This window comes from Stegostoma tigrinum, chromosome 11, assembly GCF_030684315.1.
Source record: "Stegostoma tigrinum isolate sSteTig4 chromosome 11, sSteTig4.hap1, whole genome shotgun sequence".
In the NCBI taxonomy this organism is placed as follows: Eukaryota; Metazoa; Chordata; class Chondrichthyes; order Orectolobiformes; family Stegostomatidae; genus Stegostoma; species Stegostoma tigrinum.
This window is the reverse complement of record NC_081364.1, coordinates 39,642,016-39,786,194: the sequence shown is the minus strand read 5'-3', so window position 1 is coordinate 39,786,194 and position 144,179 is coordinate 39,642,016. Positions and strand designations below refer to the sequence as shown.

At 43.0% G+C, this 144,179-nt stretch overlaps 1 protein-coding gene across 3 annotated transcripts; it reads left to right on the top strand.

Annotated features, from left to right (window-relative positions):
• Nucleotides 1–32,379: 32,379 nt before the first annotated feature.
• Nucleotides 32,380–88,198, top strand: ppp4r2b (protein phosphatase 4, regulatory subunit 2b). 3 transcript variants are annotated; one of them, XM_048547812.2, is made up of 9 exons: nucleotides 32,380–32,469; nucleotides 32,592–32,673; nucleotides 64,799–64,969; nucleotides 80,116–80,209; nucleotides 81,128–81,165; nucleotides 81,255–81,335; nucleotides 82,613–82,753; nucleotides 84,524–84,771; nucleotides 86,352–88,198. In XM_048547812.2, exons 1-9 carry the CDS (start codon nucleotides 32,436–32,438, stop codon nucleotides 86,642–86,644), a joined length of 1,182 nt encoding a protein of 393 aa, XP_048403769.2. In that variant the 5' UTR covers nucleotides 32,380–32,435; the 3' UTR covers nucleotides 86,645–88,198. The 3 variants fall into 3 exon arrangements, with proteins under 3 accessions (XP_048403769.2, XP_048403772.2, XP_048403770.2); XM_048547815.2 differs by lacking the exon at nucleotides 64,799–64,969; XM_048547813.2 differs by lacking the exon at nucleotides 81,255–81,335.
• The last annotated feature ends 55,981 nt before the right edge of the window (nucleotides 88,199–144,179 follow it).

Genomic DNA, 144,179 nt, shown 5'->3' with positions numbered 1-144,179 from the left:
GCTTGCTGCCTCCTCTCTCAACACTGTGTTCACAAACTAGTCACTGCCCATTCTGCATGATCTTAATGAACTTGCTGCTTCCCCTCTTGGCTCTGTGTTCAGCATGAAACCACTCCCCTCATTCTGCGTTCTTTCTGAATTTGTTGCTTCTCCTTTGATGCTATACTCAGAGTGAAGCCAATCACCTATCTCAGCACTTATTTCAAACTTGTTACCTCCTCTGTCTCAGTGCCGTGTTCAGAATTCCTTGTTTTTGGACCTCACTGTTATATGACTTTGTGGAAATTCCATTGGAGTGTTTTCATATGTCCTTGAATAGATGAGAATCGAAGTTAAGTTTGTTTAAGTATCCTTGTTAGGATTTTTGTCTGCATAATACATTTATCTGTAAATTGATATGTCCCCATATTCACCCACTGTGTGATATCTCATATAATTTTTATAGTTTATTGAGTTATTCATTGTGAATGGGCTCCAGCCATAACCATTTATTAGCTATTAGAGCAGAGGAAACATGATGAGGTAAACATAGTGTACAGAAATATTTATATCACTTCACAAGCATACCCAAAAGGTTTTTAATCTGGTTTTATTTTCTACTAATATTTGTTATGATTCATCAGCACATCAAGTTGTTTCAAACTCTATGTATTTTACAGACTGATTATTTCAGTTCTGTTGGCGGTATCTATTTTTACCATTGTCTAGATGTATGAAAGCCAGTCGTAGCTTTCCAAGCCAACCACCACCATCTGCATTGGGATCAGCTAAATGAATGTAGCTCTAAAATCAAAGGTAGTGCTTTCCTTATTTAAATAGTTTAATTACAGTGTAATAAACCATGAGAGTAAAACGCTCGATATGTGTAATTTGAGAAAAATTTGTATTTATAGAGTGACTTTAAGAGATTCAAATGGAAATCATGGAGTTCAATGCATATAAATGTCATGCAAAATATGAAGTAGTCTGCTTTGTTTTAGTGTTTTCACTCGTTTTACAATCTACACTAATCTATTTGATTGGAAGAATACGGATTTCATGGCATTAAGAAAGGACATATTTATGTCAACTGGCATTAAAGATTCCAATTGTCATGCATCCCTTTAAAGAGGAGATGGTCTGGGTGGAGTTCAAATATGTTTCTATGATGAAAGAATGCAGGATAAAACAAAACTGTACATTCGTGGACGAGGAACAAGATACAACGGAAAATGCAGCAGAAGTAGAAAGGATGTGTGTGACAGATGTCAGGTTGATAATACAAGTGAGAATTTGACCAAAAATAGAAAGTTCAAAAGGGAAATGACAAAGGAAAGTAAAGAGGCAAAGGGAAAGTATGATAAAACAAAACAGATGGGCAGCGAATAAATAAATGTTAAGCCAAAAGTCTTTTACAGGCATGTTAATAGTAAAACACAGTAAGTAAAAGGCTGAGTGATAATGGGAACTGCAGATGCTGGAGAATCCAAGATAATGAAATGTGAGGCTGGATGAACACAGCAGGCCCAGCAGCATCTCAGGAGCACAAAGAAAAAGGCCGGTTTGATTCTGAACCAAAAACATACAAAATCTTTGTGTTGAAGCTGGGGTATGGTCAACTTTCTACTTTGCATCTGTTTTAATGAAGAAAGAAAATGTGGCCAGAGTCAGAGTGAATGAGATAATTGGGCAATGGATGTGCTAATATTTGATGAAGAAGATAGTCGGAAGGCTGATCCTACTTAACGTTGATTAGGCATAAGGATTTGGTGGGAAGCAACAGAGAATGCTGAGGGCAATAAAGGATAAATAGAACAGATAATGTCTATAATCTTCTTAGGCTCCTTGGAAATTGAGGCATGGAGGAGGAGTTGGCGTGTGGGTTGATGCCAGCAGATTGAAGAACTGCAAACATTTTACTTTTGTTCAAAAACAAATGAGGATATGTTTTGCATTTAAAAGTCAGTCAGTTTAACTTCACTTTGGGAATAGATTTTTAGAAACAATAATTGATCAAAATTAATGGGTACTATGATAAATATCAATTCATTAATGAAAGGCAATATAAATTCATCAATGGCAGCCGGATTGAGATTTCCAATGAGGTAACAGACTGAGTTGATGAAGGTCACTTGGTTGATGAGGTACACAAATTTTTAAAAGCTGTTTCGCAAGTCGCCACAGCAGAAGCTTACCAGAAAAGCTGAAGCCCTTGGAACATGAAGGACAGTTGACTATGAATATGAAATTGGCTGATACTTTGTTCTGTTATATGATCTAACTCTGCTTAGTCTCCCGAGAGTACTACCGCTGGAGTTGACAGAACGTTCTGCAAGATCTCTTTATTGATAGCTTGATCGCAACATATCCTGGTACCTTCTCATTCTCTCCACTTAACCATGTGACACTGATATGATGATTACATCATCATTATACACACTGCTGAAGTTAGCTGCATTTCTCTATACCAACCCCACGTTCTTATCCCCCTTAAAAAGCATCATGGTGAACATCTGCCTTACAGTCTCAGACTTCACCGGGTTAGTTTCTGTGGTGTTTTAACTAATCTGTCTCATCTGATCCTAGTCTCATTCTGACGGCTTGGATGCTCTGCACTTTGCCTTTTATCAGGCTGATTGTTCCTCTCCTTAGCGATTGTAGAGCATTCCTATTTCCATTCTTCTGAAAAATAGTTCCACATTTCCATTGCTTTCTTTTGGTTAGCAATGGATATTTAAAACCCTATGTTTTCAACCCTATGCAATCTGAGTCATGGTACATTTTTTTAATGATCATTCCTGCTTCCTGTTGATTGCTTATGCATACCCTCTCCCTGGGTTGTAGCTCTGCTGTATCTTCTGTTCCGAACCTTTTTTTTTGTCTGGTTGTCTCTTTCCTCTTCTTTGTGCCATTTAATTCCATTATGATCATTCTCTATGCTGTTGCTTTTGAGACATATGTGGACGTTGTGTTGTCAATCTTTCACCAACTAATGACTCTGATGGTAACATTGCGTTATAAAGGAATTTGTCGCTGATGTGGTGATTCTGATGGGAGGAGCACACAAATCAAATCCAACTCCTGCGCTAGCCATGCCAAAATGTATAAATATCTTCACTAATCATCAAGATGGCCAATTTCTTCTCTTTCTTACTTTTTTTTAATACATTCATGGGATTTGGGCACTGCTGGTCAGTTGAAAAGGTGGTCATAAGCTGCATTTTTGACCTGCTACAGACTACATACTGTGGGTTGACCCAAGTTTCCATTAAGGAGAAAAGGCCAGGATATTGACCCAGCAACAGTATAGGAAAGGCGATATATTTCCAAGTCAGGATGGTGAGTGGCTTGGAGGGGAATTGGCATGTGGTGGTGTTCCCATGTTTCTGCTGCGCTTGTCTTTCAAGATAGAAGTGGTTATGGGTTTTGAAGGTGCTGTCTGAGGATTTTTGTGAATTTTCACAGTGCATCTTATCGATAGAACACTGCTGTTACTGAAAGTTGGTGGTGGAGGGAATGAATGGTGTCAATAAATTGGGTTACCTAGTCCTTGATGGGATGGAGCTTCTTGTTTGTTGTTGGAGCTGCACCCATCAAGGTAAGTGGAGAGCATTCCATCACATTCCTGATTTGTGCCTTGTATATGGTGGACAGGCCGGGCCATGAGATTACAGATTGTGCTGGAGTACAGCTCTACTACTGTTGATAGCCCAAATGCCTCGTGGATGCCTAGTCTTTAGTTTCTAGATCTGTTTGAAGTCTGTCCCATTTAGCACAGTGACAGTGCCACACAGCGTGATGAAGGTTATTCTCAATGTGAAGGTGAGATGTTATGACCGGAAAGACTGTACAGTTGTTGCTTTTATTGATACTGTCATTGACAGATGCAACTGTAGCTGGCAGATTGGTGAGGATATGATCAAGTATCTTTTTTCCTCTTGTTGCTTCCCTTACCACCTGTCGCAGACCCAGCCTAGCAGTTATGTCCTTTAGGACCCAACCAGCTCAATCAGTGGTACTGCTGCTGAGCCACTCTTGGTGGTGGACATAGAAAGATCCCACCCAGAGTACATTTTTCCCCCCTTACCACCCTCCAAGTGTTGTTCAACAAGGAGGAGTACAAATTTATCAGCTGAGGGATAATGAGGCATGGTAATCAGCGGGAGATTTCCTTGTCCATGTTTAACCTGAAGCCATGAGATTTTAGGCAGTCTGGAGAAAATTTTGAAGTCCCCTAGACCAACTCCCTCCTGACTGTATCCTACTGTGTCACGACCTCTGCTGGGTCTGTCCTGCCAGTGAGGACAAGATATATGCAGGGATGGTGATGGGGGAATCTGGAATATTGTCTGTCATGTGTAATCCCATGAATATAACTATGTCAGGCTATTGCAAGAGTACTCTGTGAGATAGTTCTACCAATTTTGATACTATCCCCCAGATGTTAGTAAGGAGAACTTACAAGGATGACAGAGCTGTTGCTGCCATTGTCATTTCCAGTGCCTAGGCCAAGGCCGGGTGGTCTGTCCACTTTCGTTTCTTTATTGAGATGTCATAGAACTGAGTGGCTACTTGCTAGATCATTTCAGAGGGCAGTTGACAGTCAACCATATTGGTGTGGGTCAGGAGTCACATGCAGGCCTGACCAGGCATAGATGACAGACTTCCTTTTTTGAAGGATGTAAGTGAGTCAGATGAGTTTTTTCTGATAATCTACAGTGGTTCTTAAATCCAGATATTTTGCTATTGAATTCAAGTTCCACCATCTGCTGTGATTGAATTCAAACCCAGCTCCCCAAAATACTATTTGAGTATCCAGATCTACAGTCTACTGGTAATACCATTAGGCTACTGACTCCATTCTTGTTACCGAGAACAAAACAAACTTTTACCAGGTTTCTTCAATGAACTCAAAAATAACTTGTTTATTAAGGACAAGCTTTTCCATTAACCAAGTAGCAAAATGAGTTATTAACTGAGATACTAAGCAGATTTAAACTGTATCCTTTTAATCCCACATACACATTCATACACAGGCAGGTCAAAACATAGCTCGACTGTGGAATTATGATTGGGGTAAATTAAGGAAATACACTCCATTGTGCATCTAAAGCCCAAAGTAAAACTAAAAGTGTAGAATCAGTTGATCTTTCATAGTTCCTCTAGTTTCCTGTCAACAACAACAAATTGCATTCAGCCACAGAGTATTAGAAACCCTCAGTGCGACTGGAAGTTCAGTTAGACCCAGATCTTTGCATGAACTTAAGTGATCAATTTTGGAACTTATGAGTAGATCAAAGATACTGATTTCTGGAAGTTTCTTTGAATCCCACAAAATATTTCATCGAAATCTCTTTTCAATGGGATTTCTTCTCAGGTTATCTTTTATTCACTGAAAGAAAAAGGGTGGAAGATGTTTTCCCTTCTACCTCCTTTTTTCAACCAGCTGATAGCTCCCAGATCAGTGGTAAAACAGAAGCCAAAAGCCCAAAGGTTGTTGTTTGGCAATAGGAGCAAAGATCCTCCAACTTCTCTTCAGGTTTATTTGTCAAGACATTAAGGTCATAAAAGCAATGTGCTGTCTTTTTTTAAAAAAAACTTTAGGTTGTATCATTGACCAAAGTGATGTGCTTTTCCAATGAACAAATATCCAAAGTTTCCCTTGGCTTTTTGCAAGAAATCATATGATAAAATCTCTTCATCCCATGTTCTCGTTTCCCTTAATTCAGCAATATATGTGTGTTTCTAACATTTAATAGAGTGAGATTTAAATCTTCATTCTTTTTCAAGAATACCTTGCTTGTGCAAACTTGTCTTAGCTTGAGGGTAATGTGCTGAAGCCAGAAGATAGTTTGGTTACTAAAACTATATTCGCATGTAAAACTCATGAACTGTTCATTTGCAAACTGCAGACCACTGTCCGAGACCACAAAGTCTGGGATATATTACTGAATAGATTTCCTTGAGCGACTCAGTCATTGCCTCTTTTGTGATTTTTGAGAACAATATATCTCAATTCATCTTAGGTAGTCATCTAAGACATGAATGCATCACACGAACATACAACTTTTAATCTTTTGTTGAATAGAATGTGTAATTCCGGGCCACCATATTGACTGTTGCACTCTCAGACAACAGTTTATAATGCCCACATTTTTTAAACTGCATTAACTTCAATCTGAACTGTTGATTTCTTGGTGGCATCTTCCAAATTTTCTGCAGGACTCATAGTTGGTTTTTAACTTAAATGGTAAATCCAAAATATAATGTGAGATGTTCTTATGTGCCCAAGTTGCTGTTAAAGCTTCTTTTTCAACTATGGGTTTAATGTTGTTTTATTTTAGCAAATGATTTAGAGGAAGAGCAGATTAGTTAATGCTTTCCATTTTTCTATAGCTGAAAGAGTACTGCCTCTAATCCTGTCGAGGATTCATCATTACACATGATTATTATGAGCACTTCTGATGTTAATGCCATTACAATTGCTCAAGAGTGGTGGTGAATAGTTATTTTCCAGACTGGATTAAGGCTGGTGAGGGGGAGAAGTGTTCACCAGGGGTCAGTACTGGGGTTACTGCTCTCCTTGATATATGTTACAATGCTTGACCTGGGTGTAAAGAACACAAATTCAAAATTGGCACGGTGGCTCAGTGATTAGCACTACTATGTCACAGCGCCAGGGACCCAGGCTCGTTTCCTGTCTCAGGTGACTGTCTGTGTGGAGTTTGCACATTCTCTTGTGTCTGTATGGGTTTCCCCCAGGTGTTCCAGTTTCCACCCACAGTCCAAGGATGCACAGGTTAGATGGGTTGGCTATGCTAAATTGCCCATTGTGTCCAGGGATGTGCATATTAGGTGGATTAGCTGTGGGAAATGCAGGGTTACAGAGATATAGTAGGGGGTGCATCTGAGTGGGATGCTGTTTGGAGGGTCAGTGTGGGCTTGATGGGCCAATGGCCTGCTTTCACACTGTAGGGATTCCGTGAATCTGCAAAGAGGGTAGTTATAAGCTGATGGAATGAGAAGGCACATAAAAAATGACATTTGATGCAGAGAAGCATGGTTCATTGCATTTTGGTAGGAAGAATAAGAGAAGTGTTGTAAACTAAAGGGTACAATAGTAAAGTGTTTGTAAGAGCAAAGTTGAGGCTTTATGTCTACACAAAACATTAGAAGTCGTAGGGCAGGTTCAGTTACAGGCATTTTCGAGACCGGGCTTTAAAAATAGATACCCAGGGTAAAGAATGCTAATTCATTCTGAAACCAGTTGGTGAAAAAGGAAATGAAATGTCAATATTTTACATGATACTACATTATTTACAGTTCACAACATTACAAATGTCTGCCCTCTTTCTAACCATCAATGTGTCCCAAAGGTCTTAATTATGACTAAGACAGAGGATGAAATTAATAAATTAATTACAACTAAAGGTATCAAAAACAAAAACTTTAGTGGATGCTTAGTAAGTTAAATTACCATCACTGGGTCTACTGATACTTTCCAGCATCTGAAACACTTCTAGTTTTCTCTTTACCTGTACTTAAGCTTCTTCATCGTTATGTATCCTCAACCTTAATATAATCAGCAGACAATAGCGACACCCTTCTTTTCTTCAGTTATGATACACAATAAATATTTTCATATTCTGTACACCACGTCACAATATTAATCATCCAGGAATTCCTTTGTACAAGAATGTTTCTTCCTTAAACAAATTGAGAATTGATGATTTGCATCAACCCATTTTGTCTTGGACATTTCTTTGTTTTCAAACATCTCTTATGCATGAACAAGGTGTGCTCCTGAGATGCTGCTTGGCCTGCTGTGTTCATCCAGCTTCACACTTTATTAGCTTCATAGTTACACTTTTTTTTGAATACACATTACCGTCCATGGAAATGCTAGCAATATAACGTTCAATGGGAAAACTATTATCAAAATGACCTTTACATAAAGTTTCAAAGAATTATAGAATTCCAACAGTGTGGAAACAGGCCACTTGGTCCATCGAGTCCATACCAACCCTCTGAACAACATCCTACCCAGACCCACTTGCCTTATCCTATCTCTGTAACCCTGCATTTCCTATGGCTAATCCACCTAGCTTGTATATCCCTGGACATTATGGGCAATTTAGCATGGTCAATCCACTAACCTGCATGTCTTTAGACCATGGGAGGAAACTAGAGTACCCAGAGGACACAGGGAGAATCTTCAAACTCCACCCAAACAGGTTGGAAGAGAGCATTGCCAAGTTGGGAGGGATCTTTGATGATGTTGGCAGTCTTTCCGCGGCAATGAGAAGTATAAATTGAGACCATGGATGGGATGTTGGCTTCCATGATGGTCTGCACTGTGCACAACTTTCTGTAGTTTCTTACTGCCCTGGGCAGAACAATTGCGATACCAGGCTGTATGCACCTGGATAGAACACATTCTATGGTCTACCTGTAAAAGTTGGAGATGGTCCTTTTGGACACTCTGAATTTCCTAAGAATATGATAAACTTAGCTGTATCAAATACCCATCCAGATGTTTTGAACGTGGAACATCAGTAGAAATGACTGATTTCATGTACTTTGGGTGCCCAAAGGCTTGAAGCTTGAGTAAGTATTATTTGCTCTTAAAATATTCCCATTTAAGTGTGCCTTGTCAAGCGGTGTGAACAGCTGGTCTTGTCTGAGAGTATAGCTAATTCCATTGTTCAAATAAGATTATTAACTGTTCTGTATCATTTTTAGGTGCAACGTTAATTTTCTGTGATGATCTGGTATGATTTATTGGGTTACGTGTAACTGCAGATAAAATTGTTGATTTGAAGTTACCAGTAACGTATTCTGCTTAATATCTTAGCCTATATGCTTAAAGGTCCCTGCAGCCTGACTTCAGTCTTAAATCCCACTTTAATCTTATCTGTAAGAAATTCTTCAAATTCCACAGAACTGCCGCTTAGAAAGTTATCCAGAAAGAAAACTGAGAGTTTCCCAGTGGTACCAGTAGAACATTGCTTGATCTGTTTTCAGTTGCACACAGTCTACTTTCAGTGAGCAGACATAGTCCTGATAAGGTGAAGTATTGCAACAGCGCTAGAAGCCTCTGGAGCCAACCTTGCACTGGCAACATCAATCATGACAGAGAAGAAGGCCAGAGAGGAGATGAAAAATGGAGAATGTAGAAATTGGATTCATGATAATATGTAAGTCTTTGTCTTTAACAGCTTTTGTGTACATTTTTATGAATCTATAGCTGTTGCTAGTCTTGTGCATTAAATGTAATGTATCATGATTGGTTCAGTAAAGTAATAATACAATGTTACATTTTGATTTAAGAATAAAATGCTTCAATTTTATACAAATGATTGTATAAGCAGAACATGGAGGCTTAACAGTTGTATCAGGTCCACTTTGGAGTGTAATCTGGATGCAGCATATGAGTGTTTTATGATACGTGCAGAATCATGACAAGTTGATCATTGTGCCTCATTTGTTCCTATGACTTCAGCATGTTTATGGAGGAAGGAATCAGAAAGGGAAAGAATGGTCGCCGAAAGACATTTTCTCTATATTTGTATAAGTTGCTTTATACATTTATTTTTTGTTAGTTTCCAGCAATTTTTTTAAAGAAACACTAGTTGATTACAGGTAGATCTGCTAATCCTGAAGGAAGCAAATCTGAACGAAATTTTGATTTGTGTCTCAAGTAGCAAATGGTTTTCATGCACTCTATCCAGGTATTGCGGTTTGTCGCACTATATTGGACTTCTTTGGACCTATTTACTGCCAGTAAACACACATACTGGAGTTAATTGTCTCACTGAGCTGGTTTGTTGTTCTGCAAACGTTTCATTCCCCTCCTGGGTAACATCATCAGTGCAGCCACTGATGAAGCATCGGTGTGTTTTCCCATCTTGTTACTTAAACTCTGGTGTCTGTTGAGCTGGATTACCTCATTTCTCATTTTCCTTCACAATGAAGTGTATATGGGGTTGAGCTCCATGTGTTTATTGACGGATTTCTTAGTGGAGTACCAGGCTTCTAGGAATTCCCGTGCTTGTCTCTGCTTTGCTTGTCCCAGGATATTTCTGTTGTCCCACTCGAATTGGTGGTTCTTCTTATCCATGTGGATAGAGATGAGTGAGTATTGGTCATGTCTTTTTGTAGCCAATTGATGCCCGTGTACCCTTGTTGTTAATTTCCTTCCTGTTTGTCTGATGTAGTGTTTGCCACAGACTCTGCAGGGAATCTTTTACATGACATTGGTCCTGTCCATAGTGGTTTCTGGGTCTTTGGTTTGGGTGAGCAGTTGTCGCAGGGTTGATGTGGGTTTGTGTGCTACTCTTGATGCGCAGTGCTCACAGAAGTCTTGTGATCAGGTAAGAAGTGTTCCTGATGTAAGGTAGTGTGATGAGTGTGTCAGGGTGTGCAGTATCTTCCTGATGTTGTTTGTGTAACAGGCATCTTCTGACCCAGTTTTTTGGGTATCCATTGTCTCCGAACACCTTCTTCTTGGCGTAGCTCCGTGCCACCGCGGTGTGTTGTTCCTCTTTTAAATAATGTTCTCACGTAACTTCGTGTGTGTGTGTTAGGGTGGTCACTGCCGAAATTCAGTACTTGGTCAGTGTGCGTGGCTTGGTTTCATGGTATCGTTTGACATTACTGCCCTACTCACATCGACAGATGTACCACTAGCTGGAGAAACATTGACAATACTACTAAAACAAGAACAAGGCCCCAGTGAGACCATCACCACAGACAACATGCTGAAGCTACTGGACCTGTGCCTCACCAATCACTTCACCTTTAATGGCCAAATATATGAACAGATTGACGGGACACCCATGAGATCACCTATCTCTGGACTCATCACCAAAGCGGTGATGCAGAGGCTTGAGAGTATGGCCATTCCGCTAATCCAACCAAAAGTATGGATACGTTCATTACATGGACAACACTTTTGTCATTATAAAATGGACCAAACTGGAGGAGACACGCAAACTGATTAACAACACCCTCACTGGAGATAACAGGAACTACAGATACTGGAGAATCCAAGATAACAAAGTGTGAGGCTGGATGAACACAGCAGGCCAAGCAGCATCTCAGGAGCGTAAAAGCTGATGTTTCAGGCCTAGACCCTTCATCAGAAAAGGGGGATGGGGAGAGGATTCTGAAATAAATAGGGAGAGAGGGGGAGGCAGACTGAAGATAGATAGCAGAGAAGATAGGTGCAGAGGAGAGTATGGGTGGGGAGGTAGGGAGGGGATAGGTCAGTCTGGGGAGGACGGACAGGTCAAGGAGGTGGGATGAGGTTAGTAGGTAGGAAATGGAGGTGCGCTTGAGGTGGGAAGACGGGATAGGTGAGAGGAAGAACATGTTAGACAGGTAGGGATGAACTGGGCTGGTTTTGCAATGCATAGGGAGGGAGTGGAGATTTTGAAGCTCGTGAAATCTATATTGATACCATTGGGCTGCAGGGTTCCCAAGCGGAATAGGAGTTGCTGTTCCTGCAATCTACGGGTGGCATCATTATGGCACTGCAGGAGGCCCAGAATGGACATGTTGTCGAAGGAATGGGAGGGAGTTGAAATGGTTCGTGACTGAGAGGTGCAGTTGTTTACTGCGAACTGAGCATAGGTGTTCTGCAAAGTGGTCCCCAAGCCTCCCTTGGTTTCTCCAATGTAGAGAAAGCCACACCGTGTACAGCGGATGCAGTATACCACATTGGCGGGTGTGCAGGTGAACATCTGCTTGATGTGGAAAGTCATCTTGGGGCCTGGGATGGGGGTGAGGGAGGAGGTGTGGGGGCAGGTGTAATACTTCTTGCGGTTGCAGGGGAAAGTGCCGGGTGTGGTGGGGTTGGAGGGGAGTGGAGCGGACAAGGGAGTCGCGGAGAGAGTAGTCTCTCCGGAACGCAGACAAGGGAGGGGTGGGAAAAGTGTCTTTGGTGGTGGGGCCGGATTGTAAATGGCAGAAGTGTCAGAGAATGATGCATTGTATCCGGAGGTTGGTGGGGTGGTATGTGAGGACAAGGGCGATTCTCTTTTGGCAGTTATTGCGAGGGCAGGGTGTGAGGGATGAGGTGCGGGAAATGCGGGAGACACAGTCAAGAGCATTCTCGACCCACTGCGAGGGAGAAGTTGCGGCCCTTGAAGAATGAGGACATCTGCGATGTGCGGGAGTGAAATGCCTCATCCTGGGAGCAGATGCAGTGGAGGCGAAGGAATTGGGAATAGGGGATGGAATTTTTGCAGTAAGGTGGGTGGGTGGAGGTGTATTCCAGGAGGCTGTGAGATTCGGTAGGCTTGAAATGGAAATCGGTTTGTAGGTGGTTGCCTGAGATGGAGACAGAAAGGTCCAGGAAGGTAAGGGATGTGTTTGAGATGATCCAGGTGAACTTGAGTTTGAGGTGGAAGGTGTAAGTGAAATGGATGAACTGTTCGAGCTCCTCTTGGGAGCAAGGGGCGGCGCCGATACAGTCATCAATGTAAGGGAGGAAGAGGTGGGGTTTTGGGCCACAAAAAATGGACTGTTCCACGTAACCTACAAAGAGGCAGGCATAGCTTGGGCCCATGCGGGTGCCCATGGCCACCCCCTTTGACTGTAGGATGTGGGAGGAATCGAAAGAGAAGTTGTTGAGGGTGAGGACGGGTTCGGCTAGACGGATGAGTGTGTCGGTGGAGGGGGACTTGTCAGGTCTGCGGGACAGGAAGAAGCGGAGGGCCTTACGGCCATCTGCTTGAGGAATACAGGTGTATAGGGACTGGACATCCATGGTGAAAATGAGGTGTTGGGGACCGGGGAACTGGAAGTTCTGGAGGAGGTGGAGGGTGTGGATGTTGTCATGGACGTAGGTAGGCAGTTCCTGGACCAAGGCGGAAAAAATGGAGTCCAGATAGGTGGAGATGAGTTCGGTGGGGCAGGAACAGGCGGAGACAATGGGTCGACCAGGGTAGGCGGGTTTGCGGATTTTGGGAAGGAGTTAGAAGCGGGCCGTGTGGGGTTGGGGAACAATAAGGTTGGAGGCACACACATTGACCAAGTACTGAATTTCAACAGCAACCATCCTAACACACACGAGTGAAATTGTGTGAGAACACTATTTAAAAGGGCAACAACACACTGCAGCAGCACAGAGCTATGCCAAGAGGAAAGGAGTACCTCTTCCAGATTTTCAAGGATAATGGATATCCAAAATTTTGGGTCAGAAGATGCCTATTACACAAACGACACCAGGAAGGTACAACATGCCTTGATACGCTCATCACGCTACCTTACATCAGGAACCTATCTGAACTGATCACAAGACTCCTATGACCAGGGCGCATCAGAGTAGCACACAAACCCACATTAACCCTATGACAACTGCTCACCCAAACCAAAGACCCACTATCCACTATGAACAGGACCAATGTCATGTACAAGATTCCCTGTAGAGACTGTGACAAACACTACATCAGACAAACCGGAAGGAAATTAACAACAAGCGTACACAAATATCAATTGGCTACAAAAAGACATGACCAATACTCACTCATCTCTATCCACATGGATAAGGAGAACCACCAGTTCGAGTGGGACAACAGCAAGATCCTGGTACAAGCAAAGCAGAGACAAGTACGGGAATTCCTAGAAGCCTGGTACTCCATGAAGAAAGCCATCAACAAACACATGGAGCTCAACATCATATTCACTCCACGGCGAAGGAAAACGAGAAGTGAGGTAATCCAGCTCAACGGACACCAGATTTTAAATAACAGACGGGAAAACACAACAGCGCTTCATTGGACGCTGCACTGATGATGTTACCCAGCAGGGGAATGAAACGTCAGCAGAACAACAAACCAGCTCAGTGAGCCAACTGACCACAGTATCTACAACTTGAGTTACAAATTTACTCTCAAACCTTAGATACTGGAATTAACTTTTAAGGTTATAATATGGTTACTATGAAATGAAGCGCGCACAGTCCCATTAATGTCAACAGAACAGAAATATGACTCAACTTTAGAACCCCAAAACGGACCATGCTTTCCAAACTAAGTACATTTAATTATGAGCAAAGACAGAAATTGATGGAAACGCTCAACAGGTCCAGTAGCATCTGTGCAGAGAAATCACAGTTAACATTTTGGGTCCAGTTACCCTTCCTCAGAACTGATGGTAGTTAGGAAAAAGTTGTTTTTATGCAGAAGATAAGGTTTGGGGAGGGCGTAAGGAGTAAACGATTGGTGGGGATAGAGCCCAAGGAGAGAGACGAACAGTCTTACGGACAAAGGAGTGGATACTGATTAGCCCAGGAGAATGAATAACTACTAATGGGGACTATTAGTGGATCACAATGGGTTGTGTATAATAGCATTTAATTATGAGTTCAATGTCTTCCATTTACAACCTTTATCCAGAAAACCACTTATATTGGGCATGAACAAATCCATTGCAAAAGGTGAGGCTGTGTCAATTTACTTGTTGGTATGTGTAAATAATGAAAACTTGATTTGAAACATGTTCTTCACTATATATCGTATGTATTGTAAATCTTCCAAATAATGTGAGGGAAGCATCCTTTTCCTTTATAGACTTATTGTGGTGTATATCAATTAGCATTGGGCTGAGTATGGTCCACTGTCTGCTAATTTCAGTCAGCACTTTGAGGGGTGCATTAAAGAATTGATTTCTGCAATAGTCTGGACAGTCCAATCTTCATGAATTTAAAATTAAGATTAATAATAGTTTACATTCTTTGAATATGAAACCTGTCAGATTTATACATTTGTCTAAACATCTTCTGAAGAAGGGTCCAGACCCAAAACATCAGCTTTCCTGCTCCTCTAATGCTGCCTGGCCTGCTGTATTCATCCAGTTCTACACTTTGTTATCTCAGACTCCAGCATCGGCAGCTCCTGCTATCTCTCGACATTTGTCTAAATGCTTTATTGTCGCAGATTGAATGTGAATACACGAGGTCTGGTAGTAAGTTTGCAGATGTTGCCAAATTTGTGCTGTAGTAGACAGTGAAGAAGATTATCTCAGAGTATAATGGGGCTTTGATCAGAGACCAAGAGGTTCAGGTGCATAGTTCCTTGAAAGTGATGTTGGAGGTGAACAAGGTGGTGGCTGTTTGGCATGTTTGCCTTTGTTGGTCAGAACATTGAGTGCAGAAATTGGGATGTCATGTTGTGACTGACATTGGTGAGGCCGCATTTAAAATACTGTGTTCAGTTTGAGTCACCCTTCTATAGGAAGGATGTTGTTAAGCTTGAAAGGGTTTTATTTATTTATTTACAAGGATGTTGCCGGGATTGGAAGGTTTGAGTTATAGGGAGAGGCTGAATAAGCTCAGGTTGTTTTTTTGCTGGACCATCGCAGGCTGAGGGGATGGCCTTATAGAAGTATACAAAATCATGAGGGCCATGGAGGATGAATAACTAAGTTCATTTTCCTTGGATGGGGGAGTCCAAAACTAGATGACACAGGTTTAAGACAAGAGGGGAAAGATCTAAAAAGGACCTGAGGAGTGACTTTTTTCATGCAGAGGATGGTTAAGGCTGATACAATTATAACATTTAAAAGGCATCTGGATGGGTATATGAATAGGTAGGGTTTAGAAAAATATGGGCCAAATGCTGGCAAATGGGACTATGTCCAATTTTCAGTTACAAGCGGTGTACCACAAGGATCTGTTCTGGGTCCTCTTCTATTTGTGATTTTTGTAAATGATTTGGATGTAGGAGTGGAAGGGTGGATTAGTAAGTTTGCAGATGATACAAAGGTGGGTCGAGTTGTGGATAATATGGAGGGCACCTTTAGATTACAAAGGGATATTGATAGGATGCAAAGCTGGGCTGAGAAGTGACAGATGGAGTTTAACCCTGAAAAGTGTGAGGTGATTCATTTTGGAAGAACAAATTTGAAAGCACAATACAGGGTTAACAGAAAGATTCTTGGCAGTGTGGAAGAGCAGAGAGATCTTGGGGTTATTGTCCATAGTTCTCTGAAAGCTGCCACGCAAGTGGATAGAGTTGTTAAGAAGGCGTACGGTGCATTCGCTTTCATTAATAGAGGGATTGAGTTCAAGAGCCGTGAGGTTATGCTCCAGCTGTACAAAAGCCTGGTTCGGCCATATCTGGAGTATTGTGTCCCGTTCTGGTCTCCTCATTACAGGAAAGATGTGGAAGCGTTGGGAAAAGTGCAGAGGAGATTTACCAGGATGTTGCCTGGAATGGAGGGAAGTCTTATGTGGAAAGGTTGAGAGACCTAGGGATTTTCTCTAAGGACAAAGGATGAGGGGTGACTTGATAGAGGTGAACACAATGATCAGAGGTATAGATAGAGTGGACAGCCAGAGACTTTTTCCTACAGTGAAGGTAACTATCACGAGGGGGCATAGTTTTAAACTGAGTGGAGGTGGATAAAGGGGAGACATCAGAGGTAGGTTCTTTACTCAGAGAGTGGTAAGGCATGAAAGGCATTGCCAGAGAGGGTAGTGGATTTGGCTCATTATGGGCATTTAAGTGGCTATTGATGATAGTATAAGGAACTTTTCATCCATGGTTCTATTGATGTGATATTGTTGGCTATTGTCCTGACCATGGGTCATGTGTCAGAATCATAAAGAAGGAGGGCATTCCAAAAATGTGTAAAAACTAAGCATCAATAAATTAAAGAAGAAGGCTGATATATTTTTTAAAAGGTGTAAAGTAATTGAATGTTTGGAGAGAGACAGAGAGACAAAGAGAGAGAGACCCATGAATGTCACTCCTATGGATACAAAGGTAACTTCAATCAAAAGCCCTTCAATGGATGCATGCCAAATCAGACTGTCATATGATCTTTTGTGACAATGAATCCCTGCACAACAGCAAGCCACACCTTGTAAATTATGTCACAAATTACAGATGCATTTTGTGTTTTACCCTTCACCAAAGACAGCGGATAAAAAGTTAGTTTCAACTCTACTGGAGTCTGTTTATGGGACTAAGCACTTTCATGTGTACAGTGTTGGTTCTAGCATTAGCATACAGTGAAGGTCACAGTGAAAGGGCTATCTCCTAGTTACCCCTTTACAGAGGTATAGACTCTCAGTCAGTCTGTTTGCTGGAAGTCAGTAAGCATGCAGCCAGACAAAAGGGAAACAGAACAACAAAATGACTCTCGCTGTGACCCTGAATGCTGGAATGCAATTACAGTTGATATGATTCAGAAGTTCAATTAATCTGCCAAGCTATGTATTGTGTGTGAGACTTTTCAGTTCTCAATATCAATAATAACCTCCACTGCACTGGCTGCAATGTCCAACTATCTGCTTTTCATGAACAATTGAGTGATCGATTAATACACCTGTGTCTTTTTTACTTTTATGTTTGAGGACACATCTCTTATTTCTAAACTTGTGTGTATGTGTGTTACATTAATAATTCTTCTCACATTTAGTAACCAATAAACTCATTCTTTGTTAACTCAAAAAAGCCTAGTTAAATTGGCTTCTTTTAAAACATCTAAGTTGATTTGGGTTTGGGAGAAAGGTATCCCACAAGAGAAATCTGCTATGAAATTAACCTTTATATGGCAAACCAAGAGAGTGGGTGAATGAATAAGGGAGCGAGTTCATCCCTCCTCACTCTGGAGCATAACAGTTTGGGGTTTCTCCTCTGGAATGTTATTGGTGAACTGTATCTGGCATCTGGACATGGCACAATCTCCTTTCTGGCATTTCAGAGCAGATGCTAAATACCATCTAACAATCCAAGTTTTTCTCTTGCCTCTTATAATTTTATGTGTCAGGCATCAAATGCATTCTGTTCATAAGGACTTTGACTTCAACTAGTATTCCTAGATTATTCTGTATTCTTTGTTTGATTGCATAATCTAGTCTAATTACAGCTTCTACTTGAACTTTGATAGCTTTCTGGACTCCTTCTACAGGATCACTTTCTCCCAAGATCAAAGGTTCTATCACCAATTTATTGTTGTTTTCACATGAGATGCTCTAAGATCTGCTCTGAAAACTCACACTGAGGAATCAGAAGAAATAAAATTGTGCATTAAGGCACCAAGAGTGGTTATAGAATGCAGCATGGTATTTGCTGGAAACTATAATGTAGTTTGTATGAAAAATTTTCATTCTTTTTAATTGACATAAAGCTGAGCTTAGTATAGTTGCCTAGCCTCATTTAATGTTCTACTGGACTAAAGTTAGTTGAATAAATTAAAGTAAAAACTCTATATTGTTAAGCTCCACTTGTTTAATGTACGAATGGAAGATGAATGCTTATCTGATGAGCGCTTGATACTGTTTCCTTCTGCAAGTGTTTGATCTTGACATCACAATCTGTTTGCAAGGATGTGATTGATTCCTAATTTCCCTCTGAAATAGCCTATCGAATCACTCAGTCACCTGAGGGCAATTAGGGATGGACAACTAATACAGAGCTTTTGGCAATGTCCACATCTTCCAAAAGAAATAAAGATTTTATAACTGACAGTGGTCATTGCAGATTCACTTAAAGTGTTATGTGCAAGTATTTATATGTGTCTCATCAGCATCAAATGAGTGTTTATTATAAAGTGTCAACTGTTCTTTCAATGCGTAAACAGTTATCTGAAGAACTAAAGAAAAGAGTAAAATGTAATTGATAGATCCTGAGTTGAATCTCTGTTGATCCTAAAACCTCTCCACTATCAAGATGGTTATAGTGCCATAGAATCATAGGGTCGTACAGTACAGAAACAGATCCTTCAGTCCAACCAGGCCATGCCAACCACATTCCCAAACTAAACTAGTCCCATCTGCCTGCATTTGGCTCCCATCCCTCAAAACATTTCTTATTTGTGTATTTATCTAAATGTTGTAATTGTATGTGCATCCACTACTTTCTCTGGCATTTCATTCCACACACGAACTAGTCTCTGTGTCTTTTTAAAGTATTTTCTCACCCACCTTAAAAATATGGCCCCTAATTTTGAAATCCCCCAGCCTAGAGAAAAGAAACCTGACATCTACTCTGTATATGTCCCTCATGATTTTATAAACCTCTGTAAGGTCAGCCGTAAGCCTCCAATGCGCCAATGAAAAAAGTCACAGCCTATCCACCCTCTCCATATAACTTAAATCCTTAATTCCCAGCAACATCTTGGTAAATTTCTTCTGAACCCTCTCTAGCTTGTTGTATGCAAAGATCTTAAAGAGCCAATACTGAGAAATGCAAAAAGCATCACTTAATATCATAACTTCACATTGACTTAGGAAGAGGGCCTGCTTTGGATCTCAAAGTGGGGTTATCTAACATCAAGATTACCCTGAAAGTCTCTGTAACATTGTCTATCAAAGCAGTTACATGTCATGCAACTTGCACATAGCAACTGTCATGCAATAAACTACAGTGATAATGGGAACTGCAGATGCTGGAGAATCCAAGATAATAAAATGTGAGGCTGGATGAACACAGCAGGCCCAGCAGCATCTCAGGAGCACAAAAGCTGACGTTTCGGGCCTAGACCCTTCATCAGAGAGGGGGATGGGGGTGAGGGTTCTGGAATAAACAGGGAGAGAGGGGGAGGCAGACCGAAGATGGAGAGAAAAGGAGATAGGTGGAGAGGAGAGGATAGGTGGGAGGTAGGGAGGGGATAGGTCAGTCCAGGGAAGACGGACAGGTCAAGGTGGTGGGATAAGGTTAGTAGGTAGGAAATGGAGGTGCGGCTTGGTGTGGGAGGAAGGGATGGGTGAGAGGAAGAACAGGTTAGGGAGGCAGAGACAGGCTGGACTGGTTTTGGGATGCAGTGGGGGGAGGGGAAGAGCAATAAACTACATCTTAGTTACAATAAGGGCCTCTTTTGCTTAGACTAGCAGGTGGTTATCCTTTCCCACATTAGACCAAGCAGGTCCTGTAGATCTCTATCAGGATGTGGATAATGACAACCAATTTATCAGGTGGATCTGAAACCATGATGAGCAAGGTTGCGGAATCATTCTATGCATGGTGGCAAGTAGCGTAGACTTCAATTAGCTGCAGCATACAAAATAGTAGTAGCTATGGAACTCTCATGATTCTTCAAACCCAGCAACAAGAAGGCTTCTCTGGTGGTCAGCCAGCAGCAGGAAGCGTTGAACATTCAAGAGTTCTGCAGAAGAGAACTACGTTGCACGATTCTATAAAAGGAGAAATTTACAGTCCATTGTAAACTACATTTCAGACCTGCTGAGAGACACACAGCAATGAGTGTAGCTAGGAACTCCTTGCAGTTGGAACACTAGTCACACCAAGGCAGTTATAGATTGCATCAGGTGCCAATATTTTACTGGAGCAGTCCAAAGTTGAGTTTCAGTCAGGAAGGAAACAAATATTAAAGGCTCCATAATTAAAGGTAGGGCAAGTGAAAGTTATAAAATGTTGCATTTTGTTGGCTGGGAAGGTTAGGAGTAAGCAAAGTACTCACAGGTTTAATTGAGCAACAGGGCTCAAATTAAAAAGAATTATTTTCAGGTGATCTTCTTGAGATTTCTCAAGGGCTACTTCTTTGGTTTATAGGTGCTCCTTTTTCAGCCTCACTAACTCCTTCATTATGTGATGCAATAACTTAGTAACAATATCCTCTGTATGTGTGATGACATGCAGGGGATTTGGATTCACACAGAAACAGAATTAGAAGAATTCATTAATATCTCCAGTCATCACTCTTCTCAACACAAAAAGTCACAAGGAAAGCATTAATTTTCAGGACAATACATTATTTAAATTGACACAAGGCAACAGGCATAAATCAGCGACACTAACAATAAAAGTAACTGACATACTTCAACGTAAATCTATCACCATAAACAACTGACCTTATAATGAAAAAGAAAACAAAAGAACTGCAGATGCTGTAAATCAGGAAACAAAACAGAAATTGCTGGAAATGCTCGGCAGGCCTGGCAGCACCTCTGAAGGTAAAAACAGAGTTAATGATTCGGGTCCAGTGACCCTTTCTTAGAACTGAGGAACTGAGGACCCTTCTGAGGAAGTGTCATCGGACCTGAAATTTTAACTCTGTTTTCTCCTTCACAGATGCTGCCAGGCCTGCTGAGCTTTTCCTGCAATTTCTGTTTTGTGTTCTGATCTTATAGTTACATCCATAGGACTATGAAGATATACACATAAGAATAACTATTTCAACCTTTTGTCTCCATTTTTTTCAATTTGCAACCTAAATAAACATTTGCACATTCATGAATGGGGCAGTACAGACTTGATCGGCTGAAGGGACTCTTCTGGAATGTACGAATGAACTTAAAAGACCCTATACAGACAACAAGCAAAACAAACGTCATCTACAAAATACCTTGCAAGAACTGTGTCAAACACTACATTGGACAAACAGGCAGAAAGCTAGCCACCAGGACACATGAACATCAACTAGCCACAAAATGACATGACCCGCTATCACTAGTATCCTTACATACAGATGAGGAAGGACACCACTTTGATTGGGACAACACATCGATCCTAGGACAAGCCAAACAGAGACACGCACGAGAATTCCTAGTAGCATGGCATTCCAACCGGACCTCCATCAACAAACACATTGATTTGGAGCCAATCTACCATCCTCTGAGAAAAAGAACAGGAAATGACATCACCAACTCAAGGAAACCTAAACAGATAAAGAGAAAGTGGGACAGAACGCCAGCGCTTCATCGGAAGCTCACTGATGATGTTACCCAGAATGGTGACGGATTGTCTGGGAACGAACCTGCCAACTCAGTGAACTAGCTTACATCTGGAACAAAATAAAGGCCCACTCTTTGTGGGCCGAGAAGAGGAGAGCGTAACTGTGTTGGAGGTGGAAGGAAGACGTGGGGTTGGCTGTGCACCCTTGTAACCAGTGGATCTTAATGCTGTCTTCGGCCTAACGCTGGTTCAGGGGAGCAGCCAACCTGCAATGATGGCTGCGGCGAGTGCTCGTGCCCCGGGTCAGGGGGTCCGGAACACCATCCGTGTTTCCGTGAAGAAGGTGGATGAAGGTGCACCTGTGGACCGCACCTTCTTCGTGAAGAGGGTCCTGTTGGACTGTTCACTGCTGCGGACATTACTGCCTGCAGGATTTCCCTGGAGGAGGTTTCTATGATGTAACCTTCAGGAGTGCTAAGCTTTGCGAGCGCTTCCTGGAGGTTTTCAAGGAGAAAGTAGGTGAGGGCCCCCCTCTCTGTATTGACTGCTGTCCCGCTGTTTGTGATGCCAGTGCAGAGGAGCCGTATGGTGACTGTACAGATGTACAACCCACATGTGCCAGCAGCTGATGTCCTGACCTTCCTTGGAAGGTACGTGAAGGTGGAAGGAGACCTAACTGACATCATGGGCCCCTTCGGGATCTGGACCAGTAAGAGGCAGGTCAAGGTGACGCTGAAGACGGGCTCGGACAGGAACATCGTACACCCACTGTCCAGCTTCGCGATCGGCGGGAACAGGGGCTACTTAACCTACGCAGGGCAACCTAAAGTCTGCCATGCCTGTGGTAGGTCAGGTCACGTGGCAACCGACTGCAAAGCCACCATGTGCAGGAACTGCAGGGAGGAGGGACACCTTGCAAAGGATTGCCCACAAGAAAAAAGCTGCAACCTTTGCGGGGAAGCGGGCCACCTCTATAGGGCATGCCTGCAGCGGGGGACCACCTACGCCCAGGTCACGGGCAGGGGCAATGCGGGGAAAGCCCCCCTGGAGGAGAGGAAGGCACCAGGGCCCTGCAAGGACCCCACTAATGTGCAGGAGGGCCAGGTCGTGCAGGAGGACCCAGCCCCGCAGGATGGACTCGAGGTCAGCAAAGCGCCCCTGCAGGCTCCGCTCCCCCCCGTCAACCCAGAGTCGATGGAGGAGGCGACCAGTGACCCGGGGGAGTGGACTACGGTCCGGAAAGTGAGGAGGAAGGCACGCCGGTGGGCCCAGGCACCGCAACCATCAGGCAGGAAGAGGCAGCTACAGGGGGGCTATAAGAGCTCCACTGACGAGGGGGATTCGGAGAGGGCCCGCCCAAAGCAGAAGCTAAAGATCTCAAGGGAGAAGGAAAGCAGCACCCCGCTTCCAGGTGACAGGAGGCGTCCTGATGCTCCCTCCGACACCCAGCCACGTGCCGCTGGGGCTCTGGAGGGCCCCCTGGAACCTTCAGGCGGGAAGGAGGAAACAGCGTGTCCCCAGCCTGACCCAGAGCCGGAGTCTCCTGCCTCTGTACCCCTGACGGGGGGGGGATGCCACCCGGAAGGCAGCACGGATGGTTTCCTGAGCCCGGAGAGCGTCCAGCAGTTAGTCTGGGCAATGGGCATGAAGGGACAGATGGAGGGGCTGGACCTTGGACTTGGGGAGGGTACTGCGGTCACTGCCCACAATGGGGGTACGAGTTGTGAGCATTAATGTGCACAGCGTCAAGTCCACCGCAAGATGTGTGTCCACGTTGGCCTACCTGACCACCGTCAAGGCAGACCTCCTGTTTCTGCAGGAGTGCGGGATACCGCACCTCAGCAGGTACGGGAAATGGTCCGGCGCCTGGACGTGTGGGCCTTCGATCTGGTCAGGGGGTAACGACTGTTGCTCCTCGGGCCTGGCTATTCTGCTGCAGGGGCGCAACTTCACCATCTCTCAAGTTCAGGAGGTAGTGGGGGGTGCTCCTCCTTGTGGCTGATGTCACCTACAGGAAAGCTCCCCTGAGGCTGATCAACGTGTACGCCCCAGCGGTACGGAGTGAGCGGTTGGCCGTCCTGCAGCGGCTTCCACCCCTGCTGGCTACGTCCAGGCCGGTCATCCTAGGCGGAGACTTCAACTGCATCATCGATGCAGATGGAAGATCTGGCGTGGGGATAGCGGGTGGGGAGAGTCAACTGGACGTCAGGTCCAGATTCCTGATGGGCACGGTGAAGGATGCCAAGCTGCTCGAAGTCTTCAGCACCCCTGCAGATGGAGCGCATTGGAGATACACCTGGTCGCGGCCAGACGGATCTATCCGCTCAAGGATAGACTTCCTGTTTGTGTCATGGGCGTTCTCGGTCAGGTCCACCGGCATCTAGCCGGTGTTCTTCTCTGACCACTGCTTCCTGCTGGCCGACTGTCACTTACAGGACGACCAGCAGGCTGGCAAGGGGACGTGGAAGCTCAACACGACTCTGTTGACCCCAGAGAACGTCGAGGAGCTTAAGAGGGAGTACGCTGGTTGCAGAACCGTGAAACCCCTCTTTGAGTCTCCGGGCGACTGGTAGGAGACGGTGAAGGTGAACATCAAGAGGATCTTTGTCCTGAAGCGTGTTCGGAAGGCGAGAGAGAGGCGGGGAAAGCTGTCGCAACTCCAGAAAAGGGTGCAGAACCTGCTCCTTCTGCAGTTGATGGGGGTCGATGTCACGGAGGACCTCCGCAAGGTGAGGGGCCAGCAAGCCTTGCTCTTCGCCGCGGAGGCCTCCAGGATAATCTTCCGGTCCAGGGTCCGCTCCGTGGAGCAGGATGAGACATGCTCGCATTTCTTCTTTCAGAAGGTGCACAAAGAGAGCTCTGTGCTTAGCTGACTGAAGGAGGATTATGGCTCGGTGACGTCGTCTCGGCCCGACTTTTTGAGGATCAGCAGATCCTTCTATGCTGGACTGTACGATGCGAAGTCCACGGACAGCACGGCTTCCGAGTCATTCCTGTCATCTATCATGGAGGTCTTAGACGACGGCACAAGGGAGTGGCTGGACCGGCTGATTATCCCTGGACGAGCTGACCAGAGCCCTCAAGTCCTTGGAGGGGAATAGGACTCCCGGGAGCGACGGCTTACCGGTCAAGCTGTATTCCGCTCTGTGGGACCTGGTCGGCCAGGACCTGCTGGAGGTGTACAATAGTGTGCTTCGGGCAGGAGAAATTTGCAAGTCCACGAGGAAGGACATCATCACCCTCATTTACAACAGGAAGGGGGAAAGGGAAGAAATTAAGAATTGGCGTCCCATTTCACTATTGAACGTGGACTACAAAATCCTGGCCAAGGTCATAGCCAACCGGGTCAGGTCTGTCCTGGAGTCGGTGATTCACCCTGACCAAACCTGTGCTGTGCCGGGCAGGAAGATCGCTGAGAGCCTCGCGCTCATCAGGGATACGATCGCCTACGTGCAGGACAGGCAGGTGGATACCTGCCTCGTCAGCCTGGACCAGGAGAAGGCCTTTGACAGGGTCTCTCATGCTTACATGAGGGACGTCCTCTCCAAATTGGGGTTTGGGGAGAGCATCCGCAATTGGATCCGGCTGCTCTACACAAACATCGTTAGCGCAGTCTCGATCAACGGGTGGGAATCGGACAGTTTTCCTGTTAGATCTGGAGTCAGGCAGGGCTGCCCGCGCTCTCCTGTCTTGTTCGTGTGCTGTGTGGAGCCCTTCACCGCATCCTGAAGGGCGTGACTATCCCAGGCAGCGGAGGCCTTCAGGTCAAGACCTCCCTGTACATGGACGATGTCGCTGTCTTCTGCACCGATCATCGGTCGGTGAGTAGGCTGTTAGACATCTGCGGCCAGTTTGAACTGGCCTCGGGTGCCAAAGTTAATAGGGGTAAGAGCGAGGCCATATTCTTCGGGAACTGGGACGACCGCTCCTTCATCCCCTTCACCGTCAGGACAGACTACCTGAAGGTGCTGGGTGTTTGGTTCGGTGGAGCTGGGGCGTGCACTAAGACTTGGGAGGAGCGTATTGCTAAACTGAAGCAGAAGCTGGGCAGGTGGACGCTCTGGTCCCTCTCCATCACAGGTATGAACTTGGTTGTCAGGTGCGAGGGGCTTTCGGTACTGTTGTATGTCGCGCAGGCCGGCCTATTCCCTGGACCTGTGCCGCTGCGGTCACCCATGCAATCTTCCACTTCATTTGGAGGTCGAGGATGGACCAGGTCCGCAGGGACACCATGTACAAAGACCTGGAAATTGGGGGAAAGGACGTACTGAACATCACCCTCGCCCTGATGGCTATCTTTGTGTGCGGCTGCATCAAGCTGTGCGTAGATCCTCAGTACGCAAACACCAAGTGTCACTACTTACTGAGGTTCTACCTGTCCCCGGTGTTACGAAGGATGGGCCTGGCCTCGTTGCCGTGGAATGCTCCGAGTATTTGGACCGTTCCGTACCACCTGTCCTTCGTGGAGAAATTTTTGAAAGGAAACACCTTTGACCACAAGGCCGTCAGGCAGTGGGTAGCACGTAGTATCCTCGCGGCCCTTCTGAGAAAGGAGAGGGTGGATCCCATCGTGTGGTTCCCCACGCAGACTGCCAAAGTCATTTGGCAGAATGCCTCATTGCCAGAACTTTCAAACAAGCACAAGGACATTGCTTGGCTGGCGGTGAGAGGGGTTCTGCCAGTGAGATCCTTTATACATGCTCGGAATCTCTGCACTACTGCACGCTGCCCTCGAGGTGGCTGAGGGGGGGGAACGAGACTGTCGATCACCTCCTTCTGGAGTGTGCCTATGCGCAGGAGGTCTGGAGGGGGATGCAGTGGTATTTGTCGAGGCTTGTCCCGAGCAGCTCCGTGACGCGGGACTCCGTGCTCTATGGGCTGTTTCCTGGGATGCACACCGAGACCAACATAAACTGCGCCTGGAGGACCATCAATGCGGTGAAAGACGCTCTTTGGTCTGCCCGCAACTTGCTGGTCTGCCAGCTGAAAGAACTGACCCCGACCGACTGTTGCAGACTGGCGCACTCCAAGGTCCAGGGCTATGTGCTGAGGGACGCGCTAAAGCTTGGGGCAGCCGCCGCCAAGGTGCGTTGGGGAAAGACCACGGTATGAAACCCCTCGTCCTGAATAGAAAAAAGGGCCCTATCTGGTAACTGGGCCCAGCTGGCGCCTTCCCCAACTGGTCAGGGGGCCAACGGAGACTGTGTGGGCAGTGGACTGCTGGGGTATTTTCTTTGCTTTGTTTTATTTTTCTTCTTTGTTTTGTTTTTTTCCTTGAGTTGGTGTACGTACCCCCGGGTAACCCAGAGCGGCTTGCATGACTGGGTAGGTGTATAAATGTTTTATTTTTTTGTACATCTTATGAATAAAGTATATTTTTTCAAATAAAAAAACGGTGACGAAACGTCTGAAAACTAACCTTCCAGCTCAGCGAGCAAACTCACATCCAGAACCTCAACCTGAGATACAAATCTTCTCAAAACTCACTGTACGATTCTATGAATCTGCTGCCATAATCTAAACATGCATCAGCTCTGGTTCATCCACCGCCTCTGTCAGTGAACTCCTAATTTAGTGACTTTTCAATTTTAAAATTCTCACTGGAGTGCTTTGCTATAACCATCTCCTGCACTACGACTCTCCAAAGAAATCTATGCTTTTCCAATTCTGGTCTCCTTCACATGTTTGATCTTAATTGTTTCACTTTGGTTGGACTGTGTGTTCCGCTGCTTACCACTAAACTCTAAAATTCCCCAGCTAATTCTCTTTTTCTATCTCTTTTTCCAACTTTAAGACACTCCTTAAAAGTTCCTTCCATGTTCAAGCCTCAGGTCACTGTCCCTAATATCTCCTTAATTGGTCCAGATACAATTTTAATTATAGATAACAAAGTGTGAAGCTGGATGAACACAGCAGGCCAAGCAGCATCTCAGGAGCACAAAAGCTGACTTTTCGGGCCTAGACCCTTCATCGGAGAGGGGGATGGGGAGAGGGTTCTGAAATAAATATGTAGAGAGGGGGAGGTGGACCGAAGATGGAGAGAAAAGAAGATAGGTGGAGAGGAGAGTATAGGTGGGGAGGTAAGGAGGGGATAGGTCAGTCCAGGAATTACAAGAGAGTTGCAGTGGGAGAGAGATTCCCTCCTCCCTCCGGATCAACCTCAGGGAATCTCACAATGACCCCACAATGTCACCTGCAGAGTACCCCGACATTTACTATTATTCCCCTTGTCTTCTCGTCTATCTCCATTTTGCCTGTTAATGATATTGACCTCAGACTGAAGGTCAGTTACTCTATTTTGTTGACACTTAATTCGCCTATCTCAGACTACCTGCTGCTAAAATGCACATTCTTGCCTTTCTTAGCTGCAGACATGATTGTTCTATTTTGCTCCTTGCCAACCTCCCAATAAATACTCTGTCAACCTGAGGTCATCCAAAACTCTGCTTCAAGTGTCCAAAAGTACTCCCAATCCTATTCCTCTGTCATCTTTTTGCCTGCTGGTCATCACTTGGTTTCAGTTGAACTATACTTCACGTTCAAAATTCTCATCCTGGTATTCAAATCCCTCCAGGATCTCATCTGTTCTGATCTCTGTAATCTAATTTAGAGTTAAATCCTCAGATTTCTGCACTCATCACACTCTGATCCCTTGGTTTTTATTGCCTCACCAATGGTGGCCATGGTTTCAGCTGGCTCAGCTCCGGAAAACTCTTGAATTTCCTTTCTAAGCCTCTCTGCCTTTCAAAATTTCTTATTTTAAAATATCCTCTAAACGATCACTTTCACAATGATTTTTGGAAACCTGCTTCTTTTTTTAATGCAATATTTTATTTCACAATGTTCCTGTGACGTGTGCTGGGAATTTTTATTTATTATATTACAGGGTCTATACAAATAACTGTTGAAACTGCGCAAATATACATGTTGATTTTTGTAAGGATAATTACAAACATAATTATGTGTATGTATGAGTTTGAAGTGTGCTAAAGCATCAGTATAGTATCCATATTGGTAAAAATTAACATGGCTTTGATGTAAAATTTGATGGAAGAAATGTATATTTGATAGTTTTGCATAAGCCTATTTTTTTCTGGGGTATCATAAACTTAGTACATTCCAAAGTTGCAGTCCAGAGTCATCCCCATATCTGTTCTACATTGGAGAAGTGTAACTGCAAAATCATGGCTGCAGCAGAACCACAAGTATTACGAACACAGATATTGGGGTCTGAGGCAGCTTTTAAAAAGTTTATTCACAGGACATGGACATCATCACTAGCAAGGCCAATATTTATTGCCCATTCTAATTGCCCAGACGGCAGATGAGAGTCAACTACATTCTTGTGGATCTGGCATCACATGTAGGCCAGATTGGATAAGGATGGCAAAATTTCTTCTCTGGAAGACTTTAGTGATTAGATGGATTTTTCCTGACAATCAGCAATAGTTTCACTGTCATCATTAGAATCTTAATCCCAGATTTTTATTGAATTCAAATCCCATCATCTGTCCCCAGAACATAACCTAGATGTCTGGATTAATGTCTCGTGATAATACCATTATGCCACTGCCTTCCCAATTGATCAAGAATTACTTTAAAAATCAAATATTAATAAGAATAGCAACTGCAGAGTTTCAGTCATTGAGTTGGATGTGTGCAACTCTTTCATGTCAAAACCTTGACTGGATCAACCTGTTCTATCCATGAATGAAAGTGTTGGCAAAAGGTTTCGAGAACATACGTACCGCTGTGCCAAAAATTGTGGCTTGGTACAAGCAGCTTCCCAAAGTATTTCAGCCCAGGTTGAAGTATGAAAATATTCCAAAAACATAAAATTGATCCGCATTATCTGCACTGATGCATCTCTGAACAGGTGCATCTGCATAATTCCGACAAAAAAAAACAAAGAACTGCGAATTCGGGAAATCTGAAACAAAAACATACATTGTTGGAGAAACCAAGATAATAAAATGTGAGGCTGGATGAACACAGCAGGCCCAGCAGCATCTCAGGAGCTCAAAAGCTGACATTTCGGGCCTAGACCCTTCATCAGAGAGGGGGATGGGGTGAGGGTTCTGGAGTAAATAGGGCGAGAGGGGCAGGGACCGAAGATGGAGAGAAAAGAAGATAGGTGGAGAGGAGAGTATAGGTGGGGAGGTAGGGAGGGGATAGGTCAGTCCAGGGAAGACGGACAGGTCAAGGAGGTGGGATGAGGTTAGTAGGTAGGAGATGGAGGTGCGGCTTGGGGTGGGAGGAAGGGATGGGTGAGAGGAAGAACAGGTTAGGGAGGCAGAGACAGGTTGGACTGGTTTTGGGATGCAGTGGGTGGAGGGGAAGAGCTGGGCTGGTTGTGTGGTGCAGTGGGGGGAGGGTCGAACTGGGCTGGTTTTGGGATGCGGTGGGCGAAGGGGAGATTTTGAAGCTGGTGAAGTCCACATTGATACCATTGGGCTGCGGGGTTCCCAAACGGAATATGAGTTGCTGTTCCTGCAACCTTGGGGTGGCATCATTGTGGCACTGCAGAAGGCCCATGATGGACGTGTCATCTGAAGAATGGGAGGGGGAGTGGAAATGGTTTGCGACTGGGAGGTGCAGTTGTTTATTGCGAACCGAGTGGAGGTGTTCTGCAAAGCGGTCCCCAAGCCTCCGCTTGGTTTCCCCAATGTAGAGGAAGCCGCACCGGGTACAGTGGATGCAGTATACCACATTGGCAGATGTGCAGGTGAACCTCTGCTTAATATGGAAAGTCATCTTGGGGCCTGGGATAGGGATGAGGGAGGAGGTGTGGGGGCAAGTGTAGCATTTCCTGCTGTTGCAGGGGAAGGTGCCAGGTGTGGTGGGGTTGGAGAGCAATGTGGAGCGAACAAGGGAGTCACGGAGAGAGTGGTCTCTCCGGAAAGCAGACAAGGGTGGGGATGGAAAAATGTCTTGGGTGGTGGGGTCGGATTGTAGATGGCGGAAGTGTCGGAGGATGATGCGTTGTATCCGGAGGTTGGTGGGGTGGTGTGTGAGAACGAGGGGGATCCTCTTTGGGCGGTTGTGGCGGGGTCGGGGTGTGAGGGATGTGTTGTGGGAAATGCGGGAGACGCGGTCAAGGGCATTCTCGACCACTGTGGGGGGAAAGTTGCGGTCTTTGAAGAACTTGGACATCTGGGATGTGCGGAAGTGGAATGCCTCATCGTGGGAGCAGATGCAGCGGAGGCGGAGGAATTGGGAATAGGGGATGGAATTTTTGCAGGAGTATTCTTGGTAGCTGTGGGAGTTGGTGGACTTGAAATGGACATCAGTTACAAGCTGGTTGTCTGAGATGGAGACTGAGGGGTCCAGGAAGGTGAGGGATGTGCTGGAGATGGCCCAGGTGAACTGAAGGTTGGGGTGGAAGGTGTTGGTGAAGTGGATGAACTGTTTGAGCTCCTCTGGGGAGAAAGAGGCGGCGCCGATACAGTCATCAATGTAACGAAGAGGTGAGGTTTGGGGCCTGTGTAGGTGCGGAAAGGGTTCCACGTAACCTGCAAAGAGGCAGGCATAGCTGGGGCCCATGCGGGTGTCCATGGCCAACCCCTTTGTCTGTAGGAAGTGGGAGGAATCGAAAGAGAAGTTGTTGAGGGTGAGGTCGAGTTCGGCTAGATGGATATGGTGTCGGTAGAGGGGGACTGGTCGGGCCTGTGGGACAGGAAGAAGCGGAGGGCCTTGAGGCCATCTGCATGCGGAATACAGGTGTATAGGGACTGGACGTCCATGGTGAAAATGAGGTGTTGGGGGCCAGGGAATTGGAAGTCCTGGAGGAGGTGGAGGGCGTGTGTGGTGTCACTGCCGCAGGTAGGGAGTTCCTGGACCAAAGGGGAGAAAATGGAGTCCAGACAGGTGGAGATGAGTTTGGTGGGGCAGGAACAGGCTGAGACGATGGGTCGACCAGGGCAGGCAGGTTTGTGGATTTTGGGAAGGAGATAGAAACGGGCCGTGCGGGGTTGGGGAACAATGAGGTTGGAGGCTGTGGGTGGGAGGTCCCCTGAGGTGTTGAGGTCATGAATGGTGTTGGAGATGATGGTTTGGTGCTCGGGTGTGGGGTCATGATCGAGGGGGCGGTAGGAGGTGGTGTCGGAGAGTTGACGTCTGGCCTCGGCGATGTAGAGGTCAGTGCGCCATACTACCACTGCGCCACCCTTGTCTGCGGGTTTGATGGTGAGGTTGGGGTTGGAGTGGAGGGCTGCCCGTTCTGCGGGGGAGGTTTCTCCAGATAGGGGAAAGTTTGTTCCTTCAGGTGCCGCCAGACCTAGAGAAACACAGCAGGTTTGCCACAATCTAGAAGACAGAGTTTTAGAAGACAGAGTTTCTCCAACACACTTGTTACACGCAATTTCTACGTCATGTGCAGGAATAAACGCGTAGGAATTTAATGTTCCTCGGACAGCTCCTCCCTCGGCGCACTTTCGTCATAAAAAGGAGCTTAAAGACTGGGGAAGCAATTGAATATCCAGGACGCACAGTGATGATACTCAACGTAGGGGGTGGGGCGAAAGGGACGCACACGTGACAGTCAACCTCGCCTTCGGAGGCCCGCTCATGCGCGCCTGCGCCAGCTGCGATGGCGTCATCACGTCGAGGCGCGTGGATGACGCCACCGCGCCGTGCGATGGGAGTGACGTCTGCGGGCGGCGCCATGTTGTGTGTTTCACCCAGTGCCGGGCCCGCTGTCTACTGAAAGAGGGAACGGGGGGAAACTTTATTCGGTGGTACTCTGGGTCCCGGTTTCTGGCGCGGGGGTGGGGGGGGAAAGGGGGAATCGGTTTTAGTTGCACCTCCAAGATGGAGACGGAGAGCCTCCTGGAAGCTCTGTCAGGTCAGTGGTGGCAGACGAACGAACATTAGTTGGTGGTTTGTGTCTCACCGCGGGACTGGGAATCCCGATCCCCACGGCTTTGAATAACCTGTGCTCTCTGTGTGTGTCTTTCCCACCGGCAGATTTCGAGAAGAAATCCAAGAAGGAAGTGTCGTCGCTGTTGGACCAGTTCCTTTGTCATGTCGCGAAGACGGGAGAAACCCTGTGAGTGAAACCGTGAGAGAGAGAGAGAGAGAGAGAGGGCCCTGAGGCCCGGGAGGGAGCAGGGAACTCAACTCAGTTCTCAGCCGGGGAGAGTTGTGGGTGGTCGGAGGGTTCACAGTGAGGAAGGCTAAACAACCCACCCCCCCCATACACCACCCCCATTCTCCGTTCTCACCACCCCCCCCACACACCACCCCCCCCACACACCACCCCCATTCTCCGTTCTCACCCCCCACACACACCACCCCCATTCTCCGTTCTCACCCCCCACACACACCACCCCCATTCTCCGTTCTCACCCCCCACACACACCACCCCCATTCTCCGTTCTCACCCCCCCACACACCACCCCCATTCTCCGTTCTCACCCCCCCACACACCACCCCCATTCTCCGTTCTCACCCCCCCACACACCACCCCCATTCTCCGTTCTCACCGCCCCACACGCCACCCCCCAGCTCCTTTCTCCCTCGCCCCCCCCACACCACCCCCAGCTCCTTTCTCCCTCGCGCCCCCCGCCACACCACCCCCAGCTCCTTTCTCCCTCGCCCCCCCCCCGACACCACCCCCAGCTCCTTTCTCCCTCGCCCCCCCCCGACACCACCCCCAGCTCCTTTCTCCCTCGCCACCCCCAGCTCCTTTCTCCCTCGCCACCCCCAGCTCCTTTCTCCCTCGCCACCCCCAGCTCCTTTCTCCCTCGCCACCCCCAGCTCCTTTCTCCCTCGCCACCCCCAGCTCCTTTCTCCCTCGCCACCCCCAGCTCCTTTCTCCCTCGCCACCCCCAGCTCCTTTCTCCCTCGCCACCCCCAGCTCCTTTCTCCCTCGCCACCCCCAGCTCCTTTCTCCCTCGCCACCCCCAGCTCCTTTCTCCCTCGCCACCCCCAGCTCCTTTCTCCCTCGCCACCCCCAGCTCCTTTCTCCCTCGCCACCCCCAGCTCCTTTCTCCCTCGCCACCCCCAGCTCCTTTCTCCCTCGCCACCCCCAGCTCCTTTCTCCCTCGCCACCCCCAGCTCCTTTCTCCCTCGCCACCCCCAGCTCCTTTCTCCCTCGCCACCCCCAGCTCCTTTCTCCCTCGCCACCCCCAGCTCCTTTCTCCCTCGCCACCCCCAGCTCCTTTCTCCCTCGCCACCCCCAGCTCCTTTCTCCCTCGCCACCCCCAGCTCCTTTCTCCCTCGCCACCCCCAGCTCCTTTCTCCCTCGCCACCCCCAGCTCCTTTCTCCCTCGCCACCCCCAGCTCCTTTCTCCCTCGCCACCCCCAGCTCCTTTCTCCCTCGCCACCCCCAGCTCCTTTCTCCCTCGCCACCCCCAGCTCCTTTCTCCCTCGCCACCCCCAGCTCCTTTCTCCCTCGCCACCCCCAGCTCCTTTCTCCCTCGCCACCCCCAGCTCCTTTCTCCCTCGCCACCCCCAGCTCCTTTCTCCCTCGCCACCCCCAGCTCCTTTCTCCCTCGCCACCCCCAGCTCCTTTCTCCCTCGCCACCCCCAGCTCCTTTCTCCCTCGCCACCCCCAGCTCCTTTCTCCCTCGCCACCCCCAGCTCCTTTCTCCCTCGCCACCCCCAGCTCCTTTCTCCCTCGCCACCCCCAGCTCCTTTCTCCCTCGCCACCCCCAGCTCCTTTCTCCCTCGCCACCCCCAGCTCCTTTCTCCCTCGCCACCCCCAGCTCCTTTCTCCCTCGCCACCCCCAGCTCCTTTCTCCCTCGCCACCCCCAGCTCCTTTCTCCCTCGCCACCCCCAGCTCCTTTCTCCCTCGCCACCCCCAGCTCCTTTCTCCCTCGCCACCCCCAGCTCCTTTCTCCCTCGCCACCCCCAGCTCCTTTCTCCCTCGCCACCCCCAGCTCCTTTCTCCCTCGCCACCCCCAGCTCCTTTCTCCCTCGCCACCCCCAGCTCCTTTCTCCCTCGCCACCCCCAGCTCCTTTCTCCCTCGCCACCCCCAGCTCCTTTCTCCCTCGCCACCCCCAGCTCCTTTCTCCCTCGCCACCCCCAGCTCCTTTCTCCCTCGCCACCCCCAGCTCCTTTCTCCCTCGCCACCCCCAGCTCCTTTCTCCCTCGCCACCCCCAGCTCCTTTCTCCCTCGCCACCCCCAGCTCCTTTCTCCCTCGCCACCCCCAGCTCCTTTCTCCCTCGCCACCCCCAGCTCCTTTCTCCCTCGCCACCCCCAGCTCCTTTCTCCCTCGCCACCCCCAGCTCCTTTCTCCCTCGCCACCCCCAGCTCCTTTCTCCCTCGCCACCCCCAGCTCCTTTCTCCCTCGCCACCCCCAGCTCCTTTCTCCCTCGCCACCCCCAGCTCCTTTCTCCCTCGCCACCCCCAGCTCCTTTCTCCCTCGCCACCCCCAGCTCCTTTCTCCCTCGCCACCCCCAGCTCCTTTCTCCCTCGCCACCCCCAGCTCCTTTCTCCCTCGCCACCCCCAGCTCCTTTCTCCCTCGCCACCCCCAGCTCCTTTCTCCCTCGCCACCCCCAGCTCCTTTCTCCCTCGCCACCCCCAGCTCCTTTCTCCCTCGCCACCCCCAGCTCCTTTCTCCCTCGCCACCCCCAGCTCCTTTCTCCCTCGCCACCCCCAGCTCCTTTCTCCCTCGCCACCCCCAGCTCCTTTCTCCCTCGCCACCCCCAGCTCCTTTCTCCCTCGCCACCCCCAGCTCCTTTCTCCCTCGCCACCCCCAGCTCCTTTCTCCCTCGCCACCCCCAGCTCCTTTCTCCCTCGCCACCCCCAGCTCCTTTCTCCCTCGCCACCCCCAGCTCCTTTCTCCCTCGCCACCCCCAGCTCCTTTCTCCCTCGCCACCCCCAGCTCCTTTCTCCCTCGCCACCCCCAGCTCCTTTCTCCCTCGCCACCCCCAGCTCCTTTCTCCCTCGCCACCCCCAGCTCCTTTCTCCCTCGCCACCCCCAGCTCCTTTCTCCCTCGCCACCCCCAGCTCCTTTCTCCCTCGCCACCCCCAGCTCCTTTCTCCCTCGCCACCCCCAGCTCCTTTCTCCCTCGCCACCCCCAGCTCCTTTCTCCCTCGCCACCCCCAGCTCCTTTCTCCCTCGCCACCCCCAGCTCCTTTCTCCCTCGCCACCCCCAGCTCCTTTCTCCCTCGCCACCCCCAGCTCCTTTCTCCCTCGCCACCCCCAGCTCCTTTCTCCCTCGCCACCCCCAGCTCCTTTCTCCCTCGCCACCCCCAGCTCCTTTCTCCCTCGCCACCCCCAGCTCCTTTCTCCCTCGCCACCCCCAGCTCCTTTCTCCCTCGCCACCCCCAGCTCCTTTCTCCCTCGCCACCCCCAGCTCCTTTCTCCCTCGCCACCCCCAGCTCCTTTCTCCCTCGCCACCCCCAGCTCCTTTCTCCCTCGCCACCCCCAGCTCCTTTCTCCCTCGCCACCCCCAGCTCCTTTCTCCCTCGCCACCCCCAGCTCCTTTCTCCCTCGCCACCCCCAGCTCCTTTCTCCCTCGCCACCCCCAGCTCCTTTCTCCCTCGCCACCCCCAGCTCCTTTCTCCCTCGCCACCCCCAGCTCCTTTCTCCCTCGCCACCCCCAGCTCCTTTCTCCCTCGCCACCCCCAGCTCCTTTCTCCCTCGCCACCCCCAGCTCCTTTCTCCCTCGCCACCCCCAGCTCCTTTCTCCCTCGCCACCCCCAGCTCCTTTCTCCCTCGCCACCCCCAGCTCCTTTCTCCCTCGCCACCCCCAGCTCCTTTCTCCCTCGCCACCCCCAGCTCCTTTCTCCCTCGCCACCCCCAGCTCCTTTCTCCCTCGCCACCCCCAGCTCCTTTCTCCCTCGCCACCCCCAGCTCCTTTCTCCCTCGCCACCCCCAGCTCCTTTCTCCCTCGCCACCCCCAGCTCCTTTCTCCCTCGCCACCCCCAGCTCCTTTCTCCCTCGCCACCCCCAGCTCCTTTCTCCCTCGCCACCCCCAGCTCCTTTCTCCCTCGCCACCCCCAGCTCCTTTCTCCCTCGCCACCCCCAGCTCCTTTCTCCCTCGCCACCCCCAGCTCCTTTCTCCCTCGCCACCCCCAGCTCCTTTCTCCCTCGCCACCCCCAGCTCCTTTCTCCCTCGCCACCCCCAGCTCCTTTCTCCCTCGCCACCCCCAGCTCCTTTCTCCCTCGCCACCCCCAGCTCCTTTCTCCCTCGCCACCCCCAGCTCCTTTCTCCCTCGCCACCCCCAGCTCCTTTCTCCCTCGCCACCCCCAGCTCCTTTCTCCCTCGCCACCCCCAGCTCCTTTCTCCCTCGCCACCCCCAGCTCCTTTCTCCCTCGCCACCCCCAGCTCCTTTCTCCCTCGCCACCCCCAGCTCCTTTCTCCCTCGCCACCCCCAGCTCCTTTCTCCCTCGCCACCCCCAGCTCCTTTCTCCCTCGCCACCCCCAGCTCCTTTCTCCCTCGCCACCCCCAGCTCCTTTCTCCCTCGCCACCCCCAGCTCCTTTCTCCCTCGCCACCCCCAGCTCCTTTCTCCCTCGCCACCCCCAGCTCCTTTCTCCCTCGCCACCCCCAGCTCCTTTCTCCCTCGCCACCCCCAGCTCCTTTCTCCCTCGCCACCCCCAGCTCCTTTCTCCCTCGCCACCCCCAGCTCCTTTCTCCCTCGCCACCCCCAGCTCCTTTCTCCCTCGCCACCCCCAGCTCCTTTCTCCCTCGCCACCCCCAGCTCCTTTCTCCCTCGCCACCCCCAGCTCCTTTCTCCCTCGCCACCCCCAGCTCCTTTCTCCCTCGCCACCCCCAGCTCCTTTCTCCCTCGCCACCCCCAGCTCCTTTCTCCCTCGCCACCCCCAGCTCCTTTCTCCCTCGCCACCCCCAGCTCCTTTCTCCCTCGCCACCCCCAGCTCCTTTCTCCCTCGCCACCCCCAGCTCCTTTCTCCCTCGCCACCCCCAGCTCCTTTCTCCCTCGCCACCCCCAGCTCCTTTCTCCCTCGCCACCCCCAGCTCCTTTCTCCCTCGCCACCCCCAGCTCCTTTCTCCCTCGCCACCCCCAGCTCCTTTCTCCCTCGCCACCCCCAGCTCCTTTCTCCCTCGCCACCCCCAGCTCCTTTCTCCCTCGCCACCCCCAGCTCCTTTCTCCCTCGCCACCCCCAGCTCCTTTCTCCCTCGCCACCCCCAGCTCCTTTCTCCCTCGCCACCCCCAGCTCCTTTCTCCCTCGCCACCCCCAGCTCCTTTCTCCCTCGCCACCCCCAGCTCCTTTCTCCCTCGCCACCCCCAGCTCCTTTCTCCCTCGCCACCCCCAGCTCCTTTCTCCCTCGCCACCCCCAGCTCCTTTCTCCCTCGCCACCCCCAGCTCCTTTCTCCCTCGCCACCCCCAGCTCCTTTCTCCCTCGCCACCCCCAGCTCCTTTCTCCCTCGCCACCCCCAGCTCCTTTCTCCCTCGCCACCCCCAGCTCCTTTCTCCCTCGCCACCCCCAGCTCCTTTCTCCCTCGCCACCCCCAGCTCCTTTCTCCCTCGCCACCCCCAGCTCCTTTCTCCCTCGCCACCCCCAGCTCCTTTCTCCCTCGCCACCCCCAGCTCCTTTCTCCCTCGCCACCCCCAGCTCCTTTCTCCCTCGCCACCCCCAGCTCCTTTCTCCCTCGCCACCCCCAGCTCCTTTCTCCCTCGCCACCCCCAGCTCCTTTCTCCCTCGCCACCCCCAGCTCCTTTCTCCCTCGCCACCCCCAGCTCCTTTCTCCCTCGCCACCCCCAGCTCCTTTCTCCCTCGCCACCCCCAGCTCCTTTCTCCCTCGCCACCCCCAGCTCCTTTCTCCCTCGCCACCCCCAGCTCCTTTCTCCCTCGCCACCCCCAGCTCCTTTCTCCCTCGCCACCCCCAGCTCCTTTCTCCCTCGCCACCCCCAGCTCCTTTCTCCCTCGCCACCCCCAGCTCCTTTCTCCCTCGCCACCCCCAGCTCCTTTCTCCCTCGCCACCCCCAGCTCCTTTCTCCCTCGCCACCCCCAGCTCCTTTCTCCCTCGCCACCCCCAGCTCCTTTCTCCCTCGCCACCCCCAGCTCCTTTCTCCCTCGCCACCCCCAGCTCCTTTCTCCCTCGCCACCCCCAGCTCCTTTCTCCCTCGCCACCCCCAGCTCCTTTCTCCCTCGCCACCCCCAGCTCCTTTCTCCCTCGCCACCCCCAGCTCCTTTCTCCCTCGCCACCCCCAGCTCCTTTCTCCCTCGCCACCCCCAGCTCCTTTCTCCCTCGCCACCCCCAGCTCCTTTCTCCCTCGCCACCCCCAGCTCCTTTCTCCCTCGCCACCCCCAGCTCCTTTCTCCCTCGCCACCCCCAGCTCCTTTCTCCCTCGCCACCCCCAGCTCCTTTCTCCCTCGCCACCCCCAGCTCCTTTCTCCCTCGCCACCCCCAGCTCCTTTCTCCCTCGCCACCCCCAGCTCCTTTCTCCCTCGCCACCCCCAGCTCCTTTCTCCCTCGCCACCCCCAGCTCCTTTCTCCCTCGCCACCCCCAGCTCCTTTCTCCCTCGCCACCCCCAGCTCCTTTCTCCCTCGCCACCCCCAGCTCCTTTCTCCCTCGCCACCCCCAGCTCCTTTCTCCCTCGCCACCCCCAGCTCCTTTCTCCCTCGCCACCCCCAGCTCCTTTCTCCCTCGCCACCCCCAGCTCCTTTCTCCCTCGCCACCCCCAGCTCCTTTCTCCCTCGCCACCCCCAGCTCCTTTCTCCCTCGCCACCCCCAGCTCCTTTCTCCCTCGCCACCCCCAGCTCCTTTCTCCCTCGCCACCCCCAGCTCCTTTCTCCCTCGCCACCCCCAGCTCCTTTCTCCCTCGCCACCCCCAGCTCCTTTCTCCCTCGCCACCCCCAGCTCCTTTCTCCCTCGCCACCCCCCAGCTCCTTTCTCCCTCGCCACCCCCAGCTCCTTTCTCCCTCGCCACCCCCAGCTCCTTTCTCCCTCGCCACCCCCAGCTCCTTTCTCCCTCGCCACCCCCCAGCTCCTTTCTCCCTCGCCACCCCCAGCTCCTTTCTCCCTCGCCACCCCCAGCTCCTTTCTCCCTCGCCACCCCCAGCTCCTTTCTCCCTCGCCACCCCCAGCTCCTTTCTCCCTCGCCACCCCCCAGCTCCTTTCTCCCTCGCCACCCCCAGCTCCTTTCTCCCTCGCCACCCCCAGCTCCTTTCTCCCTCGCCACCCCCAGCTCCTTTCTCCCTCGCCACCCCCAGCTCCTTTCTCCCTCGCCACCCCCAGCTCCTTTCTCCCTCGCCACCCCCAGCTCCTTTCTCCCTCGCCACCCCCAGCTCCTTTCTCCCTCGCCACCCCCAGCTCCTTTCTCCCTCGCCACCCCCAGCTCCTTTCTCCCTCGCCACCCCCAGCTCCTTTCTCCCTCGCCACCCCCAGCTCCTTTCTCCCTCGCCACCCCCAGCTCCTTTCTCCCTCGCCACCCCCAGCTCCTTTCTCCCTCGCCACCCCCAGCTCCTTTCTCCCTCGCCACCCCCAGCTCCTTTCTCCCTCGCCACCCCCAGCTCCTTTCTCCCTCGCCACCCCCAGCTCCTTTCTCCCTCGCCACCCCCAGCTCCTTTCTCCCTCGCCACCCCCAGCTCCTTTCTCCCTCGCCACCCCCAGCTCCTTTCTCCCTCGCCACCCCCAGCTCCTTTCTCCCTCGCCACCCCCAGCTCCTTTCTCCCTCGCCACCCCCAGCTCCTTTCTCCCTCGCCACCCCCAGCTCCTTTCTCCCTCGCCACCCCCAGCTCCTTTCTCCCTCGCCACCCCCAGCTCCCTTCTCCCTCGCCACCCCCAGCTCCCTTCTGCCTCGCCACCCCCCCGCTCCCTTCTGCCTCGCCACCCCCCCGCTCCCTTCTGCCTCGCCACCCCCCCGCTCCCTTCTGCCTCGCCACCCCCCCGCTCCCTCCTGCCTCGCCACCCCCCCGCTCCCTCCTGCCTCGCCACCCCCCCGCTCCCTCCTCCCTCGCCACCCCCCCGCTCCCTCCTCCCTCGCCACCCCCCCGCTCCCTCCTCCCTCGCCACCCCCCCGCTCGCCACCCCCCCGCTCGCCACCCCCCCGCTCGCCACCCCCCCCGCTCGCCACCCCCCCCGCTCGCCACCCCCCCCGCTCGCCACCCCCCCCGCTCGCCACCCCCCCCGCTCGCCACCCCCCCCGCTCGCCACCCCCCCGCTCGCCACCCCCCCGCTCGCCACCAAATGTCCCACAGACACGCACCAACATCGGGGCCTGGCGGGTTGGTGGTGGTGAGGTGACGTGAAGAACGTGTTGAAGAGTGGTCGTTGTGATAGTTCAGTGTCAGAGGCCTCCGCACCGGGAGCGGTGTGACTCGCATCAGTTGAGAGACCTGGCTCTCTCTTGAGTGTTTTGCTCTCCAGCCTATCGAGACTTTTGGGCCGTGGGAGTGATAGTTATGCTCCAGTGTGAACTGCGGGCCATGTGTGTTTGAGAGGAGCAGTGTTGGGATCAGACCCCTTCTCTGCTCAGTCTTCGTACAATTAGCCCTGGTGTGTGACAGAATGCTTTGAAATATTTTCATTGTACACAGGAGAGAACCGAGAGTTGTTTCTGTTGACTGAAGAAAGATGCATCATTGTTTTAGGAATAGCAAGAGTTTCTGTTGTTAGTCTTTTAGTAGGACAAAGTTAATTTCCTGCAGACATATCTCAGATCAGGCTGGAGTTTTAGTTTTGGATGGGATCCCCTTGTTCTGTGATTTTAACGAACTGACATTGTGTGTCTTCAGTTAGTCATGAATCCCACTGCAAACGAAGGTCAATGGGAAGCCCTTGAACTTTGTTTCTTTTTCTCACTCCCTGCTCCCAAATTGATCAGTTTGAGGGGAAGCAGCAAAACAAACCTGCTCGATGATTTTATTATTGAAATTGTATCCCCCAACCCCTCCCCCGGAGCTGCTGCTGTTTTCAGTAAACCAGCACCCGCTCTGTGTGAGGAGGCCTCCAGCTCGGCCTTGACTTTAACTTTTTTTGCTGGATTCTCGGGCCTCGTACCTGAGAGCGACGAAAGGAGAACGAGCCGGCCCCGGACATGTTCCGCCGTGCCGCCTCAGCCTATCGGGCCTAAAGAGGGCAGGCCTCAATCCAGCACCTCTACTAGAAAATGCGGCCGACGCTGTGGCCCCCTGCACCCGTGTGAAGCACAGGCCGGGCTCCCGGGGCCGAAGTTCGGCGCAGCGGGGAAACTTTCGGGGCCCGTTGGCTGGAGCATCCTCCTCCACAGGGCCGGCCGAGACCCAGGGACTCGAAGCCGCACTGCGGAAACGCTCCGATCCTCAACCCGCCAAAAAAACCCCGGCTCTGTTATTCAGCTGCATGTGGCATCACAGTTCACACCTTCCTAAGTCGGCGCTTCCTTCATTAATACCAACTCAAACACACTCCGAATCGATGAGGTCAAAACTTCACTTTAGTTTGAATTCTGTACTTTATAGATTGGCAACAAATCGGGAGTCTTTTTCCCCGACTCCACTAGAAACGGTTAGGTGTTGCTACCCTCATACGTGCACGGAGTCCAAACTTCTTCAGTTTGTACTGTAGTTTAAGGATTTGGCGAGCATTAGGTTTCTACAGGAGATCTAGAATGTATGAGGCAAAAGGCATTGCACAGAAGGCTGCTTCATTTCAGAGCCCATGGTGTTGGAGGTGATAGATTGGCATAGGTAGACGACTGACTAATAAAAGGCAAAGAAGGGATAAGGTGGGCATTTTCAGAATGGCAACTTAGAATGAGTGGAGTGCTGCAAGGATCTGTATTGGGGCCACAATTACTTACAATATACATGAATGTCTGGGATGAGGGAAGTCCATGCAAACCTGGAAGATATTACAGGTGACACTGTCAACAGAAGGATGAGGATAAGTAGTGCTGATGGTCAAATCGGCCGCGGTTTCTTTGAATGGTGGAGTAGACTTAATGCTCTTTTGGCCAATAATTTTAAAAATTTAAGTTCACTTCAGTTTGAACATGAGTCTCATATAAGCACCATCAAACTTATTGTGGCAAAGCATGGCAATCAGTTAATGCAGGTCTTGTTTAATCAGATCAATCTTTCTACTTGTCCTCTGCTCTTGCTCTGGTTGCAGTGGCGTAATGGTGAGCATGCGGGTTTTTGACCACTGCGATCCAAGTTCAAGTCTGGAGGCAGCCTATTACCTGGTCAGTTTAGTGTTCAGCCTCGGGAAGTCACGTCGGGGCGGCACCGTGACTCAGTGGTTAGCACTGCAGCCTCACAGCGCCAGGGACCCGGGTTCAATTCCCACCTCAGGCAACTGTCTGTGTGGAGTTTGCACATTCTCCCTGTGTCTGCGTGGGTTTCCTCCGGGTGCTCTGGTTTCCCCTCTCAGCCCAAAGATGTGCAGGTTATGTGGATTGGCCATGCCAAATTGCCCATAGTGTTCATGGGTGTGTGGGTTATAGGGGGATTGGTCTGGGTGGGATGCTTCAAGGGGTGGTGTGGACTTGTTGGACCGAAGGGCCTGTTTCCACACTGTAGGGAATCTAATCTAATCTAATACTTGTACCGTATGACTGAAGTGTCAATGTAGGAGTCGGGAACAGGGGAAAGCGTCTCTGCTCCTCAAGCCTGCTCTGCTGTTCAACCCAATAATTTGGCTGATCTTAGTGCAATTTCAGATCTGCATATGTGCATTCCCTAACCCCACCCCCTCCAAAACTGTCAGCCCTTTCCTGAAAAAGAATTTGTTTACCTCTTTCCAAAATGTGGAAGGATTCTAATTCCACTGCGATTCCAGAAAGATGGTTCCAAAGACTGTGAATACTTGCAGGGGAAAAAAAATTCACTTCATCTTATTTTACATGAGTGACCCTGATTTTTAAAGTGAAGCTGAGTTCGAGATCCTTCCATGAGCAATCAGGTAAGGCAATGGGTCAAAGTGGTGCCATCAGCTGCAGTAGAGAAAATGGTCAGCCTGGGACCTTGCTCAGTTATTATTGAGTAAGCCATCAGAAATTGGATAAAGAAAAGGTCTGTGTTACTGATGACAGTGAACTTCTGCAAGAGAGAAAGTTGGTAACTACGTAGATCCCTGAAAGTTGCCACCCAGGTTGATAGGGCTGTTTAAAAAGGCATACGGTGTGTTAGGTTTTATTGGTAGGGGGATTGAGTTTCAGAGCCATGAGGTCATGTTGCAGCTGTACAAAACTCTAGTGTGGCCATACTTGAAGTATTGCGTACAGTTCTGGACGCCGTATTGTAGAAATGGTGCAGAGGAGTTTTACCAGGATGTTGCCTGGTGTGGAGGGAAGGTCTTATGAGGAAAGGCTGAGGGACTTGATGCTATTTTCGTTCAAGAGAAGAAGGTTAAGAGGTGACCTGATAGAGACATGCAAGATGATTAGAGGATTAGATAGGGTGGACAGTGAGAGCCTTTTTCCTCGGATGGCGATGGCTACCACGAGGGGACGTAGCTTTAACTTGAGGAGTGATAGATATAGGACAGATGTCAGAGGTAGATTCTTACTCAGAGTAGTAAGGGTGTGGAATGCCCTGCCCGCAACAGTAGTAGATTCGCCAAGTTTAAGGGCATTTAAATGGTCATTGGATAAACATATGGGTAACAACGAAATAGTGTAGGTTAGATGGGCTTCAGTTTGGTTTCACAGGTTGACCAACATCGAGGGCTGAAGGACCTGTAATGTTCTATGTTCTATGTATGTTGATTAATGTAAAGAAATATTTGAGACTTTGTGTATGGCAGCTAAAGACATTCGTTTGAAAGTAATAAGCACCAGTGTTCAGGTGTTCCCGGCAGATCTCGAGCCTCATGAGAGTTTCAGCTTTGCACCTGAGTAGCTATTTCTTTAATAATATGGTGCCGTTCCCTCGAACCATAGAATAATAGTCAGAGGAGACCAATGGTTTATCTTCCCTTTGTCAACTGTTTCACCGTTATCCATGTAATCTAATTCCTGCAATCTTTCAAAATAGTCGTTTTAAATTGTAAACTCCTACAGTGCGGAAGCAGGCCGTTCGCTCTACACCCTTCTCTGAGGTGCATCCCACTCAAACCCAACCCTCTACCTTATCCATGTAATCCTGCCTAATTTAGCTTTTGACATTTCCCAAGATGAATCCTCTGAGCCTGCATATCCCTGGACCCTGGGCAATTTAGTACGGGTAATCCATAACCTGCACATCAATGACTGTGGGAGGAAACCAGTGCAAACACGACAATGTGCAAACTCCACGCAGACGGTTGCTCAAGGGTAGAATTGAACCTGGGTCCCTGGCACTGACATAGCAGTACTAACCATTGAGTCGCCATGCCATTCTGTGTCACTGGGTGAGTAATGCAGAACTCTGGACTGTCTATACTCGGAAACATTTCTTTTTCTATACTTTTTATCAAAAACCGTTTAATGTTTTGAACCCTTTACTCAATCTGTCCTTAACTTTGCCTGTTCCATGAAGAACAAGTTGTGTTTGTATCATCTCTCCACTAAGTCAAGGCCTTGATCTGATAATGTTCAAGTAAAAACTCTTTGAAACCATCTCTAAAGCCTTGATATCCTTCTTGAAGCGTGATGCCCAGAGCTGAACAAACTTGGCCAGTGGGGTTGGAGCTAGCCTTTTATGAAGGTTTACCATAATCATCTTGCTTCTGTACATGTGTTGTCCATTTGAGATTTTTATAGGCTTTTTATTTATCTGTCCACCTTGAAAGATTCATCTGCATGCATCCTTGGCGTCACAGTTCCTGAATGCCTTTTAAACATTATACCATTTAGGTCATATTTCCGAATCTCCCTCTTCCTATCAACATAGAATAACTCTCAGATCTTGAAACTCCTTGCTATCCTCCTCATCGTTTTATAGGTTTCCAAGTTTGAAATTTTTGTACCCATATTTGGATCCCAAATCCAATTTGTTAAATACAAAGAGAAATTGACTTAGTAATGACCACATTGATTATTTTCCTCCATTCCAAAAAAAAATTCGCCCTTAATGACTCGTCATTTTGTCCTTTAGCCAATTACATATCCAGGCTGCCACTGATCTAATTATCTTATGGGCTTTAAATCTGTTCCGAAGTCAAACTCCTTTTGAAATGCCAAGCACACTACCTTAGCATTTCTTTCCAATGCCACTGTAAGTTCATCTGATAGGATCTGCATTCAACACAACTGTGTTGACATTTATTTAATAGTTGATATAGTACTTTTCCAAGTGCCTGTTCATTTTGTCCTTTATTGCATCTAAATGTTTCTCTTCTACCGTTGATAAGATGAGTCTATCCTTTTTATCTTCCATATTTAACAATAGCACAATATTTACGATCTTTAACCGAGTGTCCTCTATCTGAGAATAAATCCACTTCAGACCAGGGTGACTTCAATTTGAGGACTAACAACTTTTGAATTTCATACATTTAATTTTTACCTTTGACAACATTGCAAGTGCAAGTTAGTTCTTGACTAATAATGTTGACCTTGCTCACATAATATATCAGCGAAGAAATGACAATATTTGTAAGGAACCAATGCAATGATACGCTGGCAAAATCATCTGATGAGTTAGTATGGCATCTGCGTTGGGCAGTATTCTTGTATTTAGTCAGAAAAGTAGCTTTGAATAGCATTAAAGTTTTAGTTACTTAATTGGACAATATCACTTATGATTAGAGATAACGAAGTGTGGAGCTGGATGAACACAGCAGGCCAAGCAGCATCTCAGGAGCACAAAAGCTGATGTTTCGGGCCTAGACCCTTCATCAGAGGGGGATGGGAAGAGGGTTCTGGAATAAATAGGGAGAGCGGGGGAGGCGGACCAAAGATGGAGAGAAAAGAAGATAGGTGGAGAGGACAGTATAGGTAGGGAGGGGATAGGTCAGTCCAGGGAAGACGGACAGGTCAAGGAGGTGGGATGAGGTTGGTAGGTCGGAAGTGGAGGTGTGGCTTGAGATGGGAGGAGGGGATGGGTGAGAGGAAGAACAGGTTAGGGAGGCAGAGACAGGCTGGTCTGGTTTTGGGATGCAGTGGGGGAAGGGGATGAGCTGGGCTGGTTGTGGGATGCGGTGCGGGAAGGGGAGATTTTGAAGCTGGTGAAGTCCACATTGACACCATTAGGCGGCAGAGTTCCCAAGCGGAATATGAGTTGCTGTTCCTGCAACCTTCGGGTGGCATCATTGTGGCACTGCAGGAGGCCCAAGATGGACGTGTCATCTGAAGAATGGGAGGGGGAGTTAAAATGGTTCGCGACTGGGAGGTGCAGTTGTTTATTGTGAACCGAGTGGAGGTGTTCTGCAAAGCGGTCCCCAAGCCTCCGCTTGGTTTCCCCAATGTAGAGGATACAGTATACCACATTGGCGGATGTCCAGGTGTACCTCTGCTTAATATGGAAAGTCATCTTGGGGCCTGGGTTGGGGGTGAGGGAGGAGGTGTGGGGGCAAGTGTAGCACTTGCTGCGGTTGCAGGGGAAGGTGCTGGGTGTGGTGGGGTTGGAGGGCAGTCTGGAGCGAATAAGGGAGTCACGGAGAGAGTGGTCTCTCTGGAAGGCAGACAAGGGTGGGGATGGAAAAATGTCTTGGGCGGTGGGGTCGGATTGTAGATGGTGCAAGTCGGAGGATGATGCATTGTATCCGGAGGTTTGTGGGGTGGTGTGAGAGAACGAGGGGGATCCTCTTTGGGCGGTTGTGGCGGGGGCGGGATGTGTTGTGGGAGATGCCGTCAAGCGTGTTCTCGACCACTGCGGGGGAAAAGTTGCGGTCCTTGAAGAACTTGGACATCTGGGATGTGCGGGAGTGGAATGCCTCATCGTGGGAGCAGATGCGGTGGAGGCGGAAGAATTGGGAATAGGGTGGGAGGAAGTGTATTGTAGGTAGCTGTGGGAGTCGGTGGGCTTGAAATGGACATCAGTAACTAGCTGATTGCCTGAGATGGAGACTGAGGGGTCCAGGAAGGTGAGGAATGTGTTGGAGATGGCCCAGGTGAACTTCAGGTTGGGGTGGAAGGTGTTGGTGAAGTGGATGAACTGTTTGCCGCCTCTTGCTCCCCAGAGGAGCTCACTGATACAGTCATCAATGTAACGGAGGAAGAGGTGGGGTTTGGGACCTGTGTAGGTGTGGAAGAGGGACTGTTCCACGTAACCTACAAAGAGGCAGGCATAGCTGGGGCCCATGCGGGTGCCCATGGCCACCCCCTTTGTCTGTAGGAAGTGGGAGGAATCGAAAGAGAAGTTGTTGAGGGTGAGGATGAGTTTGGCGAGGTGGACTGGTCGGTCCTGTGGGACGGGAAGAAGCGGAGGGCCTTGAGGCCATCTGCATGTGGAATACAGGTGTATAGGGACTGGACGTCCATGGTGAAAGTGAGGTGTTGGGGGCCAGGGAACTGGAAGTTGTGGAGGGCGTGGGTGGTGTCACGGACGTAGGTAGGGAGTTCCTGGACCAAAGGGGAGAAAATGGAGTCGAGGTAGGTGATGAGTTCGGTGGGGCAGGAACAGGCTGAGACAATGGATCGACCAGGACAGGCAGGTTTGTGGATTTTGGGAAGGAGATAGAAACGGGCCGTGCGGGGTTGGGGAATAATCAGGTTGGAGGCTGTGGGTGATGAGGTCCCCTGAGGTGATGAGGTCATGAATGGTGTTGGAGATGATGGTTTGGTGCTCGGGGATGAGGTCATGATCAAGGGGGCGGTAGGAGGTGGTGTCGGAGTGTTGGCGTTTGGCCTTGGCGATGAAGAGGTCAGTGCGCCATATTACCACTGCGCCACCCTTGTCTGCAGGTTTGATGGTGAGGTTGGGGTTGGAGTGGAGGGCTGCCCGTTCTGTGGGGGAGAGGTTGGAGTGGGTGAGAGGGGTAGAGAGGTTGAGGCGGTCTCCCCTCCCCCCACTGCATCCCAAAACCAGCCCAGCCTGTCTCTGCCTCCCTAATCTGTTCTTCCTCTCACCCATCCCTTCCTCCCATCTCAAGCCGCACCTCCATTTCCTATCTACTAACCTCATCCCACCTCCTTGACCTGCCCGTCTTCTCTGGACTGACCTATCCCCTCCCTACCTATACTGTCCTCTCCACCTATCTTCTTTTCTCTCCATCTTCGGTCCGCCTCCCCCTCTCTCCCTATTTATTCCAGAACCCTCTTCCCATCCCCCTCTCTGATGAAGGGTCTAGGCCCGAAACATCAGCTTTTGTGCTCCTGATATGCTGCTTGGCCTGCTGTGTTTATCCAGCTCCACACTTTGTTATCTTGGATTCTCCAGCATCTGCAGTTCCCATTATCTCTCATCACTTATGATTACACTGTCCTGTAAGCTATCATCACTTCAGCCTGCCTTTTGTTTGAGGTTGGGACATTGACTATTCTGTTTTTACTTTACCTTAGCATACAAGGGCTTCAGAAGCTGAGTTTTGTATTTGTGTTGTTTATTTTGTTGCAGGTAAACATGATTGTTTTTGCTTCTTTTCGACAACATTTAACACCAGTGACAAGCCCCTTGTTCTTTGACTATGTCCAACCTGCAATGACTTGTGCTATCTGTGCCATCTTTAGACTAGCACCAAAATTAATCATGTGGCTGCATTATCAGTGTAACCCCTGTGTGTAATGAGAATTCACTTTATCAGCAGCAGGATGGAAAGTGGATCATTCCAATAAGATATTTACTTTGTTTGAAAAGCATATTGTCAGTAGGTCTGTTTCATAAATTAGTTTGAAAGTCTCAGTGACTTTTTTTACATGTGCAGTTTGACGTTTGAAGGAGTAATTAGACAACTGCAGTATCCCAGATTGGTCAGTACATTAAAATACATGATAGCTTTGAGCAGAAGTTTGTGTTTGACGACATGTTTCAAACTATTTATTTACTGAGAGAAACTTTGCTAGTGTTGGAAGAAATGGCTTAGTGGCCTTTTTTAGTCGGGTATAGCTTTTACGAGCAGTTTGCTGAAATGACAGGAAAATGGAAGAGTTCATGTCTGAACTTAATTTTGTTCTCTCACTCCTCCAGAGTGCAAAATGGAATATGACTTTTCAGCAATTCTACTGGAAAATGCCTCCATAATTTTCCTCTATTTGATTAAGTATGTGATGTCTGATAAGCCCTCATCGGTAAATAAATGTGTTTTCTTGAGGTGATAGGGTGAAAATTAACCCTGTTGAGTAGTTTGAATGTGATAGGTTAACTGCCAATTCCCTGATCTATTAATTGGTGTCTATAAGTGGTAAAGTTCTCAGTGTAACCTTAGCTGTCCACTATAGTTCATCCTCATTCCATCTAAAGGTGTTGTGTTCTCTGTGTAGCTAATTCTGGCCATTGCCACCAATTTTCCTGGACGCCCAACACCACCTTGAAAGTGCTTCCTCTTCCACAAATCCTCCTGAAGATTCTTCCACCCCACCACCCCCTGGACCCACAGTGGTCGTTGTTTCCCTCTCCTTGACATTCTTGATGTCAGCTACACAAATGTTAGCTGATAAATGACACATAGCCTTCCCACCACATCTATTCTTGACATTGCATGGCACTGCTACCAAGACACTGGATATTACCATTGTTGTGACAAAAATACCACTTTCAAATGAGCAAAAATTTTGGTTGAGTATATACAAAACAGCAGGGTTCAGCTACCCAAGCATCTCGTTCAACTGCACAAAGATGGTAAGTGCATATTCATAATGCTCAACTTCTTGTTCCCCCAAAACAGTTTCACAAGATCTTCTCATTAGCAATTTGGCATCATGTGATTACTGTTTAATGTTTTTGGGTATTGCTTTTCACATCACAAACATGTAACTACATAATATCATGTTTAACTGAATATTATTGTTGCATATTTTACCACTACAGTCTCTTGTTTTAAACCCCTGATAGGGCCAACCAAGGGCCTCACGTGCAACATGGCAGCCTCCTGTGATAAAGGTGATTTGTAATCAGATGATGTGGTTGTTGCCACATTCCAGTCTTCCATCCTATCCATCACAACATCACTGGGTACTGCAAATTTAATTGCCTTGATGGCATTTCTGAGAGGGCTAACATGGCATTATAGCTGAATTCTTTCTGATGCATTTCAAGGTATTGCAGGAGCAGCTGGTGTTGTAATTTTGTGCATCTGTAGAGAGAAAGCAGAGTTAAGATTTTGAGTCCACTAACCATGTTTGGAAGAAGGGTTACTGGATATGAAAAATTAACTCTGCTTTCTCCCCATTGATGCTGCCAGACCTGATGAGTTTCAGCAGTTTTTTTTCTTACAAATACCTTCTCTTGGTTTGGGACTTAGTGGTTTTAATATAATAATAGGTTTAATCCTTCCCTTATTACTTAAGGCTGTAAATGCATGTTTCTTTTTCCTTGGGCTGTGAGTTGGTGTGTGGGACACTGAGAAGTTTAATACTACGAGAATGACTGTCACTGTGTTGCTAAGTTAGTCAGTCAGGCAGTTGTCCAATTTTGGCACAAGCACCAGTGTTAGTTAAGAGAACTTTGTAGCTCATGAGTGCTTTGGTCCCTAAAGGTCTGCCCATTGACTCCCTTGCTGAATGGGCTGATCTATCTTAAGTGGGCCTTAATATTTGATTTGTCATCTTGTCTGGGAGGTTGATACCTCCACTAGTGATTGAACTAGCTCATGTTTGACTTCTCCTAATATTAAGTTTTCCAGCCTAACCCATGCTGCCGTATAGTTCTGTGCGATTCCCAAGGCTTATCAACTGTATGTTTATGTATTTAATGTGTTACTGTCAGATCACTTGAATGCTTTGGTGAGTGCCATCAATTTTGCTGCCGGACAGAGTTTGCTTTGTCTAGTGCTCCTTATTGTACTGTTGCTTTTAATTTTACATTGGCTCAGTCCTGGGTGTCCAGTCCATCATCTTTGAGAGCCATCCACAAAAGCTTTTTCCGTTCTCCTTACAAAGGGATGTCCCTGATTTTGCAGTTTTTTTTTGTTTTCAATCAGTGTTTTAGTATGGACTTTTTTTTGTGCTCCTGAGATGCTGCTTGGCCTGCTGTGTTCATCCAGCTTCGCACTTTTGTTATTTTAGTATGGACTTCCCTCTTTTGACAAGTTCCTTCATCTAAGTCGCCCCCCCACATTCTCATTGTCTACACAGACCTGCCTTTGAGAATCAAGGCAATGTCTGATGCAGCTCTATGGCTATGTGATACAGATTTTAATTTGCCTATATTTAGCAGTCCTGCCAGATTGTGTCAGATATGTAAGTGAATGTAAAGTGAACAGCAGATGTTCTATTTTCCCGCTAGGGTAGGGGATTTGAAGACTAGGGGGCATATTTTTAAGGTGAGAGGAGAGAGATTTAAGAAAAGACATGAGGGGCAATTTTTTTCTCACTTGTTCAAGTGTGGGTCGAACTTAGAGGAAGTGCTGCATAGGATATGGTTATAATGTTAAAAAGACAGTTGGATAAGTGCATGATTAAGTAATATTTGGAGGGATATGGGCTGTGCGCAGGAAGGTGAGACTAGTTTAGGTTGGGATTTTGGTGACATGGATTAGTTGGACAGAAGGGTCTGTTTCCAGGGTCTGGATGACTGACTTCCTTGTCCTTCTCCACTGGTTCACTAACCCACTCTGGATTACGCTTCCTAGGTAGTACTGTGCGGTTATGGACCTGTGGTAATCCTACATCTGTTGGGAGAGTGTAGGTTGTCATGCGTCTCCATGCTGCTGCATAGGGCCTGCATTACAATAACTTACATTGTCACTACACAAATGGATCAATATGTCCATGTCAGCAATCTGCAGCTACTGTGTTGACCAGTGCCTGATTCATGTGTATGGTTTTTCCTGGTCCTTCACCACTGTTTAGTTCTAAGGAGTTGAGCCCTTCCTTCACTAGACTCTGGATTTTTCCAATAATGTCAAATTTGAGTTAATGTTCCAGCCATTAACGATGAGTCCTAAAACTTTCTTGACTCTACATTCATGGTTTGGGACACAGGCAATTGCAGCACTATGTAACCCTTGGAAGAACGTTTGTCCCAATTACTGAACCACAAATTGTCAAATCTGTCCTCCTTCATAATTGATTTTGAATATGGCTCTTTGTAGGGCATCCAAGACATAGATGTGAATTCACTGATATCTGCTCTCAATCTTAGCTACAATGAAGTGACTGTCTGCATATTGCAAAACATTATTACCATAGAAGCGCAGATCCGCTGTTGTCTTGACTGAATTCATTACTTAGTTGAACATACATTGGCTGTTGTGGGATCCTTGTGAAAATCGTTGTGCAATATTGGTCTGTGTATTGTGCAGAAATAAAAAAATAGGAGCTGAGGCAGGCCATTCAGTCTAGTGAGTGTGCTCTGCCATTCGGTGAGATTATGCCTGATCGGATAATCCTCATCTCTATTTTGCTGTGTATTCCTATCACCCTTGGTATCCTTACTGAGTAAAAAGCTGTCCATCTCAGCTTTGAATGTATCCAACATGCGTGCCTTCCGTTGTGAAGGCTGATGTAATCTATTTATTCAACTCCTCTTCAATTTTCTAGTTTCCTCTTGTTTTCTCAGCCTCATTCTCCAAGGGGCCAATGTTCACTTTGGCTTTGTTCTTATAATTTTTTTAACTCATTGGAATGTATATTTGCTGTGAACCTTGGGCTATTTTCTTTACCATTTTCCGCGATTACTTTTGCTGAACTTTCCCCTATTTACTCCAGCCTCCTCCACACTCATTCCTTTGTAACTACTTCTATTGAAACTTAGCATAACTGTTTTCTGACTTGTCAAACTTCCCTCCTTTTCAGACTCAATGCTAAATTCTACCATGTCCTGGAACTGTTTCTTCTGGGATCTTTTTCTCTGACATCAACCTGCCTCATTGCGCATCACCAGATCCATAGTAGCCTGATTGCTGGCTGAATCGTTAACACGCTTTTCTAGGAGCAGAAAAAGGAAAATGGTGGAAAAGCTCAGCAGGTCTGGCAGCATCAGTAGAGAGAAAGCAAATGTAACATTTTGTGTCCATGACCTTCTTTCAGAAGAGCTCTGAAGAGTCACTGGACGCGAAATGTTAATTCTGCTTTCTTTCCACTGCTGCCAGATTTGTGCTTTTCCAGCAATTTGATTTTTCTGTTTTCCAGCATCCATAGTTCTTTGGTATTTTGTATACTCTTCTAGGAAATTGACCTGAATACATTGAATTCTTCCTCATGGCTATCTCTGCTAAATCTGACTATCCAAATTTACATCGAGGAAAGCCACCCATGATTAATGTGCAGCCTTTGTCACACACCTTCATTATCTCCTAACATTGCTAGGACTGGCTGGCTTGAGTTGTAAGGATAGGCTGGGACTTTTCCTCTTGGAATGTAGGATGTTGACGAGTGACCTTGGAGGCTTATGAAACCATGACGGGCATAGATAAGGTGAATAGCAAAGATTTTTTCCCTAGAACGGGGGAGTTCAAAACAAGGGTGCATAATTTTTATGTGAGAGGAGAAAGATTTTAGATGGGACTTGAGGGGCAGCTTTTTCATGCATAAGTAGTTTGTATGTGGAATGAACTGTCAGAGGAAGTGGTACGTGCAAGTTAGAACCACTTAAGTCATATGGGCTAGTACATGAATATGAAAGGTTTAGAGGGATATTGGCCAAATGCAGGCAAGTGTGAATAGTTTAGTTTGGGAAACCTGCTTGGCATGGATGAGTTGGACGAAAGGTCTTTTTCCGTTGGATGGCAATATCACTTTACGACTCTGTTCTACTGTATAGCTAAAGTTAGGGTGGACCCATGAATTACAGCACCATCATTTTCACTTTATTTCTTATTCCACTTTGTTGTACTGTTCAGAAGCTCATTTTTTGCTAGCATGCTTATCCCATCCCATGCCAACAATGCTGCCCCATCAACCTTTCCTTCCCTGTCTTTTCAAAACATCGCTAATGACCCGAATAAAATTTTCAGCTTTGAACTCCTTTTAACCATATCACATTAACGGTTGTAAGATCATATGTGCTGTTAACTCATTTATTTTGTTCTGAACAACTGTACATGTTCAAAATTGGTCATTAATTTTGCATTTTTAATCATTTTTCCCTTTTTGACCCAGTTTACTGCTGTTTTAGTATTCGTACGTTCTGCTGTTTTCATTTCACTTTATTATCTAAATAATTGACTTAAAAGCTGCCATACCCTCTTGCTTTGTAAGCCCACTCATTGCCCCTCTCCAAAAGCATATTAATTTAAAACCTACTCTGCAGCTCTACTTATTTGATAAGCAATTAAAATGGTCCTTACATGGTTCAATTGAAGCCTATCCCACTGGAGCAGCTCCCTTTTAATGTAGTACTGGTGCCACACTCCATGAACTGAAACCCATTTTACCCACATCAATCTTTGAGCCACTCATTAAATTCCTTGACTTTATTTACCTTATGCCAGTTTGCCCAATGCTCAGATAGTAATCCAGAGATTATCACCTTGAAGGGTCTGCTTTTTAATTTAGCTCTGGAATGTTCAAAAACTTGCAGTAAAATTGCCTTCCTAATCAATGGCACCAATGTGAATAACAATTACTAGTGCTGTCCCCGAGTTCTTTTCCAGTCCTGAGAAGATGTCTGTAACCCTGACACCAGGTAGGTGACACAGCCTTTTGGACTGTCAGCTGCAGGAGGGCATTTCATCCCCATGAGTATCTGACCCCTAAAGCAACTGATTCCTATTTCCTCTCATTTGAATGGCTGCCTGTGCCAAGATGCTGTGATCACTCATCTGCTCTAGAGTCTGCACTGCCATTCTTTCAGATTGTAAGGACCTTGTAACTGTTTCAGCAATTGCTGGGGCATTTGCTCTTGGCCTTCCTCCTATTTCAGTCCCGACTCCTTTCCATCCTCTTACTTTTAAAATCTTTTCATTGCCAGCGCTGGCAAATTCCACTGCTCCTCTTGTTTCCATTCTTAAGTTGCACAGTAGTATTATGCTCCACCTCGTGGCTGAAGTTGGTTGTGTTGTAGTTCTTGAATTCAGCAGCTACCTGTATTGATCTACCCCTGCCGCTAGATGGTGCTTTGGACAATTAACATTTTATCAAGTGCCTAATTTTAACATTTATTTACAATATTTGCATTTGTTTTTCTAACTTTTAAACCTTTTAAAAGGTTATTTAGTTTATGATGAAGTTTGGTACCGAGAGGTCCTAAAGTACCAGACTGTTTCTTTTTATATTTAGGTTATTTTAGTTTGCATGGTCGTACATAAAACTGCATAGGTACCTGAGGTACGTTGAGGTCCAACTTGCACATTGTATATTTTTCCTGGACAAGAAATATCCATGAAAAATCCCAGTTTTAATGTTGATGTGTCTGGGAATCTATGATCGTCATGATTTTCAGGAACATAAATACAACTTTAAATAAAGTTTTACTGTATCATTTCTGTCTTTTTGATCTGTATACTACACCCGTAATCTATCTTTTAGATTTTACTTGCTATATTGTATTTCTGATCTGTAAGTGGTGCCATATTGTCCACTTATTGAAAACTTATGCTCTTCCTTTCAATTTCTGTCCCATGGAAATATGCTTGTCTTGCATAATTTTGACATCAGTGCTTTAGCCTTGTTGTTCTTTGTTTTTTGCACTTTACTTGATATACATTAGGCTAGAGGATGGCCCAACAGATGCTAGTTTCTAACAACAAGTTGGAAAGCTCAGCTTTCCAGTTTTAATTATGCACACAATTAGTGAAAAGTCATTTGGCCATCCAAAGCTATTCTGCCATTCGGGAAGATAGTGGTTGGTCTGTTTTGAATTCCACTTTCTTATCTATCTTCGTTAACCTTTGCCTAATGAGAATCTATTTACCTGTGCCTTTAAAAATCTTCTGACCCCAACCCATTGCCTTCTGAGGTAGAGCTAAAAGTTGCACAATGCTCAGAAAAAGAATTCTGATCTCCCAAAAGGGTGACCCACCATGTCTCCTAATTCTGGATTCATCTGCATGAATAAATGTTCTTTCCATGTCTGTCTCATCAAGACCTTTGAAGAAAATCACTCCTGGCTCCTCTTAAATTCTAGTGAAAAGTCCACAACCTGTCATAATTTTTTTGTCAAGATACTGTTTTCTCCAGTATTAATCTAGTAAACCTCTGAGTCACCTCCAGTGCATTTACAGCCTTCCTTAAATAAGCAGACTGATACTGCAACTGGTGAGATAACACATCGAACGTGCTTCATTCATACATGTCTTGTATGAATGAAGCACAACGTCCTTTAATGTTTGATTTATAGAACATAGAACATAGAACAGTACAGCACAGAACAGGCCCTTCAGCCCACAATGTTGTGCCGACCATTGATCCTCATGTATGCACCCTCAAATTTCTGTGACCATATACATGTCCAGCAGGCTCTTAAATGACCCCAATGACCTTGCTTCCACAACTGCTGCTGGCAACGCATTCCATGCTCTCACAACTCTCTGCGTAAAGAACCTGCCTCTGACATCCCCTCTATACTTTCCACCAACCAGCTTAAAACTATGACCCCTCGTGCTAGCCATTTCTGCCCTGGGAAATAGTCTCTGGCTATCAACTCTATCTATGCCTCTCATTATCTTGTATACCTCAATTAGGTCCCCTCTCCTCCTCCTTTTCTCCAATGAAAAGAGACCGAGCTCAGTCAACCTCTCTTCATAAGTTAAGCCCTCCAGTCCAGGCAGCATCCTGGTAAACCTCCTCTGAACCCTCTCCAAAGCATCCACATCTTTCCTATAATAGGGCGCCCAGAACTGGACGCAGTATTCCAAGTGCGGTCTAACCAAAGTTTTATAGAGCTGCAACAAGATCTCACGACTCTTAAACTCAATCCCCCTGTTATCTTAGTAAAACATTGCATCCCTTCAGCTGCCTTCATTACTTGCTGTACTTGCATGTTTTTTATGAATCAAGCACTAAAATACCCACATCACACAACACCTCTGAATTCTGCAGTCATTCACTGTTTGTATTACTGTTTTCTCATTTTCCTGCCAAAGTGAACAGTTTCACATTTTCCAATGATACTCTATTTACCCACTTACCTAACCTAACTGTATCAGGCTGCATCTTGTTGGTTTTCACAGCATGCTTTCCCACCTATCTTATGTCATTTGCAATTTTAACTATCTTTCTGATTAATGCTCCAGTTGCTTTTGAGTTACCAGGTGATTGAAATGGATAGAGTTTTTCTGATGATTGTAGTGGTAGGGGTTAATTGTAGTTGTGTTGAAGGCTAAGTTGACTTTGGGGCAATGGTGAGCAATAATCATGTTAGATTTTAAGCATTTATTTAGGGTTCAGAATTACTTTTGAAGGCAAAACTTGGTCTTGGGGTGGTGTGGTGGCTCAGCGATTTATGTCTGCTCCCTCAATGCCAGGGACCTGGGTTTGACCCCAGACCTGAGGCTGGAATTTGCGCATTCTCCCTGCCTTTGCATGGATTTCCTCTGGGTGCTTTGGTTTCCTCCCACGGTCCGAAGATGTGCAGGTTAGGTGGATGAGCTATAGGAAATGCAGAGTTACAGGGATGGGATAGCAGGGTGGGTCTGGGTCTCTGCTCTTCAGAGGAGTGGCGTGACTTGAAGGGGCGAATGGTCTGCTTCCACACTATGGATTCTGTTGCACAGAATTTTCAAGGTGGAAATCCTATTAGTGAGTGCCAATGATAATCACCATTAGAGGACTAATATTCTCTACCTACTTGTTCCTGTATATTGCGTGTCTAGGTAGCTCTTTTCATGCTCTAATTTACTGTTCTGATCAACCTCACCAGTTATCTAGCCTGTAACTCAGCTTTGTGCAACTATATGCTTTTCTTTAAGTTTGAAGCTACTCTTCAGATGGTTGGTGCTCCCCTTAGAATTTTTATTTATGCTATGAGTATACTTAATCTGAGTACATTGAAAAACCTCCTTTAATGCCTGTCACTGCTTCTCTATTAGCCTGATATCCCAGTTCACTTCACATAGCTCGGTGGCCATGTAGACACTCGGTTAAGATTAAAATATTGCCTTAGACCAGTCTCATCCCTTTCAAACAATGTAAAATTCAATCATATTGTGATCACTGCTACCTGTAAGATGTCTTTACTGTGGTCTTGAAAATATCCTGTCATATTACATTTTAACCTAGTCTTGTATATTATGATCCTGGCTAGTGTTATTACTGGTGGACGAGTCAGATTCCAGACTGAAACACAGCTAGTTAGATTGTGGTTTGGTTTCAACAAAATGGTACCTCGCTGAAGCACAAACATTCAATGCTGGAGATTTTTCTTTAAATAATATAACCTCTTTATGAACAAAAGAAAGAAAGCAATAATAGAATAAACTAAGGTAGCTACTTATAGTGCACATTGAAAAAAAATTTAAACACACATCAGTACAAGTCTGTAGCACTTCTATGCATTACAAAAGAAAGCCACTTTTAAAGTGCCTCAAAACACACCTCTGGTCAAGTGTTCACACCAGAGACCTTATCTGTTAACACCTTGGTAGATTTAAGTCAGTTATGACTTCATTTTACGAGATTGCACCTGCAGCTAGCCTATTCCTGGAGCTGTTATATATCTGAGCTTAAAAGTACTCAGTTTTCAGTAGGATTTGGGTTTTACCTCAACACTTATGGCCATTAACTCTTGACTGTAAGGTGATCGAGGTGCAGTATATTCTTCCCTTTTCAGCAGCACTACTGTCGACCCTGCCTTCATGCAAGGACTTTGCAGGGCTGTTTAAAACTCCAAGTAAAACCAAAAATGCATGCACTCTTAGCTATAGGTGTTTCCCTTGAACTTAATGAACACAAAGCCACACTAATTCGAAAGGTAGTCCACAAAGTCGGTTTTAGAATAAATCACCCTGGTTACAGAAATACTGACAAGTTGTTAATTAACTTCTGAAACAGGAAAATCCACGTCTGTCTCTAACCAGAATCCAAGAACCCAGACTTGCAGTAAGTTTGAAAATGTACATAGAAATTACATCATCTCTGATCTGGTCGTTTCTGAACCATGCTGCTGTAAAAACATTCGATGATAATATTAGCTTCAATGTGGCATTCAATCTGATTTCTTTTCAATGTGTACCGAAGTTTAAATTACCCATAATTTTTTGCTGTCCCTTAATCATAGGCTTCCAGCAATTGTTTTGTGCTTCCTTTGCCACGTTTGCTATTTGGGGGCATGTAGTTTACCCGGCAAATTACTACTTTGCTGTGCTGCTCCTTACCTCCGCCAAAACTGATTCTCCATTCTGATCTCCTGAAACAAGATCATTTCGAACAATTGTCAAAACCATCTTCACTTAGGAGTATTATACCTCTGTGACTTGGCTTCCTTTTATTTATAAAGTCTCGTGCCCCTCAATATTCAAACCTAATCCTCCACTTTCTGCAACTTGTAATGGCTGTCGTCATTTTATTTGCTTCAATGTGTACTATCCTAAGCCTAAAGAAGATTGAAACATCATGACTGGTGCCTCTGCAGTTTTCCCTCTTTCCCTCACTACCCTTGAATGCTTCTTATGGTTGTGATGTCTTATAAACTAAGTCCATCAGTTTATCCATTCCCTGACCAATTTCAAATTCAAGTATCTGAGTTAGTTCTTTCAGGATCTGAGAAGCAATAACCAACTTGGCAAAGACAGCAAAGTAAGATGTGCGAATAATCTTTTTGGACTCTAATTGATCACCCTCTTCCCTTTGTCAATCTTTTACTGTTTATTGGTCCATAGAAGAATTGGGATTTCCTTTTCCATTAGTTGTCAACTTCTTTTAATATTTATTATTTGTTTCTCTTACTTGCATTTCCACACCGTGTTTTGAACCTCTGTATTCAATCTTGTGTTTTTGTTATAGTAGCAATCTGATGTTTGTCCTAAACCTGATTTTTCTTCTTTAGTTTCGCCTGTTTCTCTCTTGTCATCCGAGGAGCTCTTTCTGGATGTATTTGTCCTTACCTTTCACCTTCATGGGAATGTACTCCTGCATCTGAACCTTTTGCGCTAAGAGCAGTCTTAACAACTATTGATGTCAATTTACAGGTCCAGATTTACTCCTGGCCTACAAGCGACTAGAAATGTGGAAACCCAGTCGTCTTGGAGAGTTGTAGCAGCACTGGTGAAAAGACTGAGTGCAAAATGAATATAAAAAATATAGGTCAAAATTCTAAAAGCTAACAATTCTGAAGTATATTCAGTGATAAAAGGGAGTGTTGCACATGTCAACAAGACGACAAGGTATTAAGGAAATGTCTGAATAGTTAGTAATTATTACCTTTTAGCATAGATTGCAGATCAGGCGTAGATTGTGTCTCTGGGAAAGTTATTTAGATTACCCGTTTCAGCTTGTTGGGGGTTGAAGTGTATCTGGATACATGTCTCCACAGGCTGCTCTTGCAAGCTTTTCCAGATAATGACCTAATCCTCTGATTTGATTGCTTCTATGCCCCTTCCTCTCTCTGGGTGTGACTACCCAAAACAACATGTACTGATAAGCTTCTGAGTGTGCATGAACAAAAGTAGAGAGGCATCTTGTCAGCAGGGTATTTGGTTTTCGGAGCACTATATGCAACTGTCGTTATGGAATTGCAGGTGTTGATTTGCTTTTACTGGTGTCCTCCGTATGGTGACACAATCTTTAACAAGCTTTTTACTTAAAATATGAATTTGACATTTAATACTGCCTTTCATTTGAACAAGTTTGTTTGAGCTGGACGATCAGATTGAGTTCACTCCTTAACCGGTTTTTACTTCTCCCAGTGAGGGTAATTGAATATTTAAAATCTGAAATGAATGCAATTGAGGAATCATCAATCTGTTAACTGCTGAATTTTATATATACAACATGCTAAGATTTTGCAATTTTCTTAGATGTTCTAAATGTAGCTTTGTAAAATAATGAAGAACAGAAAATGCTGTAAACATCTGCAAGAATTGATAGAATTGGCATTTAGGCTTGTAACCGTCATAAAAACAATTTTTTAAAAAGTCTGTGACTTGAGAATCTTCTTCAGGGAAGTTTAAAAAGTAGGTATGAGAGTTTGGTACACTAATTGTTTCATCACAGTTATTGGCTCAAAGCAGAATGATGAGTGAGGTCTGTCTTCCAAATATTTATTGCTTCTCCACAAGAAGAGAGGAGATGTTGTCTATTCGGATTGTGGAGGCTTTCTGCTGCTGTGTTGTTGACAAGTAGACAGTCCGCTTGTCCAGGAGCTAATCTGAGAGTTGTTATAATGAGCAGTACTGTCTCGTGAGTGGAACTGATTTGAAAAAAAAATTGACAAATATGAACTCCGATCATTGTCAGCTGTGAGCAGAGCCATTTCAGAGGAGGCAGAGTCAACCACATTATTATGAATCTTGAGTTGCATATAGGTAAGACTAGTGCAGATGACAGATTTTCTTTCTTCAAGAACATCAGAGAACCAAATAAGTTTTCATGACAATTGAGACTGGTGCCATGGTCATCATTAAACGAGCATTTAAAGAAATTTAATAATTGAAATCAGTTTACACCATTTATGAGATTCAAACCCCCGTCTAGGGTCAGTTGTCTGGCACTAATACCCCCCATACCAAAAATAAGCTGTGCTTGTATTCTTCCTGGAATTGTGCAGCACAACGAACAATGGAATTTGAGGTGTAATTGTTGGAGGCTTACTGGCATGGAAACTATTACTCTTGCCTTTTTATCCTGTAAACAACTGGGCAGTTAGTTAAAACTGAAACTTCCAGGAACCGGATCGCATTTGTGAGCATGTTATCTTTGTGGGAAATCACCTGTAATGAGTGTGTTTAAACACAATCTGATACTTGCTCAGGTCTCCTAATTATCAGCAGAAAGCTTTTAGTTATGGCTTGCCTGTTTCTTGCTCAAACAGTCCAGTTGAGATATGAAATAGGTTACTTTTTTCTGTTCATTAACTGTGTTGTGGGATGGGGAAACCCAAATATAAGTAAGCACACAAATGCAATTCAAGTAGTCAGACTTTATATTTTTTTGCGATTAAAGTGTTAGCATTGAAACTTAAACTAATCACATGTAAGGATTTATTAGGCAGGATCCCATGAACGTTTGCTCAGTGAAGTGACTCTTCATCCTCATGGAAATCCTATGATGCGGTTTGTCTTCTAATGTGCAGAATTATAGAGTTTAGATACGGCAGTGTCATTGGGCAGGTAATTCTGTCTCCATTTTAAAATGACCAGCCTCGTGGGTCCGATATTTGGATTTGGTGGTACTTGGAGTGAAAGAGCTATAGAGTCTCACAGCACAAAAACACACTTTGGCCCAACTAGTCCATGCCAACCATAATTCCAAACTGAACTAGTCATACCTGCTTGCTCCTGGCCCATATCCCTCTAAATCTTTCCTATTCATGTGTTTATTCAAAGTTGTAATTGTACCCACATCCTCTACTTCCTTAGGAAGTTCATTCCACACCTAAACCACCCTCTTTTTTTTTTTAGAAAAGGCCCTTCTTTAAATATCTTTCTCCTCTCACCTTAAAAATGTGCCCCCTAGCCATGAAGTCCCACATTCTAGAGAAAAGACAGCTACCATTAACTCTATCTGTAACTCTCATTATTTTATAAATTTTCTGTCAGGTCACCTCTGAACCTCTTTCATACCAGTGGAAAAAGTCACAATCTATCCAGACTTTCTTTATAACTCAAACCTCCCATACCTGGCAACATCCTCTTCTGAACTTTCTCCAGCTTGACAATATCCATCCTGTGACTGGGCGACCAGATTTGGATGCAGTATTCCAGAAGAGGCCTTAACAATGTCCTGTATAACCTCAATGATTTCTCAACTCCTATACTCAAAGGACTGAACAATGAAGGCATATGTGCCAAATGCCATTTTAATCATCATTTCTATATGTGATGCAAACTTTTAAAGAATTGTATATCTGCACCACTAGGTCCCTCTGTTCTACAATACTTCCCGTGGCCCTACCATTAATTGTATAAGCCTCTGCCTTGTTTGTTGTACCAAACTGTTTATCCAGAATTAACTCCATCTGCTATTTTTCAGCCCACTGACCCATTTCATCAAGATCTCTCCACAATCTTTCAAAACCTTCTATGCTATCGATTATGTCTGCAAATTTACTAACCATGCCTTCTATATTCTCATCCAAATCATTTATATAAATGACAAGCAAATAAGAATGCAGAACCGATCCCTGTGGAACACTGCTGGTCACGGGCCTCCAGTCTGAAAAGGAGCCCTCCACCATTACTGTCTCCTGCTGCTAAACCAATCATGTATCCAAAGCTCACCCTGAATCCCATGTCACCTAACTTTACTAATTAGTCTTTCATGTAGAACTGTTATTTGTGTTGAATATGACTACAGCCTGTGGAGACTTTGCCCAATTCCCTTTGGCAGTTGTATAAATCCTCCTTGATGCTGCACTTGATCTAAAAATTGCTTTGTAAATTGTGATGGAAAATAGTTTCACTTCTGTTCATCTGACATGGCAGTAGTTCCATGCAGCATGATAGACTGTGTCCTCCTTGTGGAGATGGAAGTGTTATTTCTGCAAGGACAGTGTACTGCTGATGATGTTATAGCTGTTGTGGATGACTACTTGTGCTAATCTTATACCTTTGCTACTTTGCGTTTCTCAAGTAGTGTTTAATACTGAGTCGTTCCTACTAATCAGGAAGTTTTCTTATGGCATGAGGCTTGACGTGGTCCAAGTTAATGTTGAAATCTAAGATTTGCAAACTGGGAATTTGGCCAACAGGCCATGCCTTGACTCTGAAAATATCAGGCAAGTTTTAGCACAAGACCCCACATGTTGATAAATTTGTAATGTTTGTCTTGGTCAGATGAGTCTGGTGTATCTGAATGCCAGATGTTTCTTTGAATTTGAATACGCAGTTAACGGTCAGTCAGTTGACCTGAAGTCACATCTAACTAGACTGGGTAAGATTGGCAGATTTCTTTACTGTAAATGACATGAGTATAGCATATGGGACTTGGTCGCTCTTCTGGTTTCATGGTCGCTGATGGTTTATCATTCCAGATTTATTTACTTGACTGAATTTTAAATTTCCCCAGCCGCTGTTGTGGGACTTGAACTCATGTCTCCGGATCATTAGTCCAGGCCTCTGGATAGCTAATCCAGTAACAGACCACTGTGCAACTGCACCCTTTGAGTGTATTCCGGAAGGTATTCTGTTGCCTAGTCTGATTAAAGATAAATTTATTCTTGACCTATCCTGTATTTGATGTACAGTAATTTATCCCTGCTTGTAATTTCAGGATTCCTTGGTCACAATTTAAAAGCTACTTTGTATTCAAATTGGAAAAAGTAATGGATGATTTCAGAGCCTCAGCCCCTGAACCCAGAGCTCCGCCCAATCCCAATGTGGAATATGTTCCTTATGAAGAAATGAAGAGCCGAATTCTTAAAATCGTTAATGGGTTTACGGGGTAAGTTGATCACTTGGCTTTTTCTTAAAAAAAACCTACTTAATTCATGTTGCATTCAAAATGTAGGAATTGTTGTACATATATTTTCTTGTTGCCTGTTCTACCAATTTAGCTAATTCATAAAATTTTTACACCCCTGCTTTCAAGGATTTTTTCAGTTTGTTTTGACAAAACTCGGTGCTATACTGAATTGTATACTTTATTTTTATTTTATTTGCACCTGAATAGATCACAGTGCTGAAGGTAAATTGCTGGTTAAGTTTCAACGAACAGTTTATTGCCCTTGAATAAGATGTGACTAATGGTCCATTTAGTGGATAACTGCTTCCGAGTGGCTCAATTTCACATGATGAACTTTGATTGCAGATAATTCCATTGCTTTGTGTATTCATTGTAGGTTATCTGTTATTGGGACTGGGTCTTCTTTAAAAAAAATTCTAACTTTTCTTTAGAGTTTTAGATATGGAAGCTTTGATCTTGTACTACTCATAGTCTGTCATACAGTTTAGCAGCATTATTTTAACCCCACATCTTTCCACCTGTCAAACTGTTCAAGGGAAACGTTGTACAAAGAATATTGTAATTATTATGTGAATTGAGTGTTCAAGACTTGATCTGATCCATATCTGTTCTCTGGTTATGAATTGGCCAATAAATTTGGCTATCACATTGAAGGGGAGGGCCTCTCAGGAGGTCGCAAGGGGCCTGGCTGAAACTAGAGGATCTTCCTTTGATTTCAAAGATGATGCTAAAATTGTGTTCGAGTGTTATGATGAATGCTGGTTACCATATCATAAAAATGAAGTGGAAGCATTGGTATATGGTATTCAACAAAATGAAAATGTTACCACACTTGAGAGCCTGTTTTCATTAGGAAGAGATGAAGACTAGGTCTCAAGGAAAATAACCAGGTAGTATCTTCAAATGTATGAAACACTTTTTAGTAGAGGAGATTACACCAATAAATCAAATCTCAAATTCTGAAGAAACCCCTTTTGCTAAGACTATGGATAAAATAGATGTCACTAGTATAGAATATTTGCGTAATCCTATTGAGATGTTCAAAAAGAATCTAGTTACGTAAATGGGAGTGTTCTGCTCAGTTTGTTGAGGAAGCTTGAATGGAACATTGATACCAATATTGCTTGCCCAGTTCTGTGCTCTATTTTATGCAATTCTGTGAATTCTTCATTAGTCAAACAGAAATCCATGGTGCGACATATTTTTCCTCTTGCTGCTTGTGCTTCACCGTTGCTGCCCTGTGACAGATACCATATGAATTTATGCACGAAACAATATGATATGGAAGCAAAATTAGGCTCTTTGATCCATTTGAGTCTTTGCTCAATCTTTCGTTCGTGGCTATTACGTTTCTCAATCCCATTCTTGTGCCTTTTCCCCACAACTTTTGATCCCCTTGCTAATCATCTAGTATGTCTTAAATGCACTCGATGACTTGGCTTCCACTGCCTTGTTGACAATGAGTTCCACAATTGCGCCATCCTCTGGATGAGGAAATTCCTCAATCTCAGTTCAAGAGTTCGCTGCGGCTATGCCCTCTGGTCCTAGTCTGTTCTACTAGTGGAAACGTCATCTTCTCGTCCACTCTATCCATGCTCCTCAATATTCTGTAACTTTGAGATTCCCCCCTCATTCTTCTGAACTCCACTGAGTAGAGAACCAGAATTCACAACTGCTCCTCATGTGACAAGCCTTCATCCCTGGAATCATTCTTATAAACCACCTGTGGACCTCCTCTGAGGTCAGTACATTCTTCCTTAGATACAAGGCCCAAATCTGCTCTATTCCAAATGTAGTCTGACCAGAACCTAATATGGCCTCAGCAGTACATGTCTGTTCTAGTCCTCTTCAAATAAATACTAACATTGCTTTTGCCATCAGTTGTTGGAACTACCGCCTTCAATTTAGTATTGTGACTGGATGCTGCCAGTCCATTCTGTGTGGTTTCCATATGTCTTCCAACCCCTCCCCACAGCTATAACAATCTGGCATCTATCCAACAATGTGGAAAATTGCTCAGGTATATCCTGTACATAAGCAGAACAAATGCCGGCCATCACATGCCAAGTTTGATTTTGTTAAGGGCCCCAAAGCTCCTAACTGAATTATAGAATCATAGTTCAAAAATGGAAATGAACTGAATTCCAGAGGTGAGGCAAGAGTGAATACCCTTGATACCGATTGTACTTTGTGTAGCATCTAGGAGTCCTGGAAAAATTGAATCAGGTGGGCATCTTGTGAGGAGTACCCCTTTTTGGTTGGGGTCATACCTGGCAAAAGATAAGATGATCATAATTGTCCTAAAGTTCTTCAGCTTCACAGGGAAGTATCTTTGATCTAACCAACTTCAGCTGCTCCATCAATGACCTTCCTTCCATCTGAAGGTCAGAATGGGAATGTTCAGCAGCACTCACCACTCCTCATAATACAACCAGGTGCCTCTTTGAGTACATCTCCAGTAACATTCAATGCTCAACACCATCTCGGACAAATCAGCCCAATTGATGGGCACAGCACACACAAGTATCTATTCCCTCCCACCACCAGTGTGTACCAACTACGACATGCATGGCAGCATAGTGGCTCAAAGGTTAGCACTGCTGTCTCACAGCACCAGGGACCCGGGTTCGATTCCACCCTTGGGTGACTTTGTGTGGAGCTTGCATATTCTCCCCGTGTCTGTGTGGGTTTCCTCCCACAGCTCAAAGATATGCAAGTTAGGTTGATTGGCTGTGCTAAATTGCCTGTAGTATTCAGCAATGTGTAAGTTAGGGGGATTGTTCTGGGTGGGATGCTCTGAGGATCGGAGTGGACTTGTTGGGCCAAAGGGTCTGTTTACACATTGTAGTGATTCTGTGAAATTGAACGCTTCTTTGGCGACACCTTACAAACTCGTCCATGTAGGAAGACTAGGGCAACAGAATGCCACCACCTCAGTTCTCCTTTGAGCCGCTCACCATCTTGGAAATATATTGTCGTTCCTTCAGTGTCCTTGGGTCAAAATCTTTGAATTCCCTCTGTTTAGGGCATTGTGGATCTATCTACCACCCATGAATTGTACTGGAGCAGGAGGCAGTTCACTGCTACCTCAAGGGCATCTAAGCATGGGCATTAAATGCTGCCTCAGTCACAATGCCCCCATCTCATGTATGAATTTTAAAAAAACCAAGACGTCACCTTGGCTGCTGCATTTGTGAAGGAACAAGTTGAACGCCTTCTGATAACTGGACTTCCTGTACTGCAATTGAAATGAATAAATGGAGATCTAGATCTGTCACTGCTACTTAAGTGAAATATTCTAGCTGAAGTTCAATCATTGACGTCTTTACAGATTTTATTTTAGCTTGTTTTTCACTGCCTTATTTCCCCCTGCAGCTGTTAATCATTCTGCCAGTCATGGCTTCTAAACATGCATCTTTTGTTTCTTGTCCCATTAATGTGCTATGCTAGATCTTTGTTCCTCTTTTCCCCCATTGAATCGCTCCTGTCTTACCACCCTAAAATGGACCTTTTTTCTACCTTTAATTGCTAAAAATCTGTTACTTTGCTAACTTCGTCAGTTTTGATGTAAGATCATTGACCTGAAACCTTATCACTGCAAATAGATGCTGCCCTGAAAGGGGTATTGCTACCTGTTTCTTTTTATTGGTGATTTTGATGTTGCTGGGCAAACCAGAATTTATTACCCTGGTGAGGATCGTGGTTACATGCTGCATTACTTAAGCACAGGATCACCCACAGTTCTGTTAGGAAAAGGGGTTCTGTGTTTTTGATCCAGCAACACTGAAGCACTGGTGATATGTTTAAAATTAGGATGGTTTGGAGCTTGGAGTGAATCTTTCACGTGTTTGTTTCGATGCATTTGTTGTCCCGATCCTACCACGTGCTAGTGGCCTAGATTGAAAGGTGTTGTCAAAAGTATGTCTAACTGAAAGACTTAGCTTGAAGTAGAAGCTGCTATGGCTGCTTTTAGCTCATTGACATGAGATTGGATGAAGATAGAGCCCATGTGTCTGACCATTCAATCAGCGTTTTAGGTCGCAATCTTATCTTCTCCAAGTTTGTTCGATTTGTAAAAGGTAAATAGAGTTAATCTCTCAGCCTTTCTGTCTGCCCTTAGCATATGTGGTCTAATTATTTGCAGACCTGCTTGGCTAACCTTTCCTGGAGTTGCTTTATACGGGCTGAGCGACTAACTCACCAAGTAGTTCATTTATGGAATGGTGTGATACAAATGTTCTCTCACCCTGTATCTGTTTCCCAGCATCTATCTTTATCTTTATAAGATCATAAGTTGACAGATGTGTTCACTAGGTTGCTGCACAACCAAGTATAAAATTTACTGCAATTATTTCCAAAATCCTGTGCCTTTAAAAAGGTGACAAATTCCTTTTGGAATCTGTTGTAACTTGGCTTCTTGAAGTGCAGTATAGTGGGGAATAAAAGTGATAATGCTAGTTTAGGATAAATTAGAAGCTTTTGATCAAATATTTTATGTTGATTGAAATATTAATGACATTTATAGTCCTGCTGTCTCTGAGCTTAATATGTGCGGAACCATGATTGAATCTGAAAATGCTCTGGTCTGTGTTACCTGATTAGTATTCTTACTATGCTGAATTACTGCAGGGGCCAACAACTGAATTCTTTACTTAAATTTCAATTTAACTATGGTCAGAATGCTTGCTTACTTTATTAAATGGAAAGTTTCCATCACTGCTAGCAACACTCTTGTGGTAGTGTCGAAATCTGTTACTGTGACTCTTCCAAGATTGCTTTGATTTCACTGCTCCCTCCTCTGTTTCTGACTGAAGGTGCAGCTACATTTAAATCGTTTGCAATCTTCGTTGAGCTCTTTATCAAACATTTCTTAGAATCAGATATATCGGTTTTGGGTCACCTTAGGTCAAGAATGGACAAAATAAAGTACTGGTGATTGGACTTAAAATATGACTGAAAATGCACATTTATGGTTATAGACTGTTGCACTCGGTTTTTGGCTCCTGTGTTCAAATGGCTCACTCTTGTTCACTATCCAAGAATGTCTTGGAAGAATAATTATTTTGACAAGGTAAGAAGAAGCTGTTAGTGCATATAATCTGCTATCATGTATTTCATTTATAGCAGAGGAGAAAATCCATAAGACCTTTTGATTTGTAGTTTGGTCAGGTATGACACGTCTTGGTATTTGTGTATCAGACCTGATGCTACCTTTTTATAAACGTAGTAAGCTGATAATAACTACAGGGAGACTTTATTTTCTAATCTACATTTGTGGTAAAAGGAAGGTGATTGATCAGAGGGACAATATAAGCAAAATAGTTTGGCTGGACTCCAGGTAAACTTCAAATTTGTTTTCTGCTCCAATCGTTTTCTTTCTGCCCTTTCTGTATATGGCTTCATACTGTAAATGTTAAAAAAGCTTTTTAATCTGAGAATGGTCACAGTAAACAACACTTGCTGTTCATTACACTCTGAATGCCCCACACTTTTTTAATATCCTTGGCATTGTAATTTGCAGTGTTTAAAAAGAGCTGAAAGAGTGCAGCACCTTCTACTGCTATTTGCAAACATTTAGCTTGAAGATATCCTGCTGCAAATTGGATTCGAAGCCAGCAGTGTAGGTTTGAGTATGAAGTGAGTGGAGAGGCAAAGTAAGTTGGCATTTAAAAAGAGGTAGAGACGAAGAAGAAAAGTTGAATGCATTCACCATATAATCTTGACAATTCCCAAAATAAAACATCCATGTGACTGCAACTTGATGTACATATAAAATTCCACTTAGACTAGCAAAGTCTTCAATGCTTTATAGTGTCCATTGAACAACCAGTGGCTAAGTGTCACAAATGTGGATGCCAAGCTTCTGAGGTGACAGTTTATAAAGTCTGTGGAAGAACACAATAACTTCAACTTAGGTTTTTCTTTTTGCCTATGCATGTCAGAATGTTGCTGTCTGAGTTGCCTTGCCTCCTTACAAACTTGGTTACGCCAGTGTCTTGCTACCAGATTTCCTGTTGATAATGAATGCTGATTCCATCACAGTTACTGCCAATTCTGAGCCAATGTTCTCTAAATTATCCCCTTTCCTTTTTTTTAAGATCTGGTAATTCCCCATCACCTGGTTTGGAAGTCAGGTACATGTTTACCATGAGTAAAGCTGACTTATCTAACCCAAAATCTCATTTTGATGCTTCAAATGAGATGATCTTCATGCATCATAACAGTAAGAAGGTTGTTCAAGTATTCTCCAATTTCTGGAGCTCTCCACAGTAGCCACACAAGTAATGTTATATAAAAGGCCTGCTTCGGATTTCATTTGTAGATTCATCTGTTTCATTTCTGATGTGGATGGACTTTGTAGCCATTTTATTCACAAGTTTGTGATTTATTGTATGATTGTTATTTTAGTTTAAGCCAGAAAGTTATCTTTGTTTATTCCCCTGGAAAATTCTGTCCAGAGGACAAAAGTTGACCCATGTGTGAATCGGAAAGTCCCAAGAATTGCTTTTCTTGGAGATTACTGCCTCAATTACTTCAAATAGCATGAAGTGTGAATATTACAAACACTTGATGGTTTATCAGCATTTCAAAATTAATAAACAGAACACACACTACTAGAACAGTTCAACTAATCTGATGTTTGTACTAAACTTAGTCTGCTCCCATCCCTGCCTCATGTGGGTCTCTGATCTTCTTTTTCTACTCCCTTTTTCCTCATGTGTTAATAAAGTCGTCTTTTCAGAGCATCCAGCCTATTTATCCCAGCTACTTCCTCTGGTTGTGCAAGGAGCCATATCTTTTCTTTTTGGACTATATACTAGAATGGAAGTTGGACACTGCTTTAACAATTTTGCAATTTGAAAAACAGGTGGTGCAAATTATAGCTTTTAGCAGTGACATTATTATTTGATTAATTCAGAGTGGTACCACAAGTTTTGGAGTTGAGGAAAAATTACCTGATGACAGCTGTTAAATTTGGAATACAGTCAGAGCCATTCAGAGCAGGCAGACAGTAGGCATCCTCCTTCCCCTCTTTGTGAAGTAAAAGGTGGACTTGGGTCCACCCGATAAAGCATCACATTGAAGAAAACCTCTGCTTTATAGACAGTAGCGAGTTGTTGCTAAAATCAAACTGATTGAGGCAACGTAATCCACACTTGTGATGTAGAATTTTGATCTTCAGAATTTTGTTTAACCTGTATATGTTTTTCCACCCATAATATGTTTGTCAAACCATCTATCTTGTTTTGCATTTAAAAGGAGGTTATTTAATGTTGTAATAGTAGATTAGTAAAGCTTTGTTTTCTCTGCCACATTTTTAAAAAAAATCTGTGTGGCTTTGCCTGAATGCGTAGAGTGGATTAATGAATCACGCAAATAGATACTAATAGGTGTGATGTAGTTGGAATTCTGAAGCATAGTTCCAGGGTGAGGAGGGATGGGAACCAAGCATTGAGGTTTTTAGTATTTACAAAAGACAAACCAAAAGGAAAAGATAGTGGAGCTTTATTACTGGTTAAAGAGAATCAAAACAATCTTGAACAAAGATATTGGCTTAGTCATTGTAGAATCTGTATGAGTAGAATTGAGAAATACCAAGGGGTTTAAAAAAAATGTTAGTGGGGCTGGTATGTAAACCACCAAACTTTAGTGGTGGTGTTGGGAATGGCACGAAACCAAAAAAATCAGAGGTGCATGTGGTCAAGTAGCATCTGTAATTATGGGTGACTTTAATCTGCTTATTGGTTGGATAAATCAAATTATTCAGAATACCTGTGATCAAAATTGTTCAGAGATGCGATTGTCAAATTATAGAATACCTACAGTGTGTAAGCAGGCCACTTGGCCGACTGAGTGCACTTTGACCCACAGAACAGCATCCCACGCAGACCCAGCCCCTTGCCCTGTCCCTGTAACCCGATGATTCCCGTGGCTAATCCACCTAACCCACACATGTTTAGACTGGCAGGAAATAAGCGCACCTACAGGCAACCCCCACAAGCATGGGGAGAATGTGCAAACCTTAGCAGACAGTCACCGGAGCGTGGAATCAAACTTGGGTCCATGGTACTGATAGGCAGCAGTGTTAACCACTGACCCGTTGTGCTGCCTGGCACATCTCTGCAGTAGAATTAACTTCGTCTAGACTTAGAGACGTTATCGCTGCATCACCAGTGTCCCTGCTTAGTGGTTTAAAGGGTATTTTCAGATCAACCTGTTCAGAGATGTCATTATATTCATCTGACACAGATGAGACTTCACTCCACACCACTTCGTCCAGAGGTAGGGGCACTACCACTGCGCCACCAGAGCCCTTTCTTGGTGTTTTTAATTTTTTTAAAAAAACTTATTTTCCTCATCAACATGTACAGAGATGTTCCTACACCCCTCTGATCCAGGTAGGTTTGAACCCGGGTGCCTCGGTCCAGGGATAGCAACACTACCACTGCATCACAGGAGACTTCTTCACTTGGTTGTTAAATTTTTATTTAACCTATTTTTCAAGCCAACCTGCTCGGACATGTTACTATACCCCTCTGGAACTTTGTATGATGTGAACCAGAACTCCTAGTCTAGGGGTAGGTACTGCCCCCTTCATGCCACAAGAGGCCCCTTTGGTGTCTTAAAAATTGCTGAATTATTTTTAAAAAAGGGACCTGAGGGGCAACCTTTTCACACCAAGGGTGGTGCATCTATGGAATGAGCTGCCAGAGGAAGTGGTAGAGTAGGTACAATTGCAACATTGAAAGGGTACCAAGGTGGGTACATGAATAGCAAAGGTTTAGACAGATATGCGTCAATTGCAGGCAACTAGGACCAGTTCAGTTTTAGATTAGATACATGGTCAGCATGGATGAGATGCACCAAAAGTTCTGTTTCCGTGCTCCACGACTGACTCTCACTATTGGTGAGTAGGTGCCTCTTAATGGCACTATTGATGCCTTCAAAAACTTTGCGGATTAGAAATATGTTGATAAGGGTTAGTTGGCCTAACTAGATTTATTCTTCTGTTTTGGTTTTGTATGTATAGGCCATGCTGGGCAGCCTTTTTCTATTAATTATCAAATAGATGTCACTATCATAACTGAATGAGAACAGTTTTATTAAGGAAGCAGAGAACTGTGCTTCTGCTTAGTTAAAAAATTAAATAAATTTTGCTAGATTATAAATACCTCCTTTTTCATTGCTGGTATTTTAAAGATTAACCATGTCAGAAATGAGGCAATAAATTAATCAAAGGTAACTCCCAATAAAGCAAGTTATCCAACTGCTGATTGCAGAACATTGCAAAAGCGTTTAAATGTCTTCCAAAAAAGTCTTCTAAAAATCCATTTAAGAAAGAACAATGTTTCTTTTATCTCAAGAAATTCATTGAAGTGATCAAATGAGGTTTACTGTTAATGCTGACTGTTCTTTTCAAATGACGACAACTTATTCTATCCCTGACTGTTCTCGGACTTAAGTTGCGCACACATTTTCTGAATAGTGAAATAACGTTAACAAACCCACCAATCTATCGCCATTGCTCCTACGTCCAATGAGAATTGAGAGGTTACAATCAGTCATTCTATTCTTTCAACCTTTACTCTTGAGCAACCTATTGTGCATTTCATTTGTACCAGATGCTTTTCAGTGTTTGTACTTTTTAAATTGTTTACTGCCGAATCATAGAATCTACTTCTAAACTATTTTCAAACATGACTCCATTTCAACAATTGAACATTAACATGATGCCAGCCAAAACAAGAAGGCAATAAGGCAGCATACCATTGTTAGGTATTTAATTAAGGATTGCATATGATAGATTAACATATACACATCTTAAACAATTTCTACAATTGCTTGACAGCACCCCTTCCCAAATCCCCGGTCCCCTCTTTGGTACTTGCTTTCTCTTCCCTGCCACCTTTTCCTCCTCCATCCCAGCCCCCAAATATACTTACAAACCTTCCCAACCCACATCACCCTCACTCACAGTTTGTTACCGATTGTAGGCATCCAAATTAATTGGTACTCCTAAAGATCTGTTTGTTACATTGAAGCCTTTCCAGTAGTGGCCTTGCAAGTGGAGACTGTTACACGTGTTCTACGTGCAAACATTCTGTGCAGTATGTAATTAGAAATAAAACTGTCTACTTAGTTGGGATGGATGGTGGCTCATTGGTTAGCACTGCTGCCTCACAGCAACAGAAACCTGTGTTCAAATCCAGTCTTGGGTGACTGGAGTTTGCACATTCTCGCCATGTCTATGTGGGTTTCCTCCCACAGTCTGAAGTTGTGCAGGTTAGATAGATTTGATGTGCTAAATTGCCCGGTAGTGTCCCGGGATATGCAGGTTACAGGGTTTTGGAGGGTAGGCTGAATAACCACTTCCCACGATGTAGGGATTTGATGATTCTATTATTTCACCTAATCAATTGCTTTGGCCAGAGTCACTAAATTAAAATAATCATTTGATGTTTGATTTTTGAGATTTAGGTCTTAAATTTTTAGGTTTCCGTTTCATTGCATGAATTTTAAATGGTTAGCTGTTAGAATACTTTGTATTCTTTGTAATGAGTATCTGTTTCGAGCTCTGTTTATAATTTATTTTTACATCACAGGTTATACCTTCATAATCGAGCAGTCTCAGGACTAGATCTTAGCCAGACCACAAATGTCAGCTGACAGTGTCAGCACAGGAATTTTTGTTATGTAGCATAAAACGAAATGAAAATTTTAGGGAATACTAATGATCTCTTAACCTGTCAACACTATTCCAGAAAACCAAAAGCACTCGGTGTTCTTTTGGCAGCCAAAAGTGCTGCACAGTTTGCACCAGTAGAACATGCAGGACCACAGAAGTTGCTAGACCAGAGGGTGTCAGAATAGGGATGTGTACTAACTGTAGTTGAAAAGCTTTTGGATATTGGGGATTCATTTCAAGGTAGTGAGAGTGGATTTTGCTTTTTTCATTATTTAGATGTTGCGTTGAGCCACTAATGGGTTATTGCTGTGCATGTGTGTATTCTGCCCCTTGGCCCTGAAACAAAATGTTATGTTTCTTGTTTTGCATATATAAAAGATTATTTAAATAATCAATGAATGATTGCTTGTCCCAGCAGAGCGAACAGTGCAGATATTTACAGGGCAAATTTCAATGGTTTGTTTTCAGAAGTTTTCATGTTTATCCTTAACTGTCTTGCCTGATGCTATGGGCAAGTCAGTGTTGTATTGATACATTCACCTCTCAATTGTAAACATTCAGTCAGTGGCATTCTGTTGCATGATATTTTCAATTTTAAGCACTTAAAACTTAATAACATGACTGAATATTTTCATTCAGCCTGCGCAGGAAATTTATGTATACCAGCTTGCTGGTGCCTTTGCTTTGAGGGTTGCCATTTGCCATTACTGAAACTGACATACTTAACAGTCGATTGTTCTTGAGCATCTGTTCAGATAAAGATCAAGAGCATTCAGAATGCTGTTGGTGGACATAAATGGTGCACAATTTTATTGCTGTTGTCCATTGGCTGTAATAATGTTGCTCTTGTAGTCTGATGTAAAGCTGATATTTAACCAGATATTCACCAACCAGCAGGATTACTGACTTGTTACGCAAAGTCACAATCGAATGTTGAACTTCTGATAACACTATACCCGTTCATCTAGGTTGCCTCAAACTTGTCATCAGGTACCTTTTTGTATTGTACTTTGTATTGTTTTGGCCTATTTGTGCTAACTGACACCACGTAACTATTCGATCTGAGTTCAGGTGCAAGCTATTTTACCCTCGTTCTTAGCTATCTCAATATGATGACTTCTAAATACTTCCTTTATGTGCAAATGTGGCAGCTATTTGTTTTCTGTTCCTGGATGCAACATTTACTTTGCAAGTCTGAGATCTGAACAAACTTTGTTGATGAAGCTTGCAGCTTTTTCCAGTTATGAGCAACCTTGTTGTTTTATCCAAATTGGCTGAGCATGATCTCCTATTTACTGTATTGATAATCCTATGAAAGAATTTGAGCAGCCAGTGAAGATGGTGGAAGTTGAGACCTGCTACAAGTTCACCCCCTCAGTTCAACCATTTTTAAAAGTATAATTCATCGGTATAATTGTTCATTGTTTGGCCTTTATTATAAATATAATATTTTTATATCTCTGGATTAGCAAAATGGTTCCAGGACATGGGAGGGAAAATCTAATTGTTGGTGTTTAATTATTATAAATAGTTTTTATACATGATCCTACAGTTCAAAATTGCAGAATGGTCAAGTCTTCATCTTTGCATCTGCTTTTTTTTGTCATCCAGTGTTGGTCACTTTCAGGTTTGATGGTGTGCATTAGATTAAATTATATTCAATATTTGAATAATCATGATGAATTGCTTAACCAATGTTAAATCTGTGTATTTAAAATTTATAGTTTGTGAAGTTGAAGTTGTTCATTAACTGAAGCCTGACCAAAAATTCAGATGGCTTCAGTAAATTGAGAGTTCTATATACTGCTTGGGCACTACGCCATAAGAAGGCTGTAAATGCACTTGAGAAATTGCAGAAGAGGTTTACAAGAATGGTTCCAGGAATGAAAAGCTTCAGGAGCATGGATAAATTGAAGGGGTTGGGACTGTTCGCCTGGGAAGGAAGACCAAGAGGAGATCTGATAAAACATTGTCAAAATCCTGAGGGGGGTGATGGTGCTGGACTGACTTGGGAAAAACTGATTGTAGAGCGGTCGAGAACAAGAAGGCGCCGTTTTAGTGATTTGCAAAGGAAGCAAACATGAAGTGAGAAAAACGTTTCTCTGTAGTCTAGATCTGGAATGTGATGGCTTGAGGTATGATGGAGCCAGCCAAGGGTGTCAGTCAAGTGTGAGGGTTAAGACATTCACGTTTGAGAATGCATTAGTTGATAATTTAAGCAGAAACAATGCAAGGCTATGGGGAAAAGGCAGAGGAATGGCATTAAGTCGCGATTGCTTGTACAGCTGGTGCAGACACGTTGGGCTGAATGGCATCCTCATTTACCTGTGATTATTTTCAGTTAAAAGAAGTATAAAATTTTTCAATAAACAGCTTATCTACAGAGGTGGAAAGGAAAGATAGATTTATATACTTCCTTTTGGCTGGTAACAGACATAAGCAAGTTTTTGGTTCATCTGTTAACTCAGCGTGAGCAAACATAAGTCTTTATGGAAAACCTGAAGAAATGGGCACAAATGGCAGTTTTAACCTTCTGAATATGAAACCCCCCCCCCCCCCCCCCCCCCCCCACCAGCCCCCAACTGTGCTAGGTAACAGAATTTACTTGATTGTAAAATCTAAATTGTGAGGATGTTAGGGCGAAATATTGCTTCTGCCTTGTGACCAGCTTACTATAGCATGCTTTTTGCTTTACCTGTCTGCTGTTAATGTGTTTCTCTACAAAGACATCCTGCTGAAATGTAGTGTTGACTGATCTTGATGATGGTATTTTTAAGTCTTGCTGTACAGAATTGCTGTGTATAAGGGAATTGAATCTTGTTTCTGTCCTAAATTATCCTTTTTTACTTTCGATCAAATTTCAGCAAAATAACCTTGATACCATGCTGTAATATGGAATTTCTTTTGCATGCGTAGATCTTGAGATCTGTGTGCCAAATGACTTGATCTTTACAGTTGGGATTAAAAGAATGAGACTGTCATTTATGTAGCGTTCTTCATGACTGCAATGTTTGAAGTACTTTTACAGCCAGTTAAGTACTGATTTTAAAGCGATGTGTAATGTCGGAAACCCAGAAGTCATTTAGTGCTCAGCGATCTATGTCCTAGAGGAAAAGGTATGATAAAAGTTGTATGGTGTGTAATATTTTGGATTTTTTCTTTCAAAATAGACGCAGATATTTGTTGGTCAGTTCTGTAAAGATCCATTTTTAATAAGTCAGAATTAATTTGGGATAATGATCAAGTGGTTCAATTTCAAAGGAGCGAGCGACTGTGTGCAGTTAAATACCAGGTAACAGCACCTGCTGTATGAACGGATAAAATGTTTCTGCTGTTCTGTTTATGACAGAAAACGCATCAAGGCCACCAATTTAGTTTTGAGTTCATAAGTTTCAAGGGTCATAATTCAGAAGAATCATAAACTGAGTTCAGAAGCAAGATTTAGTTTTCTGTGGTGATTTTTTTTATTCTTGTTCTGTTTAGCAAATGTGGAATTTGAGTTAATGTATTTTAATAGGACGTTGAAATTAAACCAAGTTCTAAGGCTAAAATTTGTGTATTTTTCTGGGGAATGGAGCAAATTTTATGATTTAGAGTCAGACTTTGAAGTTATGTTTAGGGATGGTGTTAACTTAATCTTCAACTTCAAGCTGCAGAATAAAATATTGAACAAAACTTGCTTTTAACTTGTCTTTCATGTTGTTATGTTTGCAGATCTTTGCAGTCAGTGACCTGCTTTTAATATATTATCAGTGATGTAATGCAAGTGGAGGCGAGAGTTTTGCAATAAAAATAGCAATAAAATATGACAAGTTAGTTTCGTCTTTTAAATTGCTTGTTGAGAGAAAAATATTGGTTTGGAGACTGGGAAAGCTTTATATTAAAAAAATGCTACCTGAGTAGCTTTGTTTGAATTGTCACCATTCAAATCTGAGAGCAGGGCTGTAGAGTACTGAAGTGAAGTGACAGTATGCCTCATACACTGAGATTCTGCATTTGTGACCATCTAACTTGTGCTATTGACATTGATGGTTAATGTGTGATGGATCCATTGAAGCCATCAAGAGATAGCTTCAGCAAAACTTCCTTTTACTCACTTTCCTATAAACATGTATTGGCTTTTCTGTTCTCTTTAGTCTTCTGGATTTTGGCTTACATGGCAACTACAGCAAAAGCAGACAATGTCTTTAAGAGAAGATAGATTTATGAATGAGGAGGCAAATTAGGAATGGGCATCTGAACTTGAGTTTCTAGTTCTACTAAGAAACTCCAATGCTAATTTTTTTTGCCTGTTTTAAAAAAAAAGTTCTAACAAGTTTCAATATGAACTTATGCTCCGTTTTGAAAATGCCTGCCATGCCTCCCAAACATTTTCTTGTTCACCTACCCCAACTCTTGAATGTTCTTGTTGATGCATAATATTTGTTTGTATCTCCAGTATTCCCTTCACTATCCAGCGTTTGTGCGAGCTGCTTACGGATCCTAAGAAGAATTACACTGGGACAGACAAATTTCTCAGGGGAGTTGAAAAGGTAACCAAGAATCTAGAAACTAGTCTTCATCTTATTACTACTAATGACCTAATTTGTGCTATGCCCTTTTTAAACCTGGTTTTTACCTGTGTTTCATGGGTTTTGGAGTTTGTTTTTCTTTTAATTTGGCCTTTCTTGCTCTTGAGCAAATTAGCTTCACACTCAGATTGGCTTTTAATTATTTTAATCAACCTGTTTGGATGTGCGATGACACAGTTGTCGATTTAGTGACTCAAGACTGCTCTGCCTTTAATATCACCCTTTAAAAGGGGGGGGGGAAATCTATCTGGCTTAAAAATTTCAGTTTACCCAATATCCGAAGTCTCTTGGGGCAATAAGTTCCAGACTTTCAGTATCCTTTAGCCGGAACAATTGTTTACTGATCTTGAATGATCTAGTTCTGATTTTAAGGTTATGTCCCTTTTTTGTTTTGTGCTCTTACATCAAAGAAAATTATTTCTCTATATAAAGCTTTAGAAATTTCTTAATCATTTTAAACACCTTGATTAGGTGTCCCCAAAGTCAAGAATGCCAGCCAAATGTATACAACTCGTTCGAATTTAACCCTTAAACCCTGGTATTCTTGTTTTGTGACACAACCAGTCCTAGGTTAACACATTTCCACAGAAATAATGTCTGCAGTTTTTCTCATGCTGTTTTGTTCTTGCTCGTTTTCTCTAGTCATGAACAGTATCGACAAATAGCAAACAAAGCATGGTTTGATCTGTTTTCTTCCATCTGGGGAGAAATTTTTCATGTGCTGTTGATCTCAACTAGAATATCTGGGGAAGTTGGGCATTCTCTACTAATAAGACTTTGCAGATGAAATGTTTTGTAATTGATGAATTATGTGGAGTCAGATTTTAGGTGTAGAAAGTTCTTGCCTTTAGTCTCATGCACTTTTTTGTACATTTACAGAATGTTATGGTTGTTAGCTGTGTGTATCCATCTACAGAGTAAGTAAACTTAAATATTTAATGGTTCATGCTTTTTACTCAATTTGTTTAATACTTCAAAGGTTTTAAATTTGTCATAATTTCTTCAGGAAATGCAACTTCGGCTCAAATAGTTTGAATCGAGTGAATGGTATCATGCTGTCTGGAAGCCATACTGGGTATACAGACAGGTGAGCCACAGTGCAAGTTTTCTTTGTGATGCTGTTGAGTGTTTCCAAAGGAGTGGTGAAACAGTGCTGATCCTGAAAGGGAGAAAGCAGCTAGGTGCCATGATAACTTTGCTTTAAAAGCATGCCTACAGAGCTGCCCAGATGTGAAATACCAACTTTCTGTCAAATGTAGCAGATAGTATTGATGAGAAGAGCCCATTCTTTCACCTTGAAGTTTTTATCTACCACCCAACTAATTAACCTTACACATAAGTTACTTCAAGACAACAAAATGTGAGGCTAGATGAACACAGGTTACTTCTATGACTTGACTATTCTCACTGTGACTCTTTTGGAAATAGCTGGAACATTTTACATTTGGCTGTACATTAACCATTCAATTTTAGCTTTTACTCTGTTTTAACATTTTTGAGGGGTTTGGTGAAAATTGCCACCTTGGTTCTGCAGTTACAATTACATTTCTGAGGGCACTAGATACTAAGTCATTATTGAACAGTGAATTATAGCAGACTTGAATTCGTGTTTGTGGGCATTTCTGTATTGCCCTTTGAACCCCTCAGCAACAACAAAGTAGAAATTGAAAGAAGGGAGGAAGGGAAACCTGAACATCGTAAGCAGCAATGAGTGAGAAACATCATGCAAAATTCATTAACTAGTGAAATGCAAGTGCAAAACAAAGAGGAGTGTAATGAAAATAGTGGTTTTAGCGGTGAAATACCATCATTTGTATCTGAAAAATATGACGATTGTCTGGTGCCACAGCTTTCAACTTTGTGCTGAGTATTATGTCATGCCGTACGTTGGGTCTTGAAGTTGTTCCTTTGGTTCAGCTTGGATGTAAGTTGGCATTTCTTTAAACCTAAAACGGCTTTAATTTTCTTTGAGCTCCTAGATTTATTTTCATTCACAAAATGAGTTATTTAATATGTTGATGCTGCTTGAAGTTCTGGGGCAAAGTAATCAAAATATAGGGTCCTTTAGTGGTAACATTGTTTGTTGATCTGAATTCACTTCATACCTCAACCTGTTTGAATTGAGCATGAATTTTAACTGAAATTTTAAAAAATACACCTTTATTTAGCTTGATATTGAATTTGGGAGATCATTTACTTTTGTAAGCAAATACATTTGATGAAATGCTTTTGAACATTCAGTATTTGCAGTAAAATATCAATAACTAATTTCTGGTTGCAGTGTCTAATTGGACCACAAATCACTTGCATACATATCTGATGTAGTTCAGAATCTTAAGTTTGGAGTGCTTGGTTTGCTTTCAGATCTAATATCAATGGTCCTGGTACTCCAAGGCCCCTCAGTCGATCAAAAGTTTCGTTATCAAGCCCTTTAACGACAAACGGTTTGCCAGACAGCTCTGAGAGAGAAACTAATGCACAGCAACCAGAAGACAAATCGCACAGGTATTTTTTCCATATCTTTGAACAAAGTTGTTAACCTTCACATAAATATTGGAATGTTAAAACATATTCTGTGTTGAACTGTTTGGAAATAGCATGCTGTTGAAGTTTTTTATGGTATTGAACAAAGTAAATTATTCTGCTGCAAACAATGCTTTAAATTTTCTAGTGAATCAAAAATGCAATTTGTCATGAAGACAGAATACGAGAGTAGAACCAGTTAATTCCAGCCTGTATTCAGTATAATACTTTTTTGTTTTTGCTAGAGTCTGGATCAAATCTCTCATTCTCAAAAATGTCATCAATTTAACATGCACTTTTCTTCTAATAGTGTTCATTCTATAAAACCTTGATAGAGTATTTGAACCAATCCAATTGTACTTCAGAATTATGTGCTTTATTTTAAAATAGCTCACTTTTTAACCTTCAAGCTTTGTACTTGATAATTTACCATTTTGGTTGAAAGTTGATGTTGCGTTCTTCATTATACTGGAACAGGCCTCTACATTACATTTAATGCAATAATAGCTAGTCACAGAAAGCAAGTTTGTGTCAACTTGAATTTTTTTATCCGTTACAAGAAGCAATTTATGTCCCATCTCTCTCTTTTTTGACATCTCTGAGCTATAGTAAAGATAATATTCCTGAACCTGCTGAATACATGGATTCTGTTTGAAGCACGCAATGTAATACACTTAAAGGTGTTACTTTCAACTTTATGCGGGGTGCTATTTGACGTAAAGTATATCACTATTTCAAAAGTAAATGTGAAAGCCCATTTTTTTTTGAGTTGTGGTATTTATGGGTCTGCACAAAATATGTATGTGTATGCTCTTTACAGCTTATTTATGTTACACTTATGGATTATGGTATATCTTTAAGAAGCAAAGGCATTAATTTACATAGTGCCTTCATTTCTAAAGCATATTTTAGAAGTCTGTTCACTTACCATGCAGAAAATGTACAGCCAGTTTTCACACAACAAGCTCCCCCCCCAACAGCAACAAAAAAATGATTTGATAATCAACTTTTCATGATTGAGGGATAGTTACTGGCCAGGCCACCGAGAGTACTCTTCACAATGTAGCCTGTTTTTCCCCCGGCTGATTGACAAGGCAGTCGGAGCCTCGATTTAAGACATCATACTGACCATTAAGACCTCCCATAATATTGCACGGAAGTGTCTCCTTTGATTTTTGTGCTGAACTCTTCCATGTGTCCTTTGGACTCAGATGAATGTGCTCCCGATTGATCCACAGTTGATCCTGAAATAGCATCTAAATTAACATAACTAACACAGTGTGGAGCTGGAGGAGCACAGCAGGCCAGGCAGCATCAGAGGAGCAGGGAAGTTTGATGTTTTGGTCTAAATTAACAACCTGCCAACAAGTAGTCATTTCTTAGCTTCTTTTGAGATGGAGCCAGGAATTTAGACCAATAACTGCCTGAGCAGGAAGAAACAACCTAGTATACATCAAGAAATTACCTCAGTTTTACTAAATGTTTTAGCTGGAGAATAGTACATCGTATGTTACATTGTCTGTTCTGTAAAACAGCCTTCTGCCTTACAACCTTACAAAAAGGTTTGCCACAGTGGAGGAACAATGCATCTTATGTGTGTTTTATAGGCCCAAAGATGATGACAAATATGTTATGAAGATAATGGTCAATATGATTAAAGTTGGTTGTTTGCCTAAACCTCTTGACATCTTCAAGTAGTCTTTGAGTCTTGTCAAAGTTTTTACAATGGCTGCACATTTTGTTTTTAAACAGTGATTCACCAACTTCCCATGGAGACAACGTGCAAAGTAACTGTTCAAAAAATAAACATTTAGAGAACACGATGGAAGCTGAGGCACCAGAGGTAAAACGGCTCAAATTTGATGCAGAAAACGAGGAAGAGGAGCCTGTACATTCTGAAAGCTCTTCAGAAATGCCTGAGGAACCTGAGAACACAGCAAAGCAGGAAGAAACCAAAGATGATAGTGAATGGATTGATCCAGTCAATGCAGATAAACAAGGTACTGTGTACCTTCCTGAATATAGAGTAGTACTATAACCAGCTAGAATCATTTTCTAATTTCTTGTATCATTTGACTGATGGGAAGGTGATAGTGAAGGTTAGTAGGTAGATTAATAATTCCACTAATGTACAACAAAATCAGGTGAGAAGTGAAAACTGGAAATACAACCTGGAAGTAAAAATAATAAATAATATTAAAAATAATTTTGTATCAAAGGGCTTTACAGTAAGTTGAAATTGTATTGACTTTCATAAGTGGCCAATAAAACGTGTTGCATTGTATTTAAGAATCTTTTATGTCAGACCTCTGTGTTCTTCCATTTTTGTCTCCCATGAAGACGTTACAGGTTCACAAACCTCTGTATATTTGCTTGCAAACAGTATGAACGTAGAGACAAATAAAAAGCTGATCATTTAGCCTGTCCAACACAATGGCTGAACAATTCTTCCCACCCTGTAAATTAGATAATTTCCTGGGAGAAGTGAAAAGATTTAAGTAATTTCTTTTTAATATGGGCATCAATCACAAATAGCCATGCTTCGGTCTTAGACCAGTGCTTGTAGTATAATTGTCTTAAACATAAATTTAGCATATGTATTCTTCTGAATACTTGGGAATCCAAGCAGCTGGATTAAATCTATATCATTGCTTTACATTCTTGCAAGTGAGTGCACAGTGTGCACCTTTACTACAATTGACTTTATGCCTACATTTTAGTTTGCTGTTGGAGATCATGAATGTTCTTGTGAAATAAATCTTATTCAAATGTTTAAGCAATGTTATCTGCTTTTGATTTGGTGCATAAATCAAGTTTCAAAACCTTATTTAATTTAGTCTTATTTAACACTGAAGGTTTCCATTGTGATTTAAGTACCCAGTCAAGTTTGCTCCTTGTGACGTATGCAGTAAATGACAGAGCTTAATTGAATTTCAAGTTCTGTAAAGACAGAAAGAAGCTACTTGGCCCAATATGTCTCCGTTAACCAACAACCCTGCTTTTACCCTAATGTCGTGCTTTATTCAAGTGTGCACCCAATTTCCTTGAAAAAGTTGCATTTCAGTTGGTATCTTCTCCACCTTTCCAAGCATTATTTTCTTTTTCTTACTGCATATTAAGATTTGAGGTAATTTCTGTAATGCTCGGATTTGCTAACCAGAAGATGTACTAAATTCAATTAATATATTACTGAAAACATTTGAGCAACTTTTAATATATAATTCATTGAGATGCAAAAAAGCGATTAGATTCCAGGTTGTCAGTGTAAACTCTAATCTCATAGTGCAGTGATGAAACAAATAGTGAAGTTCTTGCATTAGTATGTTGGCTGTAGCATAAATCTTAAATTTTTTTTCATATTCCTCCTCCCCATAAACACAAGTTTCAAACATCACAAGTAAAAATGGTAATCTGTTGGAAATAAATTTATTTTTAACAATAATACATGAAGTTGCTTCCGATCAATTTGTTTCAGTTCCCCTATTTATAATGGATTCAGTTTATTTATCTCTGAAAGTTGGCAGCTGTGCAGTACTGGAAACACAAAAGTGAGATCTGATGGCTTTTTGTGTATTTATAGAGCCCTCAAGCAAACAAGTAAAAGCCATGTTTGAATCTGAGCAAGAGAAAGTTGAAGTTTCATCTGGAAATGTCAAAGCCTCAGATGAAAATCAAATGGACCAAACTGAGCCAACCAAGACATTAACTTCAAAGGCAAGCGAAATCAGTGAAAGCACTGACGATGTTAGTAACAGTGTGGACTGCAGTGATACAGAAAAACCAGCCACACCTCCTGAAACTCCAGACATGCCTTCTGAGAGCCCAATGGAGAATAGTGCAGATGCTACAGAAGAACCAATGGAACAAGACTAAATATTGAGATACTCTGCAGCATTTTCCATGAGGTGTTGATTTTACACTGTATAAAGTTTTATGTAATAAAGTGGACCTTTGTTTCCAGGAGAAGGAGAGGCTAACCTTCTCCAAGAAAAACCTGGACGAGCTGTACAAGATGAGAACTGTGAAACCAGCTCCTTCAGGTCTCATCTACTGCTCCCGCTTTTTTGTTTGGTCAAATCAGTGGTTTTGTGTATAGATTTTTAAAATTAGTTTTTAAACTGGAAGGTAAAACTATAATTGTCAAGTTGTTTTCCAATTCATTGAACTAGGCCGTTTACCACAGCATTTTTGTCTCATTTTTAAACCTCTTTGGAAAAATTACATTTCCTACATGGTCACTGTTTCAACATTTGATACATCAAACAACAGGTTGAAGACACATTCCAGGAAAAAAAAACCCCAGAACAATGCATCACATTCATTTACTTCTGATCCAGTATTGATGGGATTCATTAATCTAAAGGGAGTGTGGGGTTCACGTTAACGTGAAACAGCAAAAGGTTAGGACTTGTTTCAAGTTCAGTTTGTTTTGGTTGCAGAATAAATGCTTTTTTTTTTGATTCATTGTTCAAGCAGAGAAAGGTGTGGGGGAAGTAAATCACTCAATTTAAGCTCAGTGGTTAGAATATGTAAATTTGAATAAATTCCTTTCAGTTACATTTTTTTGTAACATGCAGACAGCACTGTTACACACACCACTGACTACATGGAAGATCTACTGCAATTACCTTGTTAATTTAGTCTTGTGCCAGACCTTATGTACTGGTCATGCAATTTTAGGGGGTGCATTGAACCACCATGATTTGTACAAAATTTTGAAGTGAATGAAATATTTTTGAACATGCTACTACATTTTGACAGCCAGTGGTTGTACATTTTTGGAGATAACTCAGCACAAATCTTCATCTGTACTTCTGATGTTTTCTGATATTCATCTTGTAAATTCAAAATTCTTTAATCATTTGATCACAATTATTGGCTGTCAAAATTTGTTTGTACTTGTTTCTGACAACTGTACTTTTTGATATTTAGAATTTTTAAATTTCTGTAAGTAGATTTTGTAGATTAATTGTAGATGTAATTGTTCACTGCCTTTGTGAAACGTTATATAATTGTATAATTTGTGTGTAAACTGAATGCTTTCGGCTTTCAATACAGTATTCATATAAAGCAATAAATGTTATATCTGGACACAGTCTGGAGACACACTCCAGTTCCCGTTGATAAAATTTGCACAGGGTTGCCAGAGGCCATGATGACTGCACGTAACTGACAATCTACAAGATTGACAGTTTTGTCTTTCCTGTGAATGTAGTATTTTGCACTTGTTAAAGTGAATATTCTGGAGATATAATTTTGTGGGATCTTAAATTCACTGAGAGAATTAAGAGTCTTCATCCTAACCAGTATGTAAAGTTTTTTTTTGCAGGATGCCTAAGCTCTGTAACATTGTTTCTCTTCAGCCCTGTGGTTGGGAAGAGCATCTTACGTTGCTTATTAAACAATAATTTTTCACAAGTTTTTAAACCAATCTGATCAGCAAAAATGCTTTTGAATTTTCATCTTGTTGTCAATGCCACTGGCAGAATTTTTAACAGTACTGTACAGGGGATTTGAATTTTTTCCCTTTTCTAAAGAATCCTTGAATTCTGCTTGTAAAAGTTGAAGTTCTTTGCACTGCTGTGTGAGTGTGTGGGAAAGAAAAGCAAACTTTTTATTTAAATCTTTATACCATAAACATGATTTCCAATGCAGCTTTCTTCTGTGTAACATGGCGAATTCCTTATGCTGCAGGATTATTTTTAGTAATGTGTTCGCTTGTGAACCAGTTGAGTTGAAAATCTGATTTGAGGAATTGTGTTCTGAGATTCTTAATGTGACAAAACAAAACACTGTGGAAGATGGTTGAAGAGAGGTGGTTCATGGATGAAATGAGCTTTCCCCTTTCTCCTCTCTACCTGAAAGTTTACCCGTTTAATGAGGGGGAGAAAAGCTAAACTTCCAGGAAGCGTAATGTCTGACTTTACTTGGAAGGATTCTAAATGAGAACTTTCTTTTCATCCTTTAGAAAAGCTTTAAATAGTGATAAATTAATCACTTGGGAAGGGCAATAAAAAGCTGGCCGGCCGGCCAGCCAGCCAGCCAGTGACAGAATCCTCTGAGTGAATGAAAAAATTGTATGGTACTAATCTAAATCTTACACTTATTCAACCGTGTTAGCTCCGTTTTATAATCAGTGCTGACACTCCTCTGTCTATTTAGTTACAATTTTCTATGTCTTTCCAGTCTACTTGTACAGCTTCCCTTCCCAAAATTTCACTATATTATGTTCAAGTTTTTTGCTTCCACTAGTGTTTCTATACTGGCTTAATGAACTTCTGTTGTCTTTGTGTTACTGCTAGTTCATTCGGAACCTTAATCTTACCCTCTACTATTGTTGGACTGGCTGGTTTGTCATTTCACTACATTTTTCTTTTGTAAGAATAAATTTCCATAATTAGTCCACAGTCAAGTTTGTTAATTTAAGTTTTTTGTTTGTTTGTGTTTTTTTCAGTTTTTGGTTATGCAGGTAAATGTTGGGAAAGTTTTTTTTTCAGAGTTTCACAGGCTGATTACCAAATTAGGCTCATTGTATGATCTTATCAGGTGAAATTTATTTTGTTTTCAATATGCTATATTAAGTGTTAGTGAATGTGAAAATCTGGTGTTTTAGGCTGTGTTACTTCACTATTCTTGTGTTTATTGACATTAGGTTTGCATCATGACAACAGTGGCGGGTAATGAGTAATCAACAGCATATGCCTCTCGGTGGTTTAACCTATTTAGGTTAGGAGGGAACTGTATTTTTTTCAGCATTGGGTGGGGTAGTTGAAACTTCTCACTGGTTAGCAGCAAATTCAGTCTTTGCTTGTTCAGGTTAAAAAAGAAAATACTGTAGATGCTGTAATCTGAAATACAGCAGTGCTTTGGAAAAACTGTAAGATGGAAGAGCAGCCCATTGAGTCTGCTCTGCCCTTCAACGGGACCATAGCTCTTCTGGTCATCCGCAAACCTCTTGCCTGCCTTGTCCCTGTAATCCTTGATTCTCTAACTGGTGTACTTGATAAACCAGCTCTATCACCCTCTGATAAAGAATTCCACAAGGTCACTACATTTTGAGAGGCAATTCCTCCTCAGTTGTCATCTTCTGAAATTATGCCCTTTGGTCCTAAACTTCCTTGCAAGGGGAAATGACCTTTCTGCATTTAACCTGTCAAGTCCCCTGAGAATCTTGATTATTTTAGTAAGGTCTCTAGTAAGTTTTCTAAACTCCAAGTACAGGCCTAATCTGCACAACATAGACTCGTGAGACTGTGTTTCTCCATACCAGGGATCAGTCTTGTGAACCTTCTCTGGACTGCTTTCAATGCTGATATTTCTTTCCTGGGCCAGGAGACCAAAACTGTTCATAGCATCTCAACTGTGGTCTGATAAGTGTCTTGTATAGCTTAACAAGACACAACTATTTTATTCTTCATTCCCTTTGGAAATAGGTCAAAATTCTACTTGACTTTACTTTTACCTGCTGAACTTGTGGAAGTTTTTCAAAATCATGCATGAGGATGTCCAAACTCCTGTATGCTGTAACTTGCTGCAGTCTTTTTCCATTTAGTTAATATTCAGCTCCTCTGTTCTTCCCCCTAAAGTTCACATTTTCCCATATTCTATTCTATCTTGTCCACTTGCTGAACTTGTTTGTAACCCTTTACAGATTCTCTGTCATCCTCAGCACTTGTCTTCCTCCTATTTTGTCGTCTGCAGACTTGGGAGTTACTATATTTGCTTCTCTTATTCAAGTCATGAATATATATTGTAAATAATTGTAGCCCTAGCACTGATTCCTTTTGTGACAATCCACTAGTTGCATGTTGTCATCCTGAAAGTTTGCTACTTTACCTACTTCATCTCCTATTAGTTAGGTAGTTCTTTCTCTGCTAATATGCTACTTCTAACACCTTGGGCTCGCATTAAGTAGACTAATCATGTACTTTCTAAAATGCAAGTATGTTTCCTTCACTGCTTCCCATTTATCATGCTTACTTCCTCTGAATTCTAATTAATTTGTTAGGCATGATTTCCCCCTTTGAAGCTATGTTGACTCTGCGTGATCATATCATGTATTTCTAAATGCTCTGTCAATACATCCTTTATGATATATCTCCAAGTCAGGATGGTGATATATCACTGTTCCTTTGCTGTCACTAATTTTAAAAAAAATTTGAGTTCCTTTCATAACGTTTGTGGGTCTACTTAGAGCAAATGGACTGTCGCAGTTCAAGAAGGCAAATCACTACCACTTTCTCAAGGACAGCCAGTAATGTCCACATCCCACGAGAAAATATAAAATGCAACACATTTTTCCAATAACAGCCATTATGCTAACTGGCTGCTAGTTAGCTTTAGTTTTGTCTCCTTCCTTTCTCAAATAAAGGTAAAATGAGGAAATAAGACTCAGACCTGGCAGCACCTATGGAAAGAGAAGCAGAGTTAATGTTTCAAATCCAGTACCGGCTCTTTTAACATTTTCTGTTTCTCTTGGACAGCATGATGGCTCAGTGATTGATTAGTACTGCTCCAGATACCTGGGTTCGATTTCACACTCAAGTGACTCTGTGGAGTTTGCACGTTCTCTGTGTCTGGGTTTCTGTCAGGTGCTCCAGTTTTTTCCTACAGTCCCAAGATGTGCAAGTAAGGTGGGGCCATTCTAACTTGTCCATGGTGTCCAGGGAATGTGTAGGTTATGTGTGGAAGCTATGGGTAACGAAGGGATAGGGTAGGTGGGTGAGTCTGGGTCTGGGTGGGATTCTCTTCAGAGAGTCGGTGTGCACTTGTTGAGCTGAATGGCCTGTCCTCCCACTCTAGAGATTCAATGAATTTGCTGTCATGGCTGAGCTCAGCAAACAAGAAAATATGAGGGCGCCGTTAAAGCAGATCATTGAACAGCAGTTGAGAGCGGTCAGCAATGTTTCAGTCATGCCTGGAGTGTGATCTTCCAAATTGTGTTTACCAGGATGTTTCCCATAACAAAGGGTGTTTCATACACAATTCAGTTAGCTTTAAGCTTCCACAAGAATCCTATTTAGATGGAGATTTCCAGTTTGAGTTCCTTCTGTGTTCAGTGTTCCTTCTGTAGCTTCACTTTTTTTCAAATGGTATTGGAATCATTTCAAGATTCCTCCTCTAACTTCACTATGCAGTTGTGTAGAATGCTTTCCTCTCAAGTTGCCTAATATTCCCTCCATCTGTAGGGGTTTTCTGTTGATTGAGAACTTGTGGGAAGTTGAATTGGGTGCTGATGTACCATGGTACAATTGACTGTTAACTAAGATTATTTGTTCTCCCAAGAGATTTTTTTTATAATTTCTCACCTTTATTAAACAAAGGCAAAAATACTTTTCATCTTATATTTTTGGCGTTGAGGTTATCCCTAGATTGTATTTTCTGTTGGTCTCAGCTCAAATACATGTTCTTCAATTGTTGCTTCATACTTTTATTTTCATTAGAGAACTGTTTTAATTTTTCAGCAGCTTAACAACTACATTGAATATATTTAACTAACTCTGGGATAACAATTAGATGATCAGATGCTTGTTATAGCACTGATCCTGTAAGCTGTATTCGCTTTTGTTTTGCTGGATTTTTGTGTTTTTAAATGTATTTGTATCTTGAATTCAGCTGAACACTTCACAAAGTGCAGTTTACCTCAGGCTAGGGTAACAAAAAAGTGAAAAAAGGACAGACTGTTTCCTAACATCGTTGTCATTATTAAACAATTGGTAACTAGATAGGCTACTGCAGAATCTTAACTTTAGAGACACTGGGAAATAGCATTGTTTTTCAGCAGTGGAAGTAGAGAAAATGGTGTCAGTGTTTACCACCACCTAAGCAGAGCTGTAATTCAAGACACACTTGAAGTTTTGAATAATTTTTCTCCGCAGGGGCTGCCTGACTTGAATGTTATACCATTCTCTAATTTTTCATTTGATCTCCAGTACCGTAGTATTTTGCATGTTCATCAATCAATTCATGGGGTGGTGTGTGTGATGGAAGTGGGTGTGATAGGGGCTGGGTTTTAGTGCCAATGAGCTAATACTGGGATGGCAGACAAGCCAAATTCACCTAGATTTCTAATGTAATGTAGAGCATACGTGGGAGTTATGTTCTTGTGATATCTTCAACTGTCTCGTGGAAACACATCAAATTTAACTTACTGCAATTATGCTCTTTTAACCATTAAATCATTGTTTTTTATTCAATGTGTTTGGTATGAGGGGCTTTTTGAGTTGCTGATGGGCACCAACTGTTCGTGCTTGGGCTAGTGAGTAATTATTGATTTCTTTTTAATGTGTAGTTCTAAACTTGCAACTTGAGTGAGGTTTTTCCTTGCCACAGCAAATAACCATCTGTTTACGTGCTGGTTGCAGCTGACTTTAACAATGTGCTAATGTTTCTGGAAAATACTACACTGGCTTAAGCAATGACCACAACCCTGTCTTTGGAAGTAAAGAAGATTAATTTTCTTTCCATTTATTGGTTTTCAGAAGTGAGTTTTATGTCTGGAATTAGGGGAAATGAACAATTTTCACCAGAACTATGAGAGTTATACTCGCTGCAAAAGTCTTGAGGTATCAATGTTTTTGGCACAGATGATGTTTTGGAAGATTTTCAGTGTTAAAAATTTAAAGATGTTGAAAAAAATCAGGTGGTTGCTAATGTCTGGGACATACACAATTTTGTTATGTTTTCAGTATTTGGGTCTAATTATCTGCCGTTACAAGTACAAACGGAATGTTTGAAAGATTTTTCTACTTGTGTTTTGCCGAGGAAAAAAGATGCTGTGAAGCTTTTAATTTTTAAATTACTTTAACAGGATCTTGATTGTTGCCTATGAAAAATTGGCAATTTATACTGCATGAGAAAAAGCTGCTGATTTATTGGTGCATAATCTCTGGTCAAGGCAGTGGAATAGGATATGTCCCAGGGAATTGCCTCCCACACTTGATTTCAAAATAGGGGCAGTGCCTAGTTATGTTCCTGTTTTCTGGCAGAGAACAGATACCTGCACACATGTAGCTTCTGGTATGTGAAAAGTGAGCCACGTTTTAAGCCCGAGTGCTACTTTTATTATAAGTTTTAGCACATTTAAATTTGTTCAAGTGCTGCCCAAATATGAAATCATATCTCATCATCTCTATTGTTACTCCTTTTGATCTGAATTTTGCAAGCATGTGATGGTTGAGTACACTCAACTTTGCCTGTTGCAAAACGTTGAAGTTTATGCCGTTTGATATTTGTCAGTTGTTAGGTCTGCAATCTGCCACCGAAATCATTTTTTCAGGTTGGTGGCAGCATGCTTTTAGTGGAAAATATCACAGTTGTTACTGTGTAGCAGTATACAATGGTTAGCTTCATCTGTTGTCAATTTGTTTTTTGATGTCTTAGACTTCTAGGATAATTGGAGCTAGACTGGGTTCTTCCAGACCTTAGACCCATTCATGAGTGTGCGTGATACCCAGCAGTAATCTGATCAATGTAGACATTATCCTGCGAGATAACGTGTTTTGTTTTATTTTGGTGTCAAGCTTACAATCTTAGCAAATGTCATGGACCCTATTTGTGAGCTTATTAATAAGTCTGTCAATAATCTGCTAGTGTTTAGAGCCCAAGGAAACCTACAATATATTAGCCAGTAAAAGATTGGTTTGTAATAGACAGTAACGGAGAACCCATCAGCTGATTTCTTAATTAGTACATTGAGGAAAGGCTCTGTTTTAAAGATTAGCATGAGCACTCTTAAGGTATGTAAGAACATTCTTCCGTGCAATCGAGGGTGAAAATATAGTAAACTTATCACTTAAATGATAAGAAATTAGGGGTCATTAGATTGAGAACATGACTCGAGGGAAATGCCCAACATATTAGCAAAAGCTAGGCCCTAAGGGAATCCCATGATAGCGTTTATTCTGGTTATCCATGATGTCAATAAAGCTGAACTGCATGAGTTACTGAGTTCCATGAATATTCTTAATCTCTAGATTTCCATGATCGTGTAATACTATGCAAATGCATATGACTTCATTGAGCAACACATTGGTTAGTAGGGTTGCAATGTTGAATAAACACATGAATCTTGGTGGAAGTGTCATATCAGGGACATAGGCCACAGATAAAATGAAAAGTGGCCTGTACTGAACAGCAGATCCTCTTAGCTGTTCGCAGGATTGACAGTACTCGTTCAGCTCATGTTTGTAAATCTCAGTCTCCTGCTAATGTCTACTGCTAGATGTGATTCTGTGATTGGACAGAACTTGTTGAATAAAGGTTTTTAAAAATGTCTAATAATGAACGTAGGATCACAAGTTGGACTCTGTGTCCGGCTTGCCTGAAGTGGTAAATATTCACACAAAGGGACCTGCCCTGTGCCTAAAGGTGGGGATGGGGTGGTGAGAAAAGAAGTGGGTCCAGGCATGCACCTCTTTGCAATGGGCAAATACTTAAGTATCAGCTATTTCTTGGTGATTTCTTTTTGAATACCTCACTATTAGTCTGCTTGTCAGTCGATCTGCACCCTTTCCAAAGGGAACAATTTATACTATGAGAATTTTCACATTCTTTTGTCATGATGAGTGCAATATGAAAAGCTTTAACAACACTTTTTTTCAGTAATACTCTTCTTTCTACCAAGTGACTTTATATATTTGCAGTTACAAGTGGCTACTAGAACTCTGAAGCCTGAATGTATGAGGAGTACTTGGTTTAAATGTTTTGAAAGAAATGGTATAAAGGGATCAGTGGAGTGTATGAGGTTACAGAATTGCACTAGATAGTTCTTTTCAAGAGCCAGTGCTGGCACAGCTGAGATGGACTGTCTGGCTGCCTCCATCAATACTGACGTTTCTGTGATCTATGATCATGCTTTGTGAAGTTGTAGCGTAAGTATTCTAATATTTATATTTATAAAGGCTATATTCCACGCTAGTCAATTCTGCAGTATATTGCTTTGGTGAATGTTAACTAGCAAAACATCACAAGGTAATTACTGTTGAGCAGTTTTTTCGCCCTATTTAATATTCCCCCAAATGATGCATATAGTTGATTCTTGTATATTCCAGTGACTTTGTTTTGACACTTTGGGAGTCCATTCCCAGTGTCAGTCGCCCTTGCAGGAGCTCCTTCACATCAATCCTAAACTTACCTTTCAACAGTTTAAATTGTGATGTCTTGCCCTACTTGCAATTCAAAGTAACGTCTAGATTTATCCTCTCCGTAATGTTAAAAATCTTGACTTTGTCTTGTTCACATATTTGTTCCCAAGTTCAAAGACCCCAGGCTTTTCCATCGCTTCCTTCAAGTGGCATCCGGCCGCATTTTATGGCTCCTTGCATCACCTCCCTGATTTGAATGCCTTCCAGCATCATGATCACCAAATAATTGTCAATGTGTAATTTGATCTCACTTCTGGTTTAATCATGTTTTACTGCTTTGGTTGTTTATATTCACTTAGCTGCCCTGTGGTTGAGCGTTTTGTTAGAAACTTGTCTTTTTCAACACCAGTTGTATTTCTCAGGGTCACGGTTGTTGGTCTTAGCCTTTCCCCTGAAGTCTGTATAAAGATCGAAATGTCTTGCCGAAGTACCTTGTTTGTCTAGCGCAAGTTTATAATTTTTGATCGGTCTCCGTTGATTCCATTGCTTCTCCTTATCCTGGTTTCGTCTACAAATTTGACTGAATTGATGAATAGATATGTCAACGAACCTGCGAGAATCCCACTCCTTTACCTGTCATATTCCTTTTCCCTCTCCTCGAAAACCTCTCTATGGTTTTCTGCTGTTCAGTGGCTTTCTACAACTCTTACCTCCTGTCAACAGCGTATCATTGTTTTTCAGTATGAGACATTGACCAACGGCCTAATAGTAAATGTAAGAAAGCACTCCAAGTCCTAGAACATACATGAACCGTACCATGGGAGAAGTCCGGATATTATAATAGATACAATATCGTATCTAATTTTATCTGGAAGAGTACACTTGGTTAAATTTCACCGAGAATATGAATGTTTCTCAGCTTGCCATCCTCAAAAGTGAAGTTCTCAATGACAGTTTTCAGTTCTGTATTTAGTAACATATCGTGAATATTTCAGTTATATCAGCAAGATGCCCAAAATGATTGGGGAGTTTTCAAATAAGACCGAGTGGTAGAGAGATATTGGGAAGTGATAAGACACCTGAATCGGATGAACTGAAATATGAATCGTAAGGCTAGGGTGGGGTTGAGAACTTGGAAAGGTGTAAAAATGAGGCTGAGAATTTTACGTTCGTGTCAGCTGAAAGCCAAAGTAGGATAGTGGGGCTGGGGTGAAGAATGTGAGATTGACACTTGGGTCAAGTTCAGAAATGCGCAGCAGGGTTTGGAAGAGAACTTAGGTTTTTGGGAATTGCCAATGTTTTTTGCTTGAGTTCTGCACTGCTTCGTGTGATTATAATTCTGGTGTTTGGGTGTTTTGAATTTCTTGGGTACAAACGACGTACTGTTTTTAAAATAGTGCACTGGCCTATAAATTCCTTTTGTGCAGATATGCATATCCTAACAACTTTTTCATACCAACAATATCAGCCATTTGGCGGTTTTATCACATTCAGGATGGATGTTTTGTTAATCATTAATTAGACTGAGGTTTTGTTTGGACAAGTTTCATTTAGAAAAGCGAAATGCTGCTGATGCTGCAGATCTGAAAAACAAACTAAGTCTGGTGAAGAAAGAGACAGTTAAGGCTTTTGACTTTGCGAATTCACTTCCGAAGAGTTCCATTGGACTCTCTAAATATTGCTGAGTTTCTCCAGCACGTTTAAAAAAAAAATTCATTCGTGCTTTAAAATATTCTTACCATTTAGGTGTAATTTGCTTTTTCTAAATAAAAACTAAAGGCATATATATTTATTAATGTAACCTATAAAATGTGTTTGTAATCGTCACTATATACAACTTAGCACTTCAAATTTCTTACAACTAAGACATATTAAAATAATTAAATGACGCACATTGCCGTTCTGAGATTTTGCAGCGTCATACCTGTTTAAAACAACTGAAAATCTCCTTTTACTCTTAAAGCATCTTTTCTATCACCGTTCCAGTTGTCTCGGGTCGGGAATATGATGATGTGGTCACATGCAATCGAGGAATAAACTAACGAACTTAGCACGTCGAAGTGTGTCAGGAATCTTTTGTATCATGGGCAGACGGAACCAAAAGCAGGTTCTCTTAAAAATACAGTATTCTCATAACTCTTCTAAATATAAACTTGTCATTCAAAATATGTACAGCCACGGATAGATAAAAGAACTGATTCGTATTTCCAGCCGTAGACCTGTTTATAAATGTATCATTGAGAACAGGAGTATGCTTTGCCCTCCTTATCTGTGAAGAGCTATTTCACATATCGAATTTAAATCAGGAATTAATTACGACAAGGGTTTCAGGAAGAAGTTTGGATTTTTAGGTGTAATCACAATTTGCAATGCAAAAATAAAACAAGGTATTCAAAGCAAAAGCATCGTGTCAGTAGGCGGGCTAGCTGGAAATGTGCGCAGATTACATACCCCTACTGGGGTGGTGAAAAATCCTGTATTGAAGCTTACACAAGTTAAATGTATCTGATTAATATTTGACGGAGCCTTGCATTGTGCTGAATACTCATCAAAAATTGTAAACACATTGGAATGCAAAATAATTTTTTTTTCCAATGTGAAGTAACTTGATATCCATTTCTAGTCTTTAGGGAAAGCTACAATAAAGGAGGAAAAAGAGGCTGAGTAAACCCAGGAGCTTGGAGGATGTGGAGTGTAGGGATGAAGGCATACATATCGATGACCTGGGCGGATGTAGAAAATGTTAGTAGGAAATGCAGTTTGCACAAATACATCTCTGGAGGCCATTTGTTTCCATGGCTTCAGCTGGGCCGTTTCTTAAATTCTGTGGTCAAATGTTAACCATCATGAGGGGTACCTGAGTTCTTACAAACAACGGAGTGCACCCTGTAATCAAGCAGGGGCGTATTCCCCTAACTTCTAAATGTTCCCAGAATAACTTGACAGACAAGGACAGTCAGTCCGTCCGTCAAGTCTGGCCAATGCTGTTATGGATGTCCAATTCATCTGTCCACAGCCAGCCAAACAATTAGGTGAACAAAAAATCTAAATTAGAGAGGGGAGGGAGGTGGTATTGGGTTTTGGGAAAAGGGGAAATACAAACTCAGAGCAAAAGGACGTAGCAACATTGCAGGGTAGCTATTTGGATAACTGTACCCAGAGTGGGCCAAGAAAGGACAGTGTTTACAAACATTGAAATACAGCAGTAGTTGGGTCTCGACCCGAAATGTCACTTTCTTGCTCCTCTGATGCTGCCTGGCCTGCTGTGTCCCTCCACTGTTACCTCTGACTCCAGCATCTGCAACTCTTGCAGTCTCTGAACAATTGGGTTGGGCTAGGGGGGAAGAGGAGGGAGTAAAAATGGCAAAAATATTAGATTTTTACTTGAACGCATAGTATTTGAAGGAAAGTAGATGAATTAATCCCCATTCATGTACAGATGGTGTGATCATATAGTGTAAAGAGATATGGTTGCAAGGAGATCAAAGTTAAATATTCAGGGGTATGTGACTTGGAGTAGCATTGTTAGTATGGGATGGAATTAGTAGGATGGTAAGAAGTGAACTTGATTTGGAAGATGTAGTATCCATGTAGGTTGCAGGAAGAAATCAAAAGGGAAAGACACTGGTGGTAGTAGTCTATAGGCACCCTAATAACAGTTACATTTTGGGACAATTGACAAAGGTGATATCATTGGTGACTTTAATCCTCATAAAGGTTAAAATAATCAGATTGGAGGAGGACTAGTATATTCAGCGCAGTTTCCTAGAACAGTTATTTTGTGGATCCAGCCAGAGACCAGGCTATTTTCAATCTGGTGATGTGTACTGAGACATGTTAAATATGTTTTTAGCAATCTGTAACTGGTGAAGTGCTGCACTGGAACCATAGTTATTTGCAATATATGGTAATCGTGTGGAAGAGGAGAATGCATGTATTACAGCCAAGTTTATAGATGTCACAAAAACAGGTGGGAAGGTCAGTGATGAGAATGACCAAATGAGTCTTAATGAGTGGACCAATCTCGACAAATGGAATGTAATGTGATGAAGTGTGGGATTATGCACTTAGGCAGGAAGACTAGAGGAGTTGAATAATATTTAAATTGGGAAAGACTGCAGACATCTATGCAACAGAGGGACCTGGTACTTCTCATTCATGAATTGCAAAGATAACAAGTAGAGTTAGGTAAATGGGAAGGCAAATTGAATAGTAGCCTTTATTTCAAAGGGAATGGACAATAAAAGTAGGGAGCTTTCACAAAAACTATGCAGGGCACTTTCAGGCCACACTGGCATACTGCAAACCATTTTGGGCCGTTTGTCTAAGGAAAGAGATGCTGGCATTACAGGCACCTAGAGAACGCTTATTAGGCTGATACTAGGTGCGGAGTGACCCTCTGAAAAGGCGAGGTTGGGTAGATTGGGTCTGTACCCACAGGAATTTCAAAGGATAAAAGGTGACTTTATTGAAACATGCAAGATTCTTCGGGAATTTGTCAGGGTAGACATGGGAAGTTGCTTTCCATTTTGGGTGAGTTGAGGACCAGAGGGCCTCAGAATAAGGGTGGCACACCTAAAAACAGAGGTAATAACTTCTTCTGAGGAGACTGAAGCTGTGGAATTCTTTACCATAGAAATCTTTACTGTTGAGGCTGGTTTGTTGAGAATATTCAAGGCTGAGGTAGACCAGTTTTTCATCAGGAAGCGAAGTAAGGATTTTTGGTGGTGGGTTGGGGGAGGGGGTTGTCGGAAAGACAGGAAAGTAGAGGTAACAATTATCCGATCAGTCATGATCTCATTGAGTGGTAGTGCAGATTCAGTTGGTTGTATGGTCTACTTCTGTTCCAATGTCTTATGGGCTTAAACAAAAAATACTCCTGACCAATTCACAGGAGGCAGAATTGAAGTTTGTCACTGACTATAGCAAGTATCGTACCAGGTAACCACAGTGCCATACACCACCACAATCTCAGGTACTTGCTGTGTATGGTCAACAACTGATGACAACGTTTGCACTTAATCACTGCATGCACTGACGAAGGTCCATGACTGGAAAATGATACCAATCTGATTCTAACCTTGCTCTGTTTCCACAACTTACCTTTTTCATGTTGATTCACTGGATGTGGTTTTTGCTTGTTAGGCCAATATTAATTGTCTATCCCTCATTGGCCAGTGTTGACATTTGTGCCTTCAATAACATCATTACTGAAATAAAATGTTTACGTGAACTAAATAATCATTTCATTATTTGCCAAAAAATTGTAATCAAATCTATCTTCTGTTTTCTGGCATCAGATAGACATGTTCAACCACAAGTTGCAATTATGAGTCTTGAAACTAGGCATCAATCTAGAACTCTTAAACTTCCTGCAGTGTCAATATCCCCATTATATCATAACTTAAACACAATTCCAAATCAGACTCAAGCAAGATCTTGTATGAACACAATAGTTCTTATCAGAAGTGAAACAACGAACTGCAGATCTGAAACAAACGAAAAAGCAATTGCGAGAGAAACTCAACTGATCTGGCAGCATTTGTGAAAAGATAACCAGGCTAGTGACCTCTTTTTCAGAACTATCTGGACTCTACATTAAATTTATTTCCTCTCCATGGAAGCTGCCAGACATACTGAGTTTCTCCTGCTATTTCTGCTTTTGTTAGCTTTTATTAGATTGTTTTGGTGGTATATCCAAGCAATGAAATACAATCTGTTTGCTTTTTCAGTAGCCTAATGGATTGATCTTAAACTTCCAAGTGTAGTTCTTGGTGGAGTTTCATTGTTTGACAAGTTAGATAGACCAAGAAAAACTGAGAATTGCAATATTTGTCTAGAATAATGAATTTTCATATTTACAAACATAGTGGAAGTTCAGAGTGTACCTTTCAACATCACATGCTTCCAAGTGGTTTGCAGCACAGTACTGCCATAATTCAGAAAATTTAGCTGCTTGTTTCTGCTCAGCAAGATCCCATAAACAGCAATGAAATGATGACCTGATGATCATCTGTGTTAAAAACAGTAAGTGCTGGAGATCACAGCAGGTCAGGCAGAATCCACAGACAGAAAGCCAACTACGTTTTGAATCTAGATGACTCTTCATCAGATGGAGTGTTTAAGACTCAAAACATTAGCTTGTTTTCTCTCTGTGCTTGCTGTTGGACCTGCTGTGACTTTTTGTTTTCAGTTCAGATTTCAGCTGTAGTAATTTACTCCTAATATGATTTATTGTTGATTGGGGCATAAACATTGAGAATGTTATGTATGACCCTGTAGTTTCATTTTTAACAAATACCGTGAAGTGCTACACCTCCACCTGAGGGGGCAGCCACTGCTTCATTTAATGTCTTAGTGGGGAAAGAAAGGTATTTTGAAATAATGTCTTTGGGATCTTGACCATTTTCAGTGTGTATCATTAAAAATAAACAGGAACCCACTCCAACGTATGCTTTAATGTTTTGTTTTATTGTTTTAATCTACAGATAGTGTAGTTTCTATGAGTTGCTGAGCTTACATGTTTTATTATTAAATCTCTCACGGGAATCTTGTAAATAATTAAGGGTCTAAGTATTATACCATTGGAGCATTATTGATGCAGTAATAGTGAGAACTGATGTTTGGTTTTAGTCTTACCGCATTGTACATACAATCAGACAGATTAGCATTATTTCTTTAATTTATATTGGAATTTGCTTTCAGTCTCTGAGGAAATAAATCAAAGTTACAGGTATTATCTATAAAGCGGTATGCCATTGCTAGCCATTTAACTACAGACTTTGAACATCATTAGTCTCTAAGGAAATAAAGTGCTGCCACTAGTGATCATCTGCTATGTGTTCTATGGTAACTAGTAATTTAATATGTATAAATAAATGTCCGAAGTTATTAAAGGTTTGCACTTCTCATACCAATGAGATTCAAATATAGCTCACAAGATGAAAATGAAAACCAAGGATGGAGCTTCTCGGACCTGTATTTTTTTTAATTGCAGTCTGATGTGGAATAAATCTGAACATAAACTTTGATTTAAGAAGATTTGTTTTCAGTTTGGATTAGTACATCATGATAAGCATATTTTGCAAATAAAAAGCCATTTCTCTTTTCAACAATATTATTACTTATTGGTAATCATTCTTCAAATACATTTCTGTACTCTTTTTTTTTTATAGAATGCTTATACTTGCACTTTGTGTCACAAAATGCTGTTGATTTTTTTAAAAAACTCAGCCAGTTAAGCTTTTGCTTAGTTGTACTAAGAATGTTCAGGTTGACACTTGAGCGTTCCCTCAAGATCTGTAGCAAAGCTACACACGTGCCCTGATTCCTGTTCATACCCAGGTCTGATTCATAAGGATGTCGAATCTCCCAGGACTTCGCCTGGTTCATGCACCATTCATGGAACAGACAGTTGACAACTGGAATGTTACAGGAATCAAGGTGGTTATAATCTTAATCTTGTGGTGGTATAAAGGGTAATCATTTTGGAACTACAGGACTACAATTCTGAGTGAATGAATAAATAGCCCAATCTCACAGAAGTGCCGGTCCCCAACTTCTCCTTGATTCAGCGCAGTTTGCAAACAAGTGGGAAGTTTACACATATCCCCTCATCCCTAACTTTTATCTTAACAATTCAAGGAATATCTTTGCAATATATTTTAGAATCTTTTTAAAATTAAATATTCATTAAAACAGGCTTACATGGTCAAGATTGATACACCTAGATTACACTTTTAATAATTGTTAACAATCTCCCTTTTTATATCAGTTTTGCTGATTTCCAGAACACACATTTCACTTGTGTCATCATGTCTTTGGGAACTTAGTTATACACAACAATAACATTCTTAGTCTGGCTAAACTGTTAACTGAGTTGAGGGCATCTCACTTAAGACTTCGTACCTAAATTTTGTTAAATATCAGAATATATCATTACCAATTTTGTTTACAAGCATGCAACCACTTTATTGATAAATGTGAGAAGAAGGAAGTTACAAGGTCTGACGATCATCAGAGTATATTTATCATGATTAAATAGTGCCTTTGCTTGACAATGTTTGGAAATGAAAGTAAAAGTTTTGTATTTGGAGATGATGATGACCAGGATGAACAAAAGAGTAAACAATTTTGGAGCAGGCCATTCAGTAAAATCATGGTTGATCTGATTATAACCCCAAATCTGCATTCCTGCCTATCCCCAATAACTTTTCACCCTCTAATATCTGCATCTGCCTTGAAAATATACAAGGACTTCGCTTTACCAACTTTTCAAGAGAATTTCAAATTCTCTCAGCCCTCTGAGAGGGGGGAAAAGATTCTCTTCAGCTACATTTAAATTGGCAATCCCTGATTTTAAACAGTGACCCTTAGATCTGGACTCTCACAAGAGGAAAGATCCTTTCCTCAGGATGTTTTAATAAGCTAGAATAACCAGGTATTCAAGAACTTGTGAGCAGCTAATAATACACGGAAGAACAGTTAGTGTTATAGTATAGCTCACAGCCTGACTGATACAAACAGTGCAAAAGTTTTTAAACCTAAGGTTTCAGTTATCATGTTCACCTCTTCAAACTTGCAACATGAAGTTTTGTCTCATATAATAGCATTTCCTAAAAAAAAGTTGTCAAATTATGCTGTGGGCGTTGCTGGCCTGCACTTGTTGCCCTTCCCTAATTGCCATGGTGAGCTGCCTTCTAATATTGCTGCAACCTGTTGGTTATAATGACACCTGCACTACCGTTAGGGAGGAAATCCTAGGATTTGGATCCGGTGACAATGAAAGAATGGTGTTGTTTCAGGTTAGGATGGTGAGTGGCTTTGACAGGAATTTTCAAGTGGCACACTTCCCATGTATCTGCTACCCTTTTCCATCCAGGTGGTAGCGATTATAGGTTGTAAAGGTACTGTTGCATGGTCCTTGGTGAATTTCTGCAGTGCAGTTTACTGATCCTATGTACTCTTGCTACTGTCAGTGGTAAAGAGAGTGAATGTTGGTGTAGTTGATATGGTACCAGTCAAGCAATCTGCCTTGATCTCGCTGCTGGAGTGTTTTATGGGCTGCACCCATCCAGGCAAGCAGGGAATGTTCCATCACAGACAGATTTTGGGGAGTAATAAGGTTAGTTACTTTACTGCAAGATTCCTAGCCTTTGTGGCTACAGTATATGACTAGCTCAGTTGAGATGTTGATAGTAGGGGATTCAGTGATAGTAATGCAATTGAATTTCAAAGGGCGACAGTTAGATTCTCTCTTGTCGGAGATGGCCATTGCCTGCCACATAGTTAATTGTCACATTTCAGCTCAAACGTAGATGTTGCCCAGATCTTGTGCTATAAGAGTACAAATTATTTCAACAACTGAGGATTTAGGAATGGTATTGTACATTGTACAATTATCAACGAACATCTCCACTTCTTCTGATCTGAGACAATAGGAACTGCAGATGCTGGAGAATCTGAGATAACAGTGTGGAGCTGGATGAACACAGCAGGCCAAGCAGCATCTTAGGAGCACAAAAGCTGACGTTTCGGGCCTCGACCCTTCATCAAAAATGGGGGATGGGGAGAAGATTCTGAAATAAATAGGGAGAGAGGGGGAGGCGGACTGAAGATGGATAGAGGAGAAGGTAGGTGGTGAGGAGAGTATAGGTAGGGAGGGGACAGGTCAGTCCAGGGAGGATGGACAGGTCAAGGGGGCGGGATGTGGTTAGTAGGTAGGAAATGGAGGTGAGGCTTGAGGTGAGAGGAGGGGATAGGTGAGAGGAAGAACAGGTTAGGGAGGCGGGGATGAGCTGAGCTGGTTTTGGAATGCAGCGGGGGGAGGGGAGATTTTGAAGCTTGTGAAATCCGCATTGATACCATTGGGCTGCAGGGTTCCCAAACAACTGCACCTCCCAGTCGTGAACCATTTTAACTCCCCCTCCCATTCCTTAGATGACATGTCTATCCTGGGACTCCTGCAGTGCCATAATGATGCCACCCGAAGGTTGCAGGAACAGCAACTCATATTCCGCTTGGGAATCGTGCAGCCCGTTGGTATCTATGTGGATTTCACAAGCTTCAAAATCTCTCCTCCCTCCACTGCATCCCAAAACCAGCCCAGCACATCCCCTCCTCCCTAACCTGTTCTTCTTCTCACTACCCCCTCCTCCCACCTCAAGCTGCACCTCCATTTCCTACGTACTAACCTCATCCCACCTCCTTGACTGTCCGTCCTCCCCCGACTGACCTATTCTCTCCTCTATCCACCTTTGTTCCACCTCCCCCTCTCTCCCTATTTATTTAAGAATCTTCTCCCCATCTCCCTTTTCTGATGAAGGGGCTAGGCCCGAAACGTCAGCTTTTGTGCTCCTGAGATGCTGCTTGGCCTGCTGTGTTCATCCAGCTCCACACTTTTATCCACTTCTGATCTTATGTTGGAGGGAAGTTCATTGATGAAGTAGCTGAAGATGGTTGTGCCTAAGTTACTACCCACAGGAACTCCTGCAAAGATGGCTTGGAGTTGAGATCATTGACCTCACACAACCTCAACCATCTTCCTTTGTGCCTGGTATGTCACCAACCAGATGTGTTTTCCCATTGATTCCTATTGACTAGGGCTCATTGATGCCATTCATGATCAAATCATGTTTTGCTCTCAAGATCAGCCATTCTCTCCTTACCTCTGGAGTTAATTTCATTTTTCCTCATTTGGATCAAGATTTTACTGAGATCAGGAGTCAGGTAACCCTGCTGGAATTCAAACCGAGCAGTAAGTGAACAAGTTATTCTTTTGTCCGTTCTTGATAGCACTGTCCTCAACAGTGGATTTTCCACATTGTTGGGGAGACGCCAATATTGTATCTGCAATGGAACAGCCTGGCTAAGGGCATGACAAGTTTTGGAGACAAATCTTATAGTACTATTAAATTATTGGCCTTGAAATATTTACAAGCTAACTGCTTGAATTGCTTTGACTAATGTAGTTTCGCTTCATAGTATAACTTGACTTCTACAGCATAAAAACTTTGAAATAAAGATCTGTTGTTTGTGTCCAATCATTTGTTTTTTTTATCAATTAAGTGGGTGGCATGGTGGCTCAGTGGTTAGCACTGCAGCCTCACAGTGCCAGGGACCCGGGTTTGCTTCCAGCCTTGGGTAACTGTCCATACAGAGTTTGCACATTCTCCCCATGTCTGTGTGGGTTTCCTCCAGGTGCTCCAGTTTCCTCCCACAGTCCAAAGATGTGCAGGCTGGGTGGATCAGTCATGCTAAATTGCCTGTAGTGTTCAGGGGTGTGTCGGTTACAGGGGGATGGGTCTGGGTGGGATGCTCCAAGCGGCGGTGTGGATTTGTCGGGCCAAAGGGCCTGTTTCCACACTGTAGGGAATCTAATCTTAACTTCTCCAGTAGGGTATATTTCAAGTGCTGTCCTATTGCTGCTCTTTAAGATTGTTTTGTAACTTGAAAAGACTTGATTAGCCTGCAAAAACATTAAGGTCAGTCTGCAACCAAAGATGAGACAAACATATCAATGTTTGACGGATGGGATATAGATTTTGTCCAGTGAGGTTGCCCATGGTGGCTGTGCAGCTGAGATCTGACTTAAATTTATTACGTTTAATGTATCTGACTTTGTATGTTGTCTGCCTCTGGGACTTGAGCATAAGGTCTCAGGTGCTATAGTGAAAACCTGCTCTGCTAGTCATTACATTGCAAAAGGTTTGGAATGTAAAATGATCTAATTTTTCAAAAGCATTTTAGGACTGCTTGGTTCACCTGCAAAATCTTTTTATTTTAATCTGTTTTTGCGCACAAGATACAGTTCTGAATATTTTGTGGAAAACGTTGCTCACATCATGTGGGTTCCATGAAAGCTGCTCTCTTTTTCCGTACATGAATTAAAATCAATATAGTACTCTCTTGAAAATTTAAATTTGGTTCTCTCCTTTGTTTGTAACATATCTGATTTATGAATCTGAGCATGATTTCATGTACATGCTGGATTGTGGTTATGATCATGTAATTTAGTTTCTAAATATTAAATATTTGGGGTGTCTGATATTTTAACAATGCTGCCTCATTTCAAAATTATAGCACAAAAGAGGATGGTCTCAATGGAACATAAATATTTCAACCATCTGAACTGTATCACATTTTACATCTTTTTTTTTGTCAAAATACAAAGTTTGCCAACCTCTGGCTAATCCAGGAAATGATTAAAAACCATTTGATCAATGGGAGGGGAAAAAAGCTTAACTTACCTTGGCATCCTTCACATCTCATCACAAGGAATCACTTTTTTGAAGTACAGTCATCTGTTATAACATTGGATATGTGGCAGTCAATTTGTACATCATAACCAGGTTGTTTTTAGTGATGATTTGAAAATATGTAGAATTGTATTATGACCTGTGACTAAAACCATTGTTATATTGTCTAATAGTTAAATAGCATGGGAGCAACAGGAATTCCAGTTCATGCTAACTGGGACACCTGGTTTAAAAGCAAAGGGTGGAATCTTCCATTTTAGACAAGTTTGGCACTACATGTGTTCAAGATCTTTGAGTCTCATGTGAGCAGGAACTTGTTAGCTCATTCTGTATCTATGAGAGTTATTGCATGAGTTCAACACAGGGCACAGAGGCTGTCCCGACATTTTTAATATATTGCCCTTCAACCTCAGACATTGCATAGGCTTTGCCATTCACCTCATGCACCATATAGAGCAGAGATAAGGTGGAATATCTTCTCTTCGAGGATAATTAACCTTTAGAATTTTTTTTACCTGAGAGTGTTGTTGAGGCTGGGTAATTAAGAATATTAAAGGTAATAAAGACTGCCTTTTTGATTCAAAACCTATCAAGGGTTAGGTGATAGAGGTAGAAAGTGGACTCAAGGATTCTCAATTGGCCACGATCCCATTGGATAGTAGAGCAGACGCAATAGTTGAATGATCTACTTCTGCTCCTATGCATTATTGTTTTATAATCTTATCATACCAAATGAAACGATTGTCAATGAATGATCTATGTCCTAAAGAGCGCACAAAATTTCCCAGTTAGCTGGTTTCCAAAAAACGTCACAATAAAGCAAATATGAATATGCAGCTAAATTTCCCTGGAATTGGTTTCCACTAAGGTTCTTCAAGGCCTTTCCATCTCAATGGACTATTTTCCTGGTTCATCCTATCTTCAGGACACAACCCACACCTCCCATCTTTTACAAAACTTTCAATTCCCTGGCCCCTAAAACCTTATCCTCACCATGGACGTACAGCCATTTTACACTTGTTTCCCCCATATGGGGGCCTAAAAGTCCACTGTTTCTTCCTCTCTTGTCGACCCAACCAGTCCCCTTCTGCTAACACTCTCATTCACTTGGCAGAATTGGGCCTCACCCTAAACAATTTTTCCTTTGGTTCCTCCCACTTCTGACAGGCCAAAGGGGTAGCCATGGGGTACCTGCAAGTGCCTGAGCTATGCCTGCCTCTTTGTAGGATTTGTGGAACAGCCCCCTCTTCTGCAACTACACTGGCACCGTCCTTCACCACTTTCTCTGCTATATTGATGACTGCATCGGTGCTACCTTGTGGTCCTGCGAGGAGCTTGAGCAGTTCATCAACTTTGCCGATACCTTCCAACCGGCTCCCAAATTCACCTGGACCATTTCTGACATCTGCCTTCCCTTCCTGGATGTCTCCGTCTTCATCTGACACACCACTGACATCCATTTCTAACCCACGGACTCCCACAACTACCTTGGCTACACCTCCTCTCACCCACCCTCCTGTACAAACTGCTATCCCATACTCTCAATTCCTCCACCTCCACCGCATCTGCTCTCAGAATGAGGCATTTTACTGCCACACATCCTAGATAGCCTCGTACTTTAGAGACTGGAATTCCCCTCCTCTAATTAAAGATCCCCTCAACCACATCTCCACTTCCCAAACTTCTACCTTCAAACTCTTTCCCCCCAGCAAAAAAGATGAGTCCGTTTAGTCCTCAAATACCACCCCACCAACCTTTGGATACAATGCATCATCCTCCAACATTTCTGCTACCGATAATCAGACCTCATCACCTAAAAAAAATTCCTCCCCCCACCCCAACCCAGCCCTGTCCACTTCGAAAAGGGACTGTTTGCTCACTCACGCCACACTCCCCACCAACCCCTACACACCCAGTACCTTTCCTTGAGACGACAAAAGTTGCAATATCTGGTTCGACACCTCTCCTCTCATACCTGTCGAAGGCCCCAAATGATCCTCCTAGATCTGGCAGAGATTCACCTGATCTATTGTATCCATTGGTCCCAACGTGGTCTCTATATCAGGGAGACCAAATGCGGATTTGGGGACCAGTTTGTGGAGCATCTGTGCTCTGCACAAAATCTACCAACCTGACCTAGTTGTCATCCATTTTAATTTCCCCTTCCACTCTCCTGATGACATGTCTAGCCGTGGCCTTCTCCACTATCAGAGTGAGGCCAAACGTAAATTGGAAGAACAATACCTTATATTTTGCCTTGGGAGCTTACAGCCCAATGACCTGAATATTGATTCACCAGCTTCAAAATCCCTCCACCCCCCCAGCCTTACCCCATGTCGAGCCTTCCCTTTCCTCTTCACCTCCCTGGCCTGACCGAACCTGTCCATCTTTGTACTCCCCTATCTGCTCCACCCCTCCCAAGGACCAATTACAGTAACCCCTTGCCTGCATCCACCTATCACCATCCAACCTACCTCACCCCCTACCCAGTCCTGACAAAGGGTTTTGGACTGAAATATTGACTTTCCTGCTCCGCAGATGCCAACTGATTTGCTGTGGTCTTCTAGCTTCACATCTTTTGACTCTAGCTTCCAGCATTTGCAGCCCTTTTGTCTCCAGGTCCTTAAATTTCGCCTTCTTTATTGGAGGAAATCTTTCGTTACAGATCTTTTCTTCCAAAACATTTCCACTTTGAGGGGTGAGGTAACGGAGAGTGCAGCACAGTGTGATATTGCACAAGACTGTTTCTCTGGTGTACGTTTACAGTATGTGACTGAGTGGTCTAGGATTGGCAACTCAGTTTAAGCAATCCCACGACCTACTCAATGCAGGCCCCGTGGAGGCATGTACAAATGTACATCTCCTCAGTGTCAGTGTGAGGGTTACTGCCTGAGGCCATCAGCCTGGTGGTCAGAGGGTAGTCCCAGTCTCCCAGCAGTCAGCCCTGTATCCAACAAGGCACAGTAAAAACTTTACACTCTAGAAAGTGGGAGTCATGACATTTCCCAGGATATCTTGTAGAAACAAGCAGCACTTTAAATTTAGATTTAAATTTTATTGTCACATGTACACAAGTACAGGATACAGCGAAAAGTGTATAATGCTGCCATGCACGGCATCATCTTAGGTGCAAAAGACTTAGGTAAAACGTAGTAAAAGAAACAAAGCTTTTAAAAAAGTTAAGCATTTTACCTTCATAGAATAAGTAGAAAAATAAAGAAATAAGGTAGCAGTTAACATTGAAGCCGTACTTAATATAAAGTAGAAAAGGAAAGGAATAAAGATAAAAGTTCAAGTCTTTGATGAATCCTCTGTTTAGCTCGCACTCCTGGGGGGGCAGGGAGGGGGGGGGTGCAGTGAGATCATCGTCACATTAAGGAATTGAAACCCATTTCTCTTGCCGTGTACAACCAGCTGTTCCCTGGGCATTCTGGAGGTAAAAATGGACACAATCAATAGCAGTTTGTACCTGTAAGAAACCTGCTATTGCAGCATCCTAGTAGCAGCCAATGATAAGCTTACAAATTGTTGAGTGAAAAGAGTTTCAATCAGCTTCCGGATACATTAATGAATGGCTTACTGTGAAATTCTGCAGAGCTCCCCAAAATAGTCAACTGGCATACAAGGTGAGGGTTTCTGTTACCTTCAAAGTAACTGGGATGGGATTGCCTTCTAGTCTTTGTGTTGGCAGGCACGCATCCAGCAACTGGCAGATGAACCAGATAATATCTTGGGTAAGGGAAAATGCCTCACCATCCCCATTATCCTGAACCCCCACCGCCCACGTTCCCACTGATCCTATCCATGTGTTTTATACACTTCTCCATTTTGCTCCCTAACCCATAACCATTGAGGTCCCAATGCCCCGCCAGACTATTTACCCTCCCACCCTTAAATCACCTGCACAATTACATCCCATCATTCATCCCACCCCAGGAGGCTGTACGTTGCCCGACTCTGACCTACCAACTCCAACGCTACCAGATCCCTACAACAGTGAGCATAACCTCCTCAACCCAATACTGTCAGATACATCCCAGACATGAATAAGGTCCACATTCTGAACAGCCATTTCCCTGCAACTGTCCGAAATGCTCAGGATGGGACTGGACCGGCTGTGATATTTACCATCAAATTCTTGGCCAAAAATTACTCTACTTTTGCCTCCTTCCTCCCTTTTGCTGTCTGTGCCCCTCAGTCACAATTAACCTCCCTCCCTTTGCTATTTGCACTTTTACATGACCCATGGGGACTCTGCCATCTCCCCTTTGATGCTTTGACAATACTTGGAGATCTTACATGAAACTCAGTACAAACATCATTGAAAGCTGTCTTGCTGTAAGAACAGAGCAGTAAGCCCTTACCCTCAAGTGAAAATGGCCAGATCCATGCCTGTTACAAACAGTCAGGTATCTAAAGGGATGTATTTTTTTATTTGGCTAGAAGAGAATTGGGAAGGGCCATGTCACGTTAGCAAGTTAAACATTAAATGAGATGCCGCTGAATGCAGATATACTTCCCAGAACCTACATTTCAGATAGTCAACCCACCTTTGGGTCAGAGAGCTTAATTGCAAAATTTTATCCTGCCATTGAGAATCTGTTTGCTGCCCAATTAAATTAACCAGACTGCCATTCTAACTTTTTCATTTTGGAAGATTCCACCCAAAATTTGGCACAAAATGGCTTAGAAACATCATTCATTCAAAAATTTCATAAAACGTTGCAAAGTTAAAATGTATTAATATTGCAACCCTTTTCTGATCATACTTACTTCCATGATATCCTGATTCCCTCTGGAAAAGGAGCACTGCACAAAGGTATTTAAGATGAATAATTTTAGACTATACACTTTGATTGTCTCTAGACTTGACCATTCCAATGCAGTCCTGGCTTTTCTCCTACATTGCAACCTCCACAAAATTGAAGTAATTCTATAACCTGCTTCCTGTATCCTAATTTGGAACAGGTATGGGTCATCTAACATGCTTATTCTCGATAATCTACATTGGCTCACAATCAAGCAACATCTTGATTTTGGAATTTGCAATCGTGTTTTCAAATCCCTCTGTTGCCTCACACCTGTGTATCTCTGTAATGTGCTTCAAAGTAGCAACCTTTCAAGATATCTGTGTTAATCCACTTCTGTCCTCTTAACCTTCTCCAGCTTAAACTGGGTCTCTATTTTTAGGAGAACATTTTACGTACCTGAGCGTTAAGCTGTGAAATTACATTCCAATATCACTTCACTTCTCTCCCATGCTTTTTTCCTTTAAGACACGTAAAATCTGGCTCTTTGGTCACCCATCTGGGACTCTGACCTTTATAATTGCTCCAGACCTCACTGTCATATTTTATTCAATAATGCTCCTCTGGCGTGTCTTGAAAAATTTCCGTTCATTAAATACTCCATATAAATGTAAGTTGTTGTAGCTCAGTTTTTAAATTTAACTTTTGTTTAAATGATATCTACAGCTTTATTAAAAGAAGTATATAAATTCCGCAACTTTGCTAGCAAACTTGAGGTATGGATTTGTTTCTCTGAAGTAAGTAAGCCTGTTCTTGGATAATATATAGTATTTCATTAGCCTCTCAGGAAATGTTCCAACAGTCAGTTCTGTGAGGTGGACAGAGGATGTATTTAAATGGTAATGATGTGTTGTAAATCAGTAGGTCTCTCATCCAGTTGGGAATAATTGCAGGCAGCAGAAATATCATTATAAAGCCTTGAGAGTTCCTACTGTTAAAACTACCAGATGCCATCTGTGTTATTAACATTTATGAACAACCAGTGGACTGGCAGACGAAGGGTTGAATTGAGCATATTCATAACTGTGTGATATTAATGACGTATTTATCAATAAGTTTTTACCTTAAATAGGTAGTCTGTTTCTGACTGTGAATAGATTTATGGGAATGGGCTGAGCACTGAGGATAAGTGAATTTAATGGTTTGTCTTGATAATTGTGGGCAATGGTGGAAATGTCCTTCCAAGTGATCTTGACTGTAAGACTGGAGAATCCGAGATAAAAAAGTGTGGAGCTGGATGAACAGAGCAGGCCAAGCAATATCTTAGGAGCACAAAAGCTGATGTTTCGGGCCTAGACCCTTCTTCAAAGAGGGGGATGGGAAGAGAGTTGTGAAATAAATAGGGAGAGAGGGGGAGGCGGACCAAAGATGGAGAGAAAAGATAGGTGGAGAGGAGAGTATAGGTGGGGAGGTAGGGAGGGGATAGGTCAGTCCGGGGAGGACGGACAGGTCAAGGGGGCGGGATGAGGTTGGCAGGTAGGAAATGGAGGTGCGGCTTGATGTGGGAGGAGGGTATAGATGCGAGGAAGAACAGGTTAGGGAGGCGGGGATGAGCTGAGCTGGTTTTGGGATGCAGTGGGGGGAGGGGATGAGCTTGGCTGGCTTTGGGATGCAGTGGGGGAAGGGGAGATTTTGAAGTTTGTGAAGTCCACTTAATACCATTGGGCTGCAGGGTTCCCGAGCGGAATATGAGTTGCTGTTCCTGCAACCTTCGGGTGGCTTCATTATGGCACTGCAGGAGGCCCAGGATGGACATGTCATCTAAGGAATGGGTGGGGGAGTTAAAATGGTTCACGACTGGGAGGTGCAGTTGTTTATTGCGAACGGAGCGGAGGTGTTCTGCAAAGCGGGCCCCAAGCCTCCGCTTGGTTTGCCCAATGTGGAGGAAGTCGCAACAGGAACAGCGGATGCAGTATACCACATTGGCAGATGTGCAGGTGAACATCTGTTTAATATGGAAAGTCATCTTGGGGCCTGGGATGGGGGTGAGGGAGGAGGTGTGGGGGCAAGTGTAGCATTTCCTGCGGTTGCAGGAAAACGTGCTGGGTGTGGTGGGGTTGGAGGGGAGTGTGGAGCAAACAACGGAGTCCCGGAGAGAGTGGTGTCTCCAGAAGGCAGGCAAGGATGGGGATGGAAAAAAGTCTTGGGTGGAGGGGTCGAATTGTAGATGGCGGAAGTGTCGGAGGATGATGCGTTGTATCCGGAGGTTGGTGGAGTGGTATGTGAGAACGAGGGGGATTCTCTTAGGGCGGTTATTGTGGAGGTGGGGTGTGAGGGTTGTCTTGCAGGAAATGAGGGAGACATGGTCGAGGGCGTTCTCGACCACTGCGGGGGGGATGTTGCAGTCCTTGAGTGCGGACATCTGGGATGTGCAGGAGTGGAATGCCTCATCGTGGGAGCAGATGCGGCAGAGGCAAAGGAATTGGGAATAGGGGATGGAATTTTTGCAGGAAGGTAGGTGGCAAGAGGTGTATCCTAGGTAGCTGTGGGAATGGGTGGGATGAAATGGACATCGGTTTCTAGCTGGTTGCCTGAGACGGAAACAGAGGGGTCCAGGAAGGTGAGCGATGTGTTGGAGATGGCCCAGGTGAGCTTGAGGTTGGGGTGGAAGGTGTTGGTGAAGTGGATGAACTGTTCGAGCTCCTCCGGGGAGCAAGAGGCTGCGCCGAAACAGTCATCAATGCCACCCAAGACATTTTTCCATGCCCACCCTTGTCTGCCTTCTGGAGAGACCCCTCTCTCCAGGACCCCCTTGTCTACTCCACTCCCCTCCAACCCCACCATACCCGGCACCTTCCCCTGCAACAGCAGGAAGTGCTACACTTGCCCCCACACGTCCTCCCTCACCCCCATCCCAGGCCCAAGATGACTTTCCATAACAAGCAGATGTTCACCTGCACATCTACCAATGTGGTATACTGCATCCACTGTACCCGGTGTGGCTTCCTCTACATCGGGGAAACCAAGCGGAGGCTTGGGGACCGCTTTGCAGAACACCTCCGCTTGGTTCTCAATAAACAACTGCGCCTCCCAGTCGTGAACCATTTTAACACCCCTCCCATTCCTTAGATGACATGTCCATCATGGGCGTCCTGCAGTGCCATAATGAAGCCACCCGAAGGTTGCAGGAATAGCAACTCATATTCCACTTGGGAACCCTGTAGTGGAGGGAGGGGAGAATTTGAAGCTTGTGAAATCCACATAGATACAATTGGGCTGCAGCGTTCCCAAGCGGAATATGAGTTTCTGTTCCTGCAACCTTTGGGTGGCATCATTATGTCACTGCAGGAGGCCCAGGATGGACATCCCATCTGAGGAATGGGAGGGGGAGCTAAAATGGTTTGCGACTGGGAGGTGCAGTTGTTTATTGCACGCGACTGGGAGGTGCAGTTGTTTGGGAACCCTGCAGCCCAATGGTATCAACGTGGATTTCACAAGCTTCAAAATCTCCCCTCTCACCACTGTATCCCAAAATCAGCCCAGCTCGTCCCTGCCTCCCTAACCTGTTCTTCCTCTCACCTATCCCCTCTTCCCACCTCAAGTCGCACCTCCATTTCCCACGTATCAACCTCATCCCGTCCCCTTGACCTGTCCGTCCTCCCCGGACTGACCTATCCCTCCCTACCTCCCCACCTGTAGTCTCCTCTCCACCTGTCTTCTCTATTCATCTTCAGTCTACCTCCCCCTCTCTCCCTATTTATTCCAGTTCCCTCTCCCCATCCCCCTCTCTGATGAAGGGTCAAGGCCCGAAACGTCAGCTTTTGTGCTCCTGAGATGCTGCTTGGCCTGCTGTGTTCATCCAGCCCCACGCTTTGTTATCTCGGATTCTCCAGCATCTGCAGTTCCCATTATCCCTGTAAGACTGGAGAATTTGGGTCTTATTGTTGCTAGGGGGACAATGATTCATACTGTGTCAATTTTGAATGTTGCTTCTCCGTTACGTAAAGTTTCACCTAACTTTCACATTGGTATCAAAGCAATTAGGGTTCATAATCAAAACATTGCCAATACAAAATATCTAGCAGACTGATGACTTCTCCATTTATTTAATCTTTAATCTATGTTGAATGATATTAAATGAATCAATTTCTCTATGACAAGATCTGTTGTTACATCTGACTTGATTTGCAATCTATTTAGAAATACAGATGGAATCCATTATTTATTTGTTGTAGAAATTCAAATGATGCACCATAAAATCTGATAAATATGTTCAGCTTCATGCACAGGATATATAGTAATACTATCCTAAAATGATGTAGTATTTGGAAGTCACTCTAACAAACACAGAAGATAAGTGAGCCATTTGGTCCTTTGAGCCTGCACTGCCATTTATTACAATCAGGGCTGCTCATCTGTCTCATTATCTTGTTCCAGCTTTCTCCCCGTACCCTTTAGACTAAGATCTGTATCCTATTCCACCTTGAAAATATTCAATGCTATGGTCTCACCTGCTTTCTGTGGCAGATAATTCCCACAGGCTCACTATTCTCTGGATTAAGAAATTTCTCCTCATCTCAGTTTGAAATGGCCTACCCCATTATCCTCAGATTGTGACTGTTCCGTACTCACTTGTCATTGGAACAGTCTGCCTGTATTTATCCTGCCTAGTCTTTTAGGACTTCTTCTCTTTTTATGAGAATCCTCCCTCAATCTTCTAAACTCCAATGAATAGAGTCCTTACTGATTCAAATTTCTTCATAGGTCGGTGTTGCTATCGCAGAATCAACCTGACAAACTTTTGTTGCACTTCCTCCATTGCCACAACATTCTTCTTCAGATAAATAGACCTAAATGCACAAAATACTCCAGGTGCGGTCTCAACAAGGGTCTACACAATTGCAATAAGACATTCCTGCTCCTGTGCTTAAATCTTGTCACTATGACGGCTAATATGCCATTTGCCTTCTTTACTACCTGCTGCACCAGAATGTTTACATTCAACAACTGGTCTACAAGGACATTGAGGTCGCATTGCACCCCATCCCTTTCCCAATCCATTGTTATTCAGATAATAATCAGATTTCCTGTTTTTGCATCCAAACTGGATAACTTCACATTTATCCACATCCTACTTCAGCCGTAATGCGTTTGCATACACTCAACTTGTCAAAATCACACTGAAGCATCTCCTCTTCACAGCTCAACCCCCGCTCGACTTTGTGTCACCATGCAAACACTTAATTCCTTCATCTAGTTCATTAATATGTATTGTGAACAGTTGAGTTCCAAGCACTGATCACTGACTAGTACCTGACTAGTTATTGCCTGCCACATGGAAAATTTATTCCCACTTTTTGTTTCCGTTCTGCCAACCGGCTCCCTAGCCATGTCAGCATAGCACCGCCAATCTCATATGCTTCAACTTTACACAATGATCTGTTGTCTGAGATCTTATCAAAAGCCTCCTGAAAGTCCAAGTAAACAACATTCCTTAGGTCTCCCTTATCAAATCTATCAGTTACCTCGTCAAAATTCTTCTGTAGATTTGTCAAGCATGATGGTCCTTTTGTAAATCCTGTCACTGTTTTTCAAGTGGTCCAATACTAAATCTTTTAATATCCTTTATAATGGACTCTAGCATTTTCCCCACTACTGATGTCAGGCTATAATTCCCTATTTTCTCCCTACCTCATTCTTTAAATATTGGGATCACATTGCCTACCCTCCACTCTGCAGGAGCTGTTCCAGACTGTGAAGAATTTTAGATTCACTATTCCTCCGGCTACTTCCTTAAATATTTGGATGTAGATTATCAGGCCCTGGGGTTTTATGGACCTAAGCCCATCAATTTTCCCAACACCATTTCCATACGAATACTGATTTCCTTCGGTTCCTCTCTCTCACCAAACCTTCTGTGTCCCCCAACATTTTTGGGACGTTATTTAAGTCTTGAAGCTAGAACTGAAGTATGTACCTGATTGGTCTATCATTTCTTCATTTCCCATGAGAATTCATCCAGTTTCTATGTTTTTCTTCACTAATCTTTTATTCTTTGCATTCCTACTGAAATTTTTAGTTATTTCTTCTGTCCCCTGCAATCTTACTCTCATACTTTATTTCTATCCTCTTAATCAACCCTTTTGTCCTTTTTGCTGAAACCTAAACTGCTCCCAACGCTGTTGTTTATCTTGATCAATTTGCATGTCCTTTCTTTGGATGTAATACTATCCTTAATTTCCCTTTTTGGATATGGTTGGGCCAGTTTTCCTTCATATTTTTATGCCAGACTGGAATGAACAATTGTTGCAGTTACTCCATGCGTTGTTCAAAATAATACGGAAAAGGTTGCAGGAACAGCAACTCATATTCCGCTTGGGAGTCCTGCAGCCCAATGGTATCGATGTGGACGCCACAAGCTTCAAATTCTCCCCTCCTCCTACTGCATCCCAAAACCAGCCCAGCTCATTCCCACCTCCCTAACCTGCCCTTCCTCCCCTATCCACTCCTCCCACCTCAAGTCCCACGCCCATCTCCTACCTACTAACCTCATCCAGTCCCCTTGACCTGTCTGTCCTCCCTGGGCTGACCTATCTCCTCCCTACCTCCCCACCTACACTCTCACCTTTACTGGCTCCATTCCTGCCTCTTTGACAGGGTCTATCTCCTCTCTACCTATCTTCTCCTCTATCCATCTTCTATCCACCTCCCCCTCTCTCGCTATTTATTTCAGAACCCCCTTCCCCTCCCCCATTTCTGAAGAAGGGTCTTGACCCAAAACGTCAGCCTTCCTGCTCCTCTGATGCTGCTTGGCCTGCTGTGTTCATCCAGCTCTACACCTTGTTAATTTTTGGAAACATTATCAGGCAGTTTCTAAAGGAACTGTTGTTTTACAATATCTTTAATGTTTACTAATGAAAAGATGGAAATGAATTGCCAACAGAATAACTTGAATATATGAGAATGAACACTGTGAAACAATTCAGTGAAGAAAGTAAATATTTGTAATGGATAATGGTGATTGGAACTGAGTGGCCAGAGTGTAGCCAGACCTAAACTCATTCTGAAATAAAAGAAAAAGTGCTAGAAATATCCAACAGGCCTTGCAGTGTCTGTAGTGAAGGGAAAAACGATTTAGTTCTCCAGGTTGATGGCATTTTGTCAGAAGTGGTACAATTAGAGATGTAACAAACTTTAAGCAAGCTGCAGGGAATGAAGAGAAGGGGAAGTGGGAAGACCTAACGTGAAGGCCGGAGCCCTGGAGAAGTTAAATAACAAAGGGATGATGATGTAAAATGGTCATGGGAAAAGAGCCACAGAACAAGAGACCAAATTGTGAGCAGCGAATACTGCATACTCGCAGGAATAAATTACGATAGAATAACTTTTAACTGAAAGGAGTGTTTGGAGTATCAGACAGTGAGGATGGAGAAGGTAAAAGGACCGGAATTGTATCTCTTGTATTTGCATGAGAAGCTATTGTAATGGGAATGGGTGTCACATGTGATTGAGATTTGAATTATTGAGTTGCTGACAGATTGGTTCTTTTGGAATGCTGAAAATGGAGGAGAGGGAAAGATATGTTTGGTGGTGGCTTCACATTGGATGTGGTAGATGATCTGTCGAGTATGGGGGCTGGTGTGATCTGAAATATGTGGACTGAGTAGAAGCAGAATCAATTACGGTCCACTATACTTCTCTATCATTTGCCAAAACCTGTTCTCACATTTAATAACTACTCCTTCTACTCCACTCATTTCCTCCAATAACGTGATGCTTTGGGAATCCATATTAGTTCTCACTTTTTGTCTGCCTTTTCATGAGATTGTATAGAACATTCTTTGTTCTAGTCCTGCTCAGGTTCTCTCCCTCATTTTACTTTGCGGCAAAATTATGACCATCAGTGTTATTTCCTGTTATCATCCCAAAACTGTAAAGTTTAATCAACTTTGTTTTCAATTTCCACCCTTCCAGCACATTCACATGGTCAGATTCTGATTTTTTTCCATTCCTTTTCTCAACCTTGCTATCACCATTTCTTCTTGTAAGCTCTTGATCAAAGTCCACTATTAACCCATTCATTTCTACAGCTACATCGATTACACATCTTAACACTCTGCCTTCTGCAACAACTCCATTCTCCTTGTTTCTGTCTTATCTGTTTTGAGAATATCACTTCCCATTCCAATATTTCCAACATGTCTTCTGTTTTCCAGAATTGAGAATTCTCCAACTGTGGTTGGCAAGACCCTCATTCATTTCATGTCTCTTAACTGAGCTAATCAATGGATTATATTCAATGATTTCTGCCACCTCCAGTATAATATCACCATGAACACATGTTGCTGTCATTTCTTTCTGTGGAATTCTTTCAATTCCATAGGATTATTTCCTCCTTTACCCCCAGTCCACTCCATATCACCAAGAGCCCTGTCCGCTTCCCAGCACATTTTCCATAAGAGCTATAACAGTTTATCCTTTACTGCCTTCTTTCACATGGCCACAAACGTTCCTTCTGGGTGAAACAGTTTTCTATTTTCACTTCTTTCAAATGAATATATGATAGTTGCTTCTCACAATGTTCTGTTGTCCCTGCTGGGGAAATCAAATGCCGATTTGATGACTGTTTAGTAGAAAGGCTTCTGTTCAATTCCAAAACTTGCAGTTACCCATAATTTTGTTCTCTGGTCTATTTCCATTCTGCCCTCTGTATCCTCAATTTCCTATGCTTTTCTAATTAAGTTTAACTCAAATTTGAGGATCAGCGCTTCATCTTTCAAATAGACACTTTAGATCTTTTGGGATTCAAAATTGACTTCACCAATTTCAAATTATAACATCAGATTGAATTTTTGTGCTTTTTTTCCCCATGGAGGATGTTGGCTGTAATTCTGTTGTTCCAATTTACACATCATTATTTATTCAATTAACATATTCTCTTGCCTTTGCACTATCATACTTTGTGTAATTTAATCTCTCCTGCCTTCCACCATGTCACAGACCATGTCTCTGCCTTTCTTCCACTACTGCCATTTTTGATTTTTGTTCTCACTGAAAGTATCTGACATTGCAAATTTCTAGTTGTGGCAAAAGGTCATTAGCCTGAAGAATGAACTATTTTACTCTTTGCACACTGGCTACTTGACTTGCTCGTCATTTCTATGATTATCTGTTTTTATTTTAGATTTGCATTTGAAATAGGTTTGCTTTTCTAATTCTAACTGCATTGTTTTATGTCCAGCCTTAAAAAGATATAATGTATATGCCTCTTAATTTGTGCCCATCTTTGGGAATTTGTGTCATTTTCTTCTCCAGAATTTAGCTTTCAAAGCAGCTAAATGGGAAAACAGGTGTAATGTGCCCTGTTTAACCAAGGCAGTTGTATTACGAGAGCATCTTTGTTGAAGCTGGGTTTCAAACGAACCTAATGAACATTGCATGCCCTATATTGCATTACTGGCTTTATTGTTTGTTTGTTTTTGATCAGATATAAAACATAGAATGATGCTTTTTCCAGTAATTCAATGGATGAAAGTAGGTGCAAGAGTAGGCCATTCAGCCCATCGTTCTCTCCCACCATTCAGTGAGAGCACAGCTGACCTGTGTCCCAAACCCTTTATGTTCCTTTGTTCTGCATCCCTTGATACCCTTTACTCAACCAATGCCTATACATCAACACTGATATGTTTTAAGGTTGATAGTATAGAACTCTGCTGATAATTTTTTTTGTGGAATTCTTTTTTGTCACTAAGTCATAAATATTCTCTGTTAATGGCAAGCAATTGACAACTTCATTCATTCTTTCTTTGACCTAGTAAAAACCAGCAAAAGCTATATCTTAATTCTATGGGGATAGTTAGGTCATGCCTTATGCAAGAAAGTCTGGATTTTATGATTGCTTAGGTTGATTTATATAGATTATGGCTGTCCAGTGCAATTCCAGCGTGTATGAGATATGCCTTTTCCTTTCTCTCCATAAATAGCTTAAAGGGAAATTTATGGCTTTGGTTATAATGACCATGTAGTATTTAAAAGGATTTTGAGAATTGTGTTTCTCTACATATATCTCTTTACCGACGTAAGAATGTAACCTACTCTCGGGATTTATAAATTTCAATTTAATTTACTCACATTTCTAATTAATTTTAAGAGTAGAAATGTAGCATTGTGGTTTATTAATTTGCTAATAAAAGCAAATAAATTTATACTCTTAAAAATTAATTTGAGATTTCACCCCACCCTATCCACAAATATTGGCGTTGAAAACATTCCAGCCTCACTGCATCATCATGGCATATCTCCAGTATACTTTCATATTTCAATGCACTTCAGTGCTGCACTGTGGAACACCCGAGGATCTCTCATCATAATGCTGCTGCCAGGACACTTTATGTGCAGGGACAGGAACCTACCTTATGGATTTGACCAGGGAACATTGAAGGACTCCTTGCTTGTGCTCTGAGCATTCATTCACTTTGCACCTGTTTTGATGCTCACAGCGTCTCTGTCTTGTCTTACTTTGCCTCCTGACACTTACCCCACTGAGTCACATCTTAAAAGCTCATAGCACTTCGGTCTTGCCTTGTTGTTTAGTGCAGACACAAAGCCAGGCAGCTTGTCATGGTTGTCAGGTCATCAGTCAAAAGCATTAAATACATTGCTGTATAGCACCATGCCATGTAAATCTCACTTTATCTCCAACAGCCAGAAGCTTATGTAGCAGACACATTACAAATAGCCATGTCTTAAAGTCTAAGGGAAGTAATTATCAGAGAAGGCAAGGGAGCCAACCTTCAGTTGGGGATGGGGTGGGGGAGGGTGTGTTGGGGGAGGGGTGGCCCTGTCACAGAACATCAAGGGCAGCATCTAGTGTCAGCGCAGGGGTTTTGGTATGGTGAGTCTGGCAGTTGGGGTGGCTAGGATCAGGGATTTGTACATCTACAATCCTAGGGAGTAAGCTGGTGTCAGCCCTATGGGTCATGTGCCACCAGTCTCAGGAATTGCAGAAGATGATTGGGGAGCTGCACAGAGATCAGTCAAGGGTCTGGTCACTCATCAGGTGGGACCTCCCTTCCAGTGATTTAAGGAGGTAGGCCGTGGTCATTCTGGGGCTGAGTCCACTAAAAATTAAAGAGGGTTACAAAGGCAGCTGCTGCAGGAGATAGTCTGAAGTCCTTAATCGTGGGGTTTGAAGGCTGCACACTGTGATGCAGTATTAACTTGAAATCATTTATAAAAAAAAAATTTCCTCAGTCAGTTAAATTCTTAATTTAACGAAGAGATACTTGGAATGAAACACAATTCTCGTAATTCCTTTGATTGTGAAGACAGGGAGAGAGGGTCCAACTCCATATATTAAGGGGTGAGATGATAGAACGTACGATGGAGAGGAGCCAGGTTGAAAGGGTAATTGACAGTTAGCACCACGCTGATGTCGAAAGGCAGATGATACAGCACCGACAATGCTAGGCATGATGGAATCCAACAGAGAAAGTGGAGAAATAATTGGTTAAATAGTCCGGTTGAGTGGGAATGTGGGCAAGGTCAAAGCCAATGGAATGGATGATGGGAGCAACCTAGAAGGAAATATATGTAGACTTGGAGATTAAAAGGCTGACCATGGGACTCTCAGCATGAAACATGATCACTATTTTCTCCCATTTGGATGCAAACTGCAAGTGTGCATTTAGGATGACAATAGCTGCCACCATGTACAGATCGGGCAAGGTAAGTGTTTCATACTTGAGGGAGGAGGTTCCACCTTCATGTAAAGCCTTTAAGAGGGCAATAGCATTAAACTGATGTCTCTACAGTCCAGGTGAATGACCCCTGTGAACACTCACAGTTGTGTGTGGATCTTAGACGTTGACCTACTCTGTGGAATCCAAATCCTGGCTGCAAGCATACTTAATCAGTTCAAGCAATATCAATATCAATCCCATCAATGGCTGTACATAGTGCAGGAGCTGTTCGTTTCACACCCTGGACCATCAAACACTGTGCAGTGCCAAGGATGGCCAGTCTCTGGCCCTTCAATCTTCCAGTTACAGCTAAAATGGCATTCACTGGTACAGCTGATAATGAACAGTGGACATATATTTCCAAACATGTGAAGGTATTTACGATGCTTCTTCAGTGCCCTCGGAAGGTTGTCTTCTTCCTTTCCCTCCCAGGCTGGCTGGTTGCAGTCCCAGGCTTTGCACCACATTGAAATCCCCATCTACCACTACGTGATATTTCTTGGACAATTCACACAGACTGTGCAGTGCAGCTCCGAGCAGCCAGCAGCCAGCAGCTGTCTTGGTGCAGAACTGCTCTTTAAGTATAGTGCTAATGCCAGGAATCTCAGCAGCAGTGAGCACTTCTGACTGTGGTGAAACAGAGGCTAAAGTGAGTGGGGCGCTACGGTAGTGTGTTATGTGGGTATTGTAGTGAGTTTGGGAAGATAATATGAGAAATTTCTCCAGGCACCTCAGAGAGAAACCTTCCATGAAACTCGACAAGTAAAATACAGCCTTGCCTGTCTGATTCTCAAAGCAGCTCCCAGGCTCTGATGCTTATGTGAGAAGTTGCTCCATGAAATAAAAGAAACTAAAGACAACGTTCCTTTGTGTACCCTATCACCACACCTATATGGCATACCCAGGATGTCTAGATAGAGATTCAAGCTCATTACCTACAGTTGCCAAAGCTTCCAATCCTTTTGGCCATCATTTGACTAATTCAAACCTTTTATTAAGATAATGATTGACAATTTTTTACCCACCAAGGTTCAGAAAAGGACCACCCGTTGTTTAAAGTTTTCCCACATCCACTCTGTTCTTATGAGATAAACGCAGACCACCCATTCTTTAAATGGCAATTACTTAAGGTCTGTTTACCAGTTCTCACCTGGGGATTTTCATTCATCTTATATTTAACAATTCAGTCACCAAACTAAATGCTGATGAATAATGAAATTAAACATTTTCACAGTATTCTGTTTTCATGAGAAATTAATTTTTGCCAGTCAACTTTCCAAATCTGACAATGTACTCTACTCACAGGTTGAAAAGTGTCTAACAAAGTTGCACATAAAAAGCATTCAATGCCTTTGAACTAATGAGTGTCTCCCATGCTCAGAAGGAAACCACAAGCTGCCTGCACAGTTTTGTCTGTCATGCACTGTGCATGTTGAAAACAAATCTTGCAAAGACATCAGCAAAATATAAATTAAAACACTATTTTGTAGCCCCTGTGTTGCTGACTGGTCATGAGAGCTCCTCCGTGTACCAGCAGACAACACATGCTCCCCCTCTGGGGCCACCTGAGTGCAGACACAATTACAAAAGAAAGGAGGTAGTCAGGTCTTTTGACCTCCTCCCTGGGCCACTGCCTGGCACTGTTAATGGCCTCCTTGTCCAAGCCGAGGAGCAGGGCCACAGTAGTACTTTGACTTTCCCTACCCCTCCATACCAGGTAGCTAAAGATCAGGAGCCAGGAGCTAAAGTGCAACTAAATGCTTGGACTTAGCCTCTTCAAATAACAGTCTTTACATTTGCTTGTTAACTATACATTCCATAGAGTCAAAGAGCCATAGAGTTGTACAGCACGGAAACAGATCCTTTGGTCTAACTCAGCCATGCTGACCAGATATTCTAAATTAATCCAGTCCCATTTACCAGCATTTGGCCCATATCTCTTTAAATCCTTTCTATTCATATACCCATCAAGTCTACCCATACGCACTGAGCTTCAATTGATAAGATTAACATCTTGAAGTTAGGAGCTTCCAAATTAACAAAAAGAGGTGTTGATGAAAGATGAGTCTAAAGAAAAGTTGTTAGCCTCTACATAAGAGCAGAAGAGAATTTGTCATCAAAATTGGAGCACGGTCTTTTACAGCCCCTGTTCTAAGATGCACTGGCTTTAATACTGTCTCAGTCAAGACGGCATCTATTAAGTGGCAGTGGTGATGTTATTCTGCAGGCCCTCTTGTTAGGATGGGCACATTTTGCACGCTTTTTCAACTTGGATTGAAGTTGGGGCACAATCCAAATTGGGCTTGAAGCTGGCTGATCTTCTCACCTCTCTCAAGAAGTCTGCTGAGTTTGCAGATAAGGATCAATTGGAGCTTCATTTTTAGCTCAAAGAAAGCCAACTTCAATTCTAAATATTTATGGGAGCCACATCCGGTCATTGAGTATTTTTTTTTCTTTTTAACCACCTTTCTTTGAAAAAAAAATCCTATTCACAGGATGCCTTTGTGCAGTATCTGTGGCAGGTGAATGTGGGTCAATGAGAACATTGGAAACATATCTGATTTGAAATGTGGGGTCCGTCTGTTTCATGCTCAGAAGTTATTTTTAACTTCATTCCTCTCAGCAAGTTCTAAATGCAATTATGACATTTTTAAAGTATTAGAAATATTACGTGGAATAATTTAAAAAGTGATTGGTATACATATTTATTGTGGAAAATATTACGATCCCTACTATCATTCATTTACGCCATATTATTTGTGTAACTGAATAGATTAATAATGATAAATATTCAATCTGGCAAAATTGAAATGCACAGCTTGAATCTTTTATTTCTCATACAAGAAGTAATGGCTGCATGTTGCAGATCAATTGAAAATATTTCTTCCAAATTTTTCTTAACATGGCAATTGTTTAAATCACTTAGTTTGAAAACTTTTTTTCCCACAGGAGTCAGACTTCAAATCAAATTATGTCTAATAAAGCACGGAATCCTTACACTGCAGAAAGAGACTGTTCAGCCCATCATGTCTGCACTAACCCCCTAAAGAGCATCCCACCTGATCACTGTAAATCCACATTTACCATGGCTGATCAACATAGTCTGCACAATTCTGGACGCGAAAAAAAATTTAAGCAGAGCCAATTCACTCTAAGCTGCACATCTTTGGGCTGTGAGAGGAAACCAGAGCCTTGATCAGAAACCCATACAGACACAGGGAGTACATGCAAACTACACACAGACAGTTGCTCAAGGCTGGGGTCAAACTCAAGTACTTCGCACTGGGAGGCAGCAGCACTAGCCACTGGACCCACCGTACTTCCCATAAATATACAGTTAATTGGCTGATCAGATTCACCAGTTGACCACGTTGAGCACTCTGAAGCTTTTGTAATGTAGTTGTAAACAGATATAATATCTGGTTAGTTTCAGGACTGTACTTTGTGTGTATTTACTGTTTAGAAGACAACTGTTGAGCATTAATGCTAAGCCTGTCAGTCAATTGTAATGTTCTGCCATCAACCACTCAGGTCATAAAGATTTCAATTAAAAGATTTAAGCAATGTTCCTGTCAAATTTGTGGCAATTATTTAGAAAGATATTGTTCTGGTAGGCAGTATACACAGTACTTTAAAGAGTTTGAAGAAAATAAGTATTACTGAAGCATTAGGTCACACTATGGATGAAATTATTTGCTTTTAATAGGAAATATTATAAATAATCATAAGAAAAATACGCTATATGGTTCTCGTTTCATTAGATTCTTCCAGGGTTCATGACCAGAATGAAATAGCAAGTCTTTATATCATCAAACTTGTATTTATGAATATCTTTCACGTAGTGAAACAGAAGCTGTATGAAATAAAGTGACAGTGAGCCACATCAAAAAAATAAAACTACAAAAACTACAACAAAATTGCAGAAACATTACAAGAATTTCTCCCTAGATGAGAAATAAGATCATTATGAAGGACACCTCTACATTAATTTTCAACTTGTTCTTTGCTAAGACCATAAGACATAGAAAGAGAAGCAGGCCATTCAGCCCATTAATTTCACTCAATGAGATCATGACTGATATGATCTTCCTCAATTTCCCTTTCCTGCTTCTTTCCCGTCAACCTTGATCTCCTTGCTAATTAAACATCTATCTCAGCCTTGTATGTGCCTACTGAGCCAGTCTCAACAGCCTTCTGTGGTAAAGAATTCCACAGATTCACAACCCTCACAACAGAGAAGAAACTACTCCTCACCTCTGTTTTAAAAGGGCGACCCCTTATTCTAGACTCACATGAGGGAAAACAACCTTTCTGCACTACCCTGTCAAGCCCCCTAAAGAACCCTGCCTTTTTCAATAAGATTTCCTTCCAGTCTTTTAAATATCAACAAGAGCAGGCTCACCCAAAGCAACATCTCCTCATAAGAGCATCCCTCCACAACTGGAATCAGCCGAGTGAACCTTCTCTGGACTGTCTCCAACACTAGTGTATCTTGCCTTAGAGAAGCAGCCCAAAACTATACGCAGTAGTCCAGTATAATAAAATGTGAGGCTGGATGAACACAGCAGGCCCAGCAGCATCTCAGGAGCACAAAAGCTGATGTTTCGGGCCTAGACCCTTCATCAGAGAGGGGAATGGGGTGAGGGTTCTGGAATAAATAGGGAGAGAGGGGAAGGCGGACCGAAGATGGAGAGAAAAGAAGATAGGTGGATTACAAGAGAGTTGCAATGGGAGAGAGATTCCCTGAGGTTGGTCCGGAGGGAGGAGGGTAACTTCTTCAGGTTTGGCATCCCTGGAAGAGGCTTCAGTAGTCCAGTTGTGGCTTTACAAGTGCCTTGTATAGTTTTAACAAGACCTCCCTATTTTTGTTCTCCATTTCCTTTGAAATAAAAGCCACCATTCCACTTGCCTTCCCTATTACCTGCTGGATTTATATGATAGCCTTTTGTGATTTATGTTCCCAATAAAATATTTATATGAAATCCTCTGAAATGCATTTGCTCTTTCTCATTGATGACTGTATGTGATCAAACTAGGTTTTTAAAAGAAGTAATTTTGTTGAATGTCATGTGCATTTTGCTCACTGCCAACATTTCAAGTGATGAAAGTAGTTAATGCTTATCATCAAAAGTCACATTTAATTTCTAGTTCAGCAACAAAAATGTCAGACATTAAAATGGGAATATATTATATATATATATCTGTCACTGATGCCTTTCAAAGGATTTTAAAGAAGAAAAATATTAGGAATACAGAATGCATTATAAAATAATTAAGAGAGCATGTTTGAGTATACTATAAATAGAAAATCATTTTCTAGATAAACTTAGTTTAGTGATGAGACATGTTGTCAACTTCCCCTATTCTCTGTAGGTGATAACTTTTTTTATTAACAGTATAATCTAAGATTATTGAATGTCCTGAATTGAGAGTTGCATTATTATCTACTTAGTGTTTTAAAATGTACCTTCATATAAATTCTTTTAATATATTCCTGCCCTGTGGCTGTAGTTCTGATAGGAGCTGCTATTGTCCAAGTGAGTCTCGCTTCTGCGATGTAACGTTTTGGTCCCTAGCAGAATGCTCCCTGCTTTCTGCTGCTTGACCTGCTGCATGTGATCTTGGCAATGTGTTTCACCTGAAAGATCAGCTTCCATTCAACATCAATTATTGTGCTCTCTTATAATTTCTTCCCACAAGCCTTTGAGAATAAATTGTGCAGAAATATCGTAGAAATTATAAATATTCCAGAATATCTTTGATCTCAATTGGTAATTTTCAAACTTTCTAAAAGGAAGCTTTGTTTACTTTTGAGCTGTTGTTGAAGACAACGGTGTTCTGGAGTGATGCAATGATAGTGTTTCTAGCTCTGGGCCAGCAGTTTTGTGTTGGAGTGTCCCATAATATGGCCAAATCAGTTATTTGCAATCTGAAAAGCTCCCTGATTAGATGGTAAAATTGTAAGAATCTCCTGCTCAGACATTTGCCAGCTGAAGACAATAAAACAGGAAATGATAGAAAACTGTATCAGGTCTATTGGCATCTAAATTTGAGTAGAGGTTCTTAATTGGAAATAGCTTACTGTTTTACTCAAGATTCAAATATTCATTTTATTCTTCAAATGATATTTCACTCTCCATGGATTTACAGCATTCCTTACATATAGTTCAGATTTTCACATTTGTATTTCTTTTCTCCTTTTTATCTCACTTTGTTTACATAATTTTGAAATTTGACAAAAGTAATGAAATGCCTTAAACTGATAAAAGGGAACACTCAAGGGAGAGATTTACTTTGAGCACTGTTTTCTCCGTCATCACTCCAAGAAACCTTCACTGGCATATTTCTGTCAAAAACATTTCCTAAAGTCAACACTGGACTGCAAATATCACTCATAATTCCACGACTGTACTTGGCTGATGCTTTTGTCCAATGTACTCTTAAGTTTATGTATCTGTGAGTGTATTGACTTTTACTATCTCGTATTCTAATATTGAACTCCCAACTATTTGGGTACTTACTGGGACCATGTACTTTTTCCGCATGAAATTGTCTCCCAAATTAACCTAATCATGTACAGGATACCTCTGCATTTCATGCTATACTGTAGGTTGCACTGATACTCTCATTGTAATGTTGCAACAGGGACACTGTTCTCAGGAACACAAACCCAACTCATGGACTGGATCAAGCAGCATCTCTGGGCTGCTTGCTTGCTGTTGTAGCACTCCCACACCCTGAACCTACCTGGATGCTCACAGCAGTCCTGCCTGGCCACTGACTTGCCTGGCCACTGACTTGCCATTTAGGGCAGACAGAAAGAAACGTAATCTGTCAGGCTGTCAGCTGGCCTCAGTAAAGTCAAGAAAGACAGCCTTCAGTCAGGTGGCATAGTAAAGTGAGGGCCACTAGTGCTAATCCAGGGGCTTGGACACAATTAGTCAGGCACTGGGATGGTCACAGTCAGGATGCTGACTCTACATAGGGGTGAGGGGCTGAATGTTGAGAAGACCACCATCTGTACTGACTCATTCTGCCTTATGGTGAATCGCTTTCCTCCCGGAATGAGAAAAAGGCAGGTATTTAGGATGACGGATTTGCTTAACACAGCAGTTACTTTGGGTGCAGGTGGGAGGGGTCTGAAATGAATGAGAGAATAGCTAACAGTGAGGGCAACTGGAGTTAGTGGTGTCAAGGCTTGGGGCCAGTGACAGCCAGTGAGAGAAGATGTTGCAGGCGATAGTGAGAGTGGGCGAGCGTGAGCTTTGGCAGGAGATAAGTACAGAAACAGAGAGAGTGAGTGTAAGCTACCAAAAAGGAGATGGTGACACCTACGATGGTAGAGTAGAGAGGGTTATTGACCTTCTACCTGCAGAGCCCAAAATTCCTTTGGATGGTTGCAACTGGTACTGATTGGAAGCTTAGACTAAGCTGGCATAGTCTGGTGCTGTGGCCTGTATTCCTGGTCCTGGGTGGAGAAAGTCCTATCTGGGCAATACCTATTTAGGCATACTCCCAATGGGGAGGCAATGGACTAGTGATAATTTTTTAAAATCATTTTTTAAAATCCAGAGACCTAGGTAATGTTCTGGGACCTGGGTTCAAATCCTGCCACGGAAGATTGTGGAATTTGAATGCAATGAATATTTGGAATTTAATAGTCTAATTATGACCAAGCATCAATTGCTGATTGTTGGAAAAACTCATCTGAATCCCTTTAGGGAAAGAAACTGTCATCCTTATTGCTCTAACATATATGCGACTATGCATCCACTCCAATATGTTTGACTCTTAACTGAGCTCTGGGCATTTAGGGATGCACAACAAATGCTGGCCTGGCCAGAGATACCCTTATCCTGTGAATAAATTTAAAATAAAGCTTCTTGCGGCTATGCTGAGCTGCCGATTTCCTTCGTCTGCCCTATCCAGGGAGAATTTAGATCTGTGCAGGCAGCTCCAGTGTAATCGTGCTATCCCAGGTGCACAATGGACTATTAAAAGTAGAAGGAGTGCGAGGGATGTTGGTGAATTCCAGGATACCCATGGAGTGGTGAGTTGTTCTGGGATTGGCAAGAGGTCAGATGAGGCCAGCGTTGATGAGAGAAACACTATAGGAGCATGGTAGGTAATTCATAAGGTAGGTTTGGTAAAACATAGGGACAGAACTTGCTCAGCATTCAGTGAAAACCTTCCAAATAACTTGTTACAACTCGGACTGAGCCAAAAAAAACTCATAGGACTCAGACTGCAATGGGTAACAATCCTTGTTTTAACATGAAACCAAAATAGTACAAAATTAAAATACTGTAGATCCTGCAATTTGAAAATAAAAATAAGTCAGATAATTCTGGAAGCACTCAGCAAATCTGGCAGCAATGTGAAAAAAAAATTAAAAAGGAGGGCTGAGTTTTACTTGGCTATCTAAAGTGCCTGTGCTAGGGGTGAAACAGAGATATAAGCCCATTCAGGTCTGTGCTGATATCCAGAGATTCCTCCTGGCAGTGGTTGCTGATGCTGCCATCCCTCCAAAGGAAATCGATTGTAGGCCAGATCAGTGGTTTCAGCAATGTTGCTGCGAATATTGGTGCTGCTGAAGCAGCTTTCAGTTGCTCGGCAAGAGAAAGAAATTCAACGAGTTACTCAGTGGAGTGCTGGGGAGATTTCTGGGGCCTCGGGAGCTGTTTTCCTTGATATCAACCCCTCCTGTCTTCAGCAAAACCTTACCCCCTAGGCTGCCAGCACATACTTCATTTAGTTGGCAGTCTCCTGACAGGCTGGGAAAGCAGGAAGGAGCTGACAGTCATGTACATTGGCCCCAAATTGACATTTGGTTATGAAAATCGGCTGACGGCCTTTCAGGGTGGTTTCTAATCTTATCCATCATCTAATGCCTGAACAGTAGGATCTCACTGGAGCGTTGATCCAACAAGATTTGCTTTGTTTTTACTGACACCCTGGTTCTCTGGAGGTCAACAACATTTAGTTCAGGATTAATGTTCAATAACCTTTCATCAGAACTGCTGACTTTAATTCTGATAACAGAGTGGTATTAAGCCTTTCCTCTTAATTACGTACTGGCTAATGGTTTAGGGCGACATCATGGTTGGTCTTATCCATTTTAAAAAAATAGTTACTACTTAGCACCATTTCCTATTTCATCTTCTTAAAATCTACTTCCCAATAACTCATCCTTTCCCTGTTGTCTGTCTGAAGCATTGGAATTGTGTGGTCTCTGGAGTTTTTTTGACTTCAGTATTGACTGTAATTGAAGCGAAATGCATTCTGCAAGCTGCAATTGCATTTCACTTAAATTCATTACTTGGCTGATGGATGAATTGACAAGGAGCATGCTCTCAAAGTCAAGCAATCCCAGTGCACCAAGGTTTCAGATTCCAAAACACCAATCAGTTAATTGGGAAAGAAATTACTTCTCAGCAGATTGAGTGTTGTATTTAACATAAGGAATCAAAATATAAATATTGTAAACTTTCCCTGCAGTTTTCCTCAAATTAAGTTATTTTGTGAAGGTCTCGATACAAACTGGATTGCACTGATCCTATCAAAAACTGGATGTCAACTAGATATCACCGATCTGATTGCAAACTGGATATCATCTATCCTTTCATAAACTGGATTTCTGCCCAACAATTTAGGTTATGATGTTATATCATAAGGAGGCTGTAATATTTCATGTTCTTCATTTTTTCAAAGTTAGGACATCTGAGATCAATTCTTTAGATTGGAAATTCTTGCACCGCAAGGAAAGCAAAATGAAAGTCTTGATCAACATTAAGTTTAAAATAAAAGAAAATGTGTTGGAGAAACTCAATTGACTTTGCAGCATCTATGGAGAGAGAAGTAGATTTAATGTTTAAAATCCAATATGACTTTAGAGGAGCTGCGATTCTTCAGCACTTCTCTATTTTTGTTTCAGATCTCCAGCATTTGCAGTATCTTATTTATATTTGAGTATTTAATTATGTCTATCCTTCTAATAACACTGTGCAAAGTATAACAGTACAAATATTCATGTATTATTAATCATTCTTTCCAATATGGTGCCACAATAGAGAATGTATGTCAAAGTGTGTATTCCACACCTGAAGTTCCAAAGTTTTCTCCACTGAGAATTCTATTCAATTCTGATAGAATGTTTGGCAATATCCACCCCATTTCCTGTATTTTTGCTTTCACTCTTTCTCCTCTACCCAGAATTAGAAGGTTCACTTTACCCTCACCTTCCAACACACTCATCTCAATTTTTGATTGATTATTGTCTGCTACTCCATTATCCCACTATCAAACATATAATCCACTCCTCATCTAACTTTCCAAAGAGACCATTCTAACTATGACACCCTGATCTACTCTCACATCACTTCTAATGCCTGAACATTTCTCTCTCTCTAGATCGTTCTCAGCCTTTGAAAACACAGGAAACAGAAGACCTGCCTTTTCCCCTCCTCACATCACACTATCTAGAAAAGAGCGACTTATTTATACACTTTTCAATTATTGTTCTTGCTCTTGGTGTACTCTCTTCAACAATGGGAGACCAAACCCAGCTTGGGTAATCTCTTTGCTGAACCCACCCTGTTCCATCTGCTACAATAAAGCTCAGCTTCTGTTTGGTTCCCATTTTAATTTTGTGTCACACATCCTCTTCAATTTCTTCATTCTTGGCCTCCTGAGCTGTACCAGTGAACCTTAATGTAGTTTGTGGAACAGCATCTAATCTCCCTACTATGCAATTTACAGCCCTCACACCTCAATATGAACAGCTTCAGACTTAACCACAGATTGCATTTCATTCTCATTCTGGATGCTTATAATAGCAGATACCCTTCTGGAAACTGGGGAGATTATGTACTGGAGTTTGAAGTGGTTGGCACTGGTTGATCTGCTCCTCTGTTGGCAGACTTTGTAATACTAAATATTTGGAACACTAGTTCATTGTCCATTTTGGCAGATTTTCCTAGCTTTGCTCCTCTTATACTATTTTTCTTTAAATATTTGCACATCCTATGGGTCCAGGATACATCAATGGAATCTCTGATTTATATCATTAATGCCTCTTTTTGCCTTATTATGCCTTCTCTCACTAAATTCTCTTGAATCAGCTGTCTAATGTCTAACTGCTCTCTCAACTTCTCTTTCCCCAGCTCAGTTTCCTCTCTTATAAATGGTTGCACAGGTTGCTTCTTCTGGATATCATGCCAGAAGAAATTCCCTTCACATTCCAGAAAAATTTCTGAGTTTTTCTGCTTGGCATTCTCTCACACAGTGGTCTCTCTCTTTCCTTACTATATCTCCATTAATAATCTCTTGTTTTAAGCCGTCCTGCAAACATGAGCAAAGTGCAGTGACCACATGTTGCTTCATTTCTTTCAAATCGCTTTTCTCAATCAGTCTTTTCGCCCAACTGTTCCAGTTCCTTTGTTTTGTCGGTTTGCTTGCAGCTAGCCCTGAGTGTCACTCGGAGTTTAGCTATCTTACCTCTGTGACCAAATACAGGAGCTGACCATGCACTGGTAGATGCAGGAAGGCATTTTGCCAATGTAGGGAGTCACTGCTGACACTGCGTCCCAGAGCTGCCAGCCCAGTTGGAGGTAAAGCTACTTGGCAGTACCACCATTCCTGTGGCCCATGCTGAGGCTGAAGGACAGGTGGAGAGGGTATCTTCATGTTGAAGCATCTTGCAAGGAACTTGGCAATCAGTCGTTGGTTATAGCCTAGATGCACATTGTAACCAAGGAGGTGACCATTGCTGCTGGGAAATCCTCCATGAACCAGGGAGCATCCATTCAGAGGAGTTCTTGTCCCCACCCCCAGGAATCTGCTGGGAGACTGCTAGGATCCTGTGGCAGCAGATTCTCATGACTGTAAGTAAGATGCTAGCAGAGGTGAGAATTGATTTGGCCATTATTATTAACATTATTTATTCACACAACCAGGAACTGCACTGCTAAGTTTCTGATCACGGCTAAAATACCATGGTAGAGGGAATACAGCAAACTGCTTTTCCACCTTTCCCCATCACAATGCCAGCTCTACTCTATTCCAGTCCATCACCAGATGCTGAGTAAAATTCAACTCCAGAAAAGACTTGGGAGATGATCTTAATCTGCTCATTACAAAGCAAGCAGCTGGTTAAAATGGAGGCCTGGGCACCATATCCTTGCATGTTTCTGACATGTTTAAACTCATTGTCATTCTAGTTGATGAGCTCTTGACAGAGTCTGATGATCTATTTAAGTCTTGGCGTAGCCACGAAAGTTGTGTGTAATTCTAGAGCTGCTGATGAAACAAGTAAAACCAGGGCTACAACAGATCCAGGTAGATTTCTTTGAGACCAAATGGCAGGACTCCACTGGGATCCAAAAACTCTCTCTTAAGATGGATTTACCTCCTCTACATCTATCCTTGTTCATCTTTGCCTCCTGCCAGCACTTTTCCCATCATGTCCCACTTTACTACATAATCCTGGGGACTATTCCCTTAGATCAATGGTGGCAGCAAAATCTCACTCCTACTTGGTGACCATCTGGAAGTTCTCCCTACATTCAGAAGGGACTCCATTGTGCAACTTGTTAGTGAGACCTGGCATTAAAAGTCTTATGCTGGCATTGGTATGGATATGGACAACAATCAGAGTTTCCTACAGACTGCATTGACGCCTGATGTTAAAATCAGAGCAGAGCTCATCTGCAATGTGCAGATACTGAACAAACTTTTGATTCCAGTGGTCTCTTACGTGTTAGAATATTTGAATTTTATACGATTCTGAAGTCATTTACTTCATTGCAATTACAAAAGAGCTCATTTACCCTTTCATGACTAAATCCACATTGTAAGCAATGCTACAGAAAATCATTACAACATTGCACTGTATCAATCTAAATTAAAACCTACTTTGTTTAAAATAACTTTGATTAAACTTGTTCTTGGAACCATGGTTTCAGTACCAAAGCACCCTTCTCACATATTGAAAGCAGATAACTCCTGACACTTTCTCTAAATAATTAACTTAAATTACAATGAGGTATATGTCATGTACCAGGTTTATTAAATGTTGAACTTAAAAATAAAATTAGCCTTAAAAATACTGGCACTCTTAATTCATCTTCATGTATTAAACATGGCTTAACAAATTTGTGTTAAAATATGGAACATTCATTTTAAAAGCCATTCTGCTGGACCTAAAACAAAAACAAAGTTGCTGGAAAAGCTCGGCAGGTCTGGCAGCATCTGTGGAGGAGAAAACAAAGTTAACATTTCGGGTCCAGTGACCCTTCCTCAGAACTGTTCTGGGGAAGGGTCACTGGACCTGAAACATTAACTCTGTTTTCTCCTTCACAGATGCTGCCAGACCAGCCGAGCTTTTCCAGCAACTTTGTTTTTGTTCCTGATTTATACCATCCGCAGTTCTTTTGGCTTTTATTCTGCTGGACATGACTGTTTTGTTGGTTTTTTTTCCCAATTTGAAATGAAATGGTTGAAAGGGTTCTTTGGGGATCATTAGATTTTTATGTGATTTAACCTATTTAATACAAATAATTTTGTAAATAAATTTATGAGAGACTAGTCATCAATTTGCATTTTTTCATAATTTCCACATTAGCTAAGTATTCCATCCGAAGAATGATGCTAAGACTATCTGTATGGAATAAATCTCTGGGGAAGCATAACTGTTGTTGGTGCAGATAACATCTTGTTTAATCTGCTAAGTATTAAATTGCTTTTGAGGCTTGCAGTGCAATATGTTTTCTTCCACATTACTTCAGAAATGGTAGTTTGTAATTGAGCATTGCTCCTGGCATGTTTCAATATGAAAAGAGGTAAAATAATGGAATAATTAGAACATCAAATTACTTTATTTTCTTGCATTTACTTGTCATTATCTGCTCTGAACAAGGATAACAATTCTAGAATGGAATGAATAAAATGTCTTCTTTTAAGAAATATTTGTCGTGTGGATTTGTTTAACTTTAAAACGTGTGGTAATTTAACTTTGACTGGAAATTAATTTACTAATTGTTGGGATCTAGAAATTCCATTTTGTTTTATGCTGAAACCATTCCAAGCTGGTTAGTGATTGCTCTATAGAGTTACAAAGCAGATTTCACTGCCCTGAAAAAAATCACTTATGCTGAAATGGATGTGAATGTGGTTCTAGTGTATATATAAATGAATTATTCCTTTTGAAACACGAAGCTTAGGTATCTTGACTATAGATTCTGGGAGTGCATATGAGAGGGGTCCTAGAAAGATATTGATCCTTTTTTTCTTCCTTAAAATTAGCTTTGAAGCTGCTTTTGAAATTATTTTGATTCAATGCAAAATTCAGAAGGTTTGTTTTGTTGTGAATTTTTTGGTTTCTACCTCACACTTAGTTTGAAAGGTCTTAATTTTCTATTTGCAGCTAAATGGCATTACAATACACTCCATGGTCCTGCCTTTGTTTTATCTGTCAATACGTCATATTCTTAATTTTTTTTCCCATATTTCCCTTTACTATTATCACTCTATTTTTCCAGCGCAGGACAAAATTAATTGTCCAAACAGGAATACAAAAACAGACATGCTGATGTTTGAATTTGTTGATACTGCAATAATATGACATTACAGTTTTGAGTTAATGGAAATAATATGTAGGTTGGATCCTCTGTAAATCCATGTGCCCATTTGCTTTCTGTCAGGTGTTGAGAGGGGGGAGGCTGTATGATTTAATAAAGTGCTTAAAATGTCAAACATTAAATGTGATAAGACCTTTGTAGATATGAGTCCATGGGCATGCTTTTGGTTAAAGAAACTTTGCACAGTATCTTCTTTACATCGTTGGATGGTGGTGGCTGAAAGTAATTGAAATATATTGAAACAAAATTGACATGAAAATATGCTCAGTTACTTCAATTGCAATTTAGTTGATCTTTTCATGAGTGATCATTTCAAAAGTTTCTAAACATGATTAGGTTGGGCATTTTATTTTCCACTGGCCCAATCTGGCAGTGTCATCACTAGACTTCTTAATTCTAGATTTTTATTGAATTCAAATTTCACCACCTGCCATAATGGGATTCAAAACTGCACCCTCAGAGCAGTACCTGAACTAGTCCAGCAACAACACCACTAAGCTATCAGCTGTCCTAAATTGTTCTGATTTTTCAGCCTGAGCTTGACGGTAAGCACTGACCAAGTTTCTGTACTTAACAAGAGTTACTGCTTTTTATATAAATCAGTTCTAAGTACAGGTAAACAGTGATGAACTGTTGTCATATAACTCTGCCGTTAACTCCGTTAAACACACACACACACACCAGCTCAATGGTTCCTGTTGCACAGGAATTGTTGAGATGGTTCTTAGTTGAACAGAGAGACCTCCTGATCTGGTGCAGATCCGCATTTCTTAAGATCTTGTTGATAACCCAGGTTGTTCAGCTACCAGGGAACCAATAACATAGCATTGGCAGGCAGGGGCCCTTTGTCACTGACAACTGGTCTCTAGTCCACAGACCTATCAGTTAGAATTGTACACAGCCATGGCTCCAACTCCTGTGTAGCTTCTCCAGCTACCGCTTACACCGAAATCTGTTTAAACAGTGCTTACAATAAGTATCAGGTTGCTTACTTCCAAAAATATGTAATGATCCTTCAGCAAGTCTTGATTTAAAAAAAGTCATTTCTCATTTCAGTCCACAAGTAAAAGTACAGAGAAAGAAGACACCATCTTCAGACTATGTGCACATTAAAGGCCAGCTCCTAGTTTGCAGTGTTTGACCTGGTGCATGGCTTGTCTGTAAAGTTGGTGCTGGCACCAGGAGTCCTAGGAGATCTTGATGGTGGCAAGTGATTCTGTTTCTGCAGCTTGCAAAAATAAGATGGGGGGGGGCGGTGGGGCAGTGTTAAGGGGTGTGAGGGGTGAGGTTGGGGGTGGAGGCAGGCACCATGGGGATGTGGTACATAGGTTTTGGGGAGTGTGTTTTGGGGAATACCATAAGCAATCTTGCTCGGGCTGACACACAAGAAAACTTCATGAAATTCCCCAAAATTAACAGCCAGTTTCTGGTAAAATTCAGCCCACTGTGTGGTGCGCCTACAATGCATGAAATAAAGAGGTTCAAGAGGGCAGCTCACCACCACCTTCTTGAGGGCAGTTAAGAGTGGGTAATAAATACTGGCCTCACTAGTCATATTCTCATCCCAAAAATGAACAGAAGTCAATAGAATCGCCCTGTCTTGACCACAACAAGTTTAACTGATGGATCTGGCAAAAAAATACATGTAACTTTTAAAAAATGATATACGTGAATTAACTGCTGAAATCAGATTATTTTTGACTTCCTGCAATGGTTCTTAGCCTATAATTGAGAATGAACTGATCTTATAGTTGTAATCCTAGACATTGCAGGAAATTTTAGGAAGCTTTTACAATAATTGTTTTTTGAATTATATGTCATACATCAATAAAGTAGCTCACATGTAGTTACTTCTAATTTGTTGAAAAAATAATTTTGTCAATATTTTAATCTTATGTTAGATACACTTCACTATTAATTTGCACATTACCTCACTATGATATCTATTCATTTTCAAATGAGTTTCCACGTCCTGAGGTGGGAGGAAGGGCAAATAATTGAGCCAGACAACCCTGGAGGGATACTCTCCTCCTGCCACCTGATCAATTAGGTTCTGGGTGAAAAGACTTCTGGGCGATCAACGCCAATTAATATCCTGGAAGATAAATTGATGGTTACCTAAGGGCTTCAACTTGCCATTGGCCCAAATACCTGCCTTAATGATGGGTGAGAAAAGTGACTGCTTAATTACTGACAGGATATTGGGCACAGGGAGATGGTCCCCTTTGAAGTTACCAGTCCCAACACTTAGTTCACAGAGTTTTAAATACCAGTCATAATTCCATTCGAAAATCTTTTATGATCATGGATCTTTGAAAAGTTATGTACAATTCAAATTAGCAAATACTGCTTACTTATAAAATTTTCTTTCTGATTTTTGCTGGTGCATTTGTTTCCGTCATCCTTTCAGACAATGCATTCCACATCATATCAACTCACTTTAGCCTGAAACATTAAAGGCATTTGGACAAACACATGGATAGGAAAGATTTAGTAGGATATGAGCCAAGCGCAGGGAAATAGGCTTAGCATGGATGGACATTTTGGTCAGCATGGACCAGGTTGGTTCAAAGAGACTGTCAGACTCTATGACTCTAACGGCCCTATGATTTTACTAAATTAAAAGTGACTTAATTGCAAATTGAATTTGAATATAAAAGTTCTCACAGGTATTTCCGTCAGTTATCTTGAATCTGTGCCCGTGGTTACTCACTCCCCTATCACTGGAAACAGCTTCACCAAATCAACTTCTCCATCACCCCCACCAAGCGAGTTTTGAATATCAATATTAAATCTCCCCTTCACCTTCCTGTTCTGAGGGCAGCCATTGTACCATTTTTTAACTCTCTCAACACAACTGAATTTCTTACCCTTGCTATTATTCTGGTAAATCTGTTCCCTTTCTGAGGGGCTGGATAACCTTCCTAAAATGTGATGTTGGAATTGGGCACAATGTTCTAGTTGAGGTTTAATAATTGAGTGTTGAAGTTTCATTGCAAATCCCTACATTTGTTCTCGTACTCTGGTGAATAAAACTAATGCCATGATTTTCCACTGCCTGAAGGAGGGGAGAAGGGAAAATATCAGGGCAGGTTGGCCCTGGGAGAAGCTCAATCCCTTCTCACCATTTCTCCTATTAAGTTTGGGGAAGAAGATTCCTGAGTTTTTTTAAACTCACCAACAATTAATGGCCATTTATAGACCTCAACTCATCACCTCCCTAACGACCTGTCTCCCTGATCAGTGAAAAAGTTGGCAACTTTTCTGATGAGTGGAAACCATGGTGATCTGCCTGCTGGGTTTGTGGGGGTTTGCAATAGAAAGTGTTGATGGAGGACAAAAAGGTAGTTGTCAAAAACCACGTCCTGCCATAACCTCCAATTCCCATGCCCCTTGACCACTACCACATAAAATGCAGTTAAAAATGACTTATCCTTTTGCCACTGGATGCCCTGAGGAGTAGGCTTTGACCCGGGCAACCCAGAGGTTGCCATTTTCTGCTTGGATGGTAGCTTCTGGTGACACAGGTTACCAATGTTGATGCCTGTGAAGGGCGATGTACTGTTAGGGTTAGGATTAGGCTCTCTTGTCAGTTCTTGATGGATTGATTGGTAGACATTCAGATGAATTACCGCAATGGAGCAAATGGATTGTCAGTCACCTGTGCTCCCACACATTCAAACAAAATGGGAAAATTCCACCCTAATGAATCCATAGGTGTTTTAGAAACTTTATTAACTTGTCCTGCTGACTTCAAAGATTTATTGGTTTGAATTCACCTGCGGCTGTCCAGAAATGTTGCTTTGCATGATTGCAGCAGCCCTGCAGCCATGCAGTGCTCCAAGGAGTATTGATAGGCTGGAGGCATGATTTTTACCCCTCATTTAGAAGTAAGACCCACATCCGAGAGCCACAACCAATCTGTAGCTCTTCAGACTCAGCAGCACCACCACCAGATAAGTGCCCCTGCTGGCACGACTTACCCTGCACCAACTGTAAATGATGGGAGCTTCAGGACCAGGTGCATCTGAGGGTCCTGTGGAGCTGATTGGTGGAGAGGTCCCATCGGTGGAAAGGCTAAGGGTAGAGACGAGTGTAGGGAGCACCCAGGAGGATGGGGTGTAGACCATAAAATAGGTCTCTTTCCCATTCCTTCCCATGTCCCAAGCAGGATAATTTGCCAGATCCTTCTCTCATCCCATCCTCACCTCCTCCAAAAAGCTCACCATGTAACCAGACAGCAAGAAGCTATTAAATGGGTATTAACTGCCTCCTAATAACCCCATGTTGGGTGAAGTAGGCAGGCTGCTATAGACTTGTATGCCCCTCAAAAATTGCAGCTAAGTTGGAAATGGGTGAGTAGTTGGTGGGAAGGCCACTCTGGGAATGAGTGTACCCTTCCTACAATGAATAGAAATCCACAATATTCTGCCTCAGATTCTTCTCTCCCTGCACCACTGCCATGTAATTTACACAAGGCCACTACCATGTTTCCTTTTTGAATGCAATATTCATTCTTTTCTGCATCAAAGTTATTCTGCCACAAATCATAAGCTTGAAGTACTTACCAATACAGAAAACATTTTATTTACTGGCACCTGCACATCCAGGGGAGTGCTAGTTGATCAAGTATTCAAGGTAATCAAGAGATCCACATAATCAATGTGGAAACACGTCCTAAATAATAGAAACATAAAGCAGGGACTGTACACATTACAGTTATACTTTATTTATATCATAACTTACTTCAATAATAATGAAACTTTGCCTTAAATAAAACTTACCAGCAGAAAGCCTTTTCACTTGCATCCTTAACTGACTGCTCGGACATCATGGTAGATCATGGTACTTGAGGAGAAATTGACTCAAAATTGAATCAACTATTGACTTTTTGTGTGGCTATTCGATTGAACAAGTATATATACATTGAAGTAAATACAT

Coding starts and splice junctions, on each gene's coding strand:
- ppp4r2b (XM_048547812.2), top strand. CDS start 32,436: ATGGAGACGGAGAGCCTCCTGGAAGCTCTGTCAG. Junction 81,166..81,254: donor TGTGTGTATCCATCTACAGA/GTAAGTAAACTT, acceptor TAATTTCTTCAG/GAAATGCAACTTCGGCTCAA. Junction 81,336..82,612: donor CATACTGGGTATACAGACAG/GTGAGCCACAGT, acceptor GTTTGCTTTCAG/ATCTAATATCAATGGTCCTG.